The sequence below is a fragment of the Rhinolophus sinicus genome, chromosome 11, assembly GCF_057876585.1.
Source record: "Rhinolophus sinicus isolate RSI-liver-muscle chromosome 11, RSI-T2T, whole genome shotgun sequence".
NCBI classification, from domain to species: Eukaryota; Metazoa; Chordata; class Mammalia; order Chiroptera; family Rhinolophidae; genus Rhinolophus; species Rhinolophus sinicus.
This window is the reverse complement of record NC_142511.1, coordinates 3239224-3381732: the sequence shown is the minus strand read 5'-3', so window position 1 is coordinate 3381732 and position 142509 is coordinate 3239224. Positions and strand designations below refer to the sequence as shown.

The window sequence follows — 142509 nt, the reverse complement described above, 5'->3', positions numbered from 1 at the left end:
CCTGTCACGCCTGCATGCTCATTAGGTCCCCTGCAATTTGCTTGCAGGCTTATTGCCTCTTCCACACGTGTCCTTCCCTCTCCACTTGGCATGCTCCTGATGTCGCCCGTAAGACAACAGGATTTGCCACTCTGGCTCTCCAAACAGAGTTCTGAGCTAGAGTTCCTTTCTTTGCAACTGCAGGGCTGCCGAGGCTCGCAGTGGTCTGTCAGCAGGACACATAAACATCTGCTGCAGAATTTATTTCTAAAAAGAATTAGGCAGAGATGATTAGGGGGTTGGGGGAGAGAGTGAGTTTATTTTGTGCCCGGCACTGAACGAGGCCGGTAGCTCCTTAATCTTCACTGGAACCCTACGAGGGTGGGCATTGTCAGCCCCAGTTTGCAGGCGAAGAGACCGAAGCTGTCACACGGGCAGGGTCAGCATGCAAACCCCGGCCTTTCCGACCATAGAAACCAGTGGTCCTTTGGCTGTGCTCCAGCGCATCTCACAGAATGTTCCAGAAACTCAGCACTTTCCCTGATCACGTTACATAATGGAAAATGAAACAGACTCAAGATGGTATGTGAAAGGTATCAAGAAGACATATCTGGGATGGTGTACAGAAGACGATGAATGGATTAACTGAGGTGATGACAAAACACGCCCAGATCAAACCAACCCAAATGACTCTCCCTGCTGGTTTTGCCACCACTTGGATGACTGTCCCCTGCTTCTGTCGAGGGCAGTGGGCATTCCTCTTTCCAAAGCTTTGCTCCTGGAATTGGGACTTCCTCCCCGATTACAGATTCGAGCCACCATAAATAAACCTACTGTACCATGTGAGAGTCTTAGGACACAACATATGTGCAGATTAAGCAAGAGGCACATGACTGCACATTTCTCAGCGGCCCCTGGTACTGGTACATAAATGGGGCTTGAAGCTGGTGCCTGTTCCCTAGTTTAAATCAGAGTTCTCTGGGTTAACATTTCTTGACATTTTTCAAAAACAGAAATTAAAGAACAAAGCTTACAGCTTGCTGTCTAGGCCTCGGGTTCACACACTGTCCTCAGAAGGAAGCTCCCTCCACGCAACCAGCCAAGTCAGGCTGGGCCTTTCTTATCCCTTTGGCATCTCTTCTCCTGGGGTCTTGGCTCCCAAAGCCAGCCCTGGAATGCCTCCTGCTTAGAGACTGTTTTTTGACCATTACACCATCTTTAAAAAAAACTCCTACATGGCCTGGCCACCACCCAGTGTTCCTTTGTAGAACAAGTCCCGACCTCCCTGCTCAGGGGATTCTCAAATCTGGTCTCAGTCCAGGGCCGGCATTAGTGTGCTTTTCCAACAACCACTCCAGAAGTACACACGTTCTCTAACTATATCATAGGATCGAAATACAGTTTCAGTGGAATTAAACTTAGGAGTTTTCTGTCTATGGCATGAGTCTTTCCAGTCTGATAACTTTCTGCAATCCAAATTACTCATGCAGCTGGAATCAGGGTGTCTGACGAGAGGCAGCTGTCACTTCACATCCTGCAAAACGTGTACACAAAAACAGCCCCCACATGCTAAACTCTTTAGAGAGAGCTGATTCATGGAATTTAAAATAGGATTTCTGTACAGCTGAATAAGTCTGTTGAGGAAAACAGAAAAAGAAAAAACCAAGTATTGACTTCTTCAAGTCTTTCCATTTGAGGCCATGTCAGGGCACCAAGTCTTGTGGTCCCCGGATGACCAGTTTGGATAAAGGGGATGCTGGAGATGAACTTTCCCAAGGAGAAACTCTCGTGGGTCCTGAAAGTGTGTCTCCAAAAATGTCCAGCACCTACGTGTTCACTGAAACGTCTCCTCCCCAGGCAAGAAGTGTCAAGTTGGAAGCCAAAACCATAGCAGACCGGCCCATCAGAGACCAAAAGCTCTGTGAAACCCCAGATACTATCTGCTTCCGGCCATAAATTCAACAAAACATTTGGTGACAATGTCACCAGAGCCTCTTTGGGGCACAGGTGCCTGGATCCCATCTATTCCTGCCTCCCCAGGCACTTTGCATTATTGCACCTTCTGTCTCTTGTACATCCAACGTCCTCCTGACAACCGGTTTCTTCCCATTGATTTTTAATGTCTAGACTTTTCACATGAGAGAAATGAGCTTCCTTTGCTGGCTCCTCCTGTGCTCTCTGACTCATCCTAGACTTCTGCGATTCTTCCTCTACACTGTCTCTGGAAAATCTCACCCATACCCACTGTGTCCATTACCACCAACGCTCACATGACCCCCCATTTTCTACGTCAAGCCCACACACCCATCAGCTCCTGGTAGCTATGTCAGGGGCACCTCCGATTAACCATGATCAAAACCAACTCACTATCCAGTCCCCCAGACCAAGAAACAAACTAAGAAGACAAGGCTCTTTTTCCAAGGCTCCTGACTTCCCAAAATGTGCCAACCTTTACCCATCTACCTAGAAACCATCCTTGACGTCTCCCCAGTTCTTCCCATGGCCAAGGCTATCCCCAAATCTTATCAATTTATCAGCTAATACCCGTCAGACCTTCAACTCTCCACACGCCTTCTGCTTCAGACCTTTCGCATGCTCTCACACTGCCTGGAAAGTTCTTCCCTCCTTCTCCAGGTTACCTGGAGCTCAGGTCCAGGCTCACTGACTCAGGGCAGCTCAAGGTCAAAGCCTGCTCTTACTGATGGGCGTCAGAGACCTTGTCGCATCGCAAGCCTACACGTGTTGGGGTGATTTGGTGAGTCCGTGTCTCTACTAAGACGGGAAGTGCCTGGAAGCAGACGCCATGTCTGAGTCTGTGCACCACTGTCTGCTTAGCCCCTATCCGAGTTCCTGTCTCACAACTATTTGTCACACAATTATTATGTGTTTGAGAACGAACACACAAAAGAAGGCTCACCAGTCATGACAACTGGAGGGGTCCGCAGCACACGGTCACCCCCGGGCCATGCTGATCATCGGGGGCAGGTTTTATTAAAATCCTTCTGTAATTAAGAAGCTAAATCACACAAAGTGAAAAAAATGAGAAAATGCTACCTTGTTATTCATCATACAAAAAAAAGAAAAAACTCCGCAAAGCTTCTTGTGAAATGCCCAACACGCTCCGAGGGACCACAGAGGGTTGACAACACAGACAAAGCCCCCAGGACTGGGCCTGGGCCCCGAGAAATGGCTGTGAAGCTCTGTATTCCGGAGGGCGTGCGGAGAAGACCCAGTGTTCTCAGCAGCAGTGTGTTTCCCAGCGGTGGGCCCAGGCACTAAAACCCAGTTCCCAGAGAGTCAACGCCACAGACTGACTTCTGGGCAAACGGGCTCGCTGCCATGTTTCTCCAAGTGTAACCCCTACGTCACCTGCCCTCTCATCCCCCAGAATGCTTATTAAAAGCACCGGCCGTCTCAGAGCTATTGACTCTGAATTTTAAATGCCCTAGGTAATTCTCAGGCAGGCTAAAATTTGAGAGCAGGACCCTGGTTCCAGAGAGTAGACAGCCATGATTTGCAAATACATTTAACCAGCCGTTACTTGTTTCCTGGCAACCTTTGAGCAATGACCAGACCCTGCCACGCACTACAGTGAAACCGCTCTCCCGGGGAAACAAAGATATCCTGCTTTCTGAATTCCGTAGGAACAGATTCCTTTAGAAAAGGATAATTTGGGCACCAAGGAAGCGGGGGCAGTTCTTTCTTTGGAGTTGAGTTGAGGGAGCTGAGGCTTGTAAGAGCCTCTGGCTGGTGGGCCAGACCCAGGACTGACTCTGGGAAGCGGGGCCTGCGGGAGACAGAGCCTCGCCAGGTTCTGACATCTAGGAGTTAGGGAAAGGCTTCAGCCACGATGACTGATCTCGTCCCTGAGTGGCAGAAGACTTCCACGTGGACCGAGATCAGGAGAGAACTGCTTTGCTTCACACAAGACAGAAAACCCCATCCTGCAATAAATCCCGTGTCCTTTTCATTTCACTTCAGGCAATGACATTTCTGAGCATGGTTGTCTTTGGGAGGCACTCATCACAGAGGTGGGAGCATTGGTCACCCCAGAAGTGGACTCTGATGGTAATAATAGTCTTTATAGTGCAGTTACTATACTGTCTGCCTTCACAGATGATACTCCCTTCACTGTCCATGAAACGCAGATGGAATTAACTGAAAAGAAGTCAAGATTTAATACTTTGCCCACGGTCACGCCGCCAGAGGAGCGGAGCCGGGATCTGAACTCAGATCTGTGCCCTTTCACTGAGCAATGGTCGGCGGTAAGTTAGACGTATGCAAGGTAATGACTATTTCCAGTCCCTCCTCATCCAAAGCCCCCTCCAATGCGCTCCCCCTCTTCTATTAGGTCAGTGCAAAAGCATTTGTGGCTTTTGCAATTATTTTTAACCTTGTAAACCGCAATTACTTTTGCGCCAACCTAATAGCTTTCCTTCCTGCGTCCACTTTAGAGCTCTCTCTACCTTTATGCTCTGCCCAGATCAAGCCAGAAGTCTTTCTTTTTTCTTTTTTCCAGCTTTATTGAGATACAAGTGACACTGTGTTAGTTTAAGGTATACGATGTGATGATTTGATAACATGTATATATTGTGAAATGATCACCACAATAGGGTTAGTTAACGCCTCCATGCGCTCACAGAATTAGCTTTTTATGTGATGGTAAAGATAGTTAAGATCTACTCTCATAGCAACTTTCAATTATATGATATAATATTGTTACCTACAGTCACCGTACCGCACTCGGGATCCCTAGAACTCAGTCAACTTATAACCGGAAGTTTGGACCCTTTAACCAGCATCTCCCATTTCCCCACCCCCGGCCCCTGGCAGCCACCATTCCACTCTCTAGAGAATGATGATTCACAGGCCTTTCAAACTATTTCTCCAGGCCCCTATTGCTCATTTTCCTTCGTGTCTCTGGCTTTTCTTTTTTCTCCTTGCATGCATCTGAAACTTTTCACACTCCATAGCTTTTTCTCAGATCATACCCCAAAAGGAACATTAAGCTTTGTAACCAAGATTTACATGTATAAGCATCCACTTTTCTAACAAGCAATGGATGTGTCTTGAATACAAGTAAACATTTTATGTATTGGGCACTTACATCGTGTGCCGAGTTCTATTCAAAAGTGTCAAGGACCTGGGCTCTGCCCTCCAAGAGAGAACAATCAAATGAGGACATAAGTAAGACGTGGACATAAAGAGCACAAATCATTGGAAAGTACAAAGAATCATGAAGACTATGATTAATATTTCCATTAGTTTCACTGTGACATCTCTGCTCCCAAATGTGCCTCATCCTGAATGGACCCGGTAACATTTTAGCTGACATGTCAGTCCTCTTTGCAAATCTGCTGTTATCCCCGCCCATCTTGCCTACCCTGCAAAATTCAGCTTTCTCAAACACCTCGTCACCGTCACGTCAGCCCTTCTGCTCAAGAACTTCTGTTGTTTCTAGATCAAACCCCCTTTCCTTCTGGGACACACTCAAGGCCATCCTTCACTGACTGGCTTCCTGGGTGCCCATGAGCGAGACCTGGTACCGAGCCCTCTGCAAAGCACAAAGCAGAAGACCAGGTGGCACAGCTGGGCTGCAGGGGTGCCAGGGCTCAGTGTCTGCTCACCCTTGCGTGTACAATACATGGTTTCCAGGCTCTTGTGAATCCTGTTGGAACAACCGCATGTCCCGGGGAAGCTGTGTACAGATTACCCTCCGTGCATTGAATCCATTGTCCCCACAGATTTACAGTTCCCCAGAGCTGCTTTTTCTCTTATGCACATTTCACTTGGAAGAACTTGTAACACTCTTGTTTTCATCTTCTTCCCATCACCCAGACCCATGATCACTAATCATCTAACCATCCCGAACACACCAAGAGGAGGGCCACAACTGAATGGTCTTCAACGGATCCCAGAAAAAAATGAGTCATGAGCTGCTGTGAACCATTTATCTGCTGGAGTTTGCACAGCGAGTTGGCTGGCAGCTTGTTCCTGTCCTGACTCATTGGAGGAATTTCAAGGCTGCTGACTGGCAAACAGGGGAACCAGGCCGGCCCCTGACGTGGGCACAGTTCCCCGGTGAGAAGAAGCTGCTGTCTGGATCTTGTTTGAATAAACCTGCTGTGAAAGACATTTGGAAACCCCTGGGAAATATGAATATAGACTGAGTATTTGCTGATGTGGGGAAACCATTACTAACGTGGTTAGATTAAAACAGCTTTGTAATTATAGGAGAATATCATCTCTAAGATATATACGAAGTAAGGGATGAAACGAAATAAAATAAATTTAGGGATGACATAAAATCGTCTGTAATTTCCTTCAAATTCTTCAGGAAAAAAAAAAACCTAAGAGATTAAGCAAATATGACTAAATATTAACAGTTGTTAAATTTAAATGATAGACATATAGGTAATGATTTACTATTTTCTTTCTACTTTTCTGTAGGTTCAAACATTTCTTTTTTTTTTTTTTCAAACATTCCTTATACTAAAGTTTTTAGGAAAGGTTATGTAATATTTCTGTGGTAGGCTCTTCATAGACCCTTTCTCTTATCTTACTCAATATAATAGTAACACGTGAAATATTAACCTATGTTACAGAAGATTATGAGGCTTAAAGACATCCACTCAGTCATCCAACAAACATTAAACAGACACAATTCCTGCCCTTAAAAGTCTTATTCATAATCTAGCAGGAACAAACAGCTAAATAAGTCATTACAACAGCTGCAGTGACAGTGACCTGGTGTGACAAACACTGTGACGAGCAATTCACACGGCTTCACTGACGTAATCTTCACAACTACCCTCTGAGGTTAGTAGTATTATCGTCCCCATTTTATAGATGAGAAGGCGGAGGCCCAGAGAAGTAAATAAAGTTCATTGCCAAAGGCCACACAGAGAGTACAAACAAGTGTCATGGGTGCTACGACAGACACACACGCAGAACTCAACAGGGCACAAAAGAAGAAGTGGTCCTTCTTCCTGAAAAGGACGCCATCAGGGGAGGCAATACGGAGAGACTAAGTAACAGTCGTGTCACCCCCAGGGACAGAAGGGGAGCCTGAGCCGTGTACACCTAACTCAGGGTGTCTAACTTCACATCACTCACCCTGGGGTCAGGTAATGTGCTCTGGGAGGCCGTCTGGCTGTTGGAGTGTGTTCTGCACCGTCCCTGGCCACTACCCACTAGACGCCAGTGACAGCCTCTTGCTGTGACATGCAGAAATGCTTCAGACATCGCCAAATAACCCCGGGGGGACAAAATAGCCCCCCACGGAGAAACACTGATCTGTGTTACACCGAAAACTCCCAGCAGTCAATCCATAAACTACACTTTTTATCTGTAGCTAAATATAAATGGGACCCCCCAAAGAACATCTTATCAGAAAACCCTCCAAAAGGACCCGTGACTTTTCTAACAGAAAACAGGCATTTTGGATATTGGCCCCTTATCGGAAGCACTGTTTGCAAAAACCTTCTCCCATTCAGTTGGTTGCCTCTTTATTTTGTCGATGGTTTCTTTTGCTGTGCAGAAGCTAAACATAGGTGCTAAACTTATGGACCTTGGGTTCAAAGAGCATTTTATGAATTTGACTCCAAAGGCAATGGAAGTAAAAGCTAAAATAAACGAATGGGACTATACGAAACTTTCCCTGGATCTTGGAAGAGTTTGCGGAAAACCCCTGATTAAACTGAGAATGCCTTTGGAAGAGGAAGGTTTAAGCTTCTATTACTTTGCGTTTTAGAGAGCATTGTGATGGATAATTATGGATGGAAGGGTCTGGAACATCAGCCCCCAGATTATGGGAAGGGAAAGGCTGGACAAGAGGACAGCAGAGAGAGAGGCTGCCAAAGCAGAGCTTTGTCACCTTTAAACATCACGTATTTGCACAATCTTGCTTGGGAGGCCCAAGCAACAACAGCCTCTCTTCCCGGCACCCCCTGCGGGTGTCCGAGACGAGTGCGTGAGCTCTGGTTAGCTCCACATAGAGGAAGGCTGCTAGATTCAGGTCAAGGGCAAGAAGAGGACCTTGGAGGCCCTGTGGCATCCCGGCTGGCAGCCTGGCCACTTCCCGGTCACTAGAGATGACAGGCAGCAGCAGACTGGGCCACACACTGGTTCTCATACCTGCTCCTGGGAGCTCAGGACCTGGGGGGGCCCCCCGCAGAGAACCTGCAGGGCGCAGGGTCAAGTTTTGAAAGGAGCCAGGAAAGCGGGTGTAGAGAAAGAAATGAAGGATGGAGGAGGGCAGATTAAGCAACTGGAAAATTACTGCAGTATCATGGCTTTTGTTGCTTCAAAGCCAGGATGAGTCATCAGTTGGTTGCCTAGGCAACGGCTATTTTCCTCCCGCCGCTGATCAATTGCATCTGCAGAAATGTCCCATGAAACTGTGAGCTGTGAAGCTAATAGACCCGAGTCGCAGCAAGCCCTGCCAAACAAGGCTTACATTTCAAGCGTTCTGAGCCAGACCTACGAATGTATGCCTAAGCATCCACCTACGCACCCCACCGCTGGCTGCAATCCAACACGTCCCCAAAATTTAGCTCCAGTTTTTCCTAAATATTTGTCTTAACTCAAAGCCTCTCTGCAAGAGCCTGGCCCCAAATAACAGGACTCAGTCTTAAAACTGGGATCACGTGGTTGTTGCTCGTAATGTTCCCAAACTTGAAATTATCTCCATGCCCTTTAGAAACCTAATTCCCGCAAAGCCAGCAAGCTGGTGCCACAATTAGGAACTCAGCCGTCTCTGCCCCCAGGGGCCCTCCAGCCTTCACCCAGGCTGTGTGGGTCCAGGTCTGTGGAAAGAGGGAAGGAAGCAGGCAGTCATCCTGCACCAGACGAGTTGCTCACTACCGTGTTTCCCCGAAATAAGACCTCACCGGACCATCAGCTCTAGTACGTCTTTTGGAGCCAAAATTAGTATAAGACCCGGCATTAGAGCTGATGGTCTGGCAAGGTCTTATTTTCGGGGAAACAGGGAAGAAGCAACCTCCTTCCTACCCCACAGCTCCTACCAAACCTTCTCCAGTTTCTCAAGTCCTCGAGCAGCCCTGACCAGCTGGGCTGGCTGGACCATAAGACTCAGAAGCTGCTACTGTGCTCAGACTTGACTTCAGCTTCAGAGCAAACTGACGAGCCCTGCAAAGGAGGCTGGTCATCCAGGCACGGCACCCCTTCCCCTTGTCTGAAACTCCTGAGAACAAAAACTCTTCCAAAATGTGTCCTAGATTGAGGGAGAGAGGGACAAATGGCTGCGTGTGTTTTAAATGTCAGCATCCCGGCTTTCATGTGGGAATTTGACAAGGAAACCGGAAATGCTACAAGTGGTGGTAGGAATGAGTGAAGGTTTAAGATTTAAAATGTCTATAAATGTGAGCTCTCCAGGTCATCTGGGGTGCTCATGATTCTGGGAGGACAGCCATGTAAATATCTGCATTTGACCGCAAGTTCCCTGAAGCCACAAGTCTCAACCCAAAGGTTGCTCATCTTGAAAAATGGCAGTAGGAAGAGTCTGCCGTTATCTCGGTTATCGCGACCTTGAAGTAACCTTGCAATGGTACTATCTATCTACCAATCTGTAACTCAGACTTTTGGCACCCAGTTAGGGGTTACTTCTTCAAAGAGCTTTTACAACGAGTACACGGACTCATGAAATGGTAATGTACCACGGCCGTGACGTGTCAGGCACGGGCGCTCATGTCAGTAGACACCTTAGATACAGCACAGTATTTTACACAGATCAAAGAAGACCCACCCCAGGGGACCTCAGAACTCTTCATGTCTCCTCAATGCAGCTCGAAAGCCACTATCTAATCCAATGTCCCACTTTTCAAAATGAGCAAAGTGAGGCCCAAAGAAGGAACGTGATACCCAAGGTCATACCACGAGTGGTAAAAGCAGGATCTCCTCATTTCCAGGGTCTTCCCCCGTGGCATTCTGGGGCTGCCTGTGTTACCTTCCCTTGTACACTGGCTGACCACTGGGAGACCATCAAGGCATTCTGACCCTGTGTCTAGGACACGTGTGTCACCAGGCCCCTGAAGAACAGGCCAGGTTCCTTTTCCCTCTCTGTCCTGTCTACTATCTGATGGGAAACTTAGCATTTAGGATTAAATTCTCCAGATGAGCCGGGGGGCGGGGGGGGGGGCCCACGTGACTCAGCACTCCAGTCCACCTCCTGCCCACCCCCAGCTGCTGCCTTAGCCGGGGCTCTTGGCACCCTTCCCCAGGGAAATCATAAACAATTAATATTTCCTACGTGCTTCTTATGGCCAGGCCATACACACGTAAGTTTTTGCATGTCATTTCTCATCCAAACCTTACAGTAACCCTACAAGTTAGAAATGACTTTTTCCCATTTTACAGATAAGGGAAACTGAGGACTCTCAGAGAAACTAGCCTGACCAGATGCCCTGTGTCCTACGCCCACCCTGTGCCCTCCTCCCCGGCTGCCCTCTCACCAGGTCTGCTCCTGCCCACCAATAACCAGTGTCTCTGCCGTGAGCCCCTCTCTCCTCCAGCCCATCTGCCATCCTCCCACAGGATGCCTTTCTAAAATGTGCATCTGACCATGTCACTCATATATGGAAAGTCCTTCAAAGACTCCCCATTAAGTCCAAATAAAGTCCCAGCTCCCAAAACGGGCCATGTAGACTTTGCCAGCGTTACTCCAACCCACCTTCCGGTCCGTCCCCGCTCCCTCCCACATGTCCCAGCTCCTTGAAGCCACACACTTTTCACCTGTCCATCTGCGTTCACACCTCCATCTTCCACAAACACTGTCCTTCTCTGGGGAGTGTGGTTCCCCAGTGCTCTGCCTGGCAGCCAGCCGTCCACACGTAAAGACCCAGCCACAGGTCACTTGCCGCGATACCCTCCTGAATTCCTTCAGACGCTTCCCTCAGCCCCTCCCTATCGGGTCTCCCAGCCCTTCCCTCTCTTTTCACTAACCTGCTCCTGCTCTTTCATCGGGTTGTGTGTCATTGCTTTGGGGGGGGGGGGCAGTTATGAGGGGGCAGCCGCCCTGCACAGGCTGGAGGCTCTCCCAAGGCAGGGACCATGGCTTTTCACTTTTAGTCCCAGTACCTTCCCCAGGGTAGTTTACTGGACATTTATTGTACAGAGAGATGGAAGAATCATTTACTTATGCATTCAGTTAGTTTGTAGTTAGTTAGTTAAACATGAAACTCTCCTAAGTCCCATGGGCACTGCTGGGGCTGTCGGGAGGCAGAGAATGAATAAAAGTCAGAACTGCTAGGGGAGTCCAGCTTTGATCTAATGCTTATATAACCAAGGGCTTTTATTGCTTTTTTTCTTGACTCTCTTCCCAGAAAACAAATTGAATTGCAGAGCCTGCAAAATACCACCTAATTCCATCCTATTTAATCTGGACATAACTACCATCCATTTAACTGCCACACTGCTTACCAAAGAAATCAATTGTCAGGCTCAAATCACAGCTTGTGCAAATAACCAAAGTTAGTAGCTTACAACTCCACTGGGTTCTAAATCCATCATGATGTCAGTTCGTTAAGTTCTACAAATTCAATTAACTTTCCTAATTAATCATGGATTAATTAACCAAACTGCGTGGACAGGAAAGTATTGAGGCGTAAGGCAGTTATTTTTCTAGAAGCAAGAGCTCATGACATTGGGCTGTGTCATTTCACTAGATCCAAACTGAAATCTTTGCTCTCTGCCTTGCTGAATCGTCTTGCCATTTGATAATATGCTTCTCGGCTCTCTTTTTTTCTGCATAGATAGACCTTATTTCACCGAGATGATGATGACACTGAAACACCATCTGGGCCAGGACGCTGTCTCTCTGTGATCCCTCCACCATCAACCAGCACGTGTTCTCCTGCACACAGAAGGGACTCCAGAATTAGAGGCGGAAGAGAACCTGGAGATCAGCTCATCGGGAAACCTCATCACACTGAGGCAGGAGAAGAGACCCAGGGGACCGCAGTGACAGGCCTGGGGCCAGGAGGCAGGGCGGGGCCAGCGCTCAGGTTTCCTGCACACAGTTCATGGTGAGAGACACACAACAGCACCATGTATGTATGCCCGTAGATACATGCGATCTGTACGTATCATGGGTCCAAATGCTGAGAAGCTGAGACAGAAAATCGAATTCAGGGCTCTCAGCAGCCCAAGTGTGAGGGAGCAGACCCCCCAGAGAAAAGCAGTGCAGAGAGGTGCTCCTGAATTCTGCCCTGCCCACGCTTTCCCGCAGTTGTTGATGTGCAAGCAGCAGGCAGAAACCATCGGGGAAGAGGCTGAGATACAAGGCAAAGACCGTATCTGTGACAGGGCTATGGAGACAAAACAAGGAGTTGAGGACCCACCGAGAAGATTCTCTGGGAGCACTCAAGACTTTAGTTTCCTGCTGCAACAGGTTACCACAAATGTCATGACTTCAAATGGCACAAATGTGTGATCGTGTAGTTCTCTAGGCGGGAAGCCTGACCCGGGTCTCGCTGGGCACAGACAAGGTGTCCGCAGGGCTGCATTCCTGCTGGAGGCTCCAGGGCAGAAGCTGGGTCCCTGCTTCCTTCCGGGTCCTAGGACCTGCTCCTGTTCCTTCTCTGCGGCCCTTTCTTCCACCTTCAGCACCAGCAAGAGCAGTCAAGCCCTTGTCACCCAACGTCACTCTGACCTCCTCGTCTGCCTCCCTCTTCCATTTTTAAGGACCCTTGTGATGACATCAGGAGCACCCAGCACACGCTCCCTATTTTAAGGTCAGCTGATCAGCAACTTTAATTCCATCTGCAGCCTTCATGCCCCTTTGCCATGTACCCTAACCTCTTCATGGGTTCTGGATGTGGACCTCTTGGCAGGGGCGGGAGGGCTAATTCCTCCAACACACGCTTGAAAGGTTATCTCCCAGAAGCAAAGGTGAGTAAGAAGTAAACAGCCTTCACAAAACCGAGACACTGCCCTGAATCATCCCAGTCCCAAACACTGGGATTAAGGCCATGTGCCCCGGTGTCACAGCCTGCAGAGCAAAAATAAATTCTGTCTGGAGAAGTGGACATCATCCAGGGCTTCTGTAACTTCTCATAGAAAATGTCAGCGTTCAAGACCACCAGACATAGCAATATACAAGAGCCAATGACCTCTTGGTTTCTTTCCGCTTCCCCCACTAGATTGCGAGCACACACACACCCCCCGGCCCCCCGGGAACAGGGACTGTGTCCAGTGGGTTCCACCCACTCCTCGCCGCAGGCTGTGCATTCTCAGTAGCAGACTCTCGTTCCCACCATGGCTGCCCCTCAGTGGGAAAATCAGCTGGCACCGAGCAGAGGTTTCAGAGCCGACATGAAACTCTCCGAAATCCTACAGCACCTGCGAGAAGGTTACATTTCCTCCAGGGCCAGCTTCCAAGCCAATCTAAACGCCGACAATTATCACAACAAGAAGGAAAAAAGACAACCGAGTGGCCGGTGCTGCCCGCAGCTCCTAAGCCCAGGTCGGGTTCCCTCCTGGGGAGAGCAGAAGGCATACCCACAGCTGAATGCACACCTGGCTTCCGGGGGCGACAGATGCTCAGGCTTCAAGCCCCTCCACCTCTTATTCATTTTGAATGTTTTAATGTTTCTCTGAGACCTCACCCTTCCAAGATCCCTCCCAGGAAAACTGCTGAGAAATGAGAGACGTGGGAGGTGAGAGCCAGGGCTGCTGACATGAAGGTGATGCCCCCAGACTAAGCCAAGAGCTCAGTGAGGTTAATTAATGGGTCAAGATCACACAGCCAGAAAGTGGCAGAGCCAGTGGTCAGTGTGACGCCAATACGTGGTGTTTGGCCACCGTAAAACCCTGCCTCCCCCTCATCGGCTAGTTCTTGTGACTGTCATTGAGTCCTCAGCCCCTCGGAGCCGGGAAGACAAAGACTATGTTTGCTGAGGGGGGTAGCTGAGAATTTTCAGGCTTTGAGTAGGCACGGAGCCCCTTCTCTACCACACTGGCGCTAATGGTGCCCCCACACCCTCCAGCCCAGCGCAGGACTCATGGGTGATGGACCACGTGATTCAGTAAGATTTTTCACGTGAAACAGGTGGGAGGGAGGGAGAACTGTTAGAGGGCGGGTTGGCAGTTTCCTTTTTGCAGAACACAGAGGTTTTCGTGTGAAAAGAACGAGGTCTTGGTCCCCTTACGGCCTGCAGAATATTCCAACGTGATCCACTCCCTGAGCTGTCGTCACCGCCGGGTTGCATGAGTACCGGAGAGCATCGCCCTGTGATTAAGGTGCACTTTGGGGACAGTGAGATCCATTTTTAGCTCCAGAGTCCAGAAATCAGCCTGTGTGCCGGAGGCTTAGTTGCCAAGGCAACAGCAGCCACGTCTGACGTCACTGAGGGAGGACATCTCCGCAGGAAAGCAGGGCCCGGCTTTCAGATCAGGGTGATCAGCACTTGGTGGCCTTTGTCAGATTTGATTAATTCCCTGAGCGTCTCCAGAACTGAAGAGTGATCCTCCCTCCCTCCTTACCCACCTCAGCAAACACAGGAAAAGAAGGAGCTGCCCTTATTAAAGGTCCTTCGTCTCCCTAGTCACCTTCTAGCCAAATCATCAGAAAATAGTACAAAGAATCAGGGAGTGGGGTTGTGACTTGTTCCCAGGGAAATTTATCTGTGCCTTTTTTTTTTTTTTTTTTAAGGAGGACGCAGCTCACAGTGGCCCATGTGGGGATCAAACCAGCAACCGTGGTGTTATTAGCACCAGGTTCTAATAACTGAGGTAACGGGCCACCCCAATTTATCTGTGACTTTGCTTTGATATTGGGGAAAGGGGAAATGCACAGCAGCGAAGGAGACCCAGGCCCAGAGCAGCCAATGAGAGGCAGGTGAGGAGATGAACATTTGGGGACAGGCTACAGGGAAGACAAAGGTAAGTGACATTCTAAAACCAACGCTTTGTAGATGAACAGAGAGGGTGCGGTCCGTCTTACAGCGGGTTCTCCCAGAGAAGTCAAGCAAGCTCTGATGGAAAGAATCCCATACAGTGGCCCACGTAAGGAAACACCAATACTTCTTGCAAAATGTATCACTGAGTAGGTATCATCATCCATACGTGACAGGAATTTTCCTGATTTAGGAAATTGACACGCCCTATTTTGGAAGGCACCTTGGGTCTCCCCATTACATGTTTAAATCTTCAAAGCCTTGGATGCCGCAAGTCCACTTCTAGGAACTTATCCAACAAAAATATTCCCACTCTCAGAAATTTACCGAGAAATCTATAGAGACATTCACAGTTGATAGGTCGTGCATTTTTGAGTTGTCATTCCTGAGAAATTTTTGTCACTTGTTTCCTGGTATGAGAAATGGTATGCATGTGTGAGGAGGCTGGTTAGGATTCAAGATGTCATCGGACCTCATAAAGGAGCCAAGACCTGGCCTTTTATCATTTGTGTCTAAGCCGATCTCCAGCCTTGAGTCCCTTCAGGGCAGGCCCCCACCCGGACCCCCACCCACCCCGTTTTAGCCACTGAAAACGTTTTAGCCGTTTTCAGACCTGTCGCAAAGCCCAGTACATAACGCCTGCCCAAGTGCTGTCTCTTAAATGAATTCATGATGGAATGGGGCTTGGATTAAATCCAGGCTCTTGCCCTCATTAGCACCGTGTTCTAGACGCAGAGTCCGTGGAGATGGTCACCTCCTCGCAGCTGTGTCCTGACTCCCCACTCCGTGTAGCTGCTGGTTGAGGAAGGGAAATGAAGGGGTTCAGGAGAAGGAAAGAGGAGAGCATGGCTGACCACGTAAGTTCTCAGTATGAACCAAGCTGGGACCTGCAGCTTGTCCATACCTTGAACTTCCTGAAAGGATATGCAGCCCTTTTCTGGGGGAAGTGTGCCTGGCTTTCATGAGCTTCTCAAACAATTCAGGTCCATGACAGTCCTAAAAATACATGACTAAGAATCGCTGAAGGTAATTTGCTCAGAAAAGAATATGTTCAGACAACTTCCTCCAAGAAGTCATAAATACAACACCGTAGGCCAAGGTCATAAACAGACCTACCCATGACGACAAAAGCTATCCGCTGATGTTCCAACTTTCCTTTCGCAACCCCTTAATACTTCAAAGCATGACAATTTAAAAAGGGGTTTATTACAATACCAACCCCGCTCAGAAACTTATCTTAACATTGTTGTATGTCCTCATGAATTGTGAAAAAGTATTTCTGACTTTAAAAAAACTAAGAGGGGGGAAAATATCCTCAGAAATGAACAAACTGAATCTCTAAAACATCACCTATAAAGCAAAACAGAACACGGGACACTTCTCAACACCATTCACTTTGACACTGAAATTATCAATCAGACATTTCCAGGCAGGCCGTCAAAAGCAGTTGATTTGCTATGACAGCATTTCATTAAACTTAGCTCGGAATCATTTCGGAAGTAAGATGACGGCCGTTCATCTGTTTCCTGAATCCTCAGAATACTGGCTTCTCCCCATCTACACAACCACTGTTATTTTACCTGAAGAACAATACAATTCAGCCTCCTTTACTTGCTTTTAGAAGGCTCTGCTCTGCTGCTTGCCACCTTGCTTACCTTCCAAGGTGTCTTCCAAGGTGTTCTTGATATTTCGTAATGAACCGAAGTTAGATTTAATGGAAGAAATTTGCCACAAGATGTAGTAAACTAACTACTGCACTCCCAACCCATCACTACTCTCTCCTTTATGTAACATGGCTTTTCCTGAGGCGGGACGTCCTGCCTCCCTCCACCTTATCCCTCCACCATCCCACCAGCTCCCATGCCTACAGGTTTACAAAGAGCTGTGTTTGCAGCCACCTGACCCTGTGCACGGGGAGAGGGTGGGATCACCAACACCACTTATAAGCATTTCCCTACTGGCTTCATCATGCTAAGTGCTACAAGGACCAAAGAGATGCACAGCTTGGTCTCCGGATGCCGACCAGTCAAGCAGAGAAAAACCTGTACTTGCACCAAAGCGCATCTGAGCATCTGGGGCAGCAGACAGAGAACCGACCTGGGGGACGGGAGACCTAGCTGAGACCTCGCAGTTTAGTTTTACACTAGCTAGGTAAGTGGTGAAGTAGAGACGTGAAGAACCAATAAACGCACACATACAGCATTTGCACTTTTTCATACAGTAAGGCTGTTTTGCAGATCAAGCACCGCGGTGTAAACTGGAGGACACCTAGGCCAGTAGGACAAGTAGTGAATCAAAGACTGGCGCTCTGGATCACTCAGTTCCGAGTTCCTGTGTCCCTGTGTCCCTGTGTCCTCTACCGTTCCAGGGAACTTCATCTCCCTGGCACCTTTCCAGCTGACAGAGGCGAGAAAGGCCACAACCACCAAAGACAACGCAGAGCCCACCCAAAGGGGTTGAAAACTTATGTCCAGACAAATACCTGCTCGTGCATGTTCATTATCACAGCTTTATCTGCAATTGCCAAAACCTGGAAGCAGCCAACGTCCTTCAATGAGTGAGTGGATAATGAATAATCCAGACAACGGAATATTATGCAGGGCTAAAAGAAGTAAGCTATCAAGCCATGGAAAGACATGGAAGAAACTTAAATGCATAGTATGAGAAAAAAAGACAATATGAAAAGGCTACATACTATTTCATTCCAATTAATGTGATTGTCATGAGAAGCCTAGTAACAATGTGTCACCACACAAAGGTATTACGATATTATTGACTAAATTCCCTGTACTGCACGTTACATCCTCATGACTTATTTTCTAACTGAAAGTTTATGCCTCTTATTCCCCTTCACTGTTTTCACCCAGCCCTCGGCCCCCTCCCCTCTGGCAACTATCAATCTGTTCTCTGTGTTTATGAGTCTGTTTCTGTTCTGTTTGTGTGTTTTTTAGATTCCACATATAAGCGAAATCATGTGATATTCGTCTTTCTGCCTGACTTATTTCATTTAGCGTAATACCCTCTATGTCCATCTATGTTGTCTCAAATGGCACAATTTTGTTCTTATCTTATGGCTGAGTAATAGTCCATCATATATGTGTGTGTGCGTGTGTGTGTGTGTGTGTGTGTGTGTCTATATCACATCTTCTTTTTGTTTTGGTTTTTTGAAGATTTTATTGGGGAAGGGGAACTGGACTTTATTGGGGAACAGTGTGTACTTTCCAGGCCTTTTTCCCAAGTCAAGTTGTTGTCCTTTCAGTCTTAGTTGTGGAGGGCGCAGCTCAACTCCAGGTCCAGTTGCCGTTGCTAGTTGCAGGGGGCGGAGCCCACCATCCCTTGCGGGACTCGAGGAATTGAACTGGCAACCTTGTGGTTGAGAGCCCCCTGGCCCATGTGGGAATCGAACCGGCAGCCTTTGGAGTTAGGAGCATGGAGCTCTAACCACCTGAGCCACCGGGCTGGCCTACATCACGTCTTCTTTATCCATTCGTCTATCAGTGGACACCTAAGTTCGTTCCATGTGTTGGCTACTGTACATACTGCTGCAGTGAACACAGGGGCACCATTAGGTTTGTTTGATTACCTCCATTTCATATATTAGGAAGCTGAGCTCTTGACACTTTTATCAAATTCTCTGGGACCCATTCACTAGTCTGTGAGGTCCCTGAAGCTGGACTACCTTTCACTTTTCTGCCCCCAACCTCCCGCTTGCACTCAGCAAACCATTGTCCGATGGCACTGGGCCAACCAGCCAGAAGAGCGCTCCATGCAGCCGACTCCTGATAACGTCCAGCAACGATCCCGCTGTTCTGAGAGCCCTCGCTCGTTCACATTCACACAATAAAAACGGACCTGAATACCACCTGCTCTATCAGTGGCCACATGACACCACCAGAGTTTTGCAAACTAGGAATGGTCAGAAATCTCGCTCTCACCACATCTCCCACAGAACAGAGCCAAAAGCAATCATCTGGGGTTAAGGGGTGCACGCACAAGCAGTGAGGACCCCTGCCAGCCAGGTCTCTTCCTGGGGAGGTAAGCTTGCAGCCTGGGCACTTAGGAAAATACTGCACACACAGTATCTGCTCCTTCTGGCTGCCCTGGAGGCCTTGACAGCTGTCAGCTCTGTTCCAACATATCCTGAAGATAATGAGCCAATAACTGTCTTCAAGGTCTTGCCAAGGCCTCAGATCCCTGGTGCTACCATATGCTGGGGGGAAGATGCCCAGAGAGTCTGATTCCGAGGCAGCGGCCTTACAAAAGGATTTAAGCCCAGGGCTTATGCCAGACACACAGGCACCACAAGTCAGGCCTGACCTGTCACGGCAGGGTTTAGAATGCAGGGCCAACGGACCAAGCGCCCCCAAGGAGAAAAGCAAAGGTTTTCTAAAGACAGTGGGACCTGCTGTTCCTCTTAGGAACCCATTTTAAAAGGATAATAAAAATTATCATTAAAAGAACATATTTTCAACGCTTGTTCCCTCCAGCAGGCTGCAATTCCTGTCACTGTCCGGGAACAGCTCTGAGCTCTGCCGAGCAGCTCCCACTCCCGCCTTTATTTGGTGTTTCCTTCTGCCTGGAAGTTCTTCCCCCAGCTCTTGGCTTAACTGTCCATCACCCTGCTAAACCCCGCCCACACTGGGGTCCGGGGTGCCTCCCTGTCCCCCTCGGGCTCCCTGCTTTTCACCTCCCTCAGGGCACTTCCTAAGCTATAGTCTAACTGCTTGTTTTCCACTGGCCAAAAAATCCCAGTGTCTTCTTAGCATGTCACACGGTGCTTACTCCCTGGTATATGCTCAATAAATATTTGATGAAAGAGCAAATGTCCAAGCTGTGTGACAAATTAGTCATCAGCCATATTTCCAACTCCCCAATTATGTCAGATATAATCCCTGTTTGGACTCAGCTCAGGAAGGTTTTTCTCTTATCTCTTCCAAGGACGTTCAAATCCCAGACGGACAGAGGGCGGGAAGGGGCACAAAGCCGAGCCTGGTTCCCCAGGAGTGGCCACAAAGAACGGACCTTCAAAACTGCAATGTCCCAAAGAGCACGGGGCCCTGACACACTGCGGGAAGGACCCCTGCAGCCTAGGTGGGATCAGAGACCACAGACTCACTGGACGGCCTTCTTGCCCCCTGGGCTCCAGTTTCCTCACCTATAAGACGAGGGGCTCCCCGTCTCCAAGAACCAACTCACGTCTCAGCTCCTCCATGCAGCTGCCCAGCCCCCCACCCCACGGGGGCCTTGACCTTCCTTGGATTGCCCACGTGTCGTCTGTACACATGGCATCATGCCAGCTTACCTATGGCCTCAGACCTTGCCTCCGTTGATCCCTACATATTAGTATGTTCTCCTCATCAGGAACGTGGGCTTCTCAAGGAAGAGACCCCATGCTCTCTTTCTTTCACACTCCCCTCTCAGCCTGCCTCAGACACTGCTAGCCAAAGAATACTGTTTAGTGACCACTGACTAAGGAACTCGCTGACTGAATCCCACCCCTTCTGAGTGTTCACGGGGCCGGCGCTCCCTCCCTCCTTCCCGTCCCTCTTCTCCGGCACACGCTTTCCACCATGTGCAATCATCAGCATCATGAGCGCACGCCCCACCATCCACTGGGCCCCCCACAGCCCTCGTTGCATTTCCCAAGGGGTTCTCCACACCCCTCCGCAGTGGAGAACCCCCATCCCAGCACCCCGTTCCCTGACGCCTCCGCGTCTACACCCCTTCCCAGACCGCCACCTGACTTCCACAGACAGAGCGGTATAGGGCACCATCCCCAACAGACAAGAGTGGCAGGAGCCAGGCAAAGTGGCGGGCAAGGGCCACGACAGGAGAACGGGCAGAAAGACAGACCCCAAACATCAAAGCGAATGGTTGGTCGAGAGAACAGGCCCCAGGTACGAACCTGTCTCTACCTCTCAGGGTGTCATTTCAAGCTTGGTGTTTTCCTAGTGTCAGGATAAGGTCAAGTGTGGGAAGAAACACTGAGAGCCACACTTCCTTTCCCCCAAACCTTAGATGGTGCCAGATAGAGATGCCTTTGAGCCAAAATCAGTCTAATGACCTCGAGCAGTGCCCCGCAGGTGGCCCCCCCTGCGACGGGATCGTGCTGTTACTGTGGAAGTTGGTTTTTGTGAACTTAAAAGGCATTTCCCCGTAAAATTATTTTTATAAGAGGTGGCTAGGTTGCAAAACCACCTGCAAAAACGTATTTCCACCCAAACTGCAGCTGAAATAGTGCACATCTGCAAAAATAAAAAAATCAGTTGGGGGCGTGGGGGCGATGAGTGTGATATAAGGAATGAATACAAGAATATGATTTTAAATAATGAGTAAAATTAGCTTTGCGAGCTCCTTGAGGGCACGAACGTTCCTTCTTTAATTATTTTCCTGCCTCCCAGGTCTTAGCTCACCACCCATCACTAAATGCTTTCGCTCACTGTATTCCAGAGCTTGAGAAGGAAGCAGGTGCCATTATAGGTGGAGGTGGGGGGACCTGAAAATGAGTGGATTCTCTGAAACGACTTCCAGCACTTTCGATCTGGCCGCCCCCATTGTCTAAATAACATCACCTCCGATCTAGAACGTTCCTCTCCTTCACACAGATACATAGTGGAACTAGTCATGCACTTATTAAGGATAATAAGAATGCTTTTTGTTGTCTTTTGTCCACAAATGGACTAAATAAATTAAAAGAGAAAACAAAGGAGACCAAAAAAAAGCAGGAGGAGGAGGAGGAGAAAGAGAGATAGAGGGAGCTTTTCCTAAGGTATCTGGCAAAAGTGGGAAAAGAAAAGGAATATTATGAAGCTGGGAGAAGAAAGACAGCAAAAGAAGAGGAGGGAGTCAGAGAGAAAGGGAGGGGAGAAGAGAGAGAAATCAAGACGAGGCGGGAAAAGGAGCAGGCCCCACACGGCCTGCTGTCCTTCCTGGTGAGGAGAGGAAGGCGTGGCCAGGCGGCTTTAGCGGACGCTGGGCCGCCAGCTCCCGGGCTGCACCTGAGGACGCTGAGCCGCCAGCTCCCGGGCTGCACCTGAGGATGCTGGGCTGCCAGCTCTCAGGTTGCACCTGACCGGGGCGGCTTACACATGCCCGTGTGGCTGGACCCGAGGCCTGGCTTACATTGTGTCACTTTCAGGAGCTTCTTTATTTGAAAAGTAAAAATTTTGTTTAATGAACTTAGAGAAGACCAAGTTCTAGCCTAAGGGTCTTCTCTTGGCATTTTGCGAAGGTGAAGGTGAGCCATCCGTCCTCCCTTGCTTTTCCACCTGCATGATGGGAGGAGAGAGCAGACTCTGAAGCTGGGCCAGGCTTACCCTTCCAAGCTCCTACCCGCCCTTGCTCTGTGGCCTTGGGAAAGTTACTTAATGTTCACCGGCCTCACCTGTCCCATTTCTAATATGGAAAAGGTAACACCTTGCTCAAGGATGGGAGGATGATAAGAAATACGACACGTAAAAGGTCAGGCACAGTCCCTAGCGTCTGGCACACCCTCAAATATGGGAGCCATCATTTTGTTAATATTATAGGACTGCTGTGAACATTACAAGACCACTAAGGTTACAGTGAGGGACTAAATGACCTCAAATCAGCCTTCCACTGTGGCCCACAAAGGGACACACTGCACGTCACCAACCAGGACCGCACATCCACAGCACAACGCAGGGCGGCAGGGCTGTCCTCCCAGCTTCTGGGGCTCCTGGGGAACATACGCATTCAGCAAGGGGGGCCAGGGGACACTTGCGCGCTGTCCAAAGGTCCAGCAAGCACCCCCCTTCCTATTTGGGAGAATTTCCGATTCCGTGAGTCTCCCTAGGAGCGAGCACCCCCATCCACACTGCAGAAGCCAGGGACCGCATCACCCAGCATTATGCCCGTGAAGCACCTGTGCTCCTGCCTCAGGCCCCAGCAGCCCACCTGGTCCCCACCTGGTCCCCACCTGCCTGTCAAACCTGCCTCTCCAGCTCCCCAGTGAGCAGCAAGCCGGAGTCTGTTTCTGTTATTTACCCCGAAAGGAGTCCTGGCTGGCACAGTCACTGGTTTCCATAGTTACTCAGGGTACTTCTTGCCCAGTCATGACCTTTGTCACTTCATCAGGTCACTTCCCACCTCAGAAGCTGCAGAGCACCTTGAATACCCACCACCCCACCCTAAGTAGAGAGGCGCTGTCCCCAGCCCCAAACCCAGGGCCACCAGCCCTACCCCCCCCCCCAACACCTTGGCTCAATGCCTGAGCCGTTGCCCCCCAGACAGCCTTTCTGTTCTTGATGAGCTCTGGTTACAACAAAATAACATCTGGCTGCTTGAAATTTGTAACTATTAACTCATCAACTTTTTAAAGAGCACCTACTTTGCCATAGAATTGAAACAAAACAGAGTTCCTGCTTTTAGGGTTGTATCTTCATGTGGTGATAATAAAAAACAAGAACAGAAAACAGTAACTGGGAACAGAGGCAGCCACGCTTCTGGGCTCTTTGTAGAAAGGCATCCATTGAAGGCTCACTGCCACCCCGAGAAGTGGGTACAGTTATTAGCCCCCGTTTTACAGATGAGGAGATGGAGGTCAGAGAAGTCAATGGGTTGCATGCTTAGAAAGAAACAGGACCAGGATTCGAACCAGGACAGTCAGACTCTACAGCCCAGCATCACACACCAAGCCATCCTGCTTCTAGAAACTGCCCGGAAACACATAAATATCATGGTGCCATTGCTAATATGCAGCATGAAGAAAAACTCGATGCGGAGAAGAGTGGGTTTAAAGAATGAGTTCTGGCCTTTGATGCCACCCAGATCTAGTCAGTCCCGCTTTTATATGAAATCTCTTTCAAGCCTCAAAATGATCTCTCACGTCCCCCTTACTCTCCTTTCCTCTTCCTTAAAACACCCCTTTGTTGTGTTTTGCTTGCTGGAGGCCTGCTCTGACCACACTGCTGACTCACTGTCAGCCTTACAGATGGCAAGTCTGCAGTGCGCCTGGTCCCAGGTGGGCTGGCCCGGGGTCCTCAGGCAAACGTCCTCACACGGAAACCAGGCCCTGCACATCTCTGAGTTCTCACGATCCCTTTATCGGCGGTAACTTCTTACTCCTTACCTTTCCCCAGGAACAGTTCTTGTTCCATATTTCAACAACTGCTTTTCTTAAATCGATGAAGTTTTCACTTCATCATGGTAGGCTCAGCCGATTATTTCAGGCCACTAAAATTATTTTCAAATCCCGGTCTTATCATCATCGTTACTAGGTTCCTCTGAGCGTTGTCTCACCCGCTGGATTCTAAAATGTTTCTTTCTTCAATCAAGTCATGGCTACAATTCTTCAACAGGACAAAGGACAGAGTCCTCTTCCTCAACCAGACACCGTCCCACAGGCTGAGGAAGGGTACTGTTTGTTCCAACAGGTCTCCGTACGTCTGACAACAAGTGTCCAAATATTATACATACTCTTCTCCACTGAGAGAGCCCAGAACACACTTTCCTAAATTGCCAGGCAGAAAGGGTAATATACCATTTTCCTGAGCTTGCAAATTAATTGCTCTGTTTTTAAAAAAGCCGAATGACGCTCACTTCCTATATTTTCTTCCTGTAGGAAATAATTCATTTCAAAATATTCAGAATCTCTAAGAAGTGAGATTTTGAATGTGATCTGTGTCAATAGCTTGCTTCTCTGCCTGCAGCTCTCTGTGATGTCTCACGTTTTCTGCAAAAGCTCTAAAGTCAAGCCTAAATATTTCTTCAGCAAAGCCTGTCACTGCCTCACCTGCGTGGAGAGGGCCTCACTCTTTATACTTCTCTAGTCTCCCTTCCGGAGAAAAGGAAACTGGCGTCAGTCTGATGCCAGTTTTGGAAACACACTGGGGAAAAATGAGCATAAATAAATATAATAAGAGAATCACAAGAGGAGATTCATTTTTTTAAATCTTGAATCAGCTTCTGCACAGAGTGAGGATTTCTGGATCCAAACAAGATGTCAAAAACCTTTTCTATCATGCTGAGCAGTTTTTGGAAGCCTGCCCTGCCTAAGACCTTTGCTTTCCCTACCATGCTTTCCCCTAGGGGCTGAGGATAAGATATTTCCTTGCCATTCAAAGCTCCTCTTGTAGGCAGCACCCAGAGTGGGGGTGCCACTGGGGGAAGGTCGCACAGCAGGTGCCAGACCTGACTTCTGCCCGACTTGGTGCTGGTCTATTTTGAGTCACTCTGCAACCACACCACCCTCAAACCCTCCACCACCTCACCCACCTTTCATATATATGGTCTGTCTTCAAGGAACTTGTTGGAGGTGTGAAAGCAAACGGATGATACGAATCTGAGTCCATGGCTGAACATTTCCCCTCAACTTAAGGGGGAAAAAAACAAGATGCATAGTGCGGTGAAGGAAATAAAAGACAGTACAGTTACCTGATTAAGGGACCCCTGCCCTTAGCTAAACACAGCCTGAGAGCAGGTGACCCAAGGGGAGTATATCCTGCTTTCTCCCCGCCATTTCAGAGTTTTGTGGGAAATTAAATGCTGCCTTTGGAAAAAAACAATATAAAAAAAAAAAAAAGATAATGCTTGTGGGCATATGGCAGAATTAGTGTACTCATTTGTTGCTTGTCACAAGATAAATTGGTACAATCATTTTGGATGGTTAATGTAAAGCAAGGGTAAGAAATTCACAACTTTTGGCCCAGTCATCCGTTTCCAAGGATGTTAACCCTGAAGAAACAATGAGAAGAAAAAAATATACAGGGGCAGAAAACTGTTCACTGCAGCATAAAATGACAGCTTTGCACAGTCCCACGCATTTTTATGCTTCAAAAATATCTGCTAAAAGCTAAGTAAGTCCAATGGTCTCATAATGGTTTAATCATTTTTGGTACATGAACAAGATGGGATATTACACAGAAATTAAAATTATAATAGAAAGTCTATAAAAATATGGGGGAAATTGCACAGTATAAAATTAAATAAATATACTACAGTATAAAATAATATTCGGGTTGGTTGCCATTCAGCAGATATGTGTACACATAAGGAAGATAATATGCTAAATAAAAATAATTACAACAAGTGATAGGATGGAAAACAATCTTTATGATTTTATTAAATTTTCTCTCATCCTGTTGTATTTTCTTTGCCACTTCAGGAGTGGCTTTTTACAGAAAGAAAAACATACTGCCTGTCAAGGCAAGAGACGACACAGATCTTTGGGATTCAATGTAAGCAATCATCTTAAAAGCCATTTAGACGACTTGGAGAGTTAAACTGTCAAGGGAAGGGGGCTGCCCCAGTGGGAGACATGGAGGCGTCACTGAGAGCTATGTAACTTCCCAAACTAGATTCCTTCTTGAAACTTAAAGCTTCTTGACTTGTCTCTCCATAAAACTGCATCCAGAGTGTCTCCTTTGACCCTGGATTCTCATAGAGTTTCTGAAAATCCAAACCCTCTCTTCTAACTCCCTACCTTCCTGAGCTAGTTCTACATGTGCTTAGCAGGACTCTGCTTCCCTTCCAGAAGGTCACAGAAAGGAGTGGTCCCTGGTCTGACACGTCACTGAGAGGGAGCAACCTGCCAGGCAGGAGGGACTGAGATCACATATCTCTTGGGCGAAGCTCCCGTGGCTCCCAGATGCCTTCTTCCCGTGAACCGGGCTGCACGCACAGTACACACCCCTTCAGCCCGCTTTGGGCCTGGGCCCGTCATACACGGCCTGCGTGGCCTCCGGGGAGGGGGGAGCCCCTCCAACCCCACCCCCAAATCGCCCTGAGGCAGCAGCTGCAAATTGGCCAGAGCCAGACCGCACAGGGAGCTGATGCAGGACGGGACCTGAGGCTTTTCCTTTCTCCTCGGGTGAGGATACACCTGCGGGCCCACCAGGCCCTCCCCCGCAAGGCCGCTGAATTTCCTCTAGACCAACCCGTAGGGGAAATAAGCGCCACTGGGTAGGTCAGGGATTGCAATCTGGAGATGCCATGTTCACCCCAGAGCCGGTGCCATGGCCTGGCCTCCCCAGACCCCGGCCAGCTCCATCCAGGCCCCTGACGACACGGAAGTTTGCCGCCCACGCAGCGCGGTACTCACCCTTCCAGCAGGCCTGTGAGCTGCAGCCGGGGACCCCAAAGCCTCCCATCTCCAGGACGAGGGAGCCCAGGCCCGCAAGTGGCTCGACGCGGCAGCCGCCACCGTGCGTCTCCACGCGGCCAGGCCACCTGACGGGCTCTGGGGCGCCCATAGCGGAGGACACGCAGGCCAGGCGCCGGCGGGCCAGACAGTCGGTCCTCTCCCGCTCTGCCGTGGGCACAGGCGCGTTGGGTCGTTCAGAGCTGAGCGTCAGGCAGCTGCCCGGTCCCGCAAGAGCCACTCCTGTGGCCCGGCAGCGCCTGTGACCCAGCTTCTCAGGCGACACCGGCCAGACCCTCGTACAGGGAACTGCGCCGCCCGCGCACGAGCCTACGCGCCGTCAGCATCCGGGGCTCCTGGGCCTCCAGGTGTGGAGCTGGCGCGACCCGCACAACCTGTGCGGTGCAGGTGCGGGTGGGGGCGGCGCCTGCCCCGTGGAGGCGCCCAGGTCCCTCACGCTGCTCACAGGCGGCAGCTGCGAATGGGCCACAGTCAGTCCCCATTTGGACTTTATATGTCACGGGACCTGGGGCTTCTCCAGCAACCAGGGCCCCAGGTGTCTGTCATGGGAGATACTCAGGCCAGCCGGCCCGGCATCCCCCTGGCGTGGCCATGGAGGTTCCTCAAGCCCTGCCTTCAGTGAGAATATGTGCCTTTGGGTACGTTAGGGGCTCGGAATGAAGCAGAGCCTTTGTTCCCCCAAGAGCCCCAAACTCTGACCAAAACGCTCATGACCCCTTGGGGAGGTTCAGAGCCTGGCTACCCTAAACCGCGCTGAACCCCCTGGCACAGTACACATCCCGTCAGCCTGCCTCGCGCAGCCGGGGCCCTCCAGGCCTCCACAGCTCGAGCCAGGCCTTCTAACTACCTGCGTAGCGCCCCTCCTGGCCCCGCCCCCCTCCACAGGTGCATGCCCTCTGGCAGGAATAAATCTGGGACACAGCACAGAGAGAAAATGCAAATGACCAGCAAAGCTAGCATAAATCCACTAATTTACCAGGCCGCCCTTTAGATTGTCAGCAGAGAAATTAATTTTAGTGAGGTACTGTGTGAAAATAGAATTGTAGACTTTGAATGTAGGGGATTCATTACCTGCCGACTCTCAGTCATCAATCAAGGAAAGCTTTCTGAAGCAGGAGGGATTTCAGGCAATGTATAAATATTAGCAAGATAAGCCTCAAATGCACTTGTGTGGGATACGTGATCCCGGACCTGGGACGGCAAGTGGATTTATCTCACCCCTTCACCCAGGCTCCTAAGACACAGGGCACATGGCCGTGTCCCGTATCATTGAAATCACAGGGAGAACTTGAAAAGTGAAGAAATCAACACAGCCCCATAGATGGGAAATCTGTTTCTTACTCTCTGTAAACATACAGCTCTCAACTGCCCTCGAAATTCAGGGCTGCTTAGGATGATGGAGAAAGAGAAAAAGAACAGTCTGACAGGGCCGTCCCCCCAACCTCCCACCTTCACCCCGTGCTCTGATTCTGGCTTCCTCTCCACAGCTTCTCTCGTCTCCTTGCCATCTCCACAGCCACGTCGTAGCTTCCAAGCAGGCTGAAAAGCTCGTCTTCAGCAAGAAGATTGCTTTGGCAAGTGTAACAGCTTCAGCTGAACACAGGCTGGCTTTTTAAAGGACTTTGACAGCACTCTGAAAAAGAAAATCCTATTGAGGTAGCAATGTTTTGTGGGCGGGGGTGGGGAGCAGGCTGGTGGGGGTGGGCTGACTAAATCCTAAGAACCAGTTGGTCTTTGGGAGACAGGACTCAAATGTTCAGGACCGCGGAGAGTGCTCGTGTTTTCACCGCCTCTGTGTCCCCCACTTGTCTTTTTCCTCCCTCTGGGATGCAGCTTGCAAGAGGGCTGTCATGCAATGGGTCCAATCATCTACTCTCTGAAGTCTCTGCCTTAGAAGCAGATGGATTCTTTCTCCCGAGCTAATCCTTGTCGATTAGAAACCCCCAGCTGAGATCCAAACGTTTTCTTATCTACAAGATGCTCATTTAATACTGCAGGGCCTACAGGCAGTAAAGCAGGGCTGCCTCCTCTAGAGCCAGCTGCCAAGCTGCCAGGAGAAAGGGCCCCAGAACCACAAGCTCTGTCTCCGAGCACTCCTCCATCGCTGAAGTATCAGCTCCGAAGCACCAAGGGCCAATCGCATTGTATTCTCAGCGGTTTCATAAATGATGGCTTGCTTTAGGGGTTCTTTTGTTTTTTGCTTGCTTGTCCTATTTAGAAGGCAGCTTTCGTCCTGATGACGTCCCAGTTATCGCTATGGCTCCCTTTAGAGCTGCCAGTCTTGCATGGGTAGCTTTTTCTCTAAAAGGAAAATCTGCAGCATCACTTTTTTTTTTTTCTAAATTCTGCGTCAGAAGCCGGCCAGGACGCAGCTGGGACAAGGGGCTTTGCTGCCACCTAGTGTCGGGCCTGCGAGGTTGGTGCGGTAGAGGCCGGGACCGCTAGTGGGCAGGGATCTTCAGACATCCCAGTCGGGGGTCCGTAGGCTCCAGGCCCAATCCTGGGTCGTAGTTGGCTCTGAACCGTTCAGCTGCAAGGCTCTGATTCAAGGTGGCCGACCACGCTGACAGACGGAAAAAAGCAGAGGCTGGCGCCTGCTCCTTTCCAGGTGCCCTCCAATGATTTCTTTCTCCCTCCTGAATCCCATTCGGGGAGTCCGCCCATATCCTCCCCTGGTGAAAAACTGGAGAGGAAGGATGAGGCAGGAAAACATAAGCACTGTAATTTTCTCTGGGCTCCTCAGCTCCCCGCAGAGAGCTCTGAACACTAGCGCCAGGACAGCTGAGGGCGAGAAAGCGATCTGAAATCCATACTGAATTCTCCAGCAGACGCGAGTCGTCAGCGGGGTCTGTGCATCTCCCCAAGAGGATGGGCTCAGAGCACCCTGTGAAGCAACTACCAACACGCTGAGGACAAAAAGCTAACGCTAATTTCACTGAAATTACCTTTTTAAAGGGCTTTCACGGTTCCTATGGGATAGATTGGAGGGAGGGGAGATGGAAATTGTGTTTCCTTTTGTATTTGGATAGAAACAAGAATGGAAGCACCACCTTGAGCAGGCACAGAACCAGGGAGAGACTTTTCTATCCTGCTCACTTGTAAGTGCATTGCATTGAAATATTTATGCTCGCTGCCTTGCAAATACATGGAACCAGATAAATGCTAAACTCATAACATTATTTATTCATCTAGATAGATGGCCCTCTGTGTCTCCAGGAATCCCAGGGAGTCTGTCAACAACAAATAACTTTTTTAAAATACTCATCAAGATAAAATAATGAAGTCAGCAGAAATGAATGGATGCTTAGTAAAGGACAGAGGCATGAGATCAAAATAGAGGGGCGTTCAATTCAGAAGCAGTCGCTGAGTCTCTACATGTGTCACATGTATTTGTGTCAGTTGCTAGAAAAACAAAAATGAAGGCGACACAGCCACTGTTCTTGGGGAACTTCATCCAGTGAGGAAGAAAGATGCCTAAAAAAATAAAACTGAGGCAATGATAGAAACCGCAACCTATGAAACGCTGCAGTGCCAATGTCAAAGGACTTTGGAAAGTCTACCAACTGACACAGGAAGAATTACATAGAAGGTCATCCATCTTCTCCTGGGCTCCGGGTGGGAGAAAAATTCTCCCTTGATAGTTCAAAACTTTGAACTAAGACTTTGGATTTAGCGTTGGTTCAAAATCTGGGGACAAGAAAATCCTAAATTGAGACATTAATATTAAAGTTGGTCCTGGACTGGTATGGCAGGGTTTTTTTTCTTTTTTTTCAAAAATGGCCACAAAAACATTGCCGATACCACATGCTCTTCTCACAATGTGACGCTGGCACACTTACTATCAAAAGGTAAAGTCGGCATACCCTCCCCCTTGAATCTGGGTGGTCTGTGACTATGACAGAAGTCACGCTGTATGACTTCCAAGCCTGCGTCATAAAAGGCAAGATGGCTTTTTTAAATACTTTTTTTAGAGCAGTTTTAGGCTCATGGCAAAATTGAGAGGACAGTGCAGATATTTCTCTTATGCTCCCTGCCCTCACACATGCACAGCCTCCCCCCTTATCAGGGCCCCCCAGCGGAGGGGTGCATTTGTTACAGCCGAACCTACACATCCATCTTTATCACCCGGAGTCCACAGTGTGACCTTAGGGCTCGCTTAGTGTCATACATTCTATGGGTTTGGACAAAAGTATAATGACATGTATCTATCATTAGAGTATCATACTGTAGTTTTGCTGCCCTAAAAAAATTCTTTGGGCTCCACCTGTTTATCCTTCTCTCCCCCCACAATCCCTGGCAACCACTGCCCTTTTTAGCGCCACACAGCTTTTTCCTGGTTCTCTTCAGGATGTTCATTCTGAGAACCCCAGCCAGCCATGCCATGCGCCAAGCAGCCGCGAAAGAGGCCACATACATGCATTCCAGCCAACTAGTCCAGCTGAGGTCCCAGCCCACAGCCAGAGTCCACCACCACACACGTGACTATGAAGCCTTCAGGGGATTCCGCACCCACTTTGGTCCTTCTCAGCTGAGGCCCCAGGTGTCCTGGAGGCCAAGCCCATCCCGACAGTGCCCTTGGTGAATTCCTGTCCAACAGACGCCACGAGCATTTCACAGGGTGGTGGTTTTGTGCACTATGCTTGAGATTCTTAATTATGCAGCAGTAGTAACCAGAGCAGCTGGTGAGAAGCCAAAGGTACAAATGTGAACCTTCTTGAAAAGACACTCTCATGACTCACACCGACCAAATGTACCAATACACAAGGACGAGATCTCTCATGGGTGCAAGTCCGACGACTCGGTAAACTGGAGAATTAGACCCAAGAACTTGAGCTAATAATCAGGAAAACAATCAGGAAAGGCACATAAAATAAACATATTTTAAATGATTTAATTTTTTAATAAAAAGCCATAGTAAAAATTAGGAATAGATGTAGCAGCTACGAATAAGACAAAACCCAAAATAACGGACTTAAACGAGACAGAAGATGATTTTTTTCTTTGTAAACAAAGCCCAAAAGAAAGAGGTTTAGGGCTGACGTGGTGGTTCAAAGAGGATGGTGAATTCAGACTCCTGTCTTGTTCTTCCATCTCATGGCTTCCACCTCATGGCTCCAGACAGCTGCTTATGCTCCATGTATCACATCTGCATTCCAGCCAACAAGTAAAAGGAAGGCTAAGATGTTCTCACCTGCCTCCCTTTAAGAACACTTCCTGGAAATCATACATGACAGTTTGCTCACACCCTGTACTAGGTTGAATAGCGTCATCCCCCAAAATTCATGTCCACCCAGAATGTGACCTGATTTGGAAACAGGGCCTCTCTAGACGCCATTTGTTAAGTTGAGATCATACTGGATTAGCGTGACCTCAAGACGAAGAGAAAACAGACACACAGACAGACCCACAAAGAGAACACATTGTGATGACGGAAGCAGAGTGGAGTGACACATCCACAAGCCAAGGAATGCCAACAATTGCCAGTTCCCATGACAAGCTAGCAAGAGGCCAGGAAGGGCCCCCCTAGAACCTTCCGAGAGAGCACAGCCCTGCCGACACCTTGATTTTAGGCCGCTAGGCTCCACAACTGTGAGAGAACACATTTCGGGTGTTTTAAGCCACCTACTTTGTGGTACTTGGCTACAGCGGTCCCAGGAAACTAATCCACACCCCTTTTAGTCACACGGGCACACACAGATGCAAGAGAGGCTGCCAAAAGGACATACTTGTATTAGCTGCCTGCATTTTTTTTAAGCTACATACTCCGATCACCTCTTCCTACGGTGATTTTTGCAATATTATTTTCTGTAGAACAATAACTCAGTCTTTTCTCTAAAATAACTGATCAAACTTTGGTGTCATGGGTTTTTTTTGGGGGGGCGGGGGGTGCTAATAGTTCAGGGCAGTTTATTTCATCTTCACAACTAGCTATTGGTAATTTCCTGTGAATTTCTCTAATTGTCAAATTTTGGAAAACTTACATCAAGTTTCCTTGACATCTGAGCCACTACACACGTATCTGCTGTATATAGTATAGCTACAGGTCTGTGCCTTACAAACCCAGGAATTCAAATACAGCCCATTTTACAGAACCCCCATCAAAAGAGAAAGCGTGTGTTGCGTTTGTGGTTGTATTTGCTGCTTTACTGAGTTTATTCCTGGCAGGAGACAATTTCCATTTTGACAAGGTGTCAGCGATCTCTGAGTTCTCCGCTTCCAGGCCTGTGTGCCTCATGATTGGATAAAATTTCTGCACAGCAGCTTCTGGGCGTGTACGTTTCGATCTTGTTTCTGTTCCGTTACCCAGCTCTCCTGGTGCCAGGTGCCACAGGACATGATTGTATCCCAGTGCAGCCTCTGCCACTGTGTTTCCATGTCATGAGCGGTAGAATGTCCCCAGATGCCATTTCTGCAATGGGAGCATGGGGCAGCAATAACATGGATGTGACTGTGAGTCCCATAAATATACTATTTCACTAAATCCAAACGAAATGTATTTTCAACTCAATTTCCCTTTAGTCAGATTCCAAAAATGCCCAACACCACCCAACACAAAAACGAGTGTTACAGAAGGGGAGTGGGAGTGGAAAGAAAAATTGGTCTTCACCAAACTGTGTTAAAATAGCTTACATTTACAAATTTTACAAAAATAGGCGATCATAAGAATATACTGCCGCTCCCCCTCCGAGGTTCCTGAAAGAGGCCTGGACACGCAGGGAACCCTAAAGCTAAGTTTCATACGCTTTACCGTAGACCCACCCTTTACCCACAAAGAAACCTGTAAAAGAACCTGTAAAGCCTAGAACCTGTAAAGAAAGACAAATTACTCATAAGAATTAAGTGCACAGAAATGAAGAGGTTTTCATAGCGAGCCCACATGGCCAAATACTAAGAAAAGATACTCCACTTCAGCAAAGATGAAAACTAAAACCACTAGATAACATTTTACATCATTCAAATTGAAAAATATTAATAGCTCAGTCATACAGGATGCTAGCAAGATTGAACACACATATTCCTACTAGGATTGTAAAACGATAAACCAGTTCAAAGGACAATTTCACAATATTCACCAAAGCTGAGCTGCAGGTGTCCTCACACACGCTCACGAGAGACATGGCAGCACTTTTATAGCAGAAAACAAGTAGAAGTTAACTAACTGTCCTAAGTAGGGAAATTACATAGAAACTAAGGTTTATTCATAAGATGGAAAACTACCTAATATGTGACGATAGAACAATTAAAATGAATAAACTGTAGTTAGGTTTGTAAACATACATATATTTTAAAACACGTTGAGTTAAAAAACAAGTTTCAATGGGACTTGTAGAGATTGATATCACTTACCTATAATTTACGATGCACAAAACACAGTGGCATTTCCAGAATCTTCTCTCCTTTCGCCAGTGGAGCCTTCATTCCAGGGTTCCCCTCTTTGACTCCAAACTCACAAAGCTTACAGTTGTCTTTGGAGACATAAAAGATTAGCCTGTATTTCAAAAGATATTCTGATTCGGCCTTCCTTGGGGAAGCAGACAGGTACCTGAGGGGTTTTTCCTCCGTGAAGGTTAAGAGGACACAGGGCTATTTACTGTGGTTTTCATGTCTGGCTCAATGAGGGTTATGGCAGTTGGGACTGAGAGAAGAAGGTGCTCGAGTTGAACCAAAAGGTACTTCCTGAGGTAACACACACCTGAGGTTAGTCAGATGTGGCAGAGGAAAGAGATTCTCCGCTAACTCACGAGTTTCTGGTGTTTAGCACCTGAGTGAAGGGTGACGTTCATCTACACTAGGAATGTAGAAAGAGAAGCAGTTATCAACTTGAGTTTCCATGTGTCGGCACGAAGGCACCCACGGGACACAGAAGTGGAAATATCCTGACGGCAGGACAAATGTCCTGGATGGCCTGGAACCAAAAGAAGAGGTCTGTGCTGGAGAAATTTTGAGACATCCGCGCATACTCGTATTTTGCAAGTTGACGCCATGGGCTGACCTATCGCTCCACAAGCATGGCAAGCAGACCTCACTGTGGGGGTGATAGATCCTGTTGGAAACCCGATGAAAGCTATGGATCCCTTCCTCTTACCCCAACCCTCCCGCAATGTACATACACATACATGTCTGTGTACACCACAGCCCCTGCTTAGAGTTGCTGATACCCCAGGTTTCTATGCAACTCTGGGGACCTTCAGGAAGTGCCCCACCGGCTCTGACCGCACCGGCAGCGACCTCTTCAGGACTCGCAGGGAACCAGCCCCACGTGGCTACAGGGCAGGAGAGCAGGGCATTGGAGGAGGCTATGCTCATTCTACTGCCCTTCCCCTGCCTGGGTGAACCCCCGACAGGGTCCCACCTCTTCAATGACCATCTACTAGTTGACCCTGGGCGATTTCATTAGCACAACGCAAGAGGCCACCATTGAAACTCCTGGGGTTTGAGCTGGTGACAAATCCTAGCCTGTACTCGGGAGTGCTGTCAGCCGTGTGACTTACCAGCTCCGATCCTCGATCCATCTGTGAAACCTCACCAGCTCTGGGCCACGCGCCAAGCCTGGAGTGTCTGCAACAACCTTGAGAAGAAAGCCTTAAGACTGAATGCAGCGTTTCTAGATCTCAGACCCTATCAAGCCCTTGGCAGGGAGACACTCGATAGAGATGGGCAGATGTATAGGTTTGTCTGTCATGAAACGGGCAGTTGCTTTGACTGCATGCTACACTTCCAGCATCTCTGAGCAGCAGTTTCTTGCTGTAAATAATTGTATTAAGCAACAGATCCACCGACAGGATGCCAGGGCAAGCAGAGAGGAGGCATTAAAGCTGCAAAGCAGGGTCTCACTTCAGCTTGGCTGCTCCTCTGCTCATCGTGGTCCTTTACAGGAAGATGGTCACTCTCCACGTGGTCCAACGAGCACGCCCACTGGCCAGCCCCAGAGCCTATGTCCCACGCTGAAGGCTGACCAACTCATCCTGGGCAAACCCATGGCGTCTTGTTCCAAACTGAAGATCGCACATCCCAGGAAACCCCTGAGTCCCAGGCAAGCCAGTGTGGTCGCCTTCTGTGTTTGCCAGTCCTCTCCCAAGGACTCACTGACGTCTCTCTGGGACAAGAAGGTTTGGGGGCGAGTGGCAAACACCTACCAGGCTTCAAATATCTTTTATTGGAAGTTTTTGAATAACTTATCGCCTTCATTCTCCTCATATCACCAACTCCCCACCCTTTCTCCCCAGTTCTAGGAGGCGTCCACAGTGATAGGGAACCAGCAGTCTCCTGAAAGCACCCGGCTTAGGTGTGGTGAGCAGAGGTGTTCGGTGACAAGGCTGGCTCACCTGCAGAGGGGCGAGGTAGTGAGGCCATGTCGACCCCCATGAAAGCCCCATGAGGGGTGACACTTTCAAATAGAGCAGGCCTCAGGGAGACTTAAAATCCCCACCATCTGGCTAAAGGAACTGTATTAACTCTTTCTCTTCAGGTGGGGGTTACATTTCTCTTAAATGTCCTGTGACAGGCCTAACACCCTAAAAGTGGCACCGTTTTTGTTTATAATGGGCTGGGTAATGAAGATGCATGAGCAGGAAACGGTATGGAAGTCTCCCAAGTTTCTCAACTACATCAGAGACTCTGTCGTTTATTCAACGGACTCAAGTACTCAGGTGTGGTTTCTCCCAATGTGAAGTCAGCCGCAGACGGTCTGGAGAAAACCCCAGGACGTGTCTAGCTCTGGCTGCATGCCTAATGCCAAACAGAGACCCTCTCTGCAGAACCTGCCGGCACGCTCGCTGTGTGTTGAAAAAACATGGCAGTTTCCAAGCCGGGCATCCCGGAAGATGGATGACACATACCACCCCCAACTCAGCTGATGCTTCTGTGTTCTCTCTGTAGAGGACCCCATTCACCTGAGCAACAGAAATGAAAAAACAATGAAGGCCACTGTCTTGTCTGTGCTGGGCCTCGTCTTCCGTCTGCTCCAGGCTGGGGGAGGTGCAGGAAACGGGAGACTAAAGATAGGTCTTCCCAGGCCTAAGTGCTTTGGCCAAGCATGCTGGACTAAGAGGCCTTTGTCTGACTTCCAACAGAACAAGAAATGGGGTACCTTCTATAATTTACCCAAATACCATCTTGCACAGATGCTAATATATTAATATCTTAATGGCCTCTAATGGCATCACGCAGGGACTGGGGAACCAGAGTCCTGTCTTGGGGGAGCTGACTCAGCAGCTTTCAGAGAGCAGTCGTGTGGGTACATTGTTCCGCCATCACTCATACCGATGAGGGACCTGGATGAGTGCTGCCCGGGATACCATGTGGTCCGAGAGCCAGAGATCCAAGTCCACAAATGGAATGGCACAGAAAGGAGGAACCACACTTGAGTGCTTAGGTTGGTTCAGAAAATGGAGTCTGAGGTGCATTCAAGAAACTTGGGAGCCTTTTATGTGCTTCCCTGCTCGTGCATCTTCGTTACCCAGCTCCTACCCGGTGGCGCGAACCACAGAGTGTTAGAGGACCCTTCCCTGTAGAAAGCAACAAGAACGCACCAGCACCATGTTTGCACGTCCCAGACAAGGCTTGGCATGGGGGGAGCTGGAGGGGCTCAGCTGGTGGAACAGTGGTGGGAGCGGCCGAGCCACTGCCAGGCTCCCAGTGGAACCTCAGACTCCCTCCATCACACCCCAAGTGACCGCTCAGGTGGTGCAATGTGACGTCATGGCTGAGAGAACCACTCATCGCCCAGGTCTGGGAACCTCACTTCCGGGCTTATCAGCACATCCAGCAGAGGGTAGGAGAGGCAAAGGAAAACCACTGAAACAGTGATTTTGCTCATCAGCTATGGCAATGACCTTGGCTGAGGCAGAGGTTGAAATTTTTACCTGAAATGAGGTTCTAGAGTATTTCTCATAGGTTCTATTTCTCTATTCCTGGCAAATCATTTGCAAACGTTGACTCTGGACCATTATCTGGAGCCCTTCTTTGAAATGCAGATCCCAGGAGTCCAGCCCCAAAGAGACTGATCCAATCGGTGTGCAGTGTGCACAGGAATCTGTATTTCTAACTGGTGGTCCAGGCGGTGCCAGCCCAGGGCCAATGTTTGGGAGTAGCTGCCTTGGCCCAAACCATCTCCATATGTCATCAGTCACCGAGAACTGGCTGTCCCAGCGTGGTCCTGGGCTCCCACACAGACACGCTACCCTGTCCCGGACACGTGTCTCTGAGCGCTGCCTCCCAGCGAGCTCCATCACTGTCCCTGTAGCACACACACTTCACACCAATTCAACTCAGCCATGTTTATTGGGCACCTACAATTGGCAAAGCACACACAGGATCAGGAGCTGTAGGTACAAAGACAAAGCTAGACCTCACCCACGGGGGGCTTACAGTCTAGTGGGAGAGAGACACACACGCAGGTAAGGAATATACAGGCAGAATGAGGCAAGCTTTATGACAGGCAGAACCAGGGGGACGGCAGGGAGCAGGGAGACCGTGTGCCGGGCAGGTCGGATGTTGCATGCAGGGAGTGGCGCTTCGGCCGGCCCCCGGGAGATGGGCAGGGTTCACACAGGTGGGACTGGACAGATGAGGACAGCTCAGGCACAGGAGAAGGTCGAGCGGTGTGAGAAGCACACTGACTGTGCAGAGAACCAAGGCAGAATGCCTGCCCCGACTGAAATACAGGATGCTAAAGGGTCACAGGGAGCTAAAGCTGGAGATGGTTTGAGGCTGTCCTGGGAGTGAGGAGATGTGACTTCACTCTGCAGGCACCGGCTGGCCATCGAAAGTTTCCGAGCACGGGAATGAGACGGCCTCATTTCCTCGGTGCCAGGCACACTGCTCCATTACAGGATTGGCTCCAGTTTTGTTCATTTCACACTCAAAGCAGAAGCCCTGGGGCCACACATCCTTTCCAGGCTGCGCAAAGCAGCGACGCCGTGACCTGAGGCTGGGTAAACTTTGAGCTCACTTCATACCTTTGCAACACCTCACGGAACAGGATACAGTGTTCTGGCATCATTTCAGAGCACGGGGCAGGGCACAGGAAGGTACTCAATGAACTTTTGTTGCCTAAGCATCGCATGGATAAGTTGCAGAGAAAACGGAAGTACAAAAGGAAAATTCCAGAAGAGATGCAAGTGACATAATGAGCATCATCCACACTGAACAATCTTCCAGGAGACTTCTGGTCGAACCGACCCCACCCTCCAGCTCGCTGGGTGGGCAGACCCCGCAGTCTGACTCACTGGAATCGTAGATGGGGGTCCTAAGTGCCCTACACACACAGGTTCCCTGCTGACACCGTCCCTAGGCACCTGCCTAGCTGTCCAACGAGGAGGGAGAATGGCGTCCAGCCCCACCGGAGCCACCCCAGCCCGAGAAGGGATGCGAGGCCACTGCTGTCCAGGTGGACACGGCAATGCTGGTCAGTGAGGGCTCCCCCAGAACCTCCACACCAGCAGAAGGGGGTGCCTGGCTGGAAAGGGGCGAAGTCACAGCGGGGTTGCCCAAGAGAAAGGCCCCTGGGGACCCGGTGTGCACCTCCGGGCCTGAGCCTGCAGGGCCCCCACCGCTGTTGCTGATGGTCCACAGGCACGGGTAGTGGCTGCAGAGACAGAGAGAGAAAGACAGACAGGGGGCTTGATGACACTCCCAGAAAGGACAGCCACCTGACAAGCACATACAATGCCAAGGGGCGCGGGTCTGGGAGGGAGCTCTGGCCGCGGTTTTAGTTCTAGCTCTGGCACAGGCTGGCCCTGTTTCTGCAGGAGCCTAGAGAAGCAGAAACAGGTAGTCGAGACGCATATGACTAGGTGTCCTGAGACCCGGCCCTACCCCTAGGAAGTTGTTCAAGTTTGAACACAGAATTTTGTCTCTGGGCCTCCCTCCCCTGCAGCCTGTGTACATGGGCAGGGGAGAGAAAGGGGGATATTTGGACGGTATGATCTGTGAGGGAGATGTCTTACTGGCCAGGGGAGGCCACATGGCGTAATAACCAGGACAGACCGGGGTCAGAAAACCTGGGTTTGCATCCTAGCCCTCCCACTATTAGCTCCGTGGCCTTGGTCAAAGTATTGAACGTCTCTGAGCATCAGTTTCCTCACCTTCGAGATTTGGAGTGTGATCATTATACGTGCCTTACACCTACTGCTGTGAGGATTCAATGAGAAGGTGAGTATAGGATGCCTGGCACACCACACGCAGTCAAAGCTGGCTGCCATCCTTAATCCTCCCATTCCCGGTCCCTCCCGGTCAGCTCCAGCCCCTGGCAGAAAGGCCGGGGACTGAACCGCTTTCTTGGACGTCTCTTATTCTAGAGCACTGCTTCCCATGCGTGGCTGCACATTGAAATCACCTGGCGAGCTTTTTTGTTTGTCAGTTTGTTTTTTCAATTCTGCTGCCTGGGTCCTCCCCCCAGAGACTCCGATTTCCCTAGTCTGCCATGCAGCCTGGGAAGCGGGGTTTTTAAAACCTTTCCCGTGCAAAAAATTTCACGTCTTAGCATCCTGGGAGAACCGAGATGGAAACGACAGCAGTGGGAACAGGAGGAATAACCTCCAGGGCTCAGAGCCTTCCGTCATCCGCGTGTTCTGGCTTCTTAGAGCCTCTGCATGGCCTGAGGCCGCACTGTTTGAGAAGCGGCTCATTACGCAGCGACTAGCAACATCTTTATCGAGTCAGGAATGGGTTAAGCATGCCTCTGAGGAAACCAGTACTGTGCCCTATTTCGATACCATAGACCTCCCTGGGCCAGAGGGAACTGCGGAAGCCCACGCCCTGACTTTTTTCTTTTTTTGGAGCCAGCTCAGCTTGCTAGGACGCTGGCCCCAATTTCTTCTACACTAATCGCTCAGAGCTCCTTGCTGATGCCTCCTGGGCCCGTGGGAAAACCATGGGCTCTGCGCTACATAACTTACTGTGTGACCTTCATGTTTTAAATACTTCTCCACTTTAGCTTCTCCGTCAATAAAACAAGAATTTTGATACAGGCCTTGAGGATAGCTTTGAACACTATGAATGACTTACACCAAAGGTCTAGGACGGAAACCAGCACGAGACTGTTTAATATCTTCAAGGCTCTGCGCTCTCACTTCCTACCACAGCCCACATCAGCGCATTTCCCTGAGGTCCTCCAGGCAGGCGCTGTCCCACTGAAATGAAATGTGAGCCCCACATGCCAGGCGAAACTTCCCAGTTGCCACATTTTTAAAGAGAAAAAAAATGAACTTATTGTTAGTAATAGTCTACGGAACTGAAAATATTTAAAATGTTATCATTTCGTATTACGCATTCAATGCAAAAAAGAAAACCCTGAGTTTTTTATTCTTTGTTTCGTACCAAGTCTTCCAAATGCTATGCGTGTGCTACACTTACAGCACATCTCGACTTGGACGAGTGGCATTTCAGGGTTCGGTGGCCACAGGTGGCTGCTGGACTGGACAGGACGGTGCCAGACCCCTGTGGCCACAGCTACGTCATCGTCAAGGTCATCAGATCACCATTTATAACAATGTCAGCAACACCTGGAAGCTGGCGGAAAATGCAGTCTCAGGCCCCACCTGTGCATTTTAATCACATCCCAGGCGATTCTAATGCACCTTCCGTGTGAGACGTGCTGCCGTCGACCAAAGCCCTACCTGCTGCTACCTTTTAGAGACCTACAAATCACTAGTTATCTGACACCTCCCAAGTCCCGTCTTTTCATGTCAAATCCCTTTTGGACCTTCTCAGAACTCCGCATATCTCTTGAACGTAACGACTGACCTGCACACAGAATGTTACCACTTCACAAAGCATTTTAATGCGTTTCCTCATCTCGGTCTCATTGTAACTCTACAGAGCGACAGCTGAGAAAGCTTAAGTTCAGTGAGGCTAAGAAGATGGTCCACGGTCACCAAGCCAGCAGAGGCAGAGCTGAGATTCAAGCCCATGTCCGTCAGACGCCACGCTCCCTTCCCTTCCCCTCCACCACACTGATTTCCAGAAGTCAAAACTGAATGCAGGTCTCTGGTGTGCGAGTTCCACCATGGGTCCCACCTGCTACACTTCGCCCTGTGACCTGGGGGGTGGGCCAGGAACCCACAGTCCATCCCCGTTAGGACAGGCAGCTTAGAAGAATATGGACAACCAAGGGTCTTCAATTCTCAGGGCGTATTTACACTTTTCCCCCTCAGTTCCCCTGTATTCATTATCTATCTGCTTCCACCACAGTTTATAGGATTTCTGAGAAACAATCCCAGGCCATAATGCAAAGCTACCAAAGAAAGAGTATATGCCCGAGCAGGCGCTTTCCCACCACCCTTTCTCCAGAAGGGAAAGGTCCATCCTGCTGTGACCTTCACTCCCCAGTGGCTCAGCAAGCAGGACCATAGTTTGGACCAAGCCTCCCCAACGAATGCGCTCGAGCCCCAGGGCCCACGTACGTACGCCCCAGGACCACTGAGCAAGCGCTGGTGGTATTCTCACCTGGGCCCTGGATTGATGGGTCCACTGGTGTGGGGTACGGACAGGAGGCTGGCGTGCGGTGTGGAGGACAAGGGCGTCCAGCTGTCAGCTCCCGAGAAAACTTGCAGATTATTGCTCGAACTCTCTATCAAATTCACTTTGGGGAAACAACAACAGTTCAGTTGATGGAGCAAGGTCCTGGGTGACGCTGCAAGCCCAGGACCACAGTACAGCTGTCGCTACACTGTAGGATGATGAATGATTTATGTATCCGTGTAGCCCGCGGCTCCTCCAGGGAAGAACCTGTGCCTTAATCACCTTCCATCCCCACTGCTGAAAGGAGGGCACAGCACAGGCTCAGAAGAGGTACTGTGTGTGCTGACCACGGAAAGACCCAGGAAGCAGGGTGAGAATATTGCTCACTGAGGTCATTGTTGCCGGAAGTAGCGGGCGAAGGGACCCAGGGATAGGTACTGGTGACCAGCAAAGCCCTCTGCACACACAGAGCTCAAGGCTCCCTGATCTGGAGTCTTCACACCCCCCTCCATCTCCCGTGCCATAGGTTGTACTTATTTAGTATCAAGCTCCCTATGTGAGAATAGACTCTCCAAGAGGGTGGGGTACTTGTCAATCTTGTTCATGGGCAGAGCCTGGAACATAGTGAACCCTCGATAAATATTTGTTGTATGAATGACAGAATAAAAAACCGACCCTTGGCTTCCTTGCTCCGTTCTTTTGTACAAATAACCAGGCAAGGTCTGGGCTTACACAAGGCAGCCGTCCGTGAGGAAAAGAGCACGCGACAGTGTCAACTTAACAAATAATCAGACTGCAGAAATGATTGAGGTGGGGTTTGCACGCCTCCGCCTGAGTCAGACCCAAGCCTGGATGTACAGTGACGCGGCTCCCCAGGGGCCCTCCTAATAACTGCTCACTGCTGGGACCAGTGCAGCATCACCGTAGGAAAGGGCCACGTGACGGTGATGAGAGCTGGGCCTCAGACCCCATGACCTAACCTGGCTTTTAGAGGCATAGCCTGGAACTGCTCAGGATACCAGCGCCCCCGAAGGAGCCCTTCCACACCCCTCAGAAGCCGGGAGACTCAGTGTCTTATGAAAACTACACAACACTAGTAATGTTATAAGGACGGAATCAACTGTCAGTCGATGAACGAAAGCATTAAAATAATGACACACAGTAATATCATCTAGGTTAGATGAAAGGGGTTCCAGCTTCAGACACTGCTTTTCACTAGCTGTTTATCCATTTCTCTCCACCACTACCACCCCACCCATGCCCCTGAGAGTGTCATTAGCAGAATCACACACCTGAGGGAGAATGGTTTCTATGCACGTACGCAGAAGGGTAGGGAGCCGGCCGGTGTCCACGGAGGCCAGGATAGCGCTCACAGCCATGGTGGGTGTGGGGAGCAGACAGAGGCAAAGGAGTTGCATACTGGTAATTGGCATTTCCTGCTGTGCACACTCCCTCCGGATTGGAAAAGATCCAGCCTCCCACTGGAAGAGACAAGAGGAAGACATAGAGACTGACTCCAAAACTCAGGTTACCAGCCACTGGGCATAGCTACGCGTCTGCTTGCATGGAACTGAATGTCTGCCCATGTGGAGACAGATACCAGCGCCCCCGCTGCCACTCCCTTCCACACTAGCAGCTACGCTGGCTTCTTTGAAGAGGGATGACAGGTCCTATCCAAGTTTGGGAAACCTCGTAAGGAACACTGGAATCATAGCTATATAAAAAGACTATTTGAACGTATGAGGTAATAGAAATGCAAAGGTTCAGTTGCTTCTGAGTTGAGTGAATTAAATCAAGTCAGTGTAAGAAGGAGGTGTTAGCTGTGTGTGTAGCTCACTGATCTACAGCTACGAGGAACGTTTACTGTGGTTCCACAGAAACAGTGAAGGCCTCTCTATTTCTGCTCAGCGGGAAGGGTCGCACTCCAAGCAAGAGGAGACCTGATGCCCCCCACCACCGCCCCACTGTCCTGAAAGCGAAAAGAGAGGGAGCTGGCTAGCGCGCCTTCACAGTGAAGAATCTTCTAGAACATTTGGGAACGCTGCAAAATATTACATAGAAATTTGTTTGTGAACGAGCATATCCATTGCTGAAAAACAAAAAGCATTTGACAAAATTGAACACCCTTTCATGACTTAAAAAAAAACAAAACACACTCAACAAACTAGGAATCGAAGGGAATTGCCTCAACATAATTAAGGCCACACATGACAAGCCTGCAACGAACAACAAACTCAATGGTCAAAACCTGAAAGCTTTTCTTCTAAGATCAGGAAAAAGACAAGGATTGTGCCCCCCACCCACCCCCACCCCCACCCCCCCCACACACACACACACCACTCCTATTCAACATAGCACTGGAAACCCCAGCCAGAACAATTAGGTGAGGGAGGGAGGGAGGGAGGATGGGAGGGAGGGAGGGAGGGAGAGACAGAGACAGAGAGACAGAGATAGAAAGACAAAGAGAGAGACACAGAGAGCGATAAGGAGCCAAAAAGTTTGCTAAGAAGACGGCAAAGTGTGAATTTGGAAAACATGCGGTTCGGCACGTGTCCAGCCTGTACAAAAACTTTTTATCCCAGGGCACTTTAAAAAGTGCTTTTCTGAGAGCTGCTTCTCAGTGTGGCTATCCTGCCACTTTGGCAACGAACAGAGGATGCATCAAGGTATAGGGGTAGAAGAGAGTCGGGATCTCACAGCTGGAAAACTGCAGAAGGCATCTTAGCAAACCACTGTGATGCAAGCTGAAGTGTGTCAGACACCAGGGCTGACTTCTCTGCTCTCATGTCACTGACCTGGGGTTACTGTTGCAGCTTTAGATGACATGCAGTGGTGACCAACTTGAAAACGAGCAAGTACTAAGAGCAGGGGAAATCCAAAACGGAGAGGCGAAGAGTGAAGAGGTAGGAGACCCGCCCAAAGGGCACTTCTGAGAGCTCTTAGCCTCACCAAGAAACTAGAGTCTAAGAAATTCATCGTTTCCATTTTTATCTCCTGCCTAAGATTTGCTGAAGCCCCCTCGGAACACGGGTTGTCTCTGGGAACTCAAGGGCATAGACTTGTCCTGAGTGGAAGAAATAACCTCTTGGGTCTTGATAGATTTGGAACAGGCCTTAGGCAGTCACAACAGGGAAAACTTCTGAGGTGGGAGACGGCTGCAAGTGTCCTCCCATCCAGTGTCCCCCCAACTCACAGTGAGAATAGGTCACGTGCTGGCTCTCAGCGATAGCTTCTGGAACGTCTTTGAGGTGATTCCTGGAAGAGTAACGAAACGTACCATGGCTGTCCAGCTTATTACACAACTCAGCACAAAGTCTGCCCCGAATTCTCCTTGGAGAGCAAGCAATACATTTCTTGGAAACCAAACACCTTTTTTCCTCAAACCTTCTATCTTTCTCCCATTCTCCTTCCTCCAGGGCACTTTGCTGACTTGTGCAATTGCTCTTTGAACTGCCATTTTATGGTGACTCCAACTCGCCCTATTTACAGCTATTCCCATTTGGTTTGATCTTCGTGATCTGGGATCATTGCTCCAGCCTGGCGAGATCCAAGCAACGATAACCACAGCTAAGACTTGCGGAGGACTTCAGGGCAATTTCACATCTGTGATGGGCTGGACCCACCCGTGATCCTGTGAGGGAAGAAGCATCACTATGTCCACTTTGCCGATTTAAAAAGTGGATGGACCTCAGAGAGGGAAACTGACGCAGGCCAGGTCAAATGGCCAGGAAATAGCAAAGCTCGGACTCAAAGTCAGGACCTCCTAATCTTACTCCAAGTCCTCAATTATTTTCATTACACCACCTACTATCCTATGAGCCTGGAGTCTGTCATCTCACATATCAGATTTTCTTTAGACCTTCAGTTATCTGAAAAAGTTATGTATCTTCTAGATCATTGAAATTAAATCAAATATTGATTGGACCGATTCCTGTGGCATCAATATAAACATCAGAGCCTCTCAGATGAAAAGGAAAGATCAGATAGGTACGGGTGGTATCAAGACAGACTTGAAACTCAGAGGATAACACCCGAACGCTTTGAAGGTAATCACATTTATACTTTCGGCCCTGTTGATAGAATTAAGGATAAGTACCATTAGTCTTTGATTTTTTTTTTTCCTAGAATGGAAAGTAAAGATATAGAGACATGACATCACTGACCCAAAGTGGCAGAGTTATCATTCGCACCCCAGAAGTCTCTGACTTCTCTCAGACCTCTGAGTAAGAACCTCTCACGTGTATGGGTGACTCACATTTCCCAGGCTGAACATAGTTTTAAAAAAAAAGTTTTTGAAACCATACTATTCAGAGATAAATGGGGATGGGGTCGGGGTGGGGGTGGCAGAGTGAACTATGAAAGATCTAAATCAATTATTTGTTTTAAATGCGGTTGGGCTACTTTCAAGAATCTATAGCAAAACAGCGGACAAACCACTGCCAGTGAGAGGTTGTCCTGGACCTGTATTATAAGGAACAGATAATTATGAGTTTACTGAATTTTGTTGATCTTGTTAAACATGAAATTGAACATTGAGAACATAATTCCACCAAAGGTAAAGCACGTGCTACTAGCCTAGCTTCATCCTGGATGACCATGAATTTCACATTTGTAGAAGTCAGTTCACAGATTTTACTTAAGTGTCTGCGCTCACCTTTCCTTGGCGTCCAGGAAGGCTTTGGCAAAGGGATTGTACTTGATTTTCAGAGCTGTTATCTTGTGTTGACAAAGATAAGAAGTGTTAGTAAAAGCAGAACACGCGTGAGCAGACAGAACCCTTTCTCTTCACCCGTGAATTTCTGCAAAAGCAGAATAAATTTTACTTCCTCTTTTTCTCCCTCCCCATCTTTCCTTGCTTGTATCTGCACGAAATCACTATTGCACTGCATCTGGCAAAGAACCTTTTAGTGTGTCCTGTGGTGGAAATGACAAATGCAGTGCAAGTGAGCAAAGAACAAACATTAGAAAGGAGCAACGCATGCATTCTTCCATCCATCCATCCATCCATCCATCCATCCATCCATCCATCCACTGCTTCAACAATTACTGAACACCCGCCACACATCAGTTACATCTGTAATCGCTGGGAACACAGTGGAGAGTCACACACTAACATCCCACACCCACCCCCAAGAGAGCAGCCTGGCACCTCCTCCCTGAATCTTAAATGATCACTTACCCATCGTCTGTGTTAGCACAAAACCATCACCCACTGTCACGCTTTGTCCCCCCGGCCTTATCCTGCTCCATTTTTCTCCAGAGACATCTGACATATAGATGTCATATGTAAGACATGACACATGCTTGGTCTCCGTGCTGTAGACCCATATGTGGTCCCACTGGGACCACGTGCCTGAGGACACATCATCACTGTACGTGCCTGAGGACACATCATCACTGCGCTATTCCCAGCACACAGAACAACATCCAGATAGAATAAGAGTCAACAAATATTTGCTGAATAAAGAATGAAAAGAATGTTTCTGTCAGCAAGGGCCTGAGCCACGCTGCTGTCTGGTGGAAGGAAGAAAAGCACAACAAAAGCCAAACTCTTTCTGGCCCAGGAACCACGGGTGGGAAGAAACCCGGAGAAAGAGGGAAGAGGGCTACAGAGTCAGATGCATGACCTGGCCTTTCTCCTTGCTTAATGCTAAGCGTTAAAGTGTGTTATTTCAACACGCGTCCTGTGCATATATATAAATCTATATTCTCATCTATATGTAAAACAATTGTTAAGTTAAATGAAAAGGAATCCAAGCTTCCCCAGGTGCTTCCCCAGGCCTGGGATCCCCCCCAGAGTAGAGAATGGACCCAACACCCTGCCTGTACCTGCTTCACAGAGGCCAGCCCCTGGTCACTCAGTGTGGCTCGAGCCAGGCAGGGAAAGACCTAAGTGTGGCCACAAAAACTAACCAACAGGACGGACAGGACAGCGCACACCCAGGGCCCCGTTCGCAGGGTCTGGCTTCTGTAGCAGGACACACCCAGTTCTGTGCACACCAGCCCTGGAAGCAAAGATCCCTGGGTTTGTGTTGGTTTTATTACAGCACAAAACCTGCCTCCTGGTCCCAGAGAGGAAGTGCTGGCGCCCTTTGGCAAACAGGCTGCCTCACTGTGGACCGGCATCTCTGCCGAGTGCGTCTGAATCCTGGAGAAGCTTCCATCCCAGCTGGGTCACGGCAATGCAAGCCCCCCAGCAGGGCCCCCACGCCCTCCCAGGTGACGTGGACATACTCACCTCCTCGTTCTGATAGGCCGTCACAGCTATGAACTGGGTCTCGGGGAAGGAGCAGTTCATCACCATTCGATGGGCCCCTCCCACACGCACGATGTGAACCTGGGGTTCGTATTTATGCAGAGAATTCAACATTATCTGTTGAGGTGGAAGGAGAAGAGAAAGACAAGAATGGGGTTTCAGAGGTGATAGACCCGCAGGCTGGTACCCACCCAGTTAGGGCCACACTTCAAATCCTCGGTCACCTGAGCTGGTACCACATCTCTCTAAGAACTGAACGTGGTGGGTGGGGTGGGGCGGGGGTCAGAAGCTCCCAGGGAGAGTAACGCTGGAGCTTCCAGGGGGGTGCGGGTGGGTTGCCAGGGAGGAGTTGTCAAGTGTTCAGTTTTTCTGCCCAAATCCTGGCTTCCTTGTTTTTTTTCTCTCCCTATGTTCAGCACCACAGTGTAGATTTTGACCCATTAGGACATATTGTTTTCCTTCATAGGAACCCTAGTATTTTGAAATGCTAACCGTGGCTACATTTCACAAGGGACAACTACCTAAAGAGTAATGACACCTGACATCGGCTGCTTACGCAAAACCCACTCTGGGCTTCAAATGAAAGGTCTGTTGAACGTCTCTGGTTGTGAAATCTGGGAGGCAGTAACAGTTTACTTTTCAATTTCCTGTTTTAATCAAGAACTGGAACCTTCTGAGTATTGCAAAGACTTGGGTGGATTGCCTCGCCCTCCTAAAACATGAAACTCCTACGTCTCAGCTGGCTAAACACAGAGAGAGAGCAGGGAAGAGAGACGACAACTGAGGGTTAGGTGGCTCACCAAAGCGAAATATGGGGGAACAGACCTTGCCCTCTAATCCCCCCCACAAACAGTGTACCTTTTACAAGGTAAATAACCACCTTACACAGTGCACTAGTATTCATAATCCTCCCAGAGAAAACAAAAGAGGAACAGGCCCCCAAATCTTGTTTACTCTAATAAAGACCTAAAATAAAAACCTTCCTTATTGGAGGTTTGTTTGGATTTTTGTGTGTGTTGTTTTTTTTTTTTTTTTTCTGAAAACCCAAGCTGATTCAATTTCTATTGATAATTATCCTAATGCCCAAGTGGAGGTAGCAATTATTTCATTTAGGCGCAGCTTTTTATTAAGGGATCTGTCCATTGCCAACATACCACTTACACCGAAAAAGGGGAGAGGGAATAACAAAACGTGGTACCCACAAACCTCTCCCTCCCGGCCGGGTAAAAAGCAGCACACACAAGACGGGACTCTGAAAGGGCCCCTGATGGGTAAGTGAAGTACGACGCACTCACTCTTAACATCAGGAAGTCCATTAAAAACTGAAAGCACCAATTAAGAGCTGTTTATTCCTCTTTACATTTGGACTCCAGGGAAAGACTGGCTTCTGTGGGAGAAGAGGCCGGCGAGGACCCCTCTAATTGCCTAAATGCACTCTTGATATTTCTTGATTGGCGTTGTGGGGCGGCCGGCGGCCGGGTGACCCGGTCATACCTGCCCACCTCCGTTGAGCTTGTTGGTGAGCTTGACTTTGCTGAAGGAGATGGGCGCCTTCATCCAGTGGGCCCCGAAGTTGGGGGAGTCCGGGTGGATGTAGACACAGCTGTGGCTGGAGACCTCCGGTTTGCCCGCGGGCACCCACTCCCCGTTGACGTACTTCCAGCGATGACTGTCCGTTGGGACAAAGTCCAGCAGGAGGGAGTACATAGCATTGGGGTCCAGCCCCGTGACACTAATCTTTAGAACAGGGAACATTCGTCTAGAAGAAAAGACAGGAACAGCCCCAGGAGGGATGTTAGCATGTTAGGGACACTGCTGCCCCTCGTCCAGCCAACTGCCCACTGAGGGGACCGCTCACGATGTGCCTCAGGGGCGCAGAAAGTGCCCAGGAGGGGCCACACAAAGAGGGACCAGGCCAGGAGCCCCCATTCCAACACAGCCCCTTTTCATAAATGCATGTTATATTGGGGTTTCACTCTAAACCGTTGTGCTCCATTTTTGAAGTCTGGGAACCACCGATCTAGTCATTTGCTGGAGGAACCTGGAGCCCAAGGTGTATAGTCACATGCCACGTGCATACAGAGAGCTTTCTTCCAAGTCTTCTTCCTGACACACATCAGATTCTCACGCGAATCCACAGAGCAGCCCTTCCCGGTCTCACAAAGAACCCCAGCTCTGAGTAACGGTAATAGCACTGATAGTGAAAATGGGGTTTCACGGTCAAGTAAGTGAGGGGAACTCTTGGCTATTCAGTTAGACCAGCTCCTGTCCTGCAGGACTTCTCAGAGCCTTTACTGTACTGACGTACTCCATAAACCTTTGAGAAGGACAAATGAGACGGTGCGTTCGCTGAACTCCAAAGAAAGTACAGCCGTCTTTTCACTGAGCATTTTGAGGGAATCTGTGCGCAAGGAATATCCTTTGCGACACACTAATCTGAATTCAGTGGTCCTTCTTCGGTCCCCTAGAAAAACACCGGCAAGTTTGCTCTCACAAACGTTTGGAGATGCTACCTCACCTGGCTTCCGATTCCCTTTGGTTAATTTTTCCTTCACCAAACATTCTACGTTGCTCCCATCTTTCCTCGAAAGACCTGGTTTCCGGATACATACCCCACCCCTACCTGATTGGGCCAGGTGCTGTCTTATCGGTCAGCGCCGCTGGTACACGTGGAACCCCCAAATTACGGCGCTGATAATCTAATCTAGACAGTCGGGCCTCACTGTGGTCCGTGAACCAGCAGCATCAGCTAGAAGTTTATGGAAATGCAGAACCTCAGATTTCACTCCAGACCTACGTGCTTTTTCAAAAGCCCCAGAGGAGCATAGGAACATTAAAGCTTAAGAAGCACTGCTCTAGAGTATCTTTAGCTTTTAAGAAGATAATTAAGGACTTATATAAGGGAATGGGGGTGGAGGGAGAGTCACTCATAGGATCTGTGCTTCTGATGAGCTGGCAGGACGAGGAAAAGGAAAAAGCTGCAATGGGCCCACTGCTAAGAGAAGGGGCGTGAGGACGCCAGGGACGGAGTTGAAAGCAGGGATGGGCCAGGTGAGAATCTGGAGGGTCACCAAGGACATGCTGTGTGGCCACGCAGAAGGGGTATTGTCACATATAGAAAAAAAAGGAACTGAGCGACAGACGACAAGGAATAGGTCTGGAGATGAACCCCAGCCTTCCAGCCTCCCAGTCTCCTGAGTGTAAACTCCAGGACTTCTTGAGCTGTTTGGACAGCAACAGGTTTTTTCCCCTTTGGCTCAGGCCACCTCATCAATAGTTCCTTTTCAACTCCACGGCTGGCTCCATTTCCAAGTTAGTCCTGCAACTATGCATACAGACTAGGGTTCTGTTTTCGCCCCTGCCCCCTTTTCTAAATGCCTTAGAGGCCACTTCTAATCTCTTCACGGAAGAATAGAAGGAACCTGGGGAACTTACCATCAGACGGACCAAGGTCCATCTCTTTGTCTGGCACTGAGGACGTAGGTACTCAGTAGCTAGTACCTTTCACAGGCCATACGGATGGATGATTTTGACTGTAGGTCCCGGTTCCATTTGCCTGGCTTCAACTCCCACCCTTCCTGAATGTACGGCTAGAAGCTGCCCTGCTTAAACTCTCCAACCTTCAATTTCATCATCCCTCTCACCCAGCTTCATAAAGTTGTTGCAAGAACTCAATGAGCATAAACAACCAAAAAAAAATGTAACTAAAAGAACTCAGTAAGCTAATTCGTGCGCAATGCTCATGCTGGCTCTACTGTCGTTCCATCCAAGCCCTTCACCTGGCCCAACTCTGCTTGTGTTCTAGAATCTTACCTTGGGCAGTGACTTTGGAAGTTGGAAACACAAAGGACATCAACTCTGCCTCCCTCCTGCCCGGCTCACGGCAACCACTTCCCTCTGCTTTTCTCTCTGGAGGTAAGAAGTCAGGTCGAGTGGGGAATGACTGCCAGTGGCTATGGGGTTTCCTTGGGGTGAAACGTTCTAGAACTAGTCATGTCTGTTGCACAACTTTGTGACTATTCTAAAAACTACTGAAATGTACACTTAAAAAGGGTGAGTCTGATGGTGTATGATTAGTTCTCAAAAAAGAGTAAATGAATAACTTTCATACGACCTCAATTTTTATTCTCCAGCTGAATCGCAATCATTTGCAAAGAGATAAAAAACCGCAGACCCAGTGTCTTGTTCATAAAGCTTACATTTGAACGGAGAAGTCAGCCAACCAAAATGTAAACAAGTTTTTGGGTTTTTTTTTATGTAGAAGATAATTTTAGATTGCAAGAGTGCCGTGAAGGAACTAAAATGGGGGACATCACCCAGGGAGATGACAGAGTAAGCAGCTATGCTACATGGACTTCAGTAGGTCCAGGGGTGACGTTTAAGCTAAGACCTAAATAATGGGAAGAAATGAGTCATGCGGATGCTGGAGATAAGTGATGCAAACACAGCTACACACAAAAGGAATTGCAAGTGCCATGGCCCTGTGGTCCACTGGACTCCTGAGGAAAGACAAGGCCCGTGTGACTGGGGCAAAAAGGAAGACGAAACTCAGATTGTCACTTCCGCTGCTAATGGATCCGAGTACCCGCCTCTCTCCTTCAACTGTCCCTCACAAAGAATGTAGCATGACCTTAATTCCAGAATGAGACGTGTGCTGGCTTCTCGCCCACACTCCATTCAGGAGCTCCACCTGATGCCCTATGGACACTACAATCACAGGAAGAGATTCTCAACGTCACTAGCCAGAAGGGAAATGCAACCCAAACTGTAGTGATACCATTTCACATTCACTGGGTGGGGGAGGGCTGTCTTAAAACAGGTGGACAGCTACAAGCGCTGGCGAGGACGTGGAGAAACTGGTTGGGAATAGAAGAGGTCCAACCACTCTGCGAAAGAGTCTGGCAGTTGTTCAGCCACTTAGATACAGAGTTCCCAGATGACCCAGCAATTCCAGTCCCAGGTATATATGCAAGGAAAGCACACGTCCACACAACACACGAATGTTCATAGCGGTCTTATTCATAATAGCCCCAAAATGGAAACACCACATATGTCTATCAACTGGTGGATGGAGAAACAATGAGGGGTATATTTATACAACGGAATGTTACTTGGCAATAAAACACTACAACATGGATGAACCTTGAAGCCACTATGCTAAGTCAAAGAAGCCGGTCGCAAAGGGCCACGTACTGGATGATTCCATTCGTATTAAATGTCCAAACCAGGCAAATGTACAGTGAGAGACAGAAAGTAGATTCGTGGCCGCCAGGGCTGAAGAGGATGGGGGACGAGCAAGTGAAGGTTAAGAATGCAGGGTTTCTTTGAGGGACAATGAAAATGTTCTAAAAATCATTTGTGGGAATATATGCACAACAGTGCGAATATACCCCAAACCACTGTGTGGTATGTGAATTATCACAATAAAGCTATTAACAAAAACAGTAAAGAAGTGAAGAAGCCCCGTGTCCTGCTCTTGGGACACATCTGAAAAGTTGCAGAATGGCTTATTGCTTTATTCTCTTCAGCACTTCATGTGCCAAGAGTTTTATAATTATTTTTATCACCACAAAGGAACTAAGAGGTGCTACGTATCGTTTAGTCTCTATTACATCAACGAGGAACCTATAAAAGTCAGTCAACTTGCCCAAAGCCTGGTAACAGGGACTGGAGCTCACCCTGCCTCTGAGCCAAGTTCAGCTCCTCCTGCCTCACGATGGCCAGGATGCTATGGATTCACCAATGGGCAGCGCTCAACACCAGGCTTGTTTTCAGAGATGAACTGCACTTCCAGTCAAGTTGATTTTCGCCCCTTTTCTTTCCAAGGTGTAGCTAACTACAGACGCGACCAAGAGACTGAGGAGCTGAGAAGTACCGTGTTTCCTCGAAAATAAGACCTAGCCGGACAATCAGCTCTAATGCATCTTTCGGAACAAAAATTAATATAAGACCTGGTCTTACTAAATTTACTATAAGACCCGGTCATATAATATAATACAATATAATACAATACTGGGTATAATACCCTGCCTTATTTTACTATAAGACCGGGTATAACATAATATATTCTGACAATTTAATCCGTGAAACTAAGAGATTGAGAGTCATTCCAGACCAAGCTCATGCATTATCAACCACATCGATCTCTTAGAGACTTGTCTTTCTTCTTTATCTGAAGTGTAAAGGGAGCTTCCTATCTCCTGGCAAAATAAATCTTGACCCAAGGGGGTCAGAGCCCTTCTAGAAAAGATTCAGTCCAGTGGAGGAGGACAAGCCACGCAGGACCTCCACAGACAATAAGAAAACCAAGTGGACCACATTCAGGCTTTTCTACAAAGAATAGTTTTCACGTAGTTAATATCAAATGATTTCAAACATGGGAAGAATTTCAAATTTGAAATATGGAGAAAACATTATGTAGGTGCAAAAAGGCAAGAGAAAGTACATGCCAATATGACAACATATTATTAAACTGAATGTTATAATGGTTTCAGAAACTTATTTATTCCTTATTGAAATAGATGAACTGCATTGTTACTTGGCGACTGTACTTCCTTTACTTTCCTACATGGACACTGACAGCCCAATAGATACTATCAGGCTAAGTGTTAGTGCAACTTCTACAATAAGAACAAAGAATTAGCAGAAAGTGCTACCTGCTATCGGACATCATAACAGTTTGACAAGTGTATCATCCCTCATCTTTGACAGGAAACTAAATCCAATCAGGAATGTCGGGTGATTCTTTGGAATGAAAAACATGTTTTAGGTCTCTTTCTTCCAAAATCATGTGTAATTACTACAGATCACGAGTAGGAATGGGCGTAACTGCAATTATAGATATTAAAAGAAATGCATCCCATATATGAAATAAGTAGGGGACCCGTTTTGAGAGAGAAAACGTAAGTATCAAGCAAGGCTGACATTCCTGCTACTCAGAACCATCAGTGTGTTGAAATGTCCTCATTTCTTGTACACCTGTCACTCTAACGCACTCTAATGTCACGTAACTGCCCTTGGGTCAGTCCTCCTCCCAGACAGACAAGGAATGGTTCACTTTCCACACTGTGCATTTCCTTCAAACGTGGAAAAGCAAGACATCAGGAACGGAAAGCATTCTGCACAAGCACAAAAGCCTGCCAGAAGTTCAGCTGGACTTGACTTTTTCTCTACTAGAGAGAACTTCTCTCAAGAGTGACAATTACACTCTTGCCAAACCTCACCCTACTTGAAACACCTTTCGACGTGTTGTCCTTTTGTGACCATGTGAACCCAGAGATCAGCTGGATGCTGGGAGCTGGCATGGCCAAGCAGGGAGAAGTACAATTCTCTCTCAAAACGTCCGTGTCTCTTCTACTAAGTGAAAGCTTCTAGTATTACCGACTAGATTTAATAGACTAGATTTAATAGAATCCAAGAAATGCCAAGAGAGATCAGGTTCAGTTAATCCCTAATTTGTTGCAATAAGGGGGGAAAAGGCATCTCCCCCTCTCTCAGGCAGTAGGCTATGGTCTCATTAACTATAATTACGTCTCTCACATCACACTCACACAGCCTCAAACACACACCAGGTAACAGATGTAGTGACAGGCAACGATTAAATTTGCCCTTTGGCTCCCAATCTTCAACTAGTCTAAAATTTCCAGCAAGTTTGCTATACTAGAGAGAAAACCATCCCACTTCTAAATAAAGTTGACTTTCAGCTTATCTGAACAAAGCTGGGGCTCAGTTCTGCTCCAGGATATGCCGTCAGCCAAAGATTAGTATTTTCTGACATTTGAGCACATTTCCTGAACCGCTGGGGCATGCCCCCCACACCCCCCTGTAGACTCACTTCCCAGAATGTCTCCATTTAAAATACATGCAAGACAGGTGGTCCCATCCTCTGATGGACTAAGAGAGATTAATTATGTTGGCCGGGGGAACGCGTGTGACCATTGTCGTGAGGGTGTTTCATCGGCCCCCTGGGCCCCTGAGTGAAGAATGGCCTCAGTATCCCTGGGGTCTCACCTGTCTTGCCAAGCCCTGCCAGCCACAGCAGGGCTGCAGATGGACTCACCTGCCATTCTTGGTCACGATCATTTCGTTAGTGACTTCCTTGAATCTCTGCCAGAGAGGGGCGTCCTCCAGGGTGATCTGCAGCTCCTTCTCTGTAGGGTCGCCTTTTTCCCTCCCTGCCTGAAGCTCTCTTTCCACCACGTTGAGCAGGCGGGAAACGGTGCCATCACCAGTCTTCTGTGTGCCCAGCTCACTCATGGCCCCAGGCCCCTCAAACTTGCCTGACAAACGTCACCTACCTTGCCTGCTTCCACGTCCCTGCTCCTCTTACTCGCCTGTGAGAGGACAGTGCCTGGCTCTTGCCTAAGCTCCTAGCATGACACCCTTTAAAGTCTCCAAATTATACCACCAACCTGTTAAGCTTTAGTTGGGGGGGGGGGGTGGAGGGAGGGGAGAGGGGGAAGAAAAAGCCCTCTCTTAATTACTCATTGGATCAGGTGGGAGAGAGCCCCGCGTCCCGATTGGCTGCTGTGCATAGAGTAACCGTTTAAGAACGGTACTCCATCCAAATTATCAGGCTTTTATCTTGTTGTACCTGAAGAGGTCTAATCGGTGTATTGAGGACCATTTTCCCGTTAATTAAAATTGTTCCAGGCCCAGACTGCAACAATCAGGCAAATCATGTTTGTGTATAAATCATGGCATGTGGCACCTATAGGAAAGGGGTCCTGGGAGAACCAACCAACTTGGTGCCAGCACAAGCTTCCCCAAACCCTCCGCCATCCGCCGGCCCAGCAGAGAAGAGCATATACGGAAGGCCAAAGGCGCCGTGCCAAGGAACAGGACCAGGGAACGAAGGAAGGGGTGCGGTGTGCCACCACGCACGGGTCAGAGATCAGGAGGAAAGAGCCAAGGCCCTCTGTCCCAGCGTGTCCCTTCCCAGTGAGCTCTCTCCTGAGGGACCCTCCACACACCCACACCCGGCTCGCCTGCCACAAACAGAAGAGCTCTGGACCTTGTCCTCCCTCCCCAGAATCCAGAGCCCAAATTTTTCTTACCTCCAGCTCCAGCCAGAGGGAGGAAAACAGTAATGAGCATCGTTACTTACTGTCCCTTAGGAAGTACTGTGCCCCAGTGAGTGACAATACCCTTTTTCCATTATTATGCGGGCACTTGTGATCCTGGGTCCAGAAAGGCACTCTGGCTTTCCCTTTAGACAGTCCGTGGCCCGGCTGGCATTCTGGGGTGAATGTCCACCTTTCCTGGGAACATACCAGGAGCAACCTGGTTTCTTGACCCCCGACACACAATACAGACTCGGGAAGGAAGGGACGGGGCAGCTCTACCTGCTCCACGCTGCGTAGATCCTGGGGGTGACGGGTTCTTCTCTCGCTACCACAGAAAGTCAGAAGATCACAACAGAAGGGAAATAAGAGCAAAAAGGGAAGAGAAAGTGAGGCTAAGGATGACACTTAACATGCATTCAGTGCCTATTAGTGCCAGGGACTAATGAAGCATCACATCCTGTGACAATTGACACAAATGGCCGCGTCTTCCCGGAATTTAGAATCGGAGAGAGAAGATGAACAGTGTAAACAGGAACTAGAAGATCGTGGAGAGTGAGAAGCGGCTGACGGCTACGGAACAGGGTGAGGTGTTGGAGGGCATGTGCCCCGCAGGCCGGGGAGGCCCCGAACACATCGGGGTCGTACGGAAAGGCTTCTCTGAGGAGGGGACAAAAAGGTGACCAGGACTTGTCAGGGAGGGGCTGGGGGCAGCGTTTAGGCACAGGGACCACATGTGGGAAGCACGACCTGGGCCAGTTGGAGAAGGGGGGGACAGCGGGGTCACACAGGTGGTAAAGAGCGTCAAGGGAGATGGCTTCGAGAGCGGCTATCACAATCTGCTTTATTCAGCACGACAGGAAACGAGTGGAGAGTACTCAGCAGGAAAACAGCACGATTTGCTTTGTGTGTTTAAAAATCTGTTTAAAAAAAGGCAAGAGTTGAAGTAAGGAGACAAACGAAGGGACTATTATAGGGATTCAGGCAAAAGATGGTGGTGGCTGAGCTTAGAGAGGTGGCAGCAGCCACAGAAATACGTGACTGGACTCTAGATACATCTTAGAAGTAGATATGGCGGAACGACATGAGGGACTCGGGGTGGGGGTGAAAGGGAGCGAGGAGCCAGTGTCCGAAGTGAGTAATTAGCAGATGGAAGGGCCACTGACAGAGATGGGAACCCCATGGGGTATTTGTTACAGCAGCAATAAGAAATTAATACAAAGACCACGAGACATGTAAGTGGAGATTTCAACAAGGCACTGCTTAGAACTCTGGCACAGGGGTAGCTCCGAGCTTCCTAGCAGCCAGTGCAAAGAGGAGGAATAGAATCTGGTATACAGGACACCGTGTCCCTAAAATAAAAACAAGCCATTTGCCCCTGAGAAATTTCTCTCACAAGTCTTTATAGGGAAGACACTGTGTGATAGGTGAACGCTTCCCCAACGGTACACAAATGCCAGTAGACTAAGGATCCCTGTCCTCAGAGTTTAACAACCCAGGAGGGAGGAAAACGCCTACGCCCAGGGAATTCCAGGAGAGAGACATGTGCAGTGTCTTGGAATTACCAATAAGGGAGAAAAAGAGGAACTAACACTGCTTTTTCTCATCAGTGACATGCAAAACAGAATGCTCCTGAACACTCAGTTAGCACATGAGTGTCTTCAGCCAGTGGGCCCAGGAGAGAATGGTTCTCAGAGAACGGTGCATGCAAAGGATACGGGCAAACTCCGAGAGAGTGGCCTCGCAAGAACAAATGGTTTACACTCTCGTGACCTTGAGTCTGGCCTGTGTAGACAACGACTCCACTTTCCAGGCTCTGTCACTTCCAAGGTCTATATTATACATTTTAGACTGAACCGTGTGGAATTGCTAATATTCAACCTTTCTTGTCCCTAAAAAAAAAAAGCAATTTCTTATGATTCAACCTAATTGTTAGACGTGAGTCTAATATAAAATGCTCTGACTGATACATCTATATGATGATACCATTCTACTTGAATGACTGTTTTCTAGTTACTATCTTGCCATAGACAATTTTGAAAGATACAAGCAGGAAAAGAAAAACTATCCATATTCTCAACACCCAGAGATGGCCTCTGCTAACAGGCTCAGCATAGATATGTTTTACTGACAAATATATCCACACTTTTTCCTTTAAAAAGATGGGGTTTGAAAAAGGTGGTGATCAGGCAGAGCAGACCGACCACGCTTTAAAAGCCTCCTCTCCTTCAAACCCCTCTAACACGGCCCCACGGTCACATAAGATGAAAACCCACCAAGGTGAAGAGCACAGACAACAGCAGCAGGTAAGAGATGTCAACGAAATTGTGGAAGCTGACAAAACAAATGGCTGAGTGGCCACAGATGGAGCACATCAGAGAACACTGGAATCCAAGCTGGGGTGCCCCATGTGTGTGCAGAACTCGGAACCATCTTGGCGACTGGAAGGGAAGGGGTGGGTGTTTCTGGCTAGGACCAGATAGGGACGTATCTTGAAACGCTGTGTAAGAAAAAGTTAACTTTTCAAAAAAAATTTTTTTTTATTTTTTTAAAAGGTTTTATTGGGGAAGGGGAACAGGACTTTATTGGGGAACAGTGTGTACTTCCAGGCCTTTTTTTCCAAGTCAAGTTGTTGTCCTTTTAATCTTAGTTGTGGAGGGTGCCGTTCAGCTTCAAGTTGTTGTCCTTTCAATCTTAGTTGTGGCGGGCGCAGCTCAGCTCCAGGTCCAGTTGCCATTGCTAGTTGCAGGGGGCGCTGCCCACCATCCCTTGCAAGACTCGAGGAATTGAACTGGCAACCTTGTGGTTGAGAGCCCACTGGCCCATGTGGAAATCGAACCAGCAGCCTTTGGAGTTAGGAGCATGGAGCTCCAACCTCCTGAGCCACCGGGCCGCCGGCCCCAGAAACAGTTAACTTTTGAGACCCCACCCCTTAGGCAAGCAGCTGTTCCTCTCCTTTACTAGCAGCAGAAAACAAGAGACTGACTTTCAGAAGAGAATTTTTAAGGATCTGTACTCAAGAGCTAGCAGTCACAGATGGGGGCAGGCGTGAAGACCACAATGAAAACAGAGGATTCAGACACACTCCTTCGGGAAGAGACTTGATTTCTCCGTGAAATGACCCACCCCCGATTACCAGAAACCCCAGTCAAATGGGCAAAGCCAACATCTGTAAAGCCCTGCCCTTGCTCATAGCAGTCCATCGGCATGTACGTACCTCACCCTTAAATGTGACCACACAGTAAAGGACCGACCATCAGATATAAGACACGGAAGTCAAACCAAAGCAAAAAAAAAAAAAAAAAAAAAAAAATATATATATATATATATATATATATATATATATATATATATATATATATAAAGAAATTCTGAGGAAACAGAGACTAGGCAAGGAGATGATAACAAAAGAAAAAGGTAACTGTTCAACATGATCACTTAAACATAAGAGAAAATACTGCATCCATGAAATAGACAAGAATATCGGAAGGGACGGAGGAAGAGTTTTCTCAGAAGCTATCAGAAAATGTCCTTAAGTGAAACAAGGGAGGAAATCCAGAAAAGAGAGGAAAACATGAAGCCCTGGAAACAGGAGCCTTAACACAGAAGGAAAGTGAAGGAAAGCCCCTAGAATGACAAGTGCGTGACCATCGTACGGACAACCATCCATGACAGGTTAGGATTTATGAGGAAACCAGAGCCTGGGACCACTTGGGTCACTCAGGGTGTATTTACCCAACACACACGGACGGGAGTGGCCACACAGAGCGGACATACTGTGAACGTCTGTCTCCAAACGTCCTCACCCGTCGACATAGTTGTTGCCGATGAGTTTGAGGAAGGAGCCCATCAGATCCGCTTTAAGCCCAAATGCTCCCACCTATACGTGTATATGTGGAGCAGAATCACACTTGTACACCTGAAACCAGCTCCTGGGGCCAGATCCCTCCAAACTCTGGAAGTTATGCGATTATGCCGCTAGCGTGTGCATCGTGCCACACACGTGCTGCACACAGAATCCTCTGAGGCCCTCAGCACCTCCAGGCTGACAGAGCCTCACCGGTGCACTGTGGGACCAGAAGCAAGTTTAGCTCCCCGCCGTGTCTGAGTCACACAAAGCAGCCCCAAGAGGCCCCATTCTACAGCCGTGCAGCACGTCGGGAGAGCAGCCAGCCCACACCCCCCCGGAGAACCTAGAAGCATGTGTCTTTGAAAAGGGGTGTTGATCAATGCCTGATACCCATGACTTTATCAAGAGGCATTTGTAGGTTTGGGGGACAGTTTGCAATTGAATTAGTGATAGGTACATGTATTAAGTTTTTTATCGCTGCCGAAGAAATCACCACCGATTTAGGGGCTCAGAACAACATCCATTTAAGTCCTAGTTTCCGTGGATCAGAAGTACAGACACCGCGTAGCCAGGCTCCCTGCACTGGTCCTCACGTGCCTCCATCACCTGAAGCATTCATTCATTCAGCCCACATTTTCGGGTGCTCATCTGTGCAGGCCCACGAGTGACCTCGGGGAGCTCACAGTTGGGAGGAAACTGAGGAGTTACCTGCAGTGGGAGTTCGGAGGGGAGGTCGCCAAAGGAAGCACGGAAAAGGGAGAGCCAGGAACACCTTCCCAGAGCAGGGGACACCGAAGCTGACAGGACGAACTGCATTCCAGGAAGACAGAATATTCCACGAAAAGGTCAGAAGGCATAAAAACACTGCTCCAGTTACATGGAGGCGTTCAGCCCGTGGAACATGAGACGAGAGAGGAAAGGATAACAGCGTTTGGATGCTCAACAGGTACCTCCAGGAAAGAAATGGAGGTGGCACCTGGGCCAACATTGGTTATTACTGTAAGTGATGCCAGAGAAATATAACCAGCATGTGAAACCCCGCTGTGAAGGATGGAACTTAGCACAAGGGAAAAGTAAGACAGTTAAGTATAGATAAGGCAGTAATGGAGGTAAAAGCTGGACATCGCAAAAGTGGCAGGAAGATGACGAAAATGGAGCAAACGCTGCATTTTAGGAGCCACCGAGCCAATTTAAACAAGCAGACAACCTGACGAGGAGGGTTGGGTGCTGAGGGCCAGCGAGGCAGGTGCCATGGGGAAGGGAGGACGCAGAGATGTGAGAGCTGTTCAGAAGGTGGGATCCATGGGCGCCGGTCACCGCTGGGTACGGCTGTTAAGGGAGAAGACGTGTGACGATGCTCAAGCCTCTGGTTGGAGAACCGGGAAGGTGGCAGGACTGTTCTCCGGGTCAGAAGACACAAGAGGAGCAGAGTAGGGAGGAACAGCAGTCCAAGCTCATCACGACCAGAATTAATTTCTAAGAACAGTCTGCAGCTCACAGGCTGTCTGTGAACCACTGTCTGGACCTTCAATATTCGAAACTGGGGGATGCCCCGCTCTGTGACCTCTGGCTTTGACCACTGAAAGGAGTGAGGCTAAATGTTCTTCTGCCTGACGACTTAATGAAGTTTTACCTTACCAGCCCGCCAGCTGCCCTGCTGCTGGTTTGGGGGGTAGGGGTGGGGGCTATTAATTAAGGTGTGCGGGCTAGCTGACACCTGATAGTACCGCTGTGTCCTCTGGCCCACAGCGGCCCACGTCTCGGACTTAAAGGGCAGACATTGAAAGCCACGCAACCTGAGCTCACGAGCTCGGGCCCCCCTGCCCAGTGCCCGGATCTCTGGGCACACACCAGGTAGAATCCATGTGTGCCCGTCAGCCCTTGCAGGCTGCAGAAACCTAACACCGCCTGACCACCCCCAGGGCCACCAGGAAATTAGTGCTCACCCAGATACCTGGTCATAATTAAACTGAACAAAGAGACAGCTGCTCTACCGTTCTTTTTTAATCACCAACATGCAGCCCTGGGGATTACTAGCTTTGGGGTGATTTAGGGGAGGATTACTCTTTCATTAGTGTCCGGGGTCAGTTCCAACACACTGTCCTAAGAGCCTTGTAAGATACCTGCCCACACTTCATCCAGGTCTGAAAGGTTAGGTTATACAAAGCCACTGGCAAGCTATTGGTCAGACCCCCAAGTATCAGATTTTTCACCAGAAACATCATCCAAAAGTGACTTCTGCCCTGAGTTTCTGGGTGTCTATGAGAATGTCACTCTAAATCTCTTTCCCTGACAGTGATATGAAGGACCAGCTCTGGGGTAGGAATATGGCTGCCCTCCACGTTGACAAAGATTCTTGACTTCCCTACAGCTACCACGTCCTCGTGCAGCTAACCCAGGGACACACACACTGGCCACACGCTGAAGTCTGGGCACTCCAGGCTGGGGAGATGGAAAGGCACACGCCCACCCAAAGGCATCAAAAGACAGGAAATTGTACACACAGTGCAGCGATAAACAAAACATGTCTGCAGGCCAAAGTCGGCCTGTTTGTGACCTCCCCTGTCTATTTATACTTTAACTCACTCAGCAAATATTTCTGAAGTGCCTGCTCTCCTCTATGCGGCGTGCTCAGCACCAGTGGAGGGGGGAGGACATGGCAGTTAGCAAAAACAGACACTGCCCTCATGGCCCTTGGTCTGCTGAGGATGACACACTGATCGGGGAGGGAGGGAAGGCGTCCCTGAGGAGCGAGGCGTACTCTGAAATCTGCAGGGTAAGCAGGAGGGCACTCAGCAAAGAGGAGAAATACAGGGCCGATGAAACAGCAAGTGTGATGAGCATACGGTGAGAGAGAGACAGCGTGACAAGAGAGAGTAGTGAACTCAGAGTGAAAAGGAAAAGGTAGGTAATGGCCAGACCGTACGAGACCACACAGTCTTGGAGATCAAAGTATAAAATGTTGCCTCATCCTAAAAGTAACGGAAAAATGCGTTTTCAAAGACCACTCTGGTTACAATGACGAGAATGTACTGGAAGATGCTAGAATTCAGGTAGAGAGACAAAGTACGCCATTAGCCTCAGCGAGGGGTGGTGGTCGCCTGGACCACCTGGACGGCCTCTCAGACCACAAATGCCATCTCTACTCCCTGCTGCGTGGCGGTCGTTTGAATCCACAGGCCTCCTTTAATCTTCAAGGAGTAGCTCTAGGTCTTGGACTTGAGAATTTGGTGGCACCAACCTAGGTTTGCTCTGATATGACTCCCATTCTCTCCAGAACTACAGTCTTCACGTACAGCCCGTTAGCTGGCTTCGTGTTTCCTACCCTAAAGACGTCAAACCTCTTTACTCTGACCCTATTCAGAAGCCCTTGGGTTTTGTGAACCATTTCTAGCTCTTTCACAGCTTTCTCATCACAGGGGAAAAAAACCTGTTTTTGGATCTACGTGAAACAATTCATGTTAACTAAACTTACCTGTGGTCGTCATTTTGAATATGTCATTCAAGTGATTTTACTGTCCACCTTAAACTTATACAAGGCTGTATGTCAATTATATCTCAATAAAACAAAGATAAAAATTCTGGAGAGAACCAACAAAGTGACACTATAAAATCAGGAAAAGTGGTAATCTTTGTGAAGGAGAGATACAGGACGTAATAACTGGAAGAGAGCTTACGGGAACTTCTGAGATGTTGGTAATGTTCTATTTCTTGACCTGTGTGGTGGTTATACCATCACTTTGCAATAACTCACTGAGCTATACATTTGTGATTGTTTTACATTTTGTTTCTGTGTTTTATTTTTCAAAATATTTAAAATAAACAAATTATAAAAAGACTGAATGGATAAATCCAAATTATAACTAACACATCTCTCTCCATAATTTAAAGAAGTAGACAAATCAGAAAGGTTAGAACTTCAACAACACTATCAGACAATTTGACCTAATTGATATTTATAGAACACTCCACCAAACAACTACGAAATACACATTCTTTCCAAATACACATGGAACATACACCAAGACAGAATGTACGCTGGGCCAAAACAAATCCCAATAAATTTAAAATGATTAGAATCATTTAAAATATGTTCTCTGACTACAATGGAATTAAATTATAAATCAGTAACAGATATTTGGAAAATCCCCAAGTGTTTGAAAGTTAAACACAGTTCCACGTAAGCAATGAGTCAGGGAAGAAATCACAGGAAAATAAGAAAATATTTAAAACTGAATTAAAATGAAAACACAACATATCAAAATTGGTGAGATGCAGCTAAAGCAGAGCTTAGAGGGAAATATGCAGTATTATATTAGAAAAGATGAAAGATCTAAAATCAATTATTTAAGTTCCCACCTTAAAAAGCTAGAAGAGTAAGTTAAACCCAAGTAAGTATAAGAAATAATAAACGTAAGAAAATAAACCATGTAAATGAAAAACAGACAACCAATAGTGAAAACCAATGAAACAAAAGTGCGTTGTTTTTTTAATTGTAAAATATATCATACCACAAAAGTGCACACACACAAAACACACAGTGCAATGATTTATCAGAGTGAACACCTTGTAAATACCATTTGACCAACATATAGGATATGACCAGCACCCAGAGTCCCCCTGTACACAATGTCCCTTCTCAATCACTAACCTTCCAACCCTTCCTAACTTTTATGAAAATAACTTCCTTGCTTGTCATATAATTTTACCACCTACGAATGTATCTTTAAAATCTAGAATTTAGTTTCATCTGATTTTTAATCTTCATATAATAACACAGTATGTGTTAGATGCGTTTGTTGACCATTCGTGTATCATTTTTTTGTTACATGTCTGTTCAAATCTTAACAGAGGTGTCTTTGAAACGATCAATAAAATTCATAAATCTCAAGCTAGACTAATCAAAATAAAGAGATGAGACTAATCAAATTGCCAGTATCTTCAATGAAAGAAGGGACATAACTACAAATCCTACAGACGTGAAAAGAATTTCAAAAATTATGAACAACTTTACGCTAATTAATTTGACAATCCTTGTTTACGCAAAGTGACCAAACCAGCTAGGTGTGCAGGAATATCCCAAAATAAACACTTAAAATTTCTTACCTTTCAGAAACCTTCAAAACTGTTCTTAGATTCATGTTAATCTCTAAGTCATCTGAAAGAGAGGACTGCATAACAATTCAGCTCAAAATATATCTTTAAGTGTCTATAATGTGTGCTACCCATTAAGGATTCACATTAAAGACATGGTCTTTTCTTATGGTCATATAAGATTTAATTTGGTTTAGTGACTCCTGGAAAAACAAACATAAATAAGAGACAACACTAGATTTATTAAAGATCATAATGATATCATTTATTAAAGAAAGGGGAAGCAAAAAAAAAAAAGGAATTGGTTTGTGATATTTGGGGGGGGACACAGCTTATCAGCAAAATTCTTTCTCTAAAATGAGTCAGTAGAAAGAACAGTCTTCATTGTATGAAACAGAGCCTCCAGATAGGAAAAGTAGCACATGAGAATATATTTTTGAATACAAAAAGTTCAGTTACGCAATCAACAGCATTCAAAATCAGTCGACTGACTATACAATTACAAAAGCGATTCATGTTTTAACAAAGTGTTTTCAAAGTTCATCACATCACAACAGGCACAATGGTCTGAAGGCACAGAAACTCCCCGTGTCGCCCCCAACTTCACAATCAGAATTTACAAAAGCAGCAAAAAAAAAAAAAAAAAAAAAAAAAAAAAAATCAGAGTTCAGGGTTTTGCGTTTGTGTTGTTTTTTTGCTTCCTTTGTTCAAAGTGGCTAGGTCAAGCAAATATATTGAAAAAGGCAAAATAAACACTTTTCATAGCAGGAAGACCCCAAGACTGAGTGTCCCCTAGGACTCACCTTGAGGACATTGCACAAATACAAGCCTCGTGTGTACTCAGGGGAAGGTCAGTGTGGGACTCTCCACAGGCAGAGCACGGCACCTGCCCAGATACCTCTGTCTGGTCTCACAGGATGACGCACAGGACGCCCCGTTCATAGCAGGTCCATGACCCTTTCTCTGGTGCTGTTCATTACATGTAGTGACATTACTCTGCTGTGAAAGCATACATCGGTATTTTATTACAATGCTATGGACTGATCTTGGCTTCAACCAGCCCAGTTTCTCCCATCTAGAGAACTCACTCTTTCCTGCTTTCAGCTCGTCAATCTACAGAAAATCCTAGTATATGTCTAAGCCTTTTATTAGTTTGTCAGCTCCTGCTAGGAGGGATGTAATTGTATCGTCCCTTTACTTTAACTAACACTGGCTCTGCTGCTCCCGGGCCCTCTCACGAGCCCTGGAGTGAGGTCTGGGAGGCCGTGCTACACACACCTGAGCGTCCAACAGCAAAGCTTCGGTGTTCCAGGGATATGGGAGGGTTCCTACGCATTTGGAGTATAACTGAAAATAGCCAGAAAGTGGAACTAAACACCCAATCTCGAGTGAACTAGGATGAAATAAACTGAACAGCACTTTCCTCTTTACTCAGCTACAAACTCTCAAGATCTCAGAATTTCATAAAATTATGAATTGCAAGGCACTTTAAAGACATACAACTTAACCACCCAACCGATTTTTTTAATAAGAATTCCCCCAAAAAATCTGTAAGTCTAAATCTAAATTCTTTTGTTAATTTCTTACCAAGAGGCACACAGATATAAAATCGGTATTTAACTTCAGTGGAAGGTCTACTAGCTTTTCAAAAAATGACATCTGCCAAGAAACTGCACATCTTTAAACATCAAAAAATTTTTAAATGTTAAAATTACAAAAACTATGCCAAAAATCTAGCAAGGTGGCTTGATAACCCTTTAAAACACTGATTTGTTGTTGATTTGTTGAAAATGAAGCCGAAGGCGAGGCTGTGGGTTTGTACGTCTTTGTAACTCTGCAGCTGACGGTGGTCACGAATCATCCGAGCAAAGAGGACAGCAGCTGCCCCACAAAGGGATCCACAGCCATGGGCTGCGGCTCAATGTCCTAATTCGTTCCATGAAATCTCTCAGCACTCAGGCGACAGCACTGGTGGAGCCCACAAAATCAGAAGCAGCCACACCAGCATCCCCACTCCCCTCCTTGGAAGGTATAACCCACTTAATAGTTTTCTAACGGAAGGATCCCAAAGTCCCCTTATTTACATGCATTTCGTGCTTTTGTGTCTTGCTCCCCGAGCACACACTGAAGAGGGTGGAAAGGAGGTGGCACTCAGGTAAACAGTCCACAGAATCGCCCTGCGAGAGTGACGGAGAGAAGCTGCAACTGCCCAGGGAGAAGGCTCCACTGGGGAGAGAGCCCTGCCTGCCCTAGAGATGACAGCCCCAGGCCACCTGGGGGATGGACAGCAGGGCTCTCCAGCCAGCGCAGCCCAGCCAGAACCAAAGGGGAAGTGTCTTATAGTGAGAAAAGGGAGAAGGGAGGCAGTGAGTTAGCAGATAGCCCCCAGTCTTGGGGCGCGGGGAGGGGAGATGGCCAAGAGCACAGACCGGCCCTCCAGGTGGACAGCGGGGCTGCTCCCAGCACGGCCATCAGAACCAGCAAGAGGCGCAGGGCTCCATGCAGCGGGAAGTGGCACCGCAGGTGAGCACATTTCCAGTCTGCAAGGGTCACCTCCATGGTTCCCCTCACTCCAGAAACAACGGCCTCTCCTCCACCCGGCAGCCACCAGAGCAGGATGCAAGGCAGGGGCGCAGAAAACGGAGACCACGACCAGCTCCGGGGTCTACAACCCCAACTCTCCACTCATCTCCCCGCTAGGTTGCTTGGTAACAGCTTTTAGCGGATTTGAAATGGATTTTCTCCCACAGTCCAGCAGACGAAGACAAGTCAGGAAGCAAACAGAGAACAAGGTGACAGAAGGAGAAATTGAGGAGTCTGAAGATCCTGGAAGGCAGAGCCGTCCAAAAGCTGCCCAAGTGTCCTGAACGGAGCCGTGTGAACAAGTGGCCACCTGGCCACCAGAGCCAGGGCAAAGCAGGAGCTTTTCTGCAAGAACCGGCGCCCCCTACCGGTGAGATGTGAAACACACCCCTTACCCTGACTTCCTTCTTTATATGAATAATGGAGACCAGACCACTAGCCTGCAGTTACTGCGAATATTCAATGAGATCATGCATGGGAATATCTCCAGTTCCAGACACAGAATACGAGATAAAATTTTCTTACATAATCTAATGGCCAGACACATTCACCCCGTCACCTTCAAGGGTCATCCGTTATTGTTGGGATTAAGCAATAGTACCGACCTTTTACTGAGTTACCCTTCACCTGTGCTGGGTCCCGTGCTAAGCACCTGACACGTATTTCACTGACGTCCTGCAACAACCCAGCAGCAACTGTTTAGTCCCGTTATTTTGAAACAGATGAGCAATCGGAGGACCACAGGCGATGTGAGGTGGTCAACATGACATAAGTGTGAGCTACACAACGTTCACGACCACTACGGTGACATCTCAAAAGGCACCCTAGAGCCCTTCAGAAATCTGAACCATCTCCGAGAGGCGCCTGGGAGGTGAAAAAATTCCACGAAAGCCAGAGGGCAGCATTTCACTTCCCTTCCTGGCTCAAGGCAGGTTAGGGACCGCAGCCTAAGGCCAGATGCCCGCGAAGGCCGAGAAAGGGCCTGGACAAACGGGCTCCACACTCCGCGCATCAGGCCTGCTCGCACCTCCCCAGCTTAGAAGAGAAGGCCGGCCAGAGGGAGCGGGAGTTCAGCAACCAGCCACAAGCAAGGAGAGGACAGTGGACCACTGCCTGTGTGTGGGAGCCCAGGGGGCGGCTCGGCCTGGTGAAGAGCAGAAAGGAGACTCCATCTCCCTGTAGGAGGCCTGCAGCCGCGGACCCTGGCAAGGAAGACGGGCCATTGTGGTGGCCAGGCAGCCAGGAGCTCAGAGCACACAGAGAACGGAGATCCTGCAGGTCCAGGAGGACGCTTCCCAAAGGGAGACAGGGCGGGACACATGCAGCGACGCAGCTGGACTGGGACCAGAAGAGGCACAGGCTTGGCTGATGCCAACAGCAAGCAGTTACAGGAGGTACCCCGAGCCGCACCAGGAACCGTGGGAGCATGAGATGAAAGCTGGGCACCAGGCTCTGGGCTCAGCTCTGCCACCAACTGTGGCTTTGGGTGGATCTGGTGACCTCTGTGAGCCGTGACTTCCCCTGCTTCGTCACAAGGCTGCGCCAGGACGAGACAAGATCACAGACACAAGAGGATTTTGTCCGTGGTTAGGCCTCAGGCTGAGATGTGACCACCTTGCAGCCTGTCACGTCTCGTCTTCTCCCAGTGCTTCCAGCACAGGCTCACGTGTCAACAGCGGGACGCTCGAAAGGTCACCGCGCAGGTGGGCCTCCTTCCTGCTGGCCCTACAGGGGGCTGCCTTCCCACCCGCTCTCCCCTGGCCCCACTCCAGCAGAGAATGGAAAATAAAATCCGTTTAAAAGCAAACATTTATAAACAATGAAGAAACAAAATAGAGCAGAGAACATCAAACATTTTCAGCTCCTCTAGGCTGTTCTCCAAAGGACAAGCACCCTTTTCTCTGTTGCTTTGTCCCCTCTCAATCTCGTTCCAGGAGGTCATGAGCACAGTTATGTGGACAGAGGAGGAAAATAAGACAGAGAAACCCAAGAGAGAAAGAGGGCCCTGAGGTCAGCAAATCTGTTCCACAGTCAGGTGCGGCTCAAGAGCCAGAGTGCCGAGGTTCAGACTTAAACAGTACCTGTCACCAGAAAGCCCTCCTCCCTCCCCGGCCAGGCTCTGCACGGGCTCGTGTGCAGCTGTCTGTCAGGGCAGGACCACCTGTCCCCAGACGCCAGAGCAGAGGCATGTCCATGCCACGTGGGGCAGGGTGATGGTCTCCAAGCCGCGGGACAAGTCTACAACTTCCTGTTGAAGCCCACTCCGTTCCTTACTGCTGCACCCCAGCCATCTCCGAAGCGGCTACCTGGGGTCACCTGGCCATCCCTGCCTCCCAAGGCTTATCTGCTGCTCAACACCGTTGTCATTTATGAGAATTCAGTGGGACACCATCCAAAGAGGGAAGGGAAGCAGGAGCAGATTCCTCCCCGTACCACCCAGAGCCGACCCCTCCCACTGTGCTAGAGACACATGGGGCCGGGGACACATCGCTGCCACGAAAAGCAACCCACGAATGTTCATACGGCGAGAAACACACTGCTGCAAGACGAAAGGCACATGTCTATGAGAGAGGTTTAAAGATATGTACAAAACTGTCCACCAGTTTCCATCCACAGGACCTCCCAAAGCTTTGCACAACTGGCCGCACGTTATGCGAGACACACAGAGAAACACTTCTTCACAGCATCCCTAGGAAGAAAAAAACACAAAGATAAATGGGAGATCACTACCCAAGGCGCCCGTAAGTGGTAAAGACCCTCCTGCAGATTTCCTGGCACCCGGGATAGCACGCTGCAGAGCAGAAAGCCCCCAGCCTGGGGGTCGGCCCACGTCTATAGCTGGCTTTCTCCTGCACAGGTCACTTGTCTAGTTTGAGCCGCAAATTTCTCATCTGTGTAAGGGGCTGTCCCTCCCCACTTACCCTACAGGACTTTAGTGAAGATAAAATAACACGCTCTCTCTGAAAACACCCATACTAACAGGCCCTAGGGAAACACATCACCACCCCCAAACGACAGAAGTTACAGTTCTGAGTACAGTCAGTCTTACCTTGCAAACGGTATGAAGGAAAGGCTATACCTACAATGAGAAACAAACACAAAAGATCAAATCCAATGAAGGGCGTAGAGGACTACACAGTGGAATGGGCTTCTGAGCGGTGGGAGCATCTATAGTGGTTTCTCAGAGCCCTCTCCCTGCTCAGGGTAGAGGGTGCATGCACACGCACACACACGTATGCACACATGTACACACACATGTGCACACACACATGTGCACACACACGCTGTGCCCCAAGTCTGACTGGGGAGGAGAGAGCAGTGTCATGTAGCCGAAGGAGGAAGGTAACACGATCAGATGGAGACAACCTGTCACCTCAGACTCACGGGGTGACAGCTTTAACCAGATGCACCAACACAATCACCTAAAACAGGCAGATGCCAGGTACGCAGGTGGCACGGAAGCCCTATTCTGAATACCAAACTATATCCAGACCAGTTATCCTCTAATTAATTTTACAAATCTTCAACAGACTATAACTTCTACCCAATTGGGATAAATTTTCTGTTCTGCACCTAGTCATTTTAAAAGAAAAGAAATCTATGATTCTCCAAGCCCAACGATATCCTGGTGACACAGCTCGTCAGCCCCCTGCCGAGAAAGGGACCACGCAGGGAGGGGGCCGTCCACAAGCCTAAGGACCGGGTGTGGTGTGTCAGGCAGGCGTCGTAGGTCAGCGGCAGCCCCAAGGAAAGCCCGCAGTCAGGACACGTCACTGCTGGAGGGGATGCTGCCCTCGCCTGAGCCCACGGGAAGCTGAACCTTTGAAAACTGGCTTCGACATCGGTCCCCAGTCATTCCCCCTCACCCACGGTTTTGCTTTCCGTTTGCAGTTTCAGTTACCTGTGGTTGGTCAACCATGGTCTGAAAATATTAAATGGAAAATTCCAGAAATAAACAATTTGTAAGTTTTAGATTGCGTGCCGTTCTGAGCAGCACGATGAAATCTCACGCTGTCCCACTCAGGACGGGAAGCCCCACTTGGTCCAGCGTCTCCATGCTGTAGACACTGCTGGCTAGTAGTCACTCAGGGATCAGCTCGACTGCAGGGGAGTCGAGCAGGGCTTGTGTTTAAGTCACCCTTATTTTAGTAACAGCCCCAAAGTGCAACAGCAGGGGTGCTGGCAATTGGGATACACCAAAGAGAAGCCACCAAGTGCTTCCTTTAAGCGAAGAGGTGAAAGTTCTCAATGTAATAAGGTATTTTACCATCTCCCACGATCCCAAGAAGTACAGTAAGATATTCTGAGAGAGGGAGACCACATTCGCATGAACTTATAGTGTATTGTTATAATTGTTCTATTTTGTTTTAAGTTATTATTAATCTCTTGCTGTACCTAACTTATAAATTAAACTAAAATTGTAGGTATGTTATGTATAGGAAAAACATAGCATATAGAGGGTTCCGTACTATCCAAGGTTTCAGGCATCCATTAGGAGTCTCAGAATGTACCCCCCACGGATAAGGGGAGACGGCTGTATAAGCAAACAAAGGCATGTGTACGTGGGTACAAATTTCTGCCCTGAAAAAGCAAAAACACAAACATAAGCCATACACCAGGCCCTTTCAGTTCCTACCAACAAAATGTGCGTGTCATGTTAAAATCGGGCCATTCCAAAAGGCACTGTGAAACTGCACTTACTCAGAAGTCCAAAACTACTCAAGGGAGAGATGGGTGCTAAGCCTGCAGTCTTAAGATCCATTTCTACCAAGTAAGAGTGTAACTGATCCTTGGACACTTTAAAACTTTCAGTCCTTTTTCTAGGCATCAGAGCAAACAGTTTTTTCCAAAGTACATCAGTCAGAGCTCTACTGAAACTGCTCTGGCAAACAGTATCCCTTGACAAACTCTGCAAGTATCTACAGAAATGCTTCAGAAGCTACAGAGTCCGTATGTACCACCACCCCTCTCTCTTTCATGTTGGAACGGTTTGAAAGGACCCTGAACCTACAGCCGCATCTGTGGTTTCAAATAACCTTTTACTAACATGTGGCCCGTGAGTTACAATCCCCTGGCCTGGCTAACAGGCCTCCAGTGCATATGCGCGCCCGACAGCCCACGGCCACCATTTCCGTTTCGTCAGTCACTGTTCCTCGTCTCCCCTGACAAGTCACTTTGTCCTTTTGCTGAATGATTCATTCCATCACTCATGCAATGCTCATTATTTTTCTTACCACTTTCCCTTTTCTTTAATGTCTTTTTGACTCACAGCCCCTGTAATACTTCATTATCCTTGCTCTTACGGGACATGAGTGGTTCAATAATATGTACAACATCTCAAAACCAACCACGAGCCCAGGAAAAATGCTGCAGCAGGCAAACACCCGCCAAGCCCACTCAAAACCCTCATGCCATCTACTGGCAGCAGCTGAGGGGACAGGCTTTTGCTCTGGAGCCTGACTTCACCTCCATCACTGAGAATTCTTCCACTGGACAGTTTTCCTAATCCTCTCACCTGTACCATCTAGGATTTGACGGCCTTTGGCTATGTGAGTCAGAGAGCAATGTGGGCGGGGACTATGTCAAAGGGTACTTACCACGTCAGGGCCACAGACTGCAAAATGCAGAAGATGAGTGCAAGCCCCTTGTTATGCCACTGAAAGAAAAAGGATCGAGTTCCGTGAGCGGGATGAGCGCATCCACCAAAAAGGGTAAGGAAAACGAAAACACACACTTACCCAAAAGGCGGAACACAGGGTGAGCGCAAAACACAACTAGAGAGAGAAAGGACATGTTGAATTAATACAATGACCAAGACAACATGGGGAAAAAAACCTGTGAAGACTTATCACCCTTGGCAAACGTACACTGATACACATCCAGCTGCAGTCATCAGACGCTGTGACTGCCCTGGCAGCCAAGGACACCCTTCATTTCAGAGCGTTTCACCCGCCTGAGCACATGAAATTACACTAGCCAACAAGAATTCATGTCGATTAAAAACAGAAGGATCTTCTTCTACGTTTAAATGTTCCCAATGTCTCTGTCTGCCCAGCAAACAAAAATCACATTTCTGGTCCAGCCACTTGCCCACCCATCTTTCCCTTCAAACATGCTCAAGTAGGTCTCTCACACACGTCTGTATTTTAACTTCTGCCCAAACTCTAGTGTCGGGCGTAAAGGACCATGCAAGGACAAAGGTTAACAAGAGATATCAGTCTCACAGTCAGCAAGGCGGCTCTTTGTTTACATGTCACCTAACACTTTCCCTAGGTCGCTTCTTAGAAAGTTCTAGAATTCTACAAGAGACTTGTCCGGGCCCCCGTCTCCATTGGGGACAGGCCAAGAGCCCCTGGTGTCCATGATGGCTGTCATCAGCTTGGGCCTGTCATCTCCATCCTTCCATAACAGTTAACTTCTCAAGAAATAGGTTCTAAGTATTTGCTTTGTGTCCAGCATTGGACCAGGGCTCTGAAAGGACACAAAATAAACAGCACCCATGGACATGGCTGAGAGAACTGACCTATTTGAACAAATAAAAGGTACACAAATGGAACTGAAAATAAAAGTACATTGACCAGGCTCCAAGTGTCGCCACACGGATAATGACAAGACGAGGACAAAGAGTGTGGTCTGGAATGATCTGGATGGTCGCAGGGAAGCGAACGGGAGGCCTCCTGGGTTAACAAGACAGGAAGATATGACAAGACTGAAGGAACTAGCGTCAGAGCAGGGAACACGGCGGATGGGCCTCGAGGAGACCGGACACACCACAAGAAGACTGATGAAAACAAGTATGATCCTCAAGTCAGAGAACATCGAGGGGAAAAGCGCCCACCCTAGGAGACTGAACCCCCCTCTAGAGAATGAACCCTGTGTTTCCGAGTTATTCCCTCCAAGTTCTGCCTGTGTGTGGCTTCACCCATCACTGAGAGGGTGTCTGAGCTCACTCACTACACTTTGGCCAATTGGACAAGCAGCGCCCCCTGGGGCGCTTTCCAGAACTGGCAGTACCTTACCACCAACAAAGAGAAACACAAAGGGGGGGCGGGGGGGGTAGTTATTAGCGGAGAACGCTCCCTTCCACCACAGTGCTTGCAGGCATCTGGTAGTCAGTCAAGATGAAAGAGAAAATGCCGCAGAGCAGAAAGAAAACTCCCACGTGAGGAGCCCAGCCGAAAGGCAGACCTTACCAGCACCAGGATAGTTGCGATCAAACGTGTGGGCTCAAACATTTTCTTCAGCTGTTTCATGGGTCCCATGAGGAAGACAGTGCTACGAGGCAAATGTGCACAAGTCATTGAGACCAGAGCAGAACCACGGGAGGCACACCAAGTTGCCTCCCCTCCCCCGCCCCCAAGGTTATCTGTGGCAACAGGAGCCGTCACACAGCTAACATCTGAAAAGCTCTTACGTTGGCCCTTTTGCACCTTAGTCTCATTTAATCCATCAACAATTTACGAGGTTGATCGTGGGACAATTATCATAGTTGTTTTACAGATGGAGACACTGAAGCCCGGACGGGTTGGTTGCTATCCAAGGCCACACCCAGCTGGTAAATGGCAGAGCGAGGCTGAAAGTGTACGTAGGTCTGACTCCAGGCCAACTCTAGGTGAGCGGACCCCCCTCTCAGAGGTGCCACCTTGCCTCCTTCACAATCTACCCATGGAAACCAACCAACCAAAAAGACTCAGGTAATTTAAAAGAAAAACCGTGTCTTACAGGCTTGGGTTGTTTATGTTAAAAAGTAGAACATTTCATTCTCCTTCATAATCTGCAGAAAATACTCCTACGATGATGATAACGTCACCTCGGAACTACTGCATGTTTGCTAAATGCCAGATGTTATATACTTGACCTCACTTCATCCCCTCAACAACTCTGTGAGTCGAGTGTCATTCCACTTATTTTAGAGGCGAGAACATGAAGCTCAGAAAGGTTAACTGACTTACCCAAGATCACACAGCTAGGAATGTAAGGAGCTGGCACCCAAACTCACATCCGTTAGATTCCAAAGCCCCAGAAGCCATGCCTGGCGTGCCTTGTGCAGGAACGGAACCTGCCAGGCGGCTAGTGAGAGACTGCACAAATGACCCACAGCCTCACGCTTACCACCCCATGTGTCAGGGCCAGCTTTGCGTCGTGTTTCCTGACTCCTTCCAGAAACGCTCCATGTGGCATCACCCAGGGGTCGCTTGTTAGAACCAGGGTTTAATACAAGCCTACCAGCGATAACATGAGCTACTGGGTGTTCAATAAAAACAAAGATTTTAAAAATCAGTCCACCTCCCTTTGCGGTGTCGTTAAGTTTAATCTTGAGCTCAAGGCTGCAACCTCAGGTCAAGTGTCTGAGCTGAGTATACTCTTTAGCTAACACTGAACAGAAGCAATAGAAAAGACTGGTGTTAAAAATTAAGTGCAGCATGTACACAAAAATATGAGCTTATAGGTAAAGCCACCGAGGAAATAACAATTTGTTCCCTTGTTATTTCCCTGTGCAAGGCTGCAGGGAGGCGGCTCCATCAGGATTTGCTAGTAATTCTTTCGGACTAAACAGCTCACCCATGTATTATGCTCAGTCTAGATTCCACATTATAACCTACACGGTCCGCCCAGAGCAAAATCCCCCAAAAGTTAGTACATGAGAGCTTTCGAGGCAAGCGTTGACCTCTCTGAGGGCCAGCATTTTACTATCATTATCTTTAATAAATTATGATTTAAAAAGGTGGCCAGTCATGCAGGCAATCATTTGGTTAACATTTCCAGCCAGAAACAGAACTAGGATTGGGGACAGTTAGGGACAAGACAGAGGTACAGCCCCTGTCAAGCAGTTTACAAACGTGTAACAAGGCAGTGTGACAAAATGCTAAGTGTGGTGTCACAAATATATATGGGATATGCAGAGGCCCATACAAAAAAGGAGGTCAGTGAGTCTGGACGGGAGGAGGTAATTCAGAGGCTCGGGGACATGTAGAAAGTGCCGCCTGGCTGGGGGTGCACTGGCTGGGGAGCGCGAGGGGGTAAAGGCAGCCCTCAAGGGCCTGGCCTGTGTGCACGGTGATGGGTTCAGACTGCACCTGCAGAGGGAACGGGAGCCACCAACGGGGTTCAGCAGGGCAGTAAATGCCTGGCCTGCAGAGGGGCGATAAAGGAGGCAGGGAACCCGCACAGGACGCCTGCGGTGGCTCACATGAGAAGTGAGACGGTCAGCGCTAAGAGCAGCTCAGATAGCACCTGCTCTAGGAAGCCCTCCTGGTCCCCAGCTCCGGTCAGATGCCCCTCCCTGAGCAGCTCTCTCCCCACATCCTACTATGTTATCAGTTCACATGTCTGTCTGTGAGCTCCATTACTGCAGAAACCAAACCACACTGGGCTCTGAATCCACAGAGCCCAGCATGGTGCAATCCAGGCTCCCCATGGGGCACGTGAGTCTGTCACTGAGGGACAGCAGCCATGGGGACAAAGAGGTAGGAACCAGCAGGGCTGGCACCAAGCCTCAGTGAGTAATGACGGGGGAGGGGTGTGGGCTCCCAGGACTCTGCGGCCATTCACTGGGACACAATGGAAGGGGAGGAAGAGGCCAGTTCAGGCCCAGCGGGCCCTTCAGGGAGGAGTCCGGGCAACGTGCCCAGCTGGCGGCAGGACTGGAGTTGTCGGCACGCCCGTGTGGTTGAAGCCTTCCAGTGAATGACCTTGACCGGGGAAGGGCAGGGACAGGGGCGCATCTGTGCGCCCACAGCTTGTGGAATGGGCTGCCCACATCTGGGATCGCTCCACCAGTGCCCATGCCAGTCTGAGGTGATCTTACAGAACACGTGTCAGCTGCAGCCACTGGCCCAGGGGCCTTTCTGAAACCACTGCCTCCGCCTGCGGCAGCCGGAAGACCAGAGCAATGGAGAGGGTCATGCTGGGAACCTGGAAGGCCATCCAACCCCCCGGGCCACGGGTCCCTCATTGCAAATCACAACCATAACACATTTCCTGCCTCTCCCAATGGAATTTCCAAGATAAACTAAGAAACAAACATATTTTGAAGTGACAGGACATGGATGGGATGTATTTTAACTACCTCTTTTCTCCCCAAATCTTTAAAACTACTGAGGCACCCTCCTGCACCCCTCGTCAAGCCCCATCCACTTCCATTTCCCCATCTAATAATAACTGGCTGGGGTTAGATTAAAAGCTGTTACCTCCCGATGGATGCAATGTTTCCAAAGGTGTAAAACACTGCGAAGAGGTACAGCCCCTTCCTGGGCACCCAGAGCAGAAGAGTCCCCTGGAAGATAAAGCAGAGGGTGTCGGCCGGGACGGTCCCCTCCCACCAGCCACACAGCCAGGACGCACAGAAACCTGCGCCCCTCCCCGTCCCCTCAGCTCCCTCTCCTCTCATCCACACATTTACGAGAAAAGGAGGTGGATGAAAGGGGAAGGAGAGAGGGAAGGAGGCAGGGGCAAAGCCAGAGGAGGGGCGGGCATCTTACCAGCAGTGAGCAGAGAATTCCTGCGCCAAAACACACCGCGAAGCCTTTGATTCGGGTGTTCCAGCTTAAGGAAGACGCCTCAGCCACCTGGAATTTAAACAAACCGGATCACGTACATGCAGACGCATATTTAGTCACCCAAACCAAAGGAAGGACATAATTAAACTGAGAAGCAGGCTGTGGACTGGCCCTGAGGAAGCTGGGAACACAACCCGACGGGAGCCCTCGGGAGTATCCGTCCGTGAGTCGTCCGTCCAGCGCCGACCAGAGGCTGGACACCTCCAGAGGTGGTGACTCCGCCTCAAACACAACCCACTTCCCAAACAGGACGGCAGCCCGGGCAGGACAAGGCCCAGACCGGAGGGGCATGAGCTCGGCCAGGCAGGGGCCCAGCACGTGGGGAAAAGAGCGGGACGGCCTTCAGGAGGTTGTGGCTACGGGGCATGGTCTCCTGCATCCCCCAGCCAAACTGCAGCGGCGCTACTGCCACCGGAAGGCAAACCCTCCTCAGGACTGTCACCGAGAGATTCACTGCTCGATGCCAAGTCACCCAGGTGGGGGGCACATCCCCGTGATCAGTTACCGCCCTGCCCATCCTGACTCTCTGCCACCGAGATGAATCCCTCCCCAGAGCAAAGTTCAGAGGAGGCCAAGACGTCCAGAAACACTTTGCTAGGAACGGGGACTGAGTAGCTCCCAGGGGCTTTTTCCCTCATGTCCGCACCAGAGACCGTCCTGGTCTGTCACCTCACACAAGTGGCCATGGCTGCTCCAAGCTGGGCACAGGCAGCTGCCACCGAGACCAAAGGCCTTCCCTGCACAGCCAGGGCAGGGCAGCCAGGCCGGTGACTGTTCACGCAGGATCAGCTCACATGGACAGCACAGTCTCCATATGGCAACGTGGTGAGAGCTTCTGAGCACATTCCCAAAGGCTGATGGAGGAAGGGGGGTGGTGGCAGAGGCTGCAAGGGTCCCTAAGCTGGCAACTCCCTCAGCCTTAACTGCTCCCAGCTCAGGACCTGTTTTCCACCGTCTCCAAACTTCCTGTCAAACCAGAATCTTGAAGAGAAGGACCAGAGGCCCCGCCAGGTGTGGCAGGCATTGCTACAGAGGGCTTCGTCTCCACTCAGGTGTAAGGTATTTAGGGCAGGTTACCAAAAGGGGTTCTCCTCCTTCCCCATATAGTCACACGCTGCAAGTGGGCTCACGACACTGCAATCCCCCCCACTCCCTCCCGGAAAGACAGACACACAGACACACACACACAGCAGCCGCAGGGTCATATGGCAGCACATGACCCTGTTGGCTCAGGGACAGTAACATGCAGTGGAAGCCGGGTGTTAGGACCAGAGAGATGCGTCACCTGGTGCCATGATAGGAAAACCTCTCCTCCAACACGAGCCAGGTGATACTGCTATCAGGGTGCACCTGGCACCCAGACATTGGGTTAGACCCCCTCTGACTAACCTGTTCAACCTCCTACCAAGGACAGGATAAAGTCAAAAGCCCCCACTCCTCCTAGTCATGCAAGAACCAAAGAACTTACCTTGCCAAGGTGGAAGAAAGCACCAGGCTGCATGCAAGGGGAGAAGTGTGACAGCAGGATTGGATTGGGGTCCGGTGACTGCACCACCCACCCCTTGGCACCAATAGGGATATTTAAAAAGTCAACCATTTTTTTTTTTTTTGAAAGAGGATTAATGTTAAGTATCAAATTTGAATTGACCCTGGCATTTAGGGTACTAAATAGTCTCAACAGGACGGTGAGAGTCCAGCCCTTAAAAAAATCAAACTCACTGCCAGTAGGAAGCAGTCTGCTTTCCACCTTCAGAAGGAAGTTGACACGTTGGTTCTACAAGTCTCACAAGCCAAATTCCATCCAAATGTCACCCTATTTGCCAAAATGGGGGTTGGAGAGAGATAACTTTTCATCATTGTGTTTTTCCACTCTACGTGGTTACAAGGTCACGGGCAGGGGGACGCTGGTTTTCTACTTCTTTTAACTGGACTCAGGGAAAGCTAAACACTTCTTTCTGCCAATTTATGAAAATAAACTCAGCTGATGTAAAAAGTCTCTCTCAGTTCATGGTTGCTGGGAACTGTGTGCTTTTTGGAAATTAGAGTCGCTGAAACAGTACCTGGAGAAAATCTGGAGGCAGTACGTGCACATACTGTCTGATTGGCAGTTAAGCACAAAGGGCCCTCTGATTCTGGGATTTGGAGCGAAGAGGGGTTCTTGCCAAGGAGAAATAAAGCTAAGAACTGTTCGGGAAGCAGGGCTGGTAACCACAGGTGAGAAAGGAAAACTGCCTCACTCCTGCGCTTTCCAACCAGGTACCATTCATACCTCCCTTGTCCCTGGAATCCTTTGTAGAAACAAAACCTGTACTTTTAGAAAGCAGCCCACTGACATTCAAGCTTAAAGGTGTAGTTACGAAGACGAAGTATCAGAAAACTCATGACGAGGCTAGCTGTGATTAGACACGGCCGGGCAATTTTTATAATCACCTAGTTCCCTATGCAGGAGAAACAGAACTAGTCATACTTTTATTGTTTGCAGCAAAAGAAGAAAAGTTATAAAAAGCACGCATTTCTGGTGACACTTCTGACAGCTTATACACTGCATGACGGGTATAAACAGGAATCTGCCCTCGGAAAGAGGCAGCTGACAGATTTTAGAACAAGGGAAGCATCTATTCTTTAAAATAGATTTACCACATGCCTGAGTTTCCGACATTTTAAAGACCGTGATTTAAAGACTGTGATTGTATTCAACACGGCAGTGACCATCTTAGGTAAAAGCCACCTCAGCATTTAGTTTTCCATCTGTACTACATCATCCACTCTGGAGGGTCTCTGTCCACTGCTTCATGATTATTTTCTAAATATGTAATGTCTGCATCATTCGCTGTCAACACCCCTCCCCTCAAGAGTCTTCAGGAAGAGAAAGTGTCCCCACTGGACTCCCAGCTGCTCATAAAAGCTTATGACAGTCTATGAGACATAAAGCTTTAGAGAAGCAGGACTGACAACCACCTACGTTTTCTTAGGCCCAGTCTGAGGTTTGATTTGAAGGTTCATCATCGAAGCCAGAAATCAGAACAAAGAACTCGTGAAATTACTCCTGAGCCTTGACCAATTAATTAATAAAAGCAATAAATGTAAAAGAACCCACAGAGATGGTTCAAAATGACCAAACAAAAATTAAACCTCGATTTCTACAATACTCGATTCCTACAGTGTTACATGTTCAAGGTGAAGATGCAGAGTAAGTTCTGGAGTTCTGAGATTTCAGCGGGGCGGGGTATCAGCATCATACAAAACCCAGAATAAAATCAGCAACCCCAAGAGTGGGTGAGAGAAGCACCCAGAAAACCACCAGCGGCACTTATTAAAATGGCAGGAAAATCCTCACTTTACAGATGGGGAAACACACACCACAAAAGTGAAAAGAGATGTTATTTTGTTATCCCGAAAGAAAAGGCAAAAACAGAAGCAAAAAGCTAGGAAAGAAGCATTCTGTGGGGCTCCAGACCACAGAGCTTTCGTGCCCCGATTTCAGCGCGACCAAAACCTTTCTAATGAAACACGAACATGCCGTCAGTCTCAGGCCTCCTTCGCTGTCCGCAGGGTCCCGTGCAGACAGTGTGGGCAGAGAAACCAGAGGCGGTGCCCGCCCTCAGGAGTTTCGCGGTAGAGACAGTTCACACAACAACAGGACACGTGCACAGGCCGGGTGGCACTGTCACACCCACAGCGTCAACCACCAGGTAGGAACGCGGCGCGGGGCACCCGGGCGACGCCGGGCACCCGGGCGACGCCACCAGCCCCGCCGCGCGAAGCAGGAAGAGCCCCCAGCCCAGGAGGTGGCCCCGACCCTCGGACGCCCTCTCCGGGTCTGCAGGGCCCGGGCCGCCCTCCGACCCCCGGGACGCTGCCGCCTCTCGCAGAAGTTTCGCCCCAGCGCCGCCCTCTCTGTGCGGGGGGATGGGGCGCACAACGCAAGTCAACAGACGCCCGGGGCAGGTGCCCAGAGCCCGGGCCGGGCCCGTGGGGGCTGCGCAGGGGGAGCAGGGTCGGCGCGGAGCCCCGCGGGGATGGGGCGCCGGGGGGGCCGGGGGGGGGGCAGAGCCGCTTTCCAGGAAACCCTGGAAGTCCTGCTCGGCTTCCCACCAAGAGCAACCGGCGCTCCGCAGGCCCCCGCGAGCCTCGCGGCGGCCGGGATGGGGGCTCACTCACCTCGGCCAGGCCGCCCCGGTCCTCGGAGTCCTGCCCGCTCAGCACCTTCTTCAGCTTGTCCATCCTGAGCCCGTCTGCGCCGCCGCCGCCCGTCCGCCGCCGCCTGTTGCGCTGCTCCGCCCGCGGCCCTTCCGGGTGCGCGCCCCGCCCAGGTGCCTGCCCACCTGGCCGCCGCTCGCGCAGGCGCCGGGCGGGTCCCGCCTCCCGCCTTCGCACCGCCGGCTCTTACCCGCTTGTTTGGCCCAGGGCGTTGGGAGCGAAGGGAGAAGTGGGACTTGAGGGACGACGAGCCAGCTAAACGTCAATTCCGTGTCCGGCGCCGCGTCCCCAGCCTTCCCGCCGCCCTCCCCCGCCTCGTTGTTGCAACAGACGCGGTGTCGCCACGTGCAGGAACCCTCAGCCGAGCCTGGCCCCCCCCCACACGCTCCCTAGGTGGGGTGGGTGCAGACTTGTGCTTGATCCGCGTTCTGATGGCTGCCACAGTGGAAACAGTTTGGTGAAAATGACTTGAGGCCAAGCGGAGTAAATTCCATCTAGAACAGGCTTTGTGGAAACATGAAAAAGAGTAATACTCCTTCCAACTGGACATGCATCGGGAGGTGTGATTTCAACAAAAACCCGAGGTTGGGGTGCCTCTTGGGTGAGGGAACACAGGAATATTAGATTGGCGTTGTTGGTTTCTTTCACTGACCTCAAAGGACCCCGGTGCTACTTAGTCTATGTTGGGGAATGTTAGAGTTTGCACTGGAGTCCATTTTACTAGTTCTACCATTAGGCAAGTAGTTATATTTGGGGAACATTATACATGTGTATCTTAATCTATTCTTCACTCGAAAAACACTTCCTGAGTTTTATGTACTATGTGCTGGTGGAGAAATAGGCAGTTTCTGCTCTCAGTGGACCCCAGAGAGGGTCTACTGATCCACGTTGCGGCTTCTCCAGTGGTAACTGGTGGTCCTTGTTACCTAGGGCCAGGCTGACGGTGGGCACGCGCAGGTTTTCGCAGTTGCCCTTGGATAGCCTCGGCTTGCGCAGGCGCTGTGTGCCCGGGCTTGAGGTGCGGCTTTCTCAGCATTCCTGCCCGTGTCCCGTGGGAGCCGAGCTGCCTTAACTCTACTGTTGGTCTTGTGTCTGCATTCCATGCCCACACCCCAGTGGGAGCACACCTGTTTTGTTTTCCCTGTGGGACCCTGGCCCCAGGTTTCTGTCCCTCCTCCAAGGTCAGAGGGTATTTGCTCGTCCTCCTTCTCTAGCAGTAATGGGACTTTGTGTCCTGAAGGCAGAGCATTTCCTACTCTTCCTCCCCCAGAGATAAAGGATTTTTGTCTGGGCCCTGGGGGTGATAGGATTTGTTGCTCCTCCCCCCCCCCCCCACACACACACACACACAGCAGCCGGAGACTTTTGCATCGTTCTCAGAGAAGGGTCTGGGGAAACTGGGCAGGGTTTCATACCTCACCTTCATACCTCCGGCCCTGACACAGTGTTTCTCGTGGGCAGCTCGTGTAAATCCTTGAGGACTTGTGAGTGTATATAAAGACCCCTTATTTGAGACTCTCAGCCATTCCAAACTGATGTTAGCCCACACTTAGCATTTAAGAAATGTTAAAATTTTATCTGACTTTTTTCTTATCTGCTTGTATAGTGGCCATCTTTCTCTCATGTTCTGAGATCGAGCAATTTGTATGTCCCGTCTCTCATCGGAGGAGTCGTCACTCTGGGATTCCGCTTACTTCGTTTTGCAACCTCAGCTCTCTGAATTCTGTAATTACCAGACTATTCTCCTTGTTAAGTTAGGGGTGACATTCTCTTGAGGCTTTCCACATTCTCTTCAGAAACAACCTCTACTAAAGTTGATCTTCTTATTCTCTTAACTCAGTGTTATTTCCATCATTGCATTTATTAAAATTTGTAATTACTTTTCCTTTGTCTCCTCCATTAGACTTTAATCCCACGAAGACATACACTATATCTATTCATTACTGTAATCCCTCGTAGGACTATACAGGACACAGCACTCAAAACTAAATGGAATTATACATATAACAGGTATTTGTATTTTCAAAAGCAGGAAACATTAACCAAACAATGGAAAACACTGGCTAGTTATAACATCCACAAAAGTACTGGGGTGGGACGGGGGAGCAGAAGGAGAAGAGGAAGAAGCGCCCAAAAGCTAAACAGGGGGGGGGGAGTGGATTATATTCAGAAATACCTATTAGATTTTCATTTATAATCTGGAGATAAACACTACAAAGTTGACCAAGTTCAAAATGAGAAAGCTATACCAAACCATTCTTTAAGTCTCAAGAAAAAACTGGAATAAATGAATAGCAAAACAAGTCAGTAATTCCTTATTGTTTATTCTCCTTTTACAAAAAAACCACTTGGGACAAATAAATATAAAATGGTATATGTCTTATTTAGCAATGGGCAAATACAGGTGTTCAGTATTCTCCGCAGGAATAAACTCACGAAATTTCCAGAAGTACATTGTTCTATGCACCACCCACTCTCTATAAAAAAAGGTCAATTCTTTCAATTCCCTACAGTTTTTAACAATGGATTCTCAAAATATGTAATCTAAGACTGACTCAAAGATTAAGACATCTCAATCAAGTTGAAATATATATAGACGTATATATACATGTATGTGTGTGTATATATATATATATAAAATGATGTTGTCCAGAAACTTCAACTAATTAATATTCTTACAAGTTTTTCATTTCTTATAATTTGCATGAATAATGAGCTGTTCTGTTCAAATTTGCATGGCAAACAAAACAGAAAGCTGAGTACAACATACACACTTGCCTGTCCTAAGAGAAAACATTAAATACAGGTATATTTAATATACAGTGAACATGCCATGTTTTTGTAAAGTCAACAAAGTCTTGATTTCCTATTCCATGCAGATGATATAACAGAAGGCAAATGAATACCAAAACCATTTGTGACCAAATTTAGCTAATAAAATCAGCTAAACAACAACACGCACAACAGCATACCAGAGTTTGAGTAATGAATGCATATCTAATTGTATTGTTTCATTAAAATTTATCTTCAAGCTAATATCCGAAGAGCTTTGCTAACACTTTTTAATTAAATATTCTTAGTTAATGATTTATCCATCAAGTGGAAATATGTACAACAGTTATTACAAACCAGAAAAAAGGGGTGGTATTTTTTTCCCCTGCCCTTTAAAAAAATCGTTTTTAAAAATCCATTTCAAGTAATTCTTTACTTGGTCCTTTGTAACCACTTTCTACTTTATAAAGACCACTTAGAAAGGCAGAAAAGAATATCAAATGTTTAAAGGGTCATCATCAAAATAACCAAAGACATTTTAAATTCATTTTTGTGTACTTTCTGTACTGCCTAGTCTTATGCTAATTAATTACATTCTACTGGATCCCCTATAATGTTAAAAACATGAATCTTAAAATAGAAAAACTGGCTTTTGTATTTAAAAATAAGCCCCCTCCTCTACAACTACTTCTCAAATGTTTTAAGCAGAGAATTAATCTGGTTGTGTTAGGAGTTAATGTCACGTGTGCTAAAAACAATCCATATTACCTCTTCAAACTTTTTAGGGCCAATACCAACTTCAATATTCGATGAGTTTATCCCCTCTGTGGTTACATGGAAGACAGAAGTAAAAAATGTCAGTACGAGGAGAGCCACAGAGAAGAAAAAGCACGCAGAGGTGGTGGAGACAGCCTGACATATTAGTTGTCTGTGGCAAACACGCCTGTGTGTTTCCACAGACACAATAGCTTAAGTTCTCCAAAGAACTATGCTATTTGGTTCTATGTCTGAAACTTCCTCTAAACTTCAAAAGCCAATTTAAATTTAGGGGGGAAACATATTTTTTTTTTAATTTGTGGGTGAAGATCATTAAAGTTTAAGGTCAATTTCTTCGGAGGCAAGTCATGACTCCAGAAATGCGAATAAACGCCACAAAGCCCAGGGTGAAAGGCTGGTACATCAATGTGCACAGTCGGCAACCCCATGAAGGTCACGGGAGACTCTGAGATGACAAGGAACCTCCTCACAGGAGAAAAGTGTTTCATGATGGATGCAGATTATGCCCACTGCTCATAAGACACACACAGATCCCTACTGGTGACATCTCACTTTGTGACAATCTAGAAATCCAAATCTAACGCTAGGAAATATAAATTTGGAATATGAATTTCAAGGTAGACAGCACAAACAGCCGTTGAATGGAACCTACCTGCAACAACCTTTTATTGTTTTTCCTTTAAGGCTACAGAAAATCTTCACATAGACAAGGCAATTAATTCTCATAATAAAAATACCCCCGACCAAATAGCCAAGGTCTCCAGTCAGATTCCATGGTGAGTATATGGTACATCACATTCTATTCCACAGGTGCATTTTCTTGTGAGTCTGCAGGCTTCAGATCAATTTTTTCTGGAAATATTAGCTTCTCATAAACTGCCTCCTTTATCGGTAAATGCTGAGATATTTCATTAGGTTCCGTGAACAGGGAAGGTGAAACATGCTAGGAAATACAGACATCGTATTAGCATACATTCAGTTATTGCATTGATAGTTTTTAGAAATGCTTCGGTTCAAGCATTCATAAAGCATGCACATTCTCAAATGAAGTGCAATGTATGTGGCTAAGGAACATCATTAAGTATTCCTAAAATACCAGGTATCTCTGGTGACTGAGTCTTCAGCTGTCATTGGATGATTTCCTCAAAGATCCCGGGATGGGGTGTTTACAATGCTCCCAAAAAGGTGCTGAGAACTGAACACATCTTAATCCAGTCTCCTTTCCCTGTTGTTTTTGCTCCTTGAAAGCAGTAGCCTTCAGTTAGAGCCCAGTGTGCAGCCTTGAGTGCAATCTCAGTAACTATCTAACCCATGGACACTGGGCCCAGACAGAAGGAAGCACAAAGGATGAAAACAGAATACCAAGTTTGCAGGAAAGTATCACTTTTTAAGCAACCCATTATAGAATCCGAAATTCCAAGGAGGCCCATTACAAGGCCCAGGGGAGCAAAAAATAAAGAGAAATTATGCCCAAACCAACAAGTCATGGTGCAGAATTACCACTTCCAGGAGGAAAGAGGAGACTGGGTAGAAAGGAATCCTAAGGTGGCAGGTGGTAAGTAGAAAGAACGTATTTGGTGCCAGCTGAGGTTCCATCAACCAGATGTGTGACTCAGCGTAATTCACACCTCTGGGTCTCCGTTGTTCCAGAATAAAATGCAGAAGCTAAACTGGATGATAGCTAAGGTACCTCTAACAACTCTAACTGTTCCTGGATTTGAGGTAAGCGCAATAAAGTTATACGGAGGAGGATTTAGCCTATAGAGCCCGTTAGGTGAGTTAATGAGTTTGGGGATGCAGATGAGGGTGGACAGGTGGGGCATGGGAAGATATCATATTTAAAATGAAACACAAAAATACAACGTCCAAAAAGGGATCTTTAAATACTGTACCATTAAATTAGCAATTTTGCTCTCTCGTGATGTATATTCTCGTAACATGTACATCTTGTCAGCCTATGTTTAAAAATAAAAAAAGTTGCAACAAATTTATATTGGTTTTACAATCCTTTCTATTAAACAAAACTGCTTACGTTTTAGGACAGGTTCTAAAAGTAGCACAAAGTCTAATAGGACTATCTTATTCTTCAGTGAGATAATTGCTATTTAATTCTTACCAGTAATTCTGAATTATTAATTCCAATCCCGATGAATCACAGTAACATCAGCTATCAACATGTAAACAGATTTAATAATTACCATGTAAGAGAAACACAAGCAAAGGTTTTACTTTCAAAGTAAATACGTATATAAGTAAAATATGCAAGATTTTAATATCCAAGTTTGTAACTACACCTTTTCTTTAGGGTATAAATATTATCAGCTACCTATACAACTGTGGCTACTTTTATGTACCAAGAAAGAATTGAAAAAAAATTATATTCTCTCCCAGTTCCACAAATTCTTGCCAAATTGCTTATTTAAAATCACTTTCTTTTGGTACTTCAATATTTCCCATTTAAGATTTTTTTAACTTCGGTATTAAAACAGCAATTTATTACAATTTGTTTTTTGGGGAAATACTTTTCAATAAAAGAAAACCACAAGATTATAGTCCCTAAGGTTTCGAACTTTTATGTCAATAAAGACAGATTAGTGCTCCTTATAAAAATAAAAAAAGGGCCCGGCCCGATCGCTGAGGCAGTTGGAGCTCCATGCTCCTAACTCCAAAGGCTGCCGGTTCGATTCCCACATGGGCCAGTAGGCTCTCAACCACAAGGTTGCCGGTTAGATTCCCGCAAAGGATGGTGGGGTGTGGCCCCTGCAACTAGCAACGGCAACTGGACCTGGAGCTGAGCTGCGCCCTCCACAACTAAGACTGAAAGGACAACAACTTGACTTGGAAAAAAGTCCTGGAAGTACACACTGTTTGCCAATAAAGTAAAACAAAAACAAAAAAGAAAAAAATCAAATAACAAAGTATACAGAGTATAAATCATCAGTAATCAGAGCTCCTATAGACACGATCCTTAACATTTAGAAATCGCTACACAGAATCTTACATAATTTTATGCCCATCTTTCCAAATCAGTTAAATAGAACTCTCTGCCATTAATGTTAATGTTTTTCTGCTATATGGATATAGAGGAAACGATTTACTCAGGGCCCATTCAGTGGGCAGTGAGTTTCTTCCTTCTGCCATTTTGGATTATAAACAACATTGCCATGGACATCCATATATGCACGAGGTGTGATCGAAAAATACGGTGAATGTTTAAATTTAAAAAATTATTACAGTAAAAGACACATTGCCATTAATCCCCCTCAAAATACTCCCCCTCTTTTTGAACACACTTATCCCATTGTTCTAACCACTTTCTGAAGCAGTTCTGGAAGTCCTCTTTCGTGACTGTCTTTACTTTATCCTCCATCACAACAACACTCTGTGTCACAAATCACTTCTAGAATATGGCAATTTCTGTGAAATAAAAATATGACGGTGTTTCCTTATTCACCTTATTCACCGGATCTGGCACCGTGTGACTTCTGGCTCTTCCCCAAAGTCAAAATGACCATGAAAGGAAAACGTTTTGAATCAATTTAGGATGTCCAGGCAGCAGCCACGACAGCACAACTAAAGACACTCACAAAAAGAGGACTCCAGACCTGCTTCAGAAAGTGGCAAGAACGATGGGGTGTGTTCGAAGGGAGGGGGAGTATTTTGAGGGGGATTAATGGCAACGTGTCTTTTACTGTAATAAATTTTTTTAATTTAAACATTCACCGTTATTTCTCAATCACACCTCGTACAACTCTCAGCAACCACCTAATTAATATTTGTGGATTACTGTATATTAGAATCTTTTTTTTTTAATATTAGAATCTTTTAAGGAGAATTCTTTAAAAACACAATGTTGTTGAGTTAAAAACATAAGCATAGTTATAGTCTTTCTTTAGCTCAGCTATGAGACAGAGATCACAACAGCGTTTATTTCCTAGGGTGTTAGAAAGGTAACCATTACTACGCCTACGCTAACTGACCCTGGGGGTCTCTTCTCTAAGTCATCCTTCTGCATGATCACCAATGTCAAGTGAAACATTCACTGAAAGGACAGGCTGTGATGAAGCTGCTAGAAAAATTTTAGATTTAAGCTTGCTCCCATTTTTAACACTTTATTTTTTATATACTTTGTTTGTTAATAGTTCCCTCAGATGGAGCATGGAGCTTTCAGACTTTAGAACAACTATCTAAATAATTAAGGAATACAAATTTCAGGAGGCCATGTTATTACTGTTTCTAACATCAGGACCTTGTATAAATAACACTATAAACACAGGTCTAAGAGTTAAGGGACAGTTTTCTTAGACACAGATTAAGGACATAACAATAGTTTTTAAAAGCATCAGACTCTCCAAGTAGGGAGTGTCCTGTAGAGAACATTTGCAGCTACCAGAACTTTTGGAAAAGAAGATGTAATGTTTCAGTAACGTCAGTCAACAGTGAATGTGAAACACCCAATCTTAAAAGTTAGAAAGATTGCCATATAATATAACGCATTATTTAATTTCGAATTCTCAGACAATGAAATAACATGAACAGGCCCAATATCAATTATTATATTTGTTAAACGACAATAAATACCTCGTGGTAAAGTCTCGTGTCATTCATTCTGATAAGCACTCCATCAATTCTCAAGAAAAACCGCAACAGCAAGAAAAAGCTAGAAGGCATTACTCTCTTTAAAAAAAAAAGAAAGGCACATTAATAATTTAATGAAAATTAAGTATTTTGTTACTTTGCAAAGAGAAAGAAAGCGTTTTAAAGCACTGGAGGAGAGCTGAATGAGCAGTACACAGACGTCTCTGAAGTAGAGGTTCTTTTGCCCAGCTCCCACTAAGACTCCTAACCTTGTTTATATCGTATCATTTAACATCCCGGTTTCAGTTTCCTCCAATAGAAATGTATTTTTTCTAAGTCAAAATACATTGAAGTTAAAAAGACATAACACATACCCAAATAACGTGAAATCATGCTCACTTTAAACAATGGTCGTTATTCTCTCACAGGACTCCATTACAAATCAATTTGCTTTTAGTTCTTAATTACATTATATTGATTTATGGGAAAGCAGGAAGAGAAAACCCATATCACACACCTAAAACCCAGATCAGGGACCCCCTCCTCTAAAAAGCCTTTCCTCACCTGTTCCCGCCACGTCCACATCTGCCTCGCCATCAAGCACACCGAGTACACTAAGCACTGGCAGGTAAGAACTAGTGTTTGTCCTACAATGTTAAAGACAACTCAATACCTAACCTGGTAACTGTGACAAGCTCCAGGTGTGGGACTCACGGGAACAGAGGCAGCCTTACCGACATCCTGCTCCCCTTTGCTCCCATCACCATGGGAGAAGCGCCGCCTGTCCTGTCTAAAGCTAAGCCTGCCAGGATCTAGGTCCTAGTGGATTAGGAATAAGGGCCGAGTGGTGAACTGATTCGCTGTGTGCGAAGGGCATTTCACAATGTCCGTGACATTACTCCTTACTCTGGTATACACATAATACACTTACGGCTGTCCTCTCTCCACCGCTTTCATCCACAAAAGCACGTGTGCTCCCCACATACCCACCCATGTACATCATAGATATACCCATCCATTTGGATACAAACACACACCCAAATGTACATACTCATAAAGAACATTCAACATCCTAGTTTTGTAGGTGGGTAGACAAGTGGAAAGGGACATGACTGGATGAGTCCAAGTGAACAAATCTAAATGACAAAAGATAAACTGGGGGAGAACTGTACGTAAACAGGGAGTAAGGTGCTAAAGAAACAATGATCTAATGAGAATAATGATATATATTGGTTCAGAGAAAACTTTGTCACTAATTAGTTTCACAATCTTAGACAAAGTAGTCTTTTGGGGCCTCGTCTATAAAACACGGATGCTGAACTAAAGCAGTCTCTAAAAATTCATCACAATTCCAAAATCCTCTGATTCTACAGAAAAACTTGACCTTAAATTTATTGCCGCTTCTGATTTGTTTTCATTCTTTATTGTTTACAAAACAACACCTGCAATGATTGCGCTTCAAGAACAATGATGCTGGAGCCCATCTTTGACAGATCTGTGATAAGTGCTACAGTGGAGCGGTTAAAAACAAAGTACTTATAGGAGTGTAGAGAAGGGATATTTGACTCTGCTGTGAAGGCCTCACGGAGTTGGTGACGTTTTATTTTATTATTATTTTTTAGAGGAGCAAAGATTTTTATTAAAGCGAAAGCACAGCTCTCTTACGAGAGGGGTTTCCTGAAACTGGGATGCCCCAGGAGGTGACATTTTAGTTGGGTCTTAAAGGATATAACATTTAATAAAAAGTTTCAATTCAAGTTTTTCTAGAAAATGTTAGAAACCCAATTACAACCTAACAATACACAAATATGAGTAACTGCTAGTGGCCTGTTTATTATTCTTTTTAGGCATGTTCCACAAATAGCATTGGTTTTTTTGTTGTTGTTGTTGTTTTTTGAATAGCATTGTTAATGGAAGTAGTTTGTCTTCCCAGGAAACTAACACTTGCCAATTCTGTTTCCACTTCTGTGCTGGAAACTGAAGTGTAATTTAATAGTGCACTGAAATCCTGACACATGGGTCACTTCTTTAAATGACATCCACCTTGCTGTCTGCAGAGCTTTTCAACATCATTTTTAATTCAAAATGTGAATATTAAGTCATAGTTTTCATTCAAATTAAATAATAAGCAAACAAACTGCAAAGTGGCCAAGTGGTTGTTAATAAATGCTGGCTGAACTAAAGTCTTGAAAACGCACTAAGATTTTGTGACTTTTATAATGGATACTGGTAAGATGTACCCTAGACCCAAGTGAAACTTTGCATGACGTCATGTTTAGACGGTATGATCCAAAGTGAGTCTTATATTTCTGACCAACGGTAGGAATGGAAGAAAATATTTTACACGAAAATCATAATACTCACAATTTTCACGCTCAGGCTGGAAACTCCGTGATCATGAAGCTCATCTTCAAATAGGAGCACTTCTTCAAAAAACTTAATCTGTTCTCTGGCCTTCAGTTTCTCTGTATCTATATGGTCTGTTGTAGGTACAACCTGAAAGACAAAATGTAAGGCGCACAGAAAATGTTTTAAGGAGCTAGAGACACCGGGAAGTGGCCGATGGTCCCTCAGACCCTCCAGGAGGCTTTCCCTAAGTCAGCCCCCAAAGTCATCATCGTCATTATTGCATCAGGTTAAAATAAGTTCCTCTCCTCACTCCTGGCAGCGAAATGTCAAAGGGCCTACGCAGTTTGCAGAGGTTTTCAATCAGGAGTGAGGAAGAGAGAAGAACATCTATGTATGAAGTATTTATTACAAGGGATTTATGGGACCTTCCTCCCATAAATCTGTAAAGGAGGGGTTTTTGTCTGTTCTCTGCTAATCCACAGTTCCCAGGATTAGTGCCTATCACATAGTAAGAACTAAGGAAGGAAGGAAGGGAGGAAGGGGGGCTGGGGGGAGGCAAAAAGGAAGGAAGACATGTTCTCTCGAAACCTATTTTTGTCTTGGAAGCAGCACAGAAAAATACTTCAAGCTTGGAATGGAGGAGCGGCAGAAAGTGATGGTAAGAATAAGTTCCTGCTGTGAATGTCTACCTTCCCCAGGTTCTAAACATCTTTGCAGAGACAAGGACCCACGCGCAACCCAACCTCCTGGACATTTCTGCCTAAGCACCAACATATGACAGAGGGCCTCCAGTAACCACTTTTAATGTAAATAGTTACACTGAAATAACTTCGTTATCTATAAGAGAACCAGACAGTTAGAGACTGCAACCTAAGCCGAATTTCCTTCACTTCAGTCACACTGTAAGATTTCAACACACAGCTGAGCTCGCAATACGAGACCTACGGACCCCACCTTCCTAGTGTCATCCACCGTGAGGTGATCTCCTCGTAAGCAGGGCTCAAGGGATACAACTTAACAGCAACACACAGCTTTGGAATTAACTGAGAGCTTTCCCACAGCTGATCTCGTATCAAAACTCCACTATGAGGCAGATATTTCTGGTTACCCAATTTACTAATAAAACAGACTCAGACAGATAAAGTAATGTGTAGGCTCACACATAGTGCAGGCGGGACAAACACCTAACTTGTCTGACCAGAAGTCCTCTTTGCCCACATAGCTGAGCTGTCTACGTCACCTAATAAATTATGTCAAGGACAGATACATGTTTTAATGCTTCTTGATAGTGACAGATACAACATTAAGGCAGTTTGCATTGCTATTAAACATACTTTTAAGAATAAAAATGGTTGCACTATTTTCTTTTATTTCCTGCTGATAATCAATAAGCACAATCCACTCGTATTCAGAGTCTGAAGCCTCCCACAATAAAAAGTAAGTACGTGTTTCCCCGAAAATAAGACCTAGCCAGACAATCAGCTCTAATGTATCTTTGGGAGCAAAAATTAATATAAGTCCCGGTCTTATTTTACTATAATATAAGACCAGGTCTTATGCTAATTTTTGCTCCCAAAGATGCATTAGAGCTGATTGTCCGGCTAGGTCTTATTTTCAGGGAAACACGGTAGGATGAAAGTAGTAGCGAAAAACAAGCCATTACTAGAAAGTTCTAATGCTAAGACTAAGACGATTAGTGATCATAACAGCAGCAAATAAGATTTACCTTTAACTTGAGGGACTCCCCTAGTAGCGTGCCCTTGTAGTCAGTCGTGTAGGTCCAATCGTATGGCTTAACCACTTCCTTGGAGTGTTCGCCCTCCGTCCTCAAATACCAAAATGAGAAGGGTCAGAGTCAGTGACGCAGAATATAGGTCTGTATTCACACATGACACCCACTTACAGCCTACAAATAACACAAAATGTCCTACTAAATGCATGTACTTGTCAGAATTCCCCAGTCCCAGACTTCCCTTTTTTCTGCACTTATTTTATGGAACCTGTCACATGCTGATGACAATCACGTGTGCACTGCCCAAGGACATGGGGTAAAGGCCCATAGTCCTTTGCATCCTCCAAGGGACCTAGTACACAACAGGCACGAGGTAAATAACTGCTGATTTGATGATCAAAGAAAGCACATTTTTCTGAATTTCAAAGCTCCACAAATTTTCAACACAAAACATAAACATTTTTCTTCAAAAACAGGAAGATTCAAGTACACATTGTACTGCCTCTCTCTTCACTAAAAAGCCCTGAAAGCTCAAAAAGTGAAACCTACATAGCTCAGCTCAATTGTAATTCCATTTAACTCCACAAGTAGTCAAGAGGTGGGGTGACTAATCTCCGTTTTATGGATGAAAAAAATTAATTCTAGGATGATCCCACTATCGAGTTTAATAATACTACTGGCCCTTCATTCTAATCAAATACACACATGACGACTGAATATGTCTTTCAACTCTTTGCTCTGTTTCACCCGTAACGGCCCCGATTCTCACCTGCCTTCCCTCCACTCTTCAGCGCAGGCTACTTTAAGCATTCCTTGGTAGTTGTTCACACATCTTAACGCATCTGTAGCATTGAACTCAATCCCAAAGCCAGAACCGTGCTGGATTCTTAAAACATTGTCTCCAAACATCATTTCGGGAAGAGCTGGCATATGCAATTCATCAGCTAACCTATGCATAACGCAAATCAGGGAGGATTATTTTATGTCACTTTAGCACTTTGGTTTCCTTCTGATCCCAAAAGAAGACTTCCTACGTTACTAAATGTTAAATAATATATGGTTTAATAAACATGATATATTTACAAAGACTAAAGATGCTTTCATCGTCCATTGTCCAATCATTATGATATTGTACCAGGTAGTGAGCTAAGACAGATAATAAACAAATATAGAAATAACCAGGCAACCTGAAAGCATACCTAACACAGAGGTTCCATGAAAGTGAATTTTCCAATTACCTTAGATAACAATTTTTTTATTTTCTTCATTTTGGAAAGCTTTCAAAATGTATTATAGACTTTTCTATATTCTCTTTGTTTTTAAACAGATTTCTATGAGGTTGGTACAAAAGTAATTGTGGTTTAAAAGGTTAAAAATAATTGCAAAAGCCGCAATTACTTTTGCACCAACCTAATATTAACATATAGCTAACATATAATATTATATTAGTTTCAGGTGTACATGACTTTTCTGTGTCCTTAAACAGAAAATATAAAACATTATTTCACCTTTTCTTGATGATTACAGATCATCATATTTAACAATCTTGTAAGATAACGCGTTCAAGTTCAATGAGTATGTAACCCTCTGGTCGTTCGATGAACTATTCCAGTTATACATGTAAAAGAATTACTGTCACCAACTTAACTGCTTCAAATGTTCTAAATTCAGAGTTATCTTAACACCATTTCTAATGCCAAGCTTCGCTCTTCACAGACAGGTAGGACCATTTTGTAAGGCAGAGAAGACAGGAAGCTTCTATGGGATTAAAATGCCTTAATTCATTAAAGGAAGCGTCCTTAACCCAGTAACTCCCATAATCCATTTATTTAGCATCCGAGAGATTTTTACACCCTAGGGCAATGCATCACAGAAAAATTTAGGACATGTGAGGGTAAGGCTTTCTTTTGTCATAAGGACTAAGTATACTCAAGCAGATCTATTTTAGAAAAAACAAAGAGATGAAAGATCTGGAATTTGATTCCCTTTTAAAAGTCTCCCTGCATCCAGCACCTCTTAGAGAGTCTGTAAGTAAATTATAGGGTAAAAACAATTAGAAGTTGACTGCTTTACGTGTAGCACAATTATGTGTATATGGTGCAAAAGGCAACAGAGAAAGTTACATGGAGAAGAAAACTCCGAGTAACTCAGCCTTTTTTTACTTTCGTTTCCGTATTTCCCTAATGTTTCTTACTGAGTCTGCAAGAATGTTGTTTTGTTTTGGTTTTTACCAGGCAGCTAAATGTCCTGTCATGACTCTCCTCTCTCCCCTGGTCACTTCCCCCTCCCTAAATCTTAAAATGCTGGTGCTCTCCAGGCTTCCATCTCATGACCTTTTCTTTTCTTCTGCTGGTTTCTAGATGATCTTCATTCACTCCCAGGACTCCAGGTACCAACTGTAAGCATGATTCCCACACCTAAACTCACGGGCAAGTCTTTTTTAGGCTCTGAGGTGAACACAGCCAAACGCCTGCTGCTGGGGCACTTGATGACCCACACACCACTCACATCTCAACAAACTAAAGTCACTTCTACCCAACACCTGCGCCTCCTGCTGTTTCTCACTTTGCTCAATGGCAATGCTCTCCACGCACCAGCCCAAGCCAGAAATCGTGCCATCCCTGTAGAGTTCTGCTTTTCCCTTCCTCTTCCTATGAAACAGCCCACAAATGCAGGGACTTAACCTTCTAAAACCCCTCCTGTCCTCTCTCCCCTTCTTCTGGCCTCCCTAACGCAGTCCTGCAGCCTCCGACCCAGCCACCTCATCACCTCCAGAGGAAGCTTTCAGTGTCGCTCCTTTGCATAAAACTACACCGGGTGGCAGTCAGATGAAACTCCAACTCCTTAGCCTGGCATGAAAGCTCTCGGTCACACGTCCAGTCCCCTGGGGCCCGCCTCTCGCGTGTCACCGCCGCCCCTCTAGGACCTCACGCTCCAACCACACACAGAAACAGCTCTAACAAACCCCGGCTGTCCCTCTCCCCGACCTTGCGGCTCCACGCGCGCCCTCCGACCCCAGCAACACTTCAAGGTTCCGCTCAGGCAGCCCAGCTTCCTGATGCCCTGTCCCCCCTACGCGACCGCAGGGAACCCCACGAATACATCTCGACGAGGCAGCTCTTCACACTGCATTGCGACCGTCTGTCCCACGAGACCGTGGATTCCTGGGGGCAGAGGCTGCCTTTCCCCTTCCGTGTCTCAAGCGCCTGACGTGCTCAACGCCAAGCATGTGCATCGTCTCCATCACTAACCCCCGGGAAACGGGGCGGAGCCACCCAGGAGGAAACGGGGAAAAGGTGGCGCAGGCGGGGCCGGGAGGGACCCAGGGCGCGAGGAGAGCCCGCGACAGGCACGCGCGACGCCAACCCGGGGCGAGTGACAGTTTCAGGCAGGCGGAGCGCGGCGGGCCGCGACCGGAGCACAGGAGGAGCGACACGAGGACTCGTGCACGCTGTCATTCAAAGGTCGGGTCCTCAGGGCCCTGCGTCCCGCCCCGGCCCAGCTCCCCGCCCGCGCCCCGGCCCGGCCCCGGAGCCTCACTTCTCCACGTCCGCTGACTTCATGATGTGCGTCTTGGACGCCGTCAGCTTCCAAGGCCCGAAGGAGAAGTCCTGGTGGCTACTCTGGAAGCCGTGGATCATCATGGCTGAGGCGGGGCCCGCGTGGGCCGGACGGCACAGGCTGGAGCGGGAGCGGGAGCGGGAGCAGCGGCAGCGGCAGCGGCAGCGGACACCAGCCTCCCAGCCTCGCTGCGGCCCAGCCCCTCGGCTTCAGAGCCGTTACCATGCCCGGCCCCGCCCAGCCCCGCCGCCAATCCGGACGCCCGCCCTCCTTTCCGCCTTCTTCTCCGCCCCTTCGACTTGTGCTTCCGGGACCAGTTACCAGTGTTGCGTGACCCACGTCTTACGTCATGACGCCCCGGAAAAAAGAACGGAGAAAAGAATAGGGGCGGGGCTTCGGCCGCAAGGGGTGTGGTCAGGGACGCACCGCCCCCGAACTCATCTCGGGGCGCTTGTACCGTACAGGTGACACAGGGTTTGGTCAATGGTAGGAAGAGCCAGCCGGGGTTCTGCATGGCCCCAGGATGAAGGCAAGGGGTGGGCTGGATTCCAGCGGTAGTTGGTGGGAGGAAGCCCAGAAAGACAGGCGCACCGCTCAGGAGAAATCCATGAACACAGGGAAGGAGCAATTCAGGCTGAAGATCCAGCCACAGGTCTGAGGACCAAGAGCAGGACTCTAGCTCTACAGCAGCAACAGGCAGGCAGAACCCCATCCACGGAGAATGACAGTGGCGGGCAGGGAATGGTGTCTAAGCACCAAGTCTAGAGGGAGAACAGGGGTCCATTACTCAATGCAAAGTCATGAAGACACAAGAGAAGAACTTAGTCCCTGCGCAGAGGATGCTCTTTCCTTTTTCTTGGGTGTATCTTTGGATCAAGCCTCCCCCCCAGCTTGAAAAACCTTCGCGGAGTCTGTTCTATGCAACGAAAGAGCTCAGTGGAAACAAGGGGCCACTTTCAACGTCTCCTTGAGTCCCATTCACAACCCTTCAGGCCCCAAATATTTACATAAAACACACGAGGGAGGCCAAGTGCCATGGAGGGGAGGGAGAAGAACATAAACGTTTCAGCCGCATCATGGAGCAGCGAGAGAGGGTGGAGCAGAACCAGAGGGTTTGAGGAGCCATAGCTGGTTGCATCCAAATTTATTTTTTAAAAAGAAACGTGGCCTACTCTCACTTGGGTGTGACTTGCAAATAAAACCAGCCCATTGGTAACGGAGAAATAAAAGCCAGCCACTACAAACTCTCAGAGTTTCAGAGAAATACACTAGCTGACTTAAGTTCCCGAACAAATACACTTCTTACAGTATATAGCTTTATACACACACATCCATACTCTTCCAAAATACACATTTTTACTTATTGCGATGTTTCCTTAACAATACACATGGTGAAAAATCCTTCCAGATCAATTGATATCACGTGACCTCTTTCTTATTTAATAATATAATCCATAATACGGCTATTCTAGTTTTTACAACTTTTTCTCTGTGGATGGGTGTTTACTTTGTTTACACTTTTTGCCACAACCGAAAATGTCACAATAAACTTTCTTGCATATATCTATCTATCTATCTATCTATCTATCTATCTATCTATCTATCTATCTATCTATCTATATATATCCTGTGCTGGTGCTTTTATTTCTATGGTAGTAGTATTGTTTTTATTCTCAGGAATAGGATTTCTGTCTCAAAGGGCATAGATTTATTTTCATTTACAAAATATTGCCAGGGTCCCAGTTCTAAGTGCTGGTGTGAGGACAATCCACCTCCAGAAACGAGGGCTTAGTAAGCGTTGGGAGGGCACCAGGAATCTGCATTTTTTTCAAAGCTCTCCACATAATAGAATAGGAAGTAATTTGAGAGTCACAGGTTCACCTCACTGCAGAATTTACCACAAGGAACAAGGAGCAGGGATCAGGAGAGCCATTTGACTGGACTCCCTTCGATAAAGGGTCTCAAATGTAAACTTTTCACGTTATCACCAAATATCATTATAAGTAACAGGGACACCCTGACAGGACTGAAAAAAGAAAATATGAATAATTCAACCTTAAAGGTATGTCTCATTATCTGCTCACCCCATTGGTAACATTGATCTCTTAATAAATTTTTGTTGTTAGCACAATCATATGGTAGAACATTGCCATCTGTGATGGAACACTTTAAGTTCAATTAAGTCTATAGTATGACATATGGCCAACATTCAAACAGTAATTGGAACAATTCTTTCAGCAATATTATTTCTCTGTAAAAACTCTATCCTTTATATCAATCAAAAATATTTCAACATTCTAATTTTTCTGGGTAGAGAAATTATTTCATTGTATCGTATAAGATTATTAGAAGTACTTATTTGCTAAAGGTAACTATTGAATGTACCGCATGCTTTATAATCCTGTATTGGCATTTCTGCATTCTTGTCTTTTCTATTCTCCCCTCCCTCCGAATCTCTCCCAATCCCCCTGGCATCTCTGTATCCTGCTCCCTCCCTTTTGCACAGATCCACCTCTCCCAGGCCCACCAGGCTCTCCGCGGAGAATACTGCAACTCCAACCTTGACCACTAGGGGCCCTCTGCTCCCCTGGCCTGAAGGGACAGAAAAATGTCTTTTCTCTTTTCCAACTTTCGTTAATAGAAATACCCTGAAGTCTCATGTATATTTTCAAAAGAATATCCCTAACCAAACCGTGGGAAAATAAAAAGAAACACAGAAATGGTGCTCCAAACAGCAAGCAGTGGTTTCCGAGTTTAAAGGACTAAAACCTCCCAGCTTCAGCGGGGACTGCTTCTCCCTGACAAAGCTCTTAGGAACGCTTCTCAACAGTTCCGCGGGCGCTGACAACGGTGTTTCCTCCAGGCTCCTCAGTCCTAGGGGAGCCAAGGACATTCTGATGCCACTTGTCTGCGGGAATCACAGCCCGGGTTTGTTCCCTTATCTTTTGCCCAGGGCTGTGCAGGTAATTTCATTAAAATCTCTCTATTTGAGCCGTTTGGGAGTGAATTCTGATTCCTGCCAGGATCCTAATTGTCACATATTCCTTTGTGACATGGGCAAATATTTTTCCCAGTTAACCTTTTTTTTTTGGACTTTGCTTATGGTCATTTTTCATGAAAAAATTTAAATTGTGTAGTCAAATGTATCTTTCCTATTATTACTTCAGGGTATGATGTCATAGGAAATGTTTTCCTACTTCCAGGTTATAAAGGAATTAATCTTCATTTTCTTCTAGAATTTATTTGGGTTTCATTTGACAGCTAGATTTATGATATATTTGGGATTTATCTTTTACACAAAGTCTTAAATTACCTCCTGAGCACAAACTTTATTGGTTTGGTATAGGCTATTTGCTGGGAGAGTCATAATAATGGTGAAATAATCATAATCTCTGATATTCCCATTCAGGACAGTACAGTTTAAGACAGATTCTAATGATAATAATAATAATTAAAAATGATGATAATTGCTAACTTTAACTAACTAGAGCTTGCTAAATTCTAGGCGTATTAAAAGCATTATGTCATTTAATCCTCATAACTAGCTAAAAAACAAAATTCAATCGAGTATATTTGGAAATCTAATTGGCTTTATTAAGAGATTTGTAAACCAGGCACCATCCCACCTAACAAGTATAAGGTGGCTCTGAGGGGTTGTACAGAACAGAAGGTTTTTATAGGAAGAAGCGTGGACAAGGAAGCTATTAACAAAAGAAAAGAAAGGATTATTTTGGGGCCACAACATCTTTGGGGGGAAGAGAACGGGAAGGGATTGTACCCTGCAGATTGCCTCTTCTTTCTATGGGGGATGGAGAGCATTTCAGATTGGTTGACAAAGGCTGTTCCTGGGGAATGTGACAGGGGCACCTAATTTGTGTTGGTACATCTGACACCACAGTGACAGTGTTCACAGTGATGAGATTTTCCAAGATGGTGAACAGCTTTTGGTGAGGTTTGAACAAATGAAAGCACCCTTTTCCTTCAGTTTACACAGTAATGGCATCCCCAACAAACTGGTGTATAGCGTAACCAGGCCCGGGAATTTTAGCTTTTTTGTGGGTCCTTCAAAAGGCACGTGTGAGTGGGACTGCCTTTTGTCTCAGACTGTCCCATGCACTGCAAGATGTCTGGTATCCAGGGGCCCCACCCACTGAATGTCAGGAGTGCCCTCTTGTCGTGACAACCAAAATTCTCCCCCAAATTTCCAAAATGTCATGTTGAGAATCACTAAGTTAGATGCTTTCTGTTCCAAATAACAGAGAAACAAACCCGTATAGACGTAATAGAGAGTATTTATTGTCTCCTGTAACTAATCAGTCCCAGGGAAGGCTTCTTCCAGGGGGCATCACACAGTTTAGCCAGCACCTAAATTCTATTTCTCACTCCCCCCACCCCCTTTCTGTACGCCGTTCCCTAAGTGTTGGTTCCACCTGGTATTCTCAGCAAATTGTCCCTGGAGGCTTCATTCTGCCCAGTCTCCATTCCTGAACCGCTCACATGGTTGAAAAGGATGGGAAACGCTGACAATCAGAGCCCACCTCTGGAGCTGGGGGCAGGTCAATGCTATGCAAAACCCACGGCTGATCCCCCAGAGGAAAGCAATGGTTTCCCCCTAAAGGATATTTGAGGATATGCTCCCTGCAGGAGAGGGAATGGATGCTGAACAGCTAACAGCAGCTAACCACAAAGTCTGGGAATGGGGCCTGAAACTCCGCATTTTAACAAATTTCCCTAAAGATTCCATTTATATTGGAAAACAGCTTTTATCAAGACAGTTGAAATCCCAACAAGGGCTCTAAATTCTCACACCTTCCACAATAGTTATTGCCTTTTTTATTTAGACCTTCCTGGAGGGTTTTGTTCTGATATGCATTTCCCTAATGACTGATGATGTCCACCAGATTTTCTGGTGCTTATTGCCCATTTATGTATCTTCTTTGGAGAAATGTCTGTTCAGATCCTTTGCCCGTTTAAAAAGTGGGTTGTTTACCTTTTTGAGTTGTAGGAGTTCTTTCTCTATTCGGGATACAAGTCCTTTATCAGATACATGCTTTGCAAATATTTTATCCCATGCCGTGGCTGTCTTTTCATTTTCTTGATGGTGCCCTTGGGAGCACTAAAGCTGTTAATTTTAATACAAACGGACATATCAAACTTCTCTTTAATCAATTGTGCTTTTGGTGTTGTACCTAAGAAATTCCAAGAGATCCTTATATAGACCAAAGTTTGAGAATCAGAGGCCCTTGAAGATGTACTGCTATTTATTTTCAATTTCTTTAATTTATTCAAAATGTTTTATTGGAGTAGGTCCTGGTCCTATAGTGGCGAATAAAACAGACAGGGTTCCTGCCCTCATGGAGTTTATGTCTACTGGTGGAGACATACTAGAAAACAGGTAAATAGAAAAAAAAAAGGACAAATATCATAAATTGGGATGCACTTTATATAGAAAAAGAATAGGGAACTCGGAGAGAGAGCAGAGCTTAGAGGATCTCTTTCAGATTGGTCAAGAAAGGCTTCTCTGGGGCGGCCGGTTGGCTCAGTTGGTTAGAGTACAATGTTCATAACACAAAGATCGCCATTTCAATTCCCACATGGGCCACTGTGAGCTGCACCCTCCACAACTAGATTTAAAACAACAACTTGACTTGGAGCTGATGGGTCCTGGAAAAACATACTGTTTCCCAATATTCCCCAATTAGAAAAAAATAATAATAAAAAGACTTCTCTGAGGTGACATTCAATCTGAGATGTGAAAGGTAGGAAGGCAGTACTGGGGAATCCTAGGTTATAGAAACAGACAGCATACGTTACAAAAATTAATTCTTGCACAAAATCAATGTTATGTTTTCCATACGACTGTCACCTGTACAATGGTATATAGTGAAATCATCACTTCAATAATAGTTTTTCTATGTTTTCTCTGCGCTTGGATGAATAATGCTCACAGTTCAACATTAGCTCTAGAAGAACAAAAACCCAATCTTAAGAGAGCAATTTAAAAGATGGATCTGTTGGCAGTAATTTGTATCCTAGAATGCACAGTAAGTTCTGAGCTCACGAGCTATGGGAAGAAAACTCCTTGCAATGAATAATATATTTGATAATGGGCAGCAGGAGAAACGAATGTTTTCAGTTGAGTTCAAAATGGAATCGACTAACTATGGGAAGGAGTCTTTGTGTCATGGGTGGATATGAAACCCAGAGCCATAATTCTAGATGTTCATTCTCTCCATGCCAGTCTATGGCATATATTTTCAGACTTTTCTTGAATACCAACCTTCAAAGGGGCTTCGCTCTCAGGTTCTGTAGCCCTTGGTGGTTTACTAAGTTTATGTGCTTTTGAACTCTACAGATAGTTGGGTATAAGGATGCTTATATAATCATATGAATTAGCCGAGGTTCAGAAAGGTTACATAACTCCCAAAGGGTCACGAAGCTTAGCCAGTGTCTGAGTCAATGCAAATTAAAAAAATAACTAGGGATTTCACAATAAAAGTATAAAATACTCTGGAGAACAGACAGCTTCAGGCTCCTTCAGCACCTCGCTTCCTGGTGACCTAGACGCAGAGGAGACTCAGCTTCCAGTATTTGACCAAATAAAGCTCCTGTCCCACCGGAATATTAAGGCCTCCATTTACTCTTTTTCTCCCCATTATCCGGCTTGTCCCTGAAGACAAGCTGGGTGTTTAGCAGGTGCTAGATAGTAAATTTTGTTCTAAACGGTGCCCCCGTGGCCTAATAATAAGGAAGCAGCTCCCACAGTGCCAACTGTAGACAGGGAATAATTAATGCATTATCAAAGCAGATGGATTTCTGAGGAATTTGAATCCTGCTCTGGGTACGTGTTTTCGTCGAGTTTGGTGAACTTGACTCTTACCTGATTCTTTTGCTGCCCTGTTTCTTTCTCTCTGCCTCTTCCCTCTTTAAAGCAGTTTTACTCTTTGCTCCAACTTTTCGTCCCCTTGGTGAAAATGCTGCATAGAAAATGCAAGAGGGTAGAAATGGTACAGAACGTGGGGAGTGAGACAGGGAAGAAAACAAAACAAAAATACAACAACAACAAAAATCCTTATGAAAAGGACCTGCTCTGTCCTCTGAACTGGCAGGGCCAGTCTGAGTGTTGTCATGGTCGCTCCCGGCCCTTTGGTTCAGAGGGAGAGGAGAGTTTCTATTCACCCCGCCACCCCCAAGGGCTGTGGGGTCCTCCAGGGCTGGCTTCGCAGTGGCTTCCCTGTAATACTCCCAGGGCCGAGGCAGTGCCTGGCATCAGGCAGACGCTCACACACATTGCCCGATGGATGAAAGGTGAGCAGGAAAGGTGATGCCAGGAGTTCGGGCAAGATTGGAGGAGGAGATGGGGCAGCGCGGAGCCTCCGGGAAGAATCCGAAAGTGTAAGTGTGATGCAGTGAGAAACGGAGTGGGGACAGCCCAACGGCTGGGAGTGGGACGGAGGGATGGGACGGGGAAGGCCCGAGCAGGAACCACCAGGGTTTACAGGAGCGACGCGGGGCAAGCGGAGAGCGCAAGGGCGAGACAAAGGGCCGCGCGGAGGCTGATCGTGGGAAGAAATGGGAAAGAGGTGGCAGGGGGAGGGCGGACGCGCAGGAAGGGGCGTGAGGGAGCGCGGGGCGCCGGGCGGGGCGCCGGGAGGTGCGGGCTGGAGAGCGAGGGGCGGAGGCGCGGGCGGCGCGAAGTTCCCGGCCTGCGCCCGGCGGGGTCCGCGTGCTGGCGGCGGGAGGAGCGAGCGGGCTCGGGGCTGAAACCCGAAACCTCTGGTCCCCGCGCGGCCGGGAGGAAGGAAGCGGCGGCCGAGGCGGGCGGCGGCCGGTCGGGCCCTCGGTGAGCACGGAGGGGGCGCGGGGCGGCGGGGGGCGCGGGCCCGGGATGGAGCGCGGCCGAGTGCGGGGTGCAGGGGCGGGGCGTGAACTGGGAGCCTCTGCGCCCCCTCCCCCACGCCTCCGCGCCCCCCTCGGAGGCAGAGGGCTGTCCCCTCGGCCGCACCCCGCCTGGCTTTGGGAGCCCAGGCTCTTTGTGGAAGATCTTGGGGGCGCGCCCTCCGTGGCGGCCAGGGGCTTCCGAGAGGCCCTGCTCACGGGCCCGCCTGGTTTCTCCCGAGCCTCCAAAGCCTCTGCCAGGACCCCCAGGGAGGGAGGACGACGGTGCGTACTCGGGACCCTGATAGGGGTCATGCGCCCTCGGCCGAGGGGCTTCACGCCCTGCTCGGGGACAGGTGTGGGGTGCGCAGCTGCCTCGTCCCTCGCCTGGAGCCCGTGAGGACCAGATGAGCAGCATCCTCCCGGTGGGGCTCGGGGCGCTGTCTCCCCGCGCCGGGCGGGGGGGCGCGCCCAGAAGTCGCCCGGTCAGCCTGGCGCCGCGGGGTGGCGCCTCTGCCCCTCTGATCTGCGAGAGGGAGACCCAGTTAGCTTTGGGGGTACTCGGCCCGCCTTCGGCGCCTTCTGGGCCAGAGCTTCACCCCGCGCAACCCTTTGACGAAGGCCTGTGGGATGAGGCTGGCAGTGCGCTTCTGAGAGGTCTGCGCTCCGGGAACCACGCAGCCGGCCAGCGGCATCACCTCAGATCACACCTTTGGGGCTATTTTTGTTCCGTTTTGTACCTTTCATCCGTTTTTGGCGAAGTGCTTTCAACAGCAGGTCATTTGAAGTTGGTAGGTGGTATGGTTTTAGCAAAGGACCTCAGTTCCTGGATGTGTCCAATAGGAATAACGGTGAGTAACCTGGGCGAGCCTCTCCGCGCGCTGGAGGCTGGGGGAGGATGGACCTCACCGAGCCTCCTGCGTCCAGCTGGCCTCATGCCCCGTCATCCTCAGGAGGGCTAGTGCATCTGGAAATAGGTGGCTTTCCCTTATAATCCATCTTACTGCAGCCACTGAGACAGGTGAGGTGGTTCCCAGGCCTGCAGAGCAGAAGGAGGTGGAAGGGACCCCAAATCACACAGACAGGGGTGGGGGGGCGCACTTCGTCCAACTCTCTTTAACTGGGATTCTTGCCACCCAATTTGGTCACTTCCTCCAGTGCCCCTCTTCCTGTCCCAGTCTACACCCATCTTGTTTTATACTTGTACGATGCTTTACAAACACTTTCATATACCCTTTTTCATTTCATTCACATAACATCCTTGTGAAGTGCTGTAGCCCATTTTACAGGTGGAAAAACTGACTCAAGAGAGGTGTCCAGCAAGAAGGGTGCCAACCTTGAACTCAGGTCTTTTGACTTGGCAGTGCTTTTCATGTGGGCTCCATGACATAGGTGGTGCTTTTCACATGGGCTCCATGACACAGGCGGTGCTTTTCACGTGGGCTCCATGACACAGGCAGTGCTTTTCACGTGGGCTCCATGATACGGGGTGCTTTTCACGTGGGCTCCATAACACAGGCAGTGCTTTTCATGTGGGCTCCATGACATAGGCGGTGCTTTTCACATGGGCTCCATGACATAGGTAGTGCTTTTCACATGGGCTCCATGACACAGGCAGTGCTTTTCATGTGGGCTCCATGACATAGGCGGTGCTTTTCACATGGGCTCCATGACATAGGCAGTGCTTTTCACGTGGGCTCCATGACACAGGCAGTGCTTTTCACGTGGGCTCCATGACATGGGGTGCTTTTCACGTGGGCTCCATGACACAGGCAGTGCTTTTCACGTGGGCTCCATGACATGGGGTGCTTTTCACGTGGGCTCCATGACACAGGCAGTGCTTTTCACGTGGGCTGCATGACATGGGGTGCTTTTCACGTGGGCTCCATGACACAGGCGGTGCTTTTCACGTGGGCTCCATGACATGGGGTGCTTTTCACATGGGCTCCATGACACTGGGTGCTTTTCACGTGGGCTCCATGACACAGGCGGATCCTTGAACTCAGGACTTCTCCCTGCCCTGCCGCGTGCCCCACCACCCCAGCAGGGAGATTAGAGACCCCTCATAAAAAGGCCTGCTTTGCATTTTAGAGACTCACTCAGTCTAAGGCCTGGGGTACTCCAGTCTCCTTTGTTGCAGCCTTGTGCAGTGGGAGTCACAGACGAAGGAGGGCTGGGCTGTGTGGTCAGTCGGCCTGAGTTCTTTCTTTGGGTTCCGTGGAAGGCACAATGACCCTAACTGTCAGCCAAAGGAGGTTCAGCTCTGTGGTGTATACTCTGCTGCTGGCTGGGCCCAGTCAGGCCGCCTGCTGGCAGGAGGGCAGGAGGGCTGGGTGGGGGCAGTGGGGGCTGCGTGGAGAGCACCCCTTCCGGGAAAGAGACAGGGGCAGGTATAACAAGGCTCCAGCACACTGTTGCCTTGCTCTGAATTTGGGGGGAAGTTGTACATTTTTAGGAGAGAAAGCTCCACGTCTTCAAAGTTGGCAACTAATTGAAAACATTTTGCAAAATGTGCAGGGCGACCAGATCCTGTGTGCAGGCTGGTTGTGGCCTGCAGACTGCCAGCTTGCAACCTCTGTTCTGAGACACAATAAAGCATGCCTGGAGAGAAAGGTGGTGTCTTCTCGCTGTTTTCCTTTGAGAACCAAAACAATCAACAAAGCTGGAGATAGCGTTAGTGCTGCCTAGAGTTTGGAGGGAGGGTTGACTTTATGAGTCAGTTGCCCCACAAAGTGTTTTTTACAGTTTTTCCATGGAATTGTTTGTGATTTCATCAATTTGTGAGGCTCTTTCTAAATTCTAGACTTTAATCCTTTTTTTGTTAACAAGTCAAATAGCTTGCCTTTTATGTCTTCCCCAGCTTTGCTATCATACCTTTGATTGTGCAGAAGTATTTAATTTTTATGTGGTTAAATCTGTGTTGATTGTCTTGGTGGCTTTAAGGTTTCTGTTACGTAGGAAATCCTCTTCGATCTTAAATTAAATTTTCTCTTTCCTCCCCATTTTTTCCTTGTTTTTTTTTTTCAGTTTTCATTTAAGCCTATTTTAAATTACCGTTTCTTTTACTTTTTCCCAGTTTCCCTCCTCTCTGGCACCAGGGAGGTCAGGGTTTGAATTGGTCAGTGAGCTTCTTTAGCCAATGTAGCATCTAGAATATCTTTCACTTTTCTAGTGACTTTTTTCCATCAAGTCTTAAGGACGAGCTCTTCTCCAGGTGGGAGAAGAGGCAGAAAGGACATCTGGACAGTGGAAACGTGATCAGGTACAAAGTCCTGGAATTGGAGAACAGCATGAGTGTTTGGAGAACTGAGTGAGCCGGGAAGCCGGAGTGGAGGGTACTGCAAATGAATACATTCTGCAGGTGCCAGAGAATGACAGGCACAGTCAGGCTTGTGGAGGGGACCGTCAGTCTAGCGGCAGATTGGAGTGGGGGTGAGATCAAAGGTAAGGCCATGGGGTAGAAATGTCTGGTAGTCATCGGGGGAAGTTGGTGAGGCTCTTGGCTGGGGCAGCGGCGGGGAGGATGACATTTTGAGTGAGAATTTAGTGACGCGCTCCCTGCCTGTGACCGGAATGGAGCCGACCAACACTGACTGCTTTATATACGTGAGCTTATTGAGAAAGTCCGTATGGAAGTGCAGACTCAGGCATGTTCGCTAATCAACCCCAGGTCACACAGAAAGTCTCAGGCAGGGCCTTACCCCATCAGGACCACCTGGCAAGAGTGGTCTAGGGTGTCCAGTTTCTGTCCTGAGTGATTGGATGTTGCTGGTGTTTTCTTTCTCGGATGGAGAAAACATAAAGAACAGCATATTGCGGTGGTAGCACAGAGATGAAGCGTGTCATTTTGCACATGTTACATCCGAGATGCCTGGGTGTGACATACGGAAGAAAACATCTAGTAGGTGGGTGGGCATGAGTCTGGAGCTGCAAAGAGTGGACTAGGCTATCGATGGAGATTCTGGAGTCATCACCGTGAAGTGGGTTCAGAGGGAGCTTAAAGAGAGAGATGAGGTATCCAATAAGTCTCTTTCTTTTGCAGGTGGTAGAAAATCCAGTCCAAATTGGCTAAAGCAAAAAGGCAAGTTATTGGCTCAGGTCATTACAAATCTCAGGAGTGTATTTGGCTTCAGGTATGGGTTCAGGAGGCAGACGACCCTATCAGGTCTCGTTTTCTTGACGTCGTCCGTCTCAGGCTGTCCCCTCATGATGGCTAGTGGGAGCTACACGTTCAGATCCAATGGGAGTGGGAGCTGTCTCTCTCCCAGCTGCCCCACAACAGTGCTGGCATGTTTCCTAAACTGATCTGGTCAGAGGGGCCTGGAAGATGATTGGCACGGCACACGTTGTGTGTCACGTCCGTGGAGGCACAGGAACTGAGGCTCACTGTGAAACGGGTGACTCTCCCGAGGACCCTCAGGGGCAGCTACCAGAGCATGGGGAAGCGATGCATAGGAAACAGATGGTTAGTTTCCTTTGCAGGTGAGGAAGGAAGAAGTGCAGATGGCAATCTTGGGACACAGCGCAGGATGATTACAGGTGGAGGGACTGGTCAGGAACAAAGGAGGGAGAGGCAAGCCAGAGCAGAATCAGGGAAGCCAAAGGAAAAGGGGTCTCAGGAAGCAATGGAAGTAGTCAAAGGTGTCCGATGCTGTAGAGACCTCAAGGAGAGGTCTGGTGGATTCGGCTAGGAGGTCACTGGTGACCTTGTCCAAAGCAAAGATAGTCATGTATTGGTAACTTGACTGGAACTGCCTCATATTTCTACCCGTCATCTGCATTGCCCCCCAGCCCCAGGGACAGCCGGGTAAGAGCAGAGATGTCACGATGGCAACCAGGAAATGTGGGCTTTGCCGGCAATTAGGTGGACGACGATGGGTAACTCATCTTACCTCTTTGGGCTTCAGTTTCGTCTGTAAAATAACACAACTACAATGAGGGACTTCCTAGACCTCATTTAGGTCTCAGATGCTGGAGATGAATGGAATCTAATCACACATTTTCCCAAAAAATATGTGCCTTCTCTTCAATAGCAGATCAAAGTAGATATTAATGAATAGGAGGGATGTGAAATATGTAAATATTTCCTTTTTCTCCCACATGCAAAGAGCTATTGGGGAAAGTGCAAAGGGGAAACTGAGGAAGACTTTCTAAGCCACCTGGAGGGGAAAGTACCCTCATCTAAAATAGATACTTGTGCTGAGACATGTCTGTCTGAAAGGAGAACTAAAATATAAAGAGAAAACTGTAGATAGTAATTGGTGGTAAGGGTCATGTGGGGGTGGAAGGTTCCAGAAAGGGTTCTTCAGAATTTTGCCCTTAAAGTGGACCTTGAACTAGATTTTGGAGATGCTGTGTGGCAGTTGGATGGGCAAGTCGGGAGCTCTGGGAGCGGCAGTGGCCTGTCTGCCGAGCAGGGGCTCCTCACCACACCATCGGTTTGGCTGCCTGGTGACTCACCACAGACACTTCTGGCAGCAGCAGCAGGTAGACTGGGGCAGACTTGGGCAGTTCTGACCTGGTCTGACCCTGCCTTCAGGATTTGCTAGGATCCCAGATCCAGGCAAGATGGCCACGGGCCAGTGTCTGGAGGCTTTCAGGAGCCTGCTCTGGAAAAGCTGGCGTTTCTGCTCTTCTCCCACCCCGAGGGACAGCGGGGCCCAGGTGGGGGTGTCCAGGGCCTGGCAAAGGAACGATGCCTGCTTTTGTGCTGCTGGAAAGTTATTTCTGTAGGAAGGTCTTGCCCTACCTTCAATTGCCAAAGCTTCCCCCTCGCGCTGGGGTCAGACGACCGCTGCTTTTTCTCCTTTTCCCAAAAGTGCTTTCTCTTGGGGCTTAAGACTCTCCCCTGTGTGAGTTGTCTTCATGATGATTTCAGCTGGTTGGTGGTGGATTTGTCTGGGAGGCTCAAACGGACCCTCCCTCATCCATGTTGACCAGGAAACACGAGGGCTATGATGGCTGCTTTCAGTATCGCTGGGGGAGGCCTGGGAGAGAGGCCAGTTGCCCTTTGAAAAAATTCAGCTGACGGTCCATGGCTCAGAGTCCAACTTGGCTTAGTACTGAGAGTTCCTCTCGGTCTCCAACACGCACAAGAAAAACTGTAGCAGGAGTTTGCTGAACAAAAAGTGGAGTTTTGCTTTACCCAGGTCACTGCGGGACTGTCCCTTGTGAGGAACAATCCGTGCCTGGGTTGCCTCGTCTGTTACAGGAGGAGGTCACTCCAGATGCTTCTCTGTGGTTCTTCTCTGTCGTGGGTGAGATGCTGTGAAGGTAGCTACTTGCTTCATTTCATGATTCTCCAAACCCTGTGGGGGAGAGAAGTTAAAAAGAAGGTACCCTGGGTTTTGGGTTTTGTTTTGTTTTTTTATTATGATAAAACACAACGTCAAAGTTACCATCGTAGCCATTTTTTCCCCGTCTTAGCCATTTTTAAGTGCACAGTTCAGTGGTGTTAAGTGTATTCATGTTTCGTGATCATTACCTCGTGATCCATCTCCATCTGGCTTCATCTTGCAAAACTGAACCTCTGTACCCCTCAAACAACAACTCCCATTTTCTCCTCCCCCAGCCCATGGTAACCACCATCTACTTTCTGTTCCTATCATTTTGACTAAGGACCTCATATAAGTGGAATCATACAGTATTTGTCTTTTGGGGACTGGCTTGTTTCACTGAGCAACACGTTCTGAAGCTTCATCCATGTTACAGTGTCAGTCAGAATTTCTCTGCTTTTTAAGGCTGAATTATGTCGACACAGTACATTTGCTTATCCATACGTGGGTCAGTAGACACGGGTTGCTTCCACCTTTTAGCTCTTGTGAATAATGCTGCCATGAATGTGGGCATACAACTTTTTCTTCAAGACCTTGTTTGCAATTATTTTGGGTATATAACCAGAAATAGAATTGCTGAAGCATATGGTAATTCTGTTTAATTTTTTCAGACTGTTTTCTACAGCGGCTGTACAACTTTACATTCCCACCAATAGTGCACAGGGGTCCAGTCTCTCCACGTCCTCGCCAACACATGTCATTTTCTGGGTTTTTTGTTTTGTTTGATAATCGCCATCCTAATCGGTGTGAGGTGATGTCTCATTGTAGTTTTCTTTTGCTGTTCCTAATAATTAGTGATGTTGAGCATCTTTTCATGTGCTTATTGGCCATGGGTTGTTTTGTTGTTGAGTTTTAGGAGTTCTCAGTATGTTCTGAATATTGATCCCTAATTGCATTGTGATTTGCAAATATTTCCTCCCATTCTGTGGATTGCCTTTCTACTCTGTCAAGAGTGTCTTTTGATGCACTGAATTTTTTAATTTTCACAAAGTCCCATTTGTCTATTTTTTCCTTCTTTTGCCCGTAGCTTTGGTGTCATATCCAAGAATTCATTGCCAAGTCCAGTGTTGTGACTTGGTATATTTTGGGGCTTGTCCTCAAGTCTCAATGTCTCTTTCCCCCATTTATTTGTGTGGTTTTTTTTCTTTCTTTCAATAAATTTATTAGACCAACAGATCAATGAAATATTTAACTTATTAAATAGTCATTCATTCTACAGGCAGGGAGCGTATTCCCCGGAGAGGACAGGCAGAAGCAATACCAGCTAGAAATGGGAGCACACAGCTCAGCTGGCTGGAGCAGAAGGTCCGTGAGGGGTTGGTGGGTGAGAAGGTACAATGTGGAGGGACCACACCATATGAACTCTGCTGTGCTCTGGTGAATGGATGGAGTGAAGATGGGGGGAATTCTGCAGCCAGAGGACCAAGCGGTAGAGCTACTACCTAAACCAGGCACTGAAGCATCCTGAGCCTCAGTTTCCCCATTTTATTCAACCAGCACGGGGTACCAAGCACTAGACAAATATTAACTCATTGATTCCTCCCACCAACACTAGGGGCAGGTACTCCTGAGCAGGAGTATTATCATCCCCATTTACAGATGGGGAAGCTGAGACCCAGAGAGGCTAAGTGACATGTCGAGGTCACAGAGCCAGTAGGTAGTGGAGCCGGGATTTGAACCCAGGCTGTCTAGTTCCAGAGTTCGTGCTCTTAAGCACATGTTATGCTGTCTCTCCAAAGTGGGAAGAGGGTGATTTCTACCTCTAAAAGTTACTTTCAAGGTAAATGAGATGATGTATATAGAGGTACGTTGTGTGTTGCACAGTGTTTTGCAACTACTGGTAATTATTAGTTAATAATAATGAAGCAAAAAAAAATTAATAATAATAATGAAGCAACATCCTGGAAATGGGTAAGATTCTCAGGGGGGTGGGGAAAGGAATGGATCAAGGGGTGAACCTTGGGAAGTGTCTGTGCCCAGCGGCAAGGGTTTGCCATGGAAAGACATTTGACAGACTCACGGCTGAGGCACTTGTAATAGTCAGTGGCAGAATCTGGAGCAGCGCCCTGGCTTTCAGACCTCGGCCCCTACACAAGGATGAAGGGCAGCGCGGAAGGGGACCAAAGCCAGGTCTCTCCCCCTGCAAACCGAGAATTCAGACGGGGCCACAGGTCACTGGGGTCCTGGCTGCCGCTTCCTTTCCTGCCCTGTGCATTTTCCCAAGCAGACCAGAGCTCAGCCCGGCTCTGAGAGGTTCTGAAGCAGGACGTTACGAGGGGTGTGGTGCCCACATGGGGACAAGGGTAAGAGCACTGTGCATTGTCACACAGCCGGGGTTGTCTGGCCGGCCACATCCATCGGGGGGCTGCAGAGGCCAAGTCACTGCACCCACCATCTTTGGATCAACTTTCATGGGGCTGACGGAGAACAATGAAGGGAGGGCAGCGAGGGGGGCCCAGGGATCCTGTGATCTCTTTCTGGCTCTCAACCAGTTGTGTGGCCTGGCTTGTAGGCGGGTGAGGTTGTGGGTTTGCTCTTTATCTCAGTTGCTTTAGTACAGGACAAGGTGGTAATTAGAACCGTCTTCCCAACTGTACCAGCCCCCTCCCCCTGCCCCCTGCCATGCCAGCTGCTGACTGATGTGTGTAAAGTGCTTTGAGCTGCTGAGATGAAGAGCCCCTGAGAGTATGGCCAAAACAGCATCACAGTGACCTCACCTGGGCTGTTTGAAGTGGTGTTTAGGACTGTTTCCTCGCCTGGACGGTTGTTTATTCGAACAGCTCTGTACCCACCTGTTGGCCTTTGAGCTGGGCTTCAAACCCACAGGTCCGGTGGCCTCAGAGTCTGTCCATGAACCACACAGTCTCTTTGACAAATGCAGGGCGACAGCACTGTGAGCAGGAAGAAAGAAGTCCACTGTGAGTCGATGAAAATCAAAGAGTTAGTGGTCAAAATATGAGGTGAGACCACAAAATATCCACATTTACACAAACAAGAGAAAGAGAATCCACTCTTTATTTTGTAGTAATGCTGTCCTTGCGAATCAAGGCATTTCTAGAATGATTTCTTGGGGATTACCATGCAAACCAGTTTATATAGTGTCACCTTTTTTTTTTTTTTTAACCTAAAATGGTACCAATTTCTCACTTGAGTGATAAGATTTGGCTTTGAATGATTTGAGGCTGTGGTCAGTTGTCTGATCCAGCCAACAATTCACCATCTCTGGGAATGGTCCAGAAGACCGAGGCTATTCAAGAGAGGAGTGGTCACAGTACATGACACCAGGACAGTAACCACAAGTAAATGTCCAGACTTCCCTGTCACTTGCCTGGGAGGGGGAGCGCTCTTTCTCAGGAAGAATTTCCGATCTGTTTATGAAAGCCACAGTCGCTTTACAGTCCGTGGTTCCTCGGAGCTTCAGCATGAGGGGATTTATCTGGTCTGGGCAGGACGTCGTGCGCGTAGGACTGAAACACCCTTATGTCTGGCAGCAGACCTGGCCGGGAGAGTGGAAATGTGAGTCACACTTGAATTTGCTTCATGCCATGGGCCCTGGCTTGTAAGCGGGCTGCCTGCCAGGAAGCCTTCACTCTCTGGGGCATTCCAAACCTTCTCTCTTGTTCTTTAAAAGTACACCCCGGGGGATTTGCTGGGGCTTGTGCCGTCCCTACTCTGGGCCTGGCGGAGGCTGGGATTGTGGATTTCCCTGGGTGGGCAGGTCTTTGGCCCCATTCCCCCTCTGCCTCCTGGGGAGGGTTGGACCAGAGCATATCAAGGAGGGCTGCCAACCCTGGGCTCTGATTGCACACTTAGTTCACTAATGTGCCTGCTGACAGGGCCACTGGAGAGTAAAAAGGTCAAGGAGAACTTCATTCCCCCCTTTTGTTTTTAAGTTTTGCATCCTATTTTTACTCTTAGTGGTTGCCCTTATAATGCTAACAGTCATATTTGACTTCACAATGACAAAGTTTTGAAGGCTAGTACATTCATCATTAAATTATTGAGTTACCTACCATGTGCCAGGCAAACAGCCAAAACTAAAGTCTCTGCCTCAAGACCAACTTACGATATTTTTACTCCGATCACACCTTTAAGACCTTACATTTTGCTTCATGTTTTAATTTCGTTTTGTTTTCAAAGCTCTGAAGTTAGCTATTTTTATAGCATTTGTTGTTGATGTTTCACTTTTTAAAGTTAAGTTTTATTTTTTTGCGGTTCTTAACTTAGACGTATCCAAACATTTACCAGTTTCTTTGGTGACACTTGATTCTTGAGCCCCACCTCTCATTTCTCGCTTCAGTTTCCTTCCTGAATGAGGATCATTTAATAAGGAGTCATTATTGCACGTCCAGGTTTTGTTTGCCTCAAAAGTATGTTGTGCCCTCTCTTGAGTGGCATTCTCGAACTTTAGGGCAAGAGTTCTTTTCCTTAGCAGTTTCAGAAGATTTAAAAAAAAAATTTTGCGTCATATTTAATCCAGCACGTCTGTGAACTTGGAGTAGGAACGCTGTTCACGTCAGCCAGGTCCACTGTTGCCAGCAATGATTTCCATAGTAAACGAAAAACGTTAGCTTTGCGTGGCGGAAGTGGTCATACCTTGGGAAGTACTTCCTGTCCATTCTCTTATTTGCCTCTTACATTTTCCATTTCTTAATCTTTCTGACTGCATTTTGGGGAATTTCCTTGGACGTATTTTTATATTTATATTGGAATACTGAGTTTATATTGATAGCTTTCAATCACCAATCTAATACGACAGGGTCTTCCCCACCTTTCCCTTGTCTAGAACTCCTGTCTCCTTCCTCCCATCATAAGGAACAGTGGTTCGGCAACATAAGCATGTATATTCAGTTACAACACTCAGAATACATTTTATAACTACATCTAACCTACTAAGTCAACTAAGGATGTATACCACGAGGGGTATGCAGTCAAAATACTGTATCTAAGAGCTATTTGAAGCCATCTTTTCTCTGTATGGTTGTTATTAATCAGATACACAGGCTTTTTTTTTTTCCTGTTTGCAATCAACTTTATGTTGTATCCATTATTATTTACTATTTTAGCATGTAAAATATTTACACGGTTCTAAGATCAAAACTGAAAAAATACTTAGAGAAATTTTACTTCCATCTCTCTTTTAGATTCTGGTTTATCTTTTCTGTTTTTGTAGGGTTTTTTTTTTTTTTTCATAAGTAATGCATAGTTATATTTTGTGCAAATGTATTCTTATTTTCCTTTTTCCCTTATTTCCTTTTTTTTCCCAACTAGTACCTCAATGAATAAAATAACCCGTGTACCTGTTCACATTCTGAACCTATATCTTCAGGGTCAATACCTAGAAAGAGAATTGCTGGGTCAAAGGGGGTGCATATGTCGTTTGCGGGTGGGCCCCACTCCCCTCCGTAGGCTGTTCCATTTTGTGTTCCCATTTGGAGTGTGGGAGAATGCTGGTTTCCGCCTTGCCTGCAGAGTGCTGCCAAGCTTCTGAAGTTTCACTGGCCCGGAAGGAAAGAAGTGGTATCTCAGTGTAGTTTTAATGTGCAGTTTTCTGACTTTGAATGAAACAGGGTATCTTTTCATATGTTTAAATACCACTGGTGTATCTTTCTCTATGAATTCTGCTTGTCTTTTCCCCAGCGTTGTTGAGGTATAATTGACACAAGTTTAAGGTTGAACAGCATAATGCCCTGATATGTGTACATATTGTGAAATGCTTATCACAATGTTTGGGTAACACCCATTGCCTCACATAGTTACAATTCTTTTTGTTGTTTATCCTTTATCCACTTTTCTGTCTTTTTTTTTTTTCATCTTCTCTCTCAATTTTTTAAAAGAAATTCTTTGTAAATCCGAATGATTAGTCCTTTTTCTGGGATATAAATTGTAAATATTTTCTCTCATTTTATCATTTGTCTAATGACTCACAGTCCGTTTTCTTGATCACCACATTATCACATGTGCAGTTAAGGGTAATAGGCTTATGTAGGACCTTATTTTGAGACACCAGTTACATTGCTTATAAGAGTTAACAAAATCCAGAACTCACAAAATAAAGACAAAGACACAGCTACAGAAGGCTTACCTATAACGTACAGTCATAGCATCAAGCTGGAGGAACTTAACATATTGCATAACTGAATCAAAATTCAGAATATTTTAGCAGCCTGGAAACATGGGCCAAAATGTACAAAATAGAATTTAGTAGAAATTATGTTTTGTATTTAGGCTTAAAAACACTAATTTCATAGGTTCAAGATGGGGGATACCTGCCTTCACAGAAATTCATACCTGTGTAAACTTTGGGTTTTAGTTGACCACACACTTATATACACCCAACAGGGTCATATAGTGGCTAAAAGGAAATGCATTCTCAGCGGGATTAGCCAGAGGACTTATCCTGATCATGGAGGAAATTGCCCCTTTGTCCTTGACACTTACCAGACCACATCCAGACTGTGCACTCAATTTGGGGAACCCCAAGCCCAGAGGGTCACAGACATCCGAGAGCAAGTGCAAAGCAGGGAGTCTGAGTTAGTGAACCGTCCGGAAGGCATTATCAGGAACCGGGAGATTGCATCTGGAGAGGGGAAAGCAAGGAACTTGTGAAGTAGTTCAAGGCTGTCGCGTGGAGGAGACATTAGAATGATTTGGTCCTACTCAAGCGAGCTGGACCTGTGGTCTGACCTACAGCAGCCAGGCTCCCTGAGAAGGGGAACTTTTTAATTAGGACTGCTGGTGAGGGGAAGGTAGCCTACTGGCTCCCTGTGGCCAAAGGTGTTTGGACAGAAGTATGGGGGGCGGGGGTGAGGGGATAGGCACTGGTTCTTCTTGTCTGGCTCATGAGAAGCAATCGATCCTTTCCTTCCGGTGTCTTCTGTTTGTGGGGAACAAGAGCAGGTGGGGGAAGTGATCTGTGGGATTTTTTGGCTGATTAAAGTAGCTGAAAATTTTGGAGAAACATTCGTCTGTAGGATTTAATGCTTACATGTGTCAACGCTGAGTTTTTGCCAAGACCCCGAGCCAGTTTCCTGAGAGCAGGAGCTGCACCTTCCAGGGTGGTGTCTATGGGCCCACAACTCCCACTGGTCCTCCGCTTCCCATTTCTAATCAGGGCTGGGGCCCTTGGCCCCCTGACCATGTCTGATGGGACCAAGAATGATGTCTACGGGTCATCCTTGTCTAAGCCCTGCTCGGGGACACAGAATGGCCTCCGTGATGATCTCGTTGTTACTTGAATGTGCACACCAATCACCTGGGGATGGGATCAGACGCAGAAGTCAGAGGTGGAGCCCAAGATGCCTTCTCTCCTAAGCTCCAGGTGACGCTGCTGCCCGGGACCAGGGACCACCCTGAGTGGCAGCAGGGGATGAAGGCAGCGGTCCACAGTGCGCCCCCCCACAAACCATTTGTAACAGAAGCAGCTGCTCTGGGCTGCTTGTTTCAAATGCAGATTCCTAGGCTGCACCTCTGATCTCTGGGACCAGAACTCTAGCAGTGCAGCCCAAGAGGCAGCTCTTTGGGCTGGCTCTCCAGGTCCATTAAAAGGTTCGGTCCATTAAAGGTTTGGAACCACTGGCCTTGGGAGAATGGCTAGCGTGGTTTACACTGGAAGAGTGCCTCATTCAAGGGGCGCAGTGAGTGAGTCTACACAAAGTTGGCTGCAGAGAATAGGCCACACAGGTGTACAGCCTGGTGGGGAAGGCTGACTGAGAGTCTCTGGACCAGCTGGGTGGCCGGGGGCCTCCACGGCTCCTCTGTGAAGGTCTCATGATACAATCTGATGACCCTTTTCCTGTTCCCTGGTCTTGCCTTGTTTTTCCAGTCGTCCAGCATGCTCCGCTCACCCCACGCCCAGGCACACTGACCATGAGCCTCAACTCCTCCCTGGGCCACTGGAAGGAGCTGAGCAACCTCACTGAGGAGGCGGGAGGCGAAGGCGGCGTCATCGTCACCCAGTTCGTCGCTATCGTTATCATCACCTTTTTCGTCTGCCTGGGCAACCTGGTCATCGTGGTGACCTTGTACAAGAAGTCCTACCTCCTCACCCTCAGCAACAAGTTCGTCTTCAGCCTGACCCTGTCTAACTTCCTGCTGTCCGTGCTGGTGCTGCCATTCGTGGTGACGAGCTCCATTCGGCGGGAATGGATCTTTGGGGTGGTCTGGTGCAACTTCTCTGCCCTCCTTTACCTGCTGATCAGCTCGGCCAGCATGCTGACCCTCGGGGTCATTGCTATCGACCGGTAAGCTTGCCAGGACTTAGAGACCTGGGGAAGGTGTGCCGAGGGGACCTGGACAGGTCCTCTGGGACTTTGCCCCCGTCTGAGTTCCTTGGGAGGGTGTCAGGGGCTGTGCAGGGAGAGGGTGAGAAAGCCCAGTTCAGCCTTTGCTTCCATCCCTTCAGCCAGAGCAGCCTGGATGTTTCTGATCTGTCCTGCATGTCATTTCATTTTTTAAAAGAGGTTCCGTTGCTTAAATAGAGTTCTAGAAACCTCTGATTCTGAGTTGATAGATAAGAAAGGGAAGCTGAGGAAGGTTTGTTGCTTTGGCTTGGAGCTGGACTGGGGGGTGGTCCCCAAAGAGGCAAGACTGTCGCTTCTCCAGAGTACAGGGAGCTCAGTTTGGGTTGTCTCAGGGGACGAAGACAGTGGCACCTGGGAGAGATGGCGAGTGCTTTTACAAATCTGGGTTGTCCCTTCCGGCGGTCTAGCTGGCTCAAACAGTAAGAAGTGGTACTGCTGATGTCCCAACGCTATAGTGGCTGGGTCCTTCAGACTCCCGCATTATGCTGTCAGAGTTGGTTATGCGAGTCTCGCAGGCTTTCACAACAAATTTCCAACCCCTAGATTCATCCTGTGGGTTGGCCTTTTGCCAATGGTCCCTTCATTCATCTCAGGCGAGGGTAGACTTCGTGAGGCCAGAGAGGGTCGATTCACGTTCAGTGTGACTTACAGGATTGGGGAGGAAGCTGGCAGAGGAGTCAGGGAAACACAGAGGCGAGAGCCAGTGAGGTTGTCACTGGGTGACCCAAGTTCCCAGGCTCCCTTGGGACCATCAGGGTTTTAGCCAATGAGTAGTCACTGGATATCCATCCAGACGCAGGCGTCCACTGGCCTGAGGCCAGAATCCTGTCGGCTGTGTGAACACAGACTGAAGGAAGCAGTCGGTCATTCCACCCTGTGGGTGATGAAACTCCAGCTCCAAAAGTAATCTTCTAATAAGCGAGAGTGTTGGTTAGTTATCGTGAGGAAAACCACTAGTGCTGTTAGGAGGTTGTGCAGGGCAAGTGGACGTGTTCGCCCAAGGTGACTGCAGTTGGCTGAGGTTTTCTTCGTGTTTGTAGTGGAGCCACCTTATTAAAACCAGGGCCCAAATGGCTGGTCTTGTGGCAGGCCAACGAAGCATTTGGAGCCCTTACATGCGTGACAGCCTTTCAGTTACAAGGGACATCAGGAAAGCCTCTTTGGGACCAAGGGTCGTACTTGAGCTCATGTCTAAAAGTGAGTTGTTGGAGAACAGATGGAGAGCTTCAGAAGACAGTTCAGAGCTCAGAACACAAAGGAAACCGCTTGACTGTCGGCCTGTGTTCCCGTACAGGGGGTTGGGGGGTTGCTTTTGTTCTGCATTTTCCTTTGAACCTGCAACGAGGCTTAAAGTAAAACAATGAAGTTTCAAATCTAAGAAATCCATTTTCTTGTGGGCAGATGTGGAAATGTCCTGTGTCTTGCTAGAAGTGTGGATTTGTGCATTTCAACTGTACATAAGTTTTACCCCTTCCCCCCCTCCACCAAAAGAACCAAAGTGACCCCTGGTGGGTGTGGATCTACACAGGCAGCGCTGTGGCCTCTCTGTGGGGGAGACTGGCCCCCTGGGAGCCAGCGCTGGCCCTCTGGTCTGGCATGCCAGTGGGACTCGGACTCAGCTGGGAGGAATCACTGTCACGTCCACTGGACTAGCTCATGCCCAGAGCCTTAGTCAGCGAGTGATATAAACACCATGTGTTACACTAAAGCGGAAGCCTTGCCATAAAATAATAGTAACAACAACTGGGTCTTAAGGATAGCCAGAAGGCCGTGCTGCAGAGGACAGCTTATTAATCGTAACCCTTTTTAGGAATGCCAGAACAGCCAAAGGGGCCAGGGACAGTGAACAGTCCCCAGGCCTGGCCTTCCACCCCTAGCTGCACTGTCACCTTGAGGTGTCTGAGCTCAGAGAACCTGCACGTGTTTTCAAGGGCCGAGAAAAGTAGAAAGTTGCCTCGATTCTTTTTCAAAGTGAAGGAAACCTTCCCAGAAGCTCCCCGTAACCCCACCCCAGCAACCCCCCCCCCCCCCATCACATTTCTTGAAACAGCGTTTCCCGTGGATGAAATGCCTGGGGGTGGGGGCGCGGTGCTCGCTCCCTGGGGGGCAGTGGGCGTCCATCTGTGTGTCTTCTCCGTTCGGACTCCTCTCTCGCCTCCCCCCGTCCTGTTTCAGCTACCACGCTGTCCTGTACCCCATGGTGTACCCCATGAAGATGACGGGGAACCGAGCCGTGATGGCGCTCGTCTACGTCTGGCTTCACTCCCTCATCGGCTGCCTGCCGCCTCTGTTCGGCTGGTCGTCCGTGGAGTTTGACAAGTTCAAGTGGATGTGCGTGGCCGCGTGGCACCGCGAGCCCGGCTACACCGCCTTCTGGCAGGTGTGGTGCGCCCTGCTCCCGTTCGCGGTCATGCTCGTGTGCTACGGCTTCATCTTCCGCGTGGCCAGGGTGAAGGCGCGCAAGGTGCACTGTGGCACCGTGGTCATCGCGGAGGAGGACGCGCAGCGGGACGGGAGGAAGAACTCCAGCACGTCCACCTCGTCCTCGGGCAGCCGCAGGAACGCCCTGCAGGGCGTGGTCTACTCGGCCAACCAGTGCAAAGCCCTCGTGACCATCCTGGTGGTCCTCGGTGCCTTCACGGTCACCTGGGGCCCCTACATGGCGGTCATCACCTCGGAGGCCCTCTGGGGGAAGAACTCCGTCTCCCCGAGCCTGGAGACCTGGGCCACGTGGCTGTCCTTCACCAGCGCCGTCTGCCACCCCCTGATCTACGGACTCTGGAACAAGACGGTCCGCAAGGAGCTGCTGGGCATGTGCTTTGGGGACCGGTATTACCGGGAACCGTTTGTGCAGCGGCAGAGGACGTCCAGGCTCTTCAGCATTTCCAACAGGATCACAGGTAACGTGGGGCCTTGTCAGGAAAGGGACGCCCACCTGCAGCCAGGTGTGCCTGGGGTCCTCGCAGCTGCTCTGGCACCTCCACAGGTGAGGCCTCAGACTGCGGCCTCAGGCTCAAGGCGCAGGTGTCCTTTGGGGAAGGACTATCCCAGAGGGTCTGCTGTGATTCCCGCAGCCTTCCCGAGCTGAGCAGCTTAAAGCAGGGGACGCCAGAGTTCAGAAATCTGTTTTCTGTCACCCCAGCCATGGCCGGCTGGCCTCGAGTGTAGTTCCTTCTGTCTAGAGACAAAAGAACCCAAGCGTTGAACCAGGCTGCCTTCTCCGCTTGGCCAGCCCTTTCCTTGCAGCGTTCTTTCACGGGCTCCTTCCCCTCCTCACCGCTCATCCCGGGACATGCTGTTCGATCTTGGGCCTTTCATCGCAGGTCTGTGGTTTCCTCATAGTGTCCCTGCTAATTCAGGATGAGTCAATGCCAAACCTCGGCCCCCCCCACCCCCACTGAAATGTCACTGTAGGGTACATGTAAAGCTGCTCTGATGATTGATTTGGACCTAACAAGGTTTGGGACACCATCCCACCTTCTTTGATAAGATCCAAAGGAATTACTCTAGTCAGGGATGGACTTTCTTACGCCTCTTTATTTTGAAATAATTTTAGACTTGGAAAAACAGAGAATTCCTGTCCATCCAGCTTCCCCTAGTGCTAACATCTTGCCTAGCCACAGCACAGCCACCAAACCTACGAACAGTGACGCTGGGCAGTGCTGTGAACTACAGACTTGATTCCGATGTCACCCATTTTCCATTTATGTCCTTGTTATTCCTGGGATCCCGTTTAGGATCCCATGTTGTATTCAGGCGTCCCCTCTCCCTTTGCCGTCTTCAGGTACTGGTTCTTTCCTTGTCGCGTATGACATGACACTCTTGAAGAGTACTACTGGCCAAGGGTTTTATAGAAAGCCCCCACCTTGTGTTTAGCCCATGTGTTCTCAAGATTAGAATGGGGTCGTACGTTTTTGGCAGGAGCACAGGGGGTGATGTCCCCTTCTTAGTGACCATATCAGGGGCACATATGTCACTGTGCCTCATTACAAGTCATGTGACCCTTGCTCTCTTGGTTAATATATTCTTCAGCTTGAGCTGCTGTAACAAAATACCATAGACTGGGCGCTTCAACAACAGACATTACTTTCCTCCCAGTTCAGGAGGCTAGACATCGGGATCAGAGTACCCGACGGTAAAGGTCCAGTGAGGGTTCTCTTTCTGGCTGTCTGCTTGCTGTGTGCTCACATGGGGGTGAGGACAGGAGAGAGAGCAAGCTCTCTGGCCTCCTCTTAGGAGAACCCCACCCTCTCAAAGGCGCCATCCCTGAATGCCATCACCTCAGGGGTGAGGGTGTCAGTGCATGAATTGGAGGGTGGGACACTGACATTCAGTCCACACAGTTAAGGTGGAGTCAGCCGGGTTTCTCCACTGTCCAGTCACTATTTTCCCTGTTACAATTGAATCATATGACCGAGGAGATCCTTTGACGCTCTGCGAACACCCTGTTTCTCCTCCACCGGCTGTTTTTAGCATGCGTTGGTGGGTCTTGTCTCCAGCAGTTATTACTGCGTCGCCCAAATGGGGAAGTAACTGGATTTTTAGGGTCGTGTGTGAGGGAGGCCATCATCTGGCTGAGCTATTGGAAGAGAGATTTTGACGGCCCTTGTCAGATATTTATGGAAAGAGCAAGTTCAGACTGCAGTTCTAATCTCTTGCCGGATGGCTTTGGGCAACTCAGGTTAACCTTTCCTCGTCCTGAAGTAGAGAGGTCTTCTACCTTCTCTCTCCAGACGGTGGAGAGAAGGAACAACTCCGAATTATCAGGAGCACTCAGTGGCAGTGATGGTAGGAGATCCTCTCCCTGAGGCAGTTACACAAACCAACATCACTGATGGAGTTCATGGCGGATGGAGGCAGGAATTCTGGGACTTTCTATTTTGACCACAGGAGAAAAAAATCTCCCTGTATGCCAGTATTTTAGCCACCAAAATGCCCACCCCCTGACCCTTGCAAGACCATGTCTTCAAGTTTGACTTGTGAACTAGGAGGACATTCGGGGTTTGGTGTCATTTCTGAGTAACGTAGTTGTTCAGATTTTGTAAAAGTACTTCTAAGCAAAAAATTATTAGATGTTTTCTATTCCAGTAAAGTATGAGGAAGAGAAAAAATGAGGAAAGAGAATGGAGGAGGAGAGGGGTAGACCGAACAAAAAGAAACATCTGCTTTCCGGGCCAAGATTTTCTATGCAAGTCACTTGTGATTATTCTGGAAGAGTTCACGAGGCTGTGAGAAACGGCAGAAAACACCAGCTGTGGTTGGGCTGGCAAGTTCAAGGCGGCTAGCGGTCTCCTGCTCATTGAGGGGAAAGCAGTCCTGTGGGATGATTCGGGGTTGAGAGCGTGTGGGATGATGGATGCTCAGTCGTTGGCTTTGCCCAGGAATGGGGAGCTGGAGGGACCCTGTTGTCTCTTCCCCAAAAGCTTTCAGGAGGAGGCCAGAGCGTCAGCAAGAGTCTTGGAAAGAGAGCAGAATGCAGTGCCCATCCCAGCCCTGCACCCTGCCCCATCCATGCCAGGAATGCGACAGCCTTTCTGACGGCCCGGGAACCACCGCCTCCATCTCACCTCACTGGTCTCTCTGGATGATCCCCTGCTGAGCAGACGCTGGTCCAGCGCCCTCTGTGGGCACGACTTGGATCTGCAGCAGACTCCTCAATCCCAGGGGGCTTTCCCTGCCCCCAGCCTCTTCATTTGCATGGGCACCTGCAAAATTGTAACCTAAGTAATCAGGATGTGGAATTATAAACTTTCCTAATAGGGCTTATGAGCAAAGGCAGAGTGGAATTCCAGAAATAGCTGGAGCTTCCCAGCTGACGCTTGGATGCCGGGAGTTTTATAAACACATTGTCAAGTTTATTTCATACATAGATTTCAGCCACAATCACTGGATTGTGGTTTTCTCATTCCGTTAGCTCCAACTTGGAGAAGTGCCAAAGCTTAGGTTTTTCCTGGGTGCCAGCTGTCACTGAGCCGCCAGGGTACCTTCTGCTCATGAGGTTTTGTTAGCAGATTCCCACGGGCTCCCCTAGGAATTTGGAGTTTGCTGGGCAGTGCCACCTCGTGGTGGCCGGTCACTGACTTCTGGTGCTGAAAGGGGAGCTAAATGCTCACAGTTACTCTTGGAAGGCCATCCCACTAATCCAGAGCTGACAGGTGGCCACAGGTGGTCAGAGCAAAGAAGGGGTCATGAGGAGCTCTTCCACCAGCAGACGCAGCCCTGCAGAGCCCAGGAACCGCCCCACCCCAGGCTTGAAGAGTGACCTTTCCAAATGCTACTGTCACCTGATCCTCAAACTCCTGGAACTGGTGACAGCCTTTCCAGGTATCTTTGGGGACAAGGACACTGACTCACAATTACTCAAAGGACATGCCTCGCTCCAGGGTCACCTTTGAGAGGTCTGGGCTGGCGGGAGGTAAGGGCGACCCTGGATCCTTTGGATTTTCCCACCTTGCTTTTCCAAGGTCCCTTCCTGGTGCCACCAAGAGGTCTTCCAGTTACCCTGAAGTGCCTGTTTCGCATCCAAATAGCACTCACTTTTGTTCTTTGAGCTTCTAATGGGCGCTAGTGACTCTCGTAGCCGCCCCAGGCTTCTGACCGGATCTCGGGGGCCTGTTGCTTGGTGCTCTTTCTCCCCCTTTTTTTTAATTGCGTGAAAGGAAGCTGCACTGAGCCCGGCCCAGGAGACATGATGTTGTTTCATGTGAAGGATCCCAGGGTAGCCACCCACTGTCCAGTGGCAAATGCTGGATAAACACAGAATAGAGAGGCCACCTGGCTGCACTATTTCCAGACCTTGCCGCTGGCCACAGTGGTCTGGCTCGAATGAGTCCACCCACTGGTGGAGGCCAGGACTTGCTCCTGGCTTTCACCGCAGCCTCAGAGACCGTGTCCAAACCCCACTGTGGCCTCAGCCTTCCCAGTTGGCAGTGGGTGGGCCCCCACAGGCGCCCCTCCCCAGCCAGGCTTCCTGCTGAGACACGGTCATATTCTGGGGCCACGAGCCCGGAGAGTGTGATCACGTGGGCATCTTCTCTGGTCCCGTCCACACCTACCCCAGGGAAGGAGAAGGCCCCTTGCAAGGGTGCGATTCCCAAATTTCACGAAAGGGAATTCCCAAATGTCCTCCTTGGCTCCGGAGAAGAAAGGAGAACATATGTTCTGTCACCTGTACCCGCAGAAGAATCGGGATGAAAGTAAGGACTGGCATTCTGTCTGGCCGGGGCGTGTTCTGTGGGACAGCACAGGCCGTCCCTCACGGGAGGTCCTCACATCTACCAGGTGGTCCGTCTGCCTCGTGAGAGCGGAGTTTGACTTTCTATTTCAGATTTTTAATTTCTGAGCGCTCCTTTTGGTTACCTCCGGTCTCCATAGCCTCTTTTGTTCATGGATTCATTCTTTTCTCAACTTTACGAGGATACCAGTTAGAATTCTTTAGTCGTTGTTTTCTTAAACACCCTGTAGTTGTCTCCTCAGAGAACTATCTTTTTTCTTCCTTTTCTTTCTTTTTTATTCCCCCCCTCCATCTATGTTTTTCAAACTAGTGTCTTCCTTAAAAGTCTGGAGGTCGTGGTGATCCCTTCATCGTTAATAGCGAGGCCCTGGGCAGCATTGGGGAGCACTGGCTGGTGGGTGCCTGTCCCTCGGCGTCTGCAGGGCTGTGTCTGGTGTCTCGAAGGCCAGGCCCCTGGTTCACTTCCTTCCACTCTCCTGCCAACACGGGGCCGGGTGCCTGGAGCCCGGGCTGGGGACCCACCGCTTCCTGTCAAGCCCAGCTGCCTGCAAACTCCCTGGCTCCCACTTCCCAAGCTTCTTGGGGCCGTGGGTGAGAACCAGCCTTCTCCCAGGACCCTACTGCCAACCTCAGCTCTCTTCTGGGTCATTTCCATTGCCTCATCCATCTACCTTCCAGCTGACAGTCTCTCCTCGTGTGGGGTTTAAGCCTCTTAAAAAAAAAAAATTCCTTTTTGGTATTCAAGTAGGACTTCACATTCCACGTTTAACTGGAAGTTCTCCCAAGACGGCTCGGCTCATGTTTTCTCTCCACCTTCCTTGCTGGTTTGACATTGTCATGGGAGTTTCCCCCTCTGGGGGACCCAGTGAACCCTGTCACAATGCAGACTCCCCTGGGACAGGAACAAGGGGCAAAGTGGGAAAGGGCAGCAGCTAAGGGCTCCCCGCCTTTCAATGGGTTGAGAGAACATTTGGCAAGAACAGAGGGGACAGAAGAGTGGGAGGTGAGGCAGTGGGAACAACTGAAATGGGAGGTGGCCATGGCGTGAGGACACAACATTGATGGGACAGTCAGTGCTTGCTTTGCCTTTCAGACCTGGGCCTGTCCCCACACCTCACGGCACTCATGGCAGGAGGACAGCCCCTGGGGAACAGCAGCAGCACCGGGGACACCGGCTTCAGCTGCTCTCAGGACTCAGGTAAGCCTCCTGCCTGCCACCTGTCCCAGTCCCCAGACACAGGTGTAGGAGCTGGGAGGGGGCCGTCTCCCGTGGTGCAGTGAAGGCGTTCGGGGGCCAGAGTCAGAGGCACAGTTCTCAGTTGTGGATTTTAGCTTTTCAGCATTTCTGTGCCTCAGTTTCCTCCTCTAGAAAATGGGGGTCTCCGTTCTGTTCTCTCTGCCACACAGGGTTCCGTTCATGCAGTTCATTTGAATCCAGAGATTCAAACTAAGAAAAAGTCATTGCAAAAGAAAGTGCTAAGTGATTGTGATGTAATTATAATAACCAGAGGCTGTGCCAGCTCTGGAGTCAGGAGGCCTGGTGTTCAGCCTGGCATTTCACGAGCTGCGTTCTCAAAGGCAAGTGGCTCAACCTCTCCCTAAACCTTCGAATTTCCCCCTGTGGGAACTGGGGTAGCGATCGCTGTAGCAAGGGTAGCTCCAATGAGGTCACATACCCTTGTCACCGTCATTTTGTACCCTGTATCCATCGCCTGCAAGAGACATAGGTCCAAGTCCTCTCACGGGACGTGCGGTCAGGGTTCTGAGAGGTCAGGGATGCCCATGGGGAGCTCAGTGCCACGTCTGTGCCCACCAAACATGTTGTTGTGGTCTCACAAGGTCCTGGGTGGGAGGCGAGAGGGCAGAGGCCTGCAGTTTCCCTCCATCAGTCGTCCAAGGCTCCTGTTGCTGGAGAAGCACCATATGTTACCCAGCCCGGGGCCACGTGAAGGGATCCGGGGGCACGAGCCGCAGGCTGGGCAGCAGGCATTTCACACGTGTTCCTCCATCGCCGCTGCTGGGAGCTTTAGAAAAGTCATCGTTTCCTTGGCTGTGTGTCCCCACCTGAGCCCGTGTCATGGAACTCGGAGGACAGGCTTTCTGTCATGGAACTTTCCCTGGAGGCAGAATATTCCCAGAGAATGTTCCCTCACCTGGCAACTCAGTGGGTTGAACTGTGGTCACACCATTCCCTGTAGCCCCGCGTCCCTCATATGATTTGAAGGAAGTCCTCTGTCACTCTTCAGACAACCAGCAGGGATCCAGAGATACTGTGACGTTCAGTCATTCAACAAGTCTCTATGTGCCAAGCCCTAGCTTTGGCCAGATACAGTACTAGGTTCTAGAGCTGCAGTGGTGAACTGCCCCCCCTGGAGCTCTTATTGTGGGGTCATACGCCCCATGCATGGTAAATGTGTGAGTTGTGTGGTATGTGAACTATACCTCAATAATTCTGCTGCTAAAAAAAAAGATTGTGGAGGCTTCCGGTCAAGATGGCAGATTAGATAAACTCTGCTCACCTCCTCCTGCAACCACATCAAAATTACAACTAAACTACAGAACAACCATCATTTGAGAACCACCTGAACTCGAGCTGAACAGAAGTCTTATAACTAAGGATATTAAGAAGCCACGTCAGTATATCCTGGTTATGAGGATGCTCAGTGAACTTAGGGGAAGAATAGATGAACTCAGCGAGAACTTACACAAGGAGGTAGAAACCATAAAAAAGAGTCAGAAAAGAATACAGTAACTGAAATGAATACATTAGATGGAATCAACAGCAGATCACATGAAGCAGAGGATCAAATCAGTGATTTTAAAGACAAGGTATCAAAAAACACCCAGCAACCTTGAAAATGAGAACAGCAAAGAGAAAAAAGAATTTTATAAAACGAGGCTAGTTTAAGGGGCCTCTGGGACAATACTAAGTGTGCAACATTCACATCATAGGGGTACCAGAGGAGAAGAGAGAGAGCAAGGGAGTGAAAACCTATTTGAAGAAATTACGACTGAAAACTTACCTGACGAAGAAGACAGACATAAAAGTCCAGGAAGCACAAAGAGTTTCAAACAAGATGAACCCAAAGAGGCCCAACCAAGACACATCATAATTAAAATGCCAAAGGTTAAAGACAACGAGAGATTCTTAAAAGCAGCAAGAGAAAAGTACTTGTAGTTAGTTACGGACAAGGGAGCTCCCATAAGACTGTCAGTTGATTTCTCAACAAAAACTTTGCAGGCCAGTAGGGACTGTCATAAAATATTCAAAGTGATGGAAAGATCTGCAACCAAGACTACTCTACCCAGCAAGAATCAAAGAAAAGATAAAGAGCTTCCCAGACGAGAAAAAGCCAAGGGAGTTCATCACTGCCAAACCAGTATTACAAGAAACATTAAAGGGACCTTGTGAAGAAGTAGGAGGGGGGGAGGGGAAGAGGGAGGAAGAGGAGGAAAAAAGGTTAAAAATATGAATAATAAAATGGTCATAACTACATTACCTATCAATAATTACTTTAAATGTAAATGGATTAAATGCTCCAATCAAAAGACATAAGATGGTTATACCAGATACAGGAATAAATTCAAAGGCGGCCAGACGGCTTAGTTGATTAGCGCACGAGCTCTTAACAACAAGGTTGCCGGTTCAGTTCCCACATGGGATGGTGGGCTGCGCCCCCTGCAACTAAGATTGAAAACGGCGACTGGTCTTGGAGCTGAGCTGCGCCCTCCACAACTAGATTGAAGGACGACTTGGAGCTGATGGGCCGTGGAGAAACACACTGTTCCCCAATATTCCCCAATAAAATAAAAAATAAATAACCTCAAAATGGATTAGAGAGTGAAATGTAAGACCTGAAACCATAAAACTCCTAGAAGAAAACTTAGACAGTGAACTCTTTGACATTGCTCTTTGTTATATTTTTTCTGATATATCTCCTCAGGCAAGGGAAATAAAAAATAAATGAATGGAACTACATCAAACTAAAAAGTTTTTGCACAGCAAAGGAAACCATCAACAAAATGAAAAGACAACCTACTGAGTGGGAGAATATGTTTGCAAATGATACATCCGATAAGGGGTTAATATCCAAAATATATAAAGAACTCATGCAACTTAATACCAAAACACCAAACAATCAGATTAAAAAATGACAAAGGACCTGAATAGACATTTCTCCAAAGAGGACATACAGATGGCCAACAGACATGTGAAAAGATGCTCAAAGTCACTAATCATCAGAGAAATGCAAATTAAAACCACATGAGATATCACCTCAACCCTGTCAGAATGGCCATCAATAAATCAGCAAACAACAAGTTTTGGCGAGGATGTGGAGAGAAGGGAACCCTTGTGCACTGTTGGTGGGGTTGCAAATTGGTGCAGCCACTATGGAAAACAGTATGGAAGGTCCTCAAAAATTAAAAACAGAGCTGCCAGATGATCCAGCAATTCCACTTTGGGGTATTTATCTGAAGAAAAAACCCATAATACTAATTTGAAAAGCTATATGCACCCTGTTTTCTACATTGCAGCACTAATACATTGCAGCATTATTCACAATAGCCAAGATAAGGAAGCAATGTGAACTTGTGGTACATGTATACAATGGATTATTACTTGGCCATAAAAAGGAATGAAATCTTACTATTTGTGACAACATGAATTGGACCTAGAGGGTATTATGATAAGTGAAATAAGTCAGACAGGGAAAGAAATAGCATTTGATTTCATTTATATGTGGAATCTAAGAAAATAAGTGAACAAACAAAACAGAAACAAACTTATAGATACAGATACAGAGAACAAGCTGATGATTGCCAGATGGGGTGGAGAGCTGGGCAAAAAAAGTGAAGGGATTAAAGAAGTACAAATTAGTAGTTACAAAATAGTCATGAGGATGTAAAGTACAGCACAGGGAATATAGTCAATTATATTGTAATAACTACGTATGGTGCCAGGTGGGCACTAGACTTATCGGGGGGATCACTTCGTAAGTTATATAAATGTCTAACCACTGTGCTGTACATCTGAAACTAATATAATATTGGATGTCAACTGTCATTGAAAAATAAAAAAATTTTTTTTAAAGTTTGCTTAGCGCAACGTATTTTACCTGCAGCGATAGAAATACAGAGTGTCAGAAGAATCACTCAGAACACAAGGCTCCTTCTAATGGGCCCTTTCCTCCACTCAGCCCTTCTCCCCTCCCTGCCATGTCAGGTCTGGCGACTTCACACTTGGAGGTGCTTGTCGTGGCACAGAACCCAAGCCTCGGCGTAGCCCTGCTATAATTTTTATGTATCTGAAGCAGCCCAGTGGCTGGCTGCAGACTCCTGGAATGGGGTGACAAGCAGTGTTTCTTGGGCAAATGCTGCAGGGCACACAGCTAGCTGCACTTGACTGTGGGTCTGAATCAACGGCTGGCACTGCTGGTTATCGGTACGCACTCTGCCCTTGCTTTCAGGGACGGACGTGATGCTGCTCGAAGACTACACGTCTGATGACCACAGTGGTGGGCACTGTGCTTGCCCACCCAAGAGGAGGAGCTCCGTGACGTTTGAGGACGAAGTGGAACAAATCAAAGGTGGGTGCCTGTGGCTGTAGCTCCCGGACCGCTATCAGCAGGGAAGGACAGGACCTTAGGAACATTCCTGGCTCAGCCCTGCCCCACCTTTGCCCACCCCTGTGGTACTCCAATCCTGCCAGTCTCACTGGAGCCCGTAGGCTTTCCGGCTGTTGGTACGGGCAGCCTATAAGTTGGGCAAGCAGCGGCCGTGGAACTCGGTGCGACACACGCACACAGACCACTCCGTCCTCCTGCAAGTGCATGGCAGGGCAGGGAGAGGCCACGTGTCCCTCCACTCTGACCCTCCTGGACAGTGGGGTGGAAGTGGCCTCCTCCAGAAAACATGAGGAGTGGGGGGCCCATTGTTCCCCCCACAACGTCAGGGGAAGAGTAGGCAGTGAGTTTAGTAATAATAATAAGGCACTGCAATGGAAGCCCCACCGCCCTCCCTCTCTTCTGCTCATTTCAGTTCTCAGGTCCTAATCCTGGGTGGGGCACTTGAACCTTTAATGTCACTTCCAACCCTGAGGTTGTCCATGAATCTCCAAGTCAGGACGGAGAGGAGACTGTGGGAGTTTAGAGCCACAGACATTACGTGCTCCAGGGAGCTGAAAGACCAGAGAACTCTTGCAAAGATGTCAACATTTGAACATCAGCAATAGAAAATATTTATCACGCCTACTCTATGGGCCAGACCTAGGCTAAGCATCTTAGAAAGAATGATTTCGTTGTCGCAGTAACCCTGTACCATGACCTTCTCGTTACTGAGGCGAAAAGAAGTCACTTCTAAGACTCCCAGGCAGTGAGTAGGGGACCGAGGACCTTTGCTGAAGGACTCGACCTCAAAGCCCTCACCCCCACGTCTGTGAGCCTCCCCTCCCAGGGCCGTGAGGCAGCAGCAGGCATGTCCTGGGAGGGTCCTTGCTCCTGGCCCCCCCTGACCTTTTCACCCTCCTCCCTCAGAAGCTGCCAGGAACCCTGTTCTCCACGTGAAAGCCGAAGTGCACAAGTCCCTGGACAGTTACGCCGCCAGCTTGGCCAAAGCCATAGAGGCTGAGGCCAAAATCAACTTATTCGGGGAAGAAGCTTTGCCTGGGGTGTTGATGGCAGCGCGGACTGTCCCTGGGGCCAGCTTTGGGGGCCGCCGAGGCAGCAGAACTGTCGCGAGTCAGAGGCTTCAACTGCAGAGCATCGAAGAAGGGAACATCCTAGCTTCGGAACAGAAATGAGGGCCTCAGGGTGGCCCATCCCGGACAGCGATGCCTGCGGCCATTGTGTCAGGACCCGTGTCTGGGTGCGGCCACTGGATAAAACACTGAGAACTGTGTCCAGGGTCAGTGACGTCCGTGTCTGTGTGAGACCACATGTGGGCTTCTTGGAGGTCCCAGGGATGGGAGCAGAGGCACCGGAAGCACAAAGCAAAGCAGGTGGAGGTGTGGCCATGACTCTCTGGGAGGTGGGCACACAAGGGGACAAGAGACCAGGCTGGGAAGGAGCCATCAGATGGGTCATTTCTTCGTCTGCACAACCTGTCTCCTGGGTGTCCAGCCTCACACGTCCCAGAGGCAGGAAGTGAGCCCTTCCCAGCACACTCGGGAGGCAGGCACGTCTTCCCAGCAAAGCAAGGTCACCCTAGGCCTTCTGCGTGGTCAGTGCAGGCCGTGTGGTGTCCCTAGAGGAGAACCCACGAGCAGAGCCCCCACAAGTTCGCACGTCTCGGTACTGGGTCTGACCTTGCCTTGGGTGCAGCCCCTCATGTGCTCGCAGGGGCAGCTCACAGGCCACCTGCTGCTGTCGCTGAGGTGGAGCCGGCTCGCTCACCTCCCTACTGACTAACTGGTATTTCAAAAGAGGGGAGAAACCACTATCAAAGACAGGAGAAAGGAGCAGATACCAGATGTTTTGTTTCCAGAATTTAAAATGCAGTGCATTTGGTTAGGACACCGTGAACTTACCGAGCCAGGACCGGCTGTGGCGCCAAATAGTCGGCAGGTAGAGAGAGCGGTGTCATTGGAAGGAGACCCTTTCACGCAGCAAAACCTCGTCGGATGGATTCAGTCTGGTGTTTGGTTGACACAGAAGCTGTTCCACAGAGAACACTGCTGTCATCCCGCCCCTGGGCAGCACCAGGTAGAAGAGAAACAACGTGGGGCCTGGCACCACCCACCTGCACTCTTGGCCCAGCTCCCTCTTACACCTGTCACCTGGGACTGTCACCTTTAGGCCACCTGGAAAATGGGATAAGGGAGTGGGGTGTCGCATTGACTGGTCTCTAAGATTGTTTCCAACTCTGATGTTCTCTGAACTTGTAAGTTAGGGATAGAAAACAAAGGGACCCTCCCGCGGCCAACATTTGCCCAGCTTTGGAGTGTGGCTTCTAAGGGGCGTGCAGAGGACTGTGGGCCCAGGTGTGGGCACTCACCTGACTAGCATTTAGAGCACCGTCCTGATGGAATCCGCCCCCTCGACACATGCATTCGTGGAGGGAGAGGCGCCTCCTCCGAGGTGGAGTGGGTCCCTGGGGTTAGACGGCGCGCTCTTCCCTTGAGTTGCAACAGCAGTAGGGCTAGGGGGGTGGCAGCCGCTGAATCGCCTGTCCACCCTGCATCCTGGGTGACTGAGCTGAGCACAGGGCTTTCCCCACCTTCAGAATCCCAGGTGGTCAGCAGAGGGTTGAGTCAAGGAGATCAAGCTGTGTGTGCGAGGCAGCCACGCTGCAGGTTGAATTAGCTCTGTGGCATGTGCCTTGGGGTCTAGCGAGCGCCTGGGGAAGCAGCTGTGTGGTAGAAGCCAATGGTTGTCTGGTCCCCAGGTTGGTGTGCATGTTACAAAGACCTTTCCGGAGACCTCCATGGTGGTGAAAGTCACGGACAACCATGCGGGGCCAGGCGCTGGTGAGATTTTGGATGGGAGTGAGGAGCAGAGGCAGGTTCACCTGTGGGTCTGCTGGTGAGACGTGTGGGTCACTCGGCTCTCACTCCCGGTGGCATTCCTCAGTCGGAGGGCATTTATGTCTTCTATGTGTATATATTCCTAGCATTTGTCTAGTTTCTAAAGCAGGGGTGTCCAAACTGCGGCCCGCGGGCCAACTGCGGTCTGCAATCCATTGTTAATTGGCCCGCAGCAAATTCCAAAAATATATTTAGTTAAGTAAACCAGGTGAGGCAATACATACTTCACCTCGAATGAGTGGCCCAGCTGTTTGTGTATTTTACCGCATATGGCCCTTGATGAAAAACGTTGAAAAAAGTTTGGACACCCCTGTTCTAAAGGGACCGGATTCCTGGTCCATCTGTGTGCACAGGTGAGGAACAGGCAGAGGCCTGTACGTCTGGGTTGGCATAACTTGGAATGGCTGGCCGGTGAGGCCTCCTGAGTGCAGCCAACAGGCCTGCAGCCCCAGGGTTAAAGAGTGCTTCCCTGGCCTGCACTGGGCTGGGCCCTAGGGAGATGCCTGAGACTCCAAGTCCCCACGCGCTGGTCCCAGACCAGCCGGGTTTTACTAGGATTGCATCTAAGCTTATCTAGAAATACTGCACTTCACAAATTCACTGTTTTCCTTCTTTCTACTGAGGTCCATTCATTTATTTGTCTACCAGACTCTGCATGTCCCCTGTGCAAAGCACCAAGCTGGGCCCTGCGAGCAGGAACACGAAAGCATTTTCACTCTAATTTAGGGAGATACGTGGGGGTACTGCTGGTAACAGCGAGTGGAGTAGTGATTAGAATGTGGCTCCAGAGCGGGCCGTTTCCAACTAGGAGAATTTCAGCAGCTCGGTGAAGGAGGTGACAGTTTGAGCCAAGCCTTGGAGGATGTTTCCCAGCTAGAACCGTATTTTGCATATTCGGGAATTCAAGTTTGCCCTGATTCAGCCTGAAGGAGAGGGAGGAGGCGGGTGGGGAGAGGGAGAGGAGGTAATCCTGTACATTCGGAGGCATTTTTGAGGACATTTGCCCTTAGTGCAGGTCAAAACCCCAACTGCCCCCACGAAATGCAGGCCCCTAGCTTTACACTGCTATACAGTGGCAGGGAAGGCCACTGAGGGGACCCCGGGGACACTGGCAGGTGGGACGCTTATTCACTTAAAAACCTCAGTCCTGTCTCGGGTTCTGACAGGATCAGGTTTAGGGCCCTTGTCCACCTCTGCTTTCATCAAGATTGCCACTTGACTGGGCGCCTGTGCTGTGCCCCAGGTCCTGGGTTTGGGGGCCGCTCCCTGGCCAGGGAAGACGAGCTCAGCACCCTGGTCACTAGGGGACAGCAGTGTGGTGGTGATGCCGCTGGCACGGCTACGGATGAACCTAAGGCCTGCCTGCCTGGGGGCAGGACCACCCAGCTAGCTTGCTTCCACATGCGACCCCTGTCAGGTGGCAGGTTCTGCCCCTGCTCAGTGGTCTTCAGCGAATCACTGCGGGCGGGGGCTGAAGCTGTAAGGCCACCTGGTGCTGTGCTGATTGTCCCGCGGGAGCTGCTGTGCAGTGGTCTCTGCACACGATTGAGCGGCCGTCTAATCAGTATTTGCAATCCGCCAAAGTAGTGGGGCCATAGGTGTAGCAGCCTGCTCGGATTTAGCGGGGGAATAGTCTTCTATCCCGACAGGATGTGCCCCGAGATACTGGAGGTGTCTGGACGACCCTGACCCTGGATATCCTGCCCCCACGTGTTCAGCCCTGAGCCCTGCCTGTGAAAGGAAACGAGGGTTACATGGCTATGGCTACGGAGCTAGCATGTATTGAGCGCCTGCTGTGTGCCTGGCCGTGAAGTGTGTGAGGCTTTAGTGAGGGCGCTTCCAAATGCTCTCATTCCACGTCCCTGCGAGTGTGACAGATACGGATAGCGCGGGCTTTGGCTTGCACAGTGCTGGGTTCAGGCCCACGCCACTGCTTCTTAGCTAAGTGTTGGGGCCAGTTCAAATGTCTACATCGCTATTCTCGTCTCTAAAATGAGGTTTGGATTCCGGGCCACTGCCACTGCGTCTGTAACTGTGGGTGGACGTGTTATTCTTGTCTCACAGGGTCGTGGCCGGCAGTGAAAATCTTGAAAAGATAACTTATCCTAGACAAGAGGTGTTGAAAGCTGCTGCCTTAGGAACTGCCGTTTGCTGAGCAGCAAAAAGGTCCCAAAAAGGACGTTGGGGGAAAAGGGACGTGGTGAGGAAGGGAAAGGAGGAAAAGCTAAGTAGCGCTGGGCGCTAGAGTCTAAAGGAGGAAGAAGGGCTCTCAGAGGTGGCGGCCCCTGGTGTAGACCCTGTCACAGCACAGGCTCAGCCTTCACCTTGCTTCCAACCCACACAGACGCGCGCGCACTGAGACGTGGCCTGGTCCACGGACAGCTTTTGTCCTGCAGCCAGTGGCTGCGTGGCCATGGCTCTTGGGTTCACAGAATCTCTGACCCTCAAGGCCTGAGGACAGGCAGCATGGCAGCGACAGGGCGCCACGCTGCTCCGTGCAGTGCACACAGAACCCCAGGTGAATCCTGTGGGAGAGGAGGGAAATGACCATTTTCACCTGAAGCAAAGGAAGATGGCTGTGCACAGCCCTATACTGACCACCAGGGGCAGGGCCGGAGCGTCCTGGCTTGGGGATGGGACACAGACTCCAAGGAGGGCGTAGGATGTGACGGGAATTGTCCCAGGTCTCAGAGTGTGTAGCTAGTGCCACGGCCAAAGTCCGGGTCTTTCAGAGAAGGAAGGAGCCAGCTTTGCAGCTCGAGGGTAACGAGGGACAGTGAGAAGTCCGTGATGAGAACGCTGGCTGGGCTTTATTAGGTAGGTGGGTAGAAAGAACTACTGTGAACCGAGGCGCCTGGGAGATGGGAATAGCTGCTTGCCACACCTGCAAAGCTGCAGGCCCAAGGAACGCGACTGTACTCCCTGGAAAGAATTCAAAGCACAAACTCCAATCTTACAAAGATCAGCAAGTGCACAATTTTGCTCAGTGTTTTTTCCAGGAGAACATAATACGCAAAGCTGTTCATTTCACTCGGGAAGCACCAATAGCTTGGGAAGTAGAAGCCACTTCTGTTTTTCTTATGGACCCCACCACTTTGAAGTATCACCAATCACAGGCGAGTCAGCCCCTCCCAGGAGAAAGGCCAGTCCCCGGACGCTCCCAGGCCATACCTGTGCAGTGGGAGGAGCCTGTTTGCCTGGACCTGCTATGGACAGTCCCTCCCGTGCTGTGTTCTGGCGATGGCCCCTGCATGCACACGTGGTTAAAAACCAACCTTCAAAACAAAACAAAGAAAAGCTAATCCTGAAATATATTTCACTTGAAGTTTTTGGATGATTTTTTTTTAAAGATAAGAAAAATGTTTAGGATTATTATAAATCCGTATTTATAAACAAGTAAAAGTGTATTTAGGATAGTTTTGTTTACCTGATTAAATATCTGTTTTTGGTATGTGTACAGCTGTGGAGATTGTGAATTTGGACTTGGACTTGTGGACGTTTTGGGAGGGTCTCCCTTTCCTCCTTCCCCCAACCCTTTCCCACCGCCGTATCCGTTTCCAGCCTCCCTTCCCACAGCTAAAACGAAGAGGAGACGAAGCAGGAAGGGCTGACTTGCAGGTGGATGGATGTGCCACACTCCCCTGGGCACTCCCTCCACATGTTCGCAAACTGCCCCCAGGACTCAGATTCGTGGAATATTGTCAGTGATTCTCAGCATGACCAGAAAATACAGACCAAATGCTCTGAACCCAGTCTTTCCGGGAGGTTAATGAGCAGCAGTGCCCTCCACATGTCCACCCCATAACCAAAGTAGGGCAGGGGGCTGACCATGTGGTCAGTGAGACTGACCCCTCACCTGCCACCACTGAAGTCATGGTCCTTTTTCTGAGTGGACTGGCGAGCTCGGGTCCAGTGGTCTTAACTTCCTGGGGTCCCCCCACCCCAACATACACTGAGTCATCTAAGCGGCAGTCGAACAGTTTCTCTTTCTGCCCCCCTGACTGTCTGGCCTGCGCCTTTGTGACATTCCACACCAAAACTGCAAAATCACTTAAAGTAGGGGACCTCATTCCTTTAACAAATACCATTAAAACAACAACAACAAAAATTTTAATAACAGTTTTAGATTCCCTGCAAAATTGAGAAAGTTGGGATTTCCCATGTGTCTTCTCCACCCTCCACAGCCTCCCCGACTATTGCCATCCTGTGCCAGAGGGAACACATACCATTTTGATTTTCTTCTGTTGCTTTTCCTGCCAGAATTCCTTCTGGACCCCACTGAGCCCTCCGGTAGCCTCTGCCCTGTCAGCTTCCCAACACCTCTGTAATAAAGCATCCCTGTCACTGCTTTATTACGGTGAGAGAAGAAATGCCCTATTATGTGC

General features: G+C 48.3%; 3 protein-coding genes and 1 long non-coding RNA gene across 12 annotated transcripts; 1 reads left to right on the top strand and 3 right to left on the bottom strand.

Annotated features, from left to right (window-relative positions):
- Positions 1-31930: 31930 nt before the first annotated feature.
- LOC109455675 (uncharacterized) lies at positions 31931-37279 on the bottom strand. 3 transcript variants are annotated; one of them, XR_016022703.1, is made up of 4 exons: positions 35508-37279; positions 34778-34921; positions 34363-34481; positions 31931-33424 (listed from the first exon to the last, which is right to left on the bottom strand). It is a non-coding gene; the product is annotated as an uncharacterized LOC109455675 (long non-coding RNA). The 3 variants fall into 3 exon arrangements; XR_012492858.2 differs by having other exon boundaries at positions 34363-34921; positions 35508-35584; positions 35851-37279; XR_012492857.2 differs by having other exon boundaries at positions 34363-34921.
- A 1000-nt stretch (positions 37280-38279) lies between these two features.
- On the bottom strand, positions 38280-84355 carry LOC109455704 (T-box transcription factor TBX19). 4 transcript variants are annotated; one of them, XM_088801552.1, is made up of 14 exons: positions 84046-84355; positions 79807-79893; positions 79516-79601; positions 76519-76600; positions 75064-75099; positions 74923-74981; positions 72375-72404; positions 50231-50495; positions 48719-48853; positions 47135-47196; positions 45674-45735; positions 43773-43961; positions 42466-42601; positions 38280-39604 (listed from the first exon to the last, which is right to left on the bottom strand). In XM_088801552.1, the coding sequence occupies exons 1-14, from the start codon at positions 84106-84108 to the stop codon at positions 39319-39321; spliced, it is 1578 nt and encodes a 525-aa protein (XP_088657678.1). In that variant the 5' UTR covers positions 84109-84355; the 3' UTR covers positions 38280-39318. The 4 variants fall into 4 exon arrangements, with proteins under 4 accessions (XP_088657678.1, XP_074178282.2, XP_019603000.2 ...); XM_074322181.2 differs by lacking the exons at positions 72375-72404; positions 74923-74981; positions 75064-75099; ... (2 more) ...; positions 79807-79893; positions 84046-84355 and adding exons at positions 56796-57996; positions 58081-58412; XM_019747441.3 differs by lacking the exons at positions 72375-72404; positions 74923-74981; positions 75064-75099; ... (2 more) ...; positions 79807-79893; positions 84046-84355 and adding an exon at positions 56796-58412.
- Positions 84356-86388: 2033 nt separating this feature from the next.
- Positions 86389-100076, bottom strand: TIPRL (TOR signaling pathway regulator). Its single transcript, XM_019747430.3, has 7 exons — positions 99833-100076; positions 97062-97241; positions 96287-96386; positions 94576-94707; positions 92215-92310; positions 89526-89588; positions 86389-88576 (listed from the first exon to the last, which is right to left on the bottom strand). Exons 1-7 carry the CDS (start codon positions 99934-99936, stop codon positions 88433-88435), a joined length of 819 nt encoding a protein of 272 aa, XP_019602989.2. The 5' UTR covers positions 99937-100076; the 3' UTR covers positions 86389-88432.
- A 7033-nt stretch (positions 100077-107109) lies between these two features.
- Positions 107110-141581, top strand: GPR161 (G protein-coupled receptor 161). 4 transcript variants are annotated; one of them, XR_016022702.1, is made up of 7 exons: positions 107541-107696; positions 121892-122309; positions 124545-125269; positions 130697-130801; positions 135072-135191; positions 136137-140044; positions 140083-141581. XR_016022702.1 is itself a non-coding variant. In XM_019747440.3 (6 exons), the coding sequence occupies exons 2-6, from the start codon at positions 121936-121938 to the stop codon at positions 136400-136402; spliced, it is 1590 nt and encodes a 529-aa protein (XP_019602999.1). In that variant the 5' UTR covers positions 107110-107248; positions 121892-121935; the 3' UTR covers positions 136403-141581. The 4 variants fall into 4 exon arrangements, 3 of the variants coding, with proteins under 3 accessions (XP_019602999.1, XP_019602998.1, XP_074178146.1); XM_019747440.3 differs by lacking the exon at positions 107541-107696 and adding an exon at positions 107110-107248 and having other exon boundaries at positions 136137-141581; XM_019747439.3 differs by having other exon boundaries at positions 136137-141581.
- The last annotated feature ends 928 nt before the right edge of the window (positions 141582-142509 follow it).

Excerpts from the sequence above, each read along its gene's own strand:
- LOC109455704 (XM_088801552.1), bottom strand. The coding sequence starts at position 84,108 with ATGGACAAGCTGAAGAAGGTGCTGAGCGGGCAGGACTCCGAGGACCGG. Across the intron at positions 76,601-79,515 it reads AACATTGCATCCATCGGGAG|CACTGTCTTCCTCATGGGAC; the intron begins GTAACAGCTTTT and ends TTTGCCTCGTAG. Across the intron at positions 50,496-72,374 it reads TCCTTCATACCGTTTGCAAG|ACGAATGTTCCCTGTTCTAA; the intron begins GTAAGACTGACT and ends CTTTTCTTCTAG.
- TIPRL (XM_019747430.3), bottom strand. The coding sequence starts at position 99,936 with ATGATGATCCACGGCTTCCAGAGTAGCCACCAGGACTTCTCCTTCGGG. Across the intron at positions 97,242-99,832 it reads AAGTCAGCGGACGTGGAGAA|GTTAGCTGATGAATTGCATA; the intron begins GTGAGGCTCCGG and ends CGTTATGCATAG. Across the intron at positions 94,708-96,286 it reads GGGAGTCCCTCAAGTTAAAG|GTTGTACCTACAACAGACCA; the intron begins GTAAATCTTATT and ends TTTGTCTTTCAG.
- GPR161 (XM_019747440.3), top strand. The coding sequence starts at position 121,936 with ATGAGCCTCAACTCCTCCCTGGGCCACTGGAAGGAGCTGAGCAACCTC. Across the intron at positions 125,270-130,696 it reads CATTTCCAACAGGATCACAG|ACCTGGGCCTGTCCCCACAC; the intron begins GTAACGTGGGGC and ends TTTGCCTTTCAG. Across the intron at positions 130,802-135,071 it reads CAGCTGCTCTCAGGACTCAG|GGACGGACGTGATGCTGCTC; the intron begins GTAAGCCTCCTG and ends CCTTGCTTTCAG.